This window comes from Xenopus laevis, chromosome 3S (genome assembly GCF_017654675.1).
Source record: "Xenopus laevis strain J_2021 chromosome 3S, Xenopus_laevis_v10.1, whole genome shotgun sequence".
Lineage (NCBI taxonomy): Eukaryota > Metazoa > Chordata > Amphibia > Anura > Pipidae > Xenopus > Xenopus laevis.
In genome coordinates this window covers 4,548,288-4,683,304 of record NC_054376.1, presented here as the reverse complement: position 1 = coordinate 4,683,304, position 135,017 = coordinate 4,548,288, and the positions used below count along the sequence as shown (strand labels likewise).

The following is a 135,017-nucleotide window of genomic DNA, read 5'->3' as shown; positions in this document are numbered from 1 at the left end:
TCAACTCACTGCATGTTGTGTTGTCTCAGCAAATCTGATTGGACAATAGCAATGCAATTAAATATAGTATAAGGAACTGGGAGTGGTTTGGAGTTACTGGCCCTGCACTTCCCAATCCCTGGATGTTCTAAACAATATATCGGAGCATGTTGGGAATTGCAAATCACACTGCTCATAACTCCCGGCACTGACCATAAATATGACACGGAGGCTGCGGATTTAGAAAGAGATTGAAGGGATTATACTTGATTGGGGATTAGAAATCCTTGACTCAGGATAAAATGCCAACACTGATAGTACCTCTTATCTGCTGCTCCAATCCAGCTTGTTTGGATGCAATGGCCAAGTATGAGAGATTAATAATGAGACTAGTGATAGTAAGGGAGTGTGACTGTGGGATAGCAGGTATAGTAGGGAGAGATGGTGTCTATAGTAACAGTGGGATAATAGTCTCTGGGAAGGGAGTGTGACTGTGGGATAGCAGGTATAGTAGGGAGAGATGGTGCCTATAGTAACAGTGGATAATAGTCTCTGGGAAGGGAGTGTGACTGTGGGATAGCAGGTATAGTAGGGAGAGATGGTGTCTATAGTAACAGTGGATAATAGTCTCTGGGAAGTGAGTGTGACTGTGGGATAGCAGGTATAGTAGGGAGAGATGGTGCCTATAGTAACAGTGGATAATAGTCTCTGGGAAGGGAGTGTGACTGTGGGATAGCAGGTATAGTAGGGAGAGGTAGTGTCTATAGTAACAGTGGATAATAGTCTCTGGGAAGGGAGTGTGACTGTGGGATAGCAGGTATAGTAGGGAGAGATGGTGCCTATAGTAACAGTGGGATAATAGTCTCTGGGAAGGGAGTGTGACTGTGGGATAGCAGGTATAGTAGGGAGAGATGGTGTCTATAGTAACAGTGGATAATAGTCTCTGGGAAGGGAGTGTGACTGTGGGATAGCAGGTATAGTAGGGAGAGATGGTGCCCTATAGTAACAGTGGAGATAATAGTATCTGGGAAGGGAGTGTGACTGTGGGATAGCAGGTATAGTAGGGAGAGATGGTGCCTATAGTAACAGTGGATAATAGTCTCTGGGAAGGGAGTGTGACTGTGGATAGCAGGTATAGTAGGGAGAGGTAGTGTCTATAGTAACAGTGGATATAGTCTCTGGGAAGGGAGTGTGACTGTGGGATAGGCAGGTATAGTAGGGAGAGATGGTGCCTATAGTAACAGTGGGGATAATAGTCCTCTGGGAAGGGAGTGTGACTGTGGGATAGCAGGTATAGTAGGGAGAGATGGTGCCTATAGTAACAGTGGATAATAGTCTCTGGGAAGGGAGTGTGACTGTGGGATAGCAGGTATAGTAGGGAGAGGTAGTGTCTATAGTAACAGTGGATAATAGTCTCTGGGAAGGGAGTGTGACTGTGGGATAGCAGGTATAGTAGGGAGAGATGGTGCCTATAGTAACAGTGGGATAATAGTCTCTGGGAAGGGAGTGTGACTGTGGGATAGCAGGTATAGTAGGGAGAGATGGTGCCTATAGTAACAGTGAGATAATAGTATCTGGGAAGGGAGTGTGAGTGAGGGATAGCAGGTATAGTAGGGAGAGATGGTGTCTATAGTAACAGTGGATAATAGTCTCTGGGAAGGGAGTGTGACTGTGGGATAGCAGGTATAGTAGGGAGAGATGGTGTCTATAGTAACAGTGGGATAATAGTCTCTGGGAAGGGAGTGTGACTGTGGGATAGCACGTATAGTAGGGAGAGATGGTGCCTATAGTAACAGTGGATAATAGTCTCTGGGAAGGGAGTGTGACTGTGGGATAGCAGGTATAGTAGGGAGAGATGGTGCCTATAGTAACAGTGGATAATAGTCTCTGGGAAGGGAGTGTGACTGAGGGATAGCAGGTATAGTAGGGAGAGATGGTGCCTATAGTAACAGTGGATAATAGTCTCTGGGAAGGGAGTGTGACTGTGGGATAGCAGGTATAGTAGGGAGAGATGGTGTCTATAGTAACAGTGGATAATAGTCTCTGGGAAGGGAGTGTGACTGTGGGATAGCAGGTATAGTAGGGAGAGATGGTGCCTATAGTAACAGTGGATAATAGTATCTGGGAAGGGAGTGTGAGTGAGGGATAGCAGGTATAGTAGGGAGGCTGATGTGCAGGTTGCTGAGGCCCCACTTGGTGTAAAACAGATAAATCCCAGTCACGTGTTTCCTGTTAAGACTCAGCTCAGCAGACATAATATAATATTATATAGTGAATAAAGTACCCCCTATTGTAAAATATAAGGATATTATAAGTTACTGAGGAGTTTCATGACCATATAAAAGTACGAGGCCGAAGGCCGAGTGTTTTTATACAGGTCATGGAAGTCCGAGGTAACTTCTAATATCCTTATATTTTACAATAGGGGGTACTTTATTTATTATAATACACAAAGTTCAGTGAGTCATGTGACAGTAATGACATCAGAACTCACTGTTTATAAGGATATTCATGGCTCTTGTGTATTATAATAGAATATTGGGGTGTTACACGTGGGTGAGTTCGGTTTTACATTACTCAGTGGTTGGTCAATGAATAATTCACGAGCTGTTGGGGAGAGAAACCTAATCCGAGTAATAATATAAAATATTAAGTAACAGTGGGAGGGAGATGAGGAGAGAAATAAGGAGGAAAGAGTTTGGGGGGACAAGAGGTAATTTAAGGATCACAGGGGACAGTGGGGGGAACTGAGGGAATTTGGGGGGACAGCGAGGATTAGGGGTGCAGTGGGGGAAGAGAAGGAGTTTGGGGGGACGGGGGGTAACAGGAGAGACTGAGGGATTTGGGAGAAGTTGGGGGGGATAAATAATGAGAAGAAGAGACAGATTTAACCCTTTCAGTGTCAGGCTACAGAGACAATAGAGACGAGTCGGTGATTAAGTTCAGGGGTCACAGTCGGGGGGGGGGCAGAACCCCAAATATCGGAGGCGACTCCCCCCCCCATTTCTCCGCTTTGTCTCAGCCCCTCCCTCTCCGCTGTGTTTCTCGGACTCTCCGCGAGGTGTCGCTGTTTCCCGGGGGGAGTGAGAGACTGAGGGGGGAGAAGAAGGAGAAGAAGCGGCGGCTCCTCAGTGTAAAGCGGGGCCCGGGGGTCTCTCTCTTCTCTTCCCGCTAATCGGGGGCCATGGAGCGGGGGCCGCGCGGGGCCGGACTCGCCTGTTTCCTCCTCATCGCGGGGATCGGACTGGAGATCGGCCGGGGGGCTGCGGGGGAAGGTAAAAGTGCCGGGAGATCTCATTGTACTGGGGGGGGGGGGGAAGGATCCACTGGAATGTAATGGGGGGGGGCTCCTGGAATTAACCCTGATATGTAGCTGGGGGGTCAGTGATACCCGGGGGGGGTCGCCTCCTGTAGGGGCAGGTGCTGGATAAGACCCCCCTCCATTATTCCATAGAGATTCCCATCAGCCAATCACTGGCCCTTTAGCTTCTCCTCTGTGGCCCCAGGGGCTGTATTTATTTATTTATTATCTATTTATATTTATTCATTAATTATGTATTTATTTATTATTAATTATTTATTTATCATGCATTTATTATTTATTATTATTGTTTATTTATTGTGTATTTATTATATCTATAAATCTGCCTCCTCATTAATTCAGGAGGATTCTGGGAGTTGTAGTTCATCACTGACACCCAGCAGCACTATTGACCCCTTATAACCCTGAGCTCACACCATCAGTGTTGTTGCCCCTTTATTGCACCTGAGACCATCAGACATTCCACATGCTGAACTGTAACTCCCAGCCAGATCCGGACTGAGAATTAAAATAGACCCTGGCATTTCAAGTGCACACAGGCCCAATCATCCCCCACCAGCCCACTAAATACTGACTTTCTCCCATTGATCCCCTGAAATGAATAAAGCCGGGTGCCTGGCCAGTACAGTATTCACTGAAGCAAAGCCAAGGAAACCATGTGGCACTCAATACAGTACCCAAGGCCAGTGCATTTAATTTAAAGAAGAGGAGAAGCAGCAGTCTGGGATAGGACGTTTCACCAGGGATTGCCCACCTGTTGATTTGAGGGTCAGTTCCCCTTTAAATTAAATGCAGTCCTAGGCATTTTGCATGGTTGCACTTAGTCTTTACTTCCCCTTTAATTGCACCTTGATCCCAGAATGCACCAGGACATCAGGCTGCAACACATGGCTCCTTTACTTCCCCTTTAATTGCACTTTAATCCCAGAATGCACCAGGACATCAGGCTGCAACACATGGCTCCTTTACTTCCCCTTTAATTGCACCTTGATCCCAGAATGCACCAGGACATCAGGCTGCAACCCATTATTCTCAGGCTGGCTGGACACAGCTCTTCCCTTAGTCACCCTGGACATCAGGCTGCAACACATAGCTCCTTTACTTCCCCTTTAATTGCACTTTAATCCCAGGATGCACCAGGACATCAGGCTGCAACACATGGCTCCTTTACTTCCCCTTTAATTGCACTTTAATCCCAGAATGCACCAGGACATCAGGCTGCAACACATGGCTCCTTTACTTCCCCTTTAATTGCACTTTAATCCCAGAATGCACCAGGACATCAGGCTGCAACACATGGCTCCTTTACTTCCCCTTTAATTGCACCTTGATCCCAGAATGCACCAGTACAGGCTGCAACACATGGCTCCTTTACTTCCCCTTTAATTGCACCTTGATCCCAGAATGCACCAGGAGATCAGGCTGCAACACATGGCTCCTTTACTTCCCCTTTAATTGCACCTTGATCCCAGAATGCACCAGGACATCAGGCTGCAACACATGGCTCCTTTACTTCCCCTTTAATTGCACTTTAATCCCAGAATGCACCAGGACATCAGGCTGCAACACATAGCTCCTTTACTTCCCCTTTAATTGCACCTTGATCCCAGAATGCACCAGGACATCAGGCTGCAACACATAGCTCCTTTACTTCCCCTTTAATTGCACCTTGATCCCAGAATGCACCAGGACATCAGGCTGCAACACATAGCTCCTTTACTTCCCCTTTAATTGCACCTTGATCTCAGAATTCACCAGGACATCAGGCTGCAACCCATTATTCTCAGGCTGGACACAGCTCTTCCCTTAGTCACCCTATTGTGTTAGAAGCAAAGAGGGGCTGATATATTTTCTCACCCTGCCGATTCCCTGTTACTGTGTCTCTTTAAGGTGCAATAAATGGGAGAGTTGAGGGTTTATTTTCCTTTTCAGTGTGAGAGTAAATGGGACGGTGAGTTCTTGGGTCTGAGTGCAGTTTGGGTTCCTGACTTTGTACTAAATATGGAACACGGGGAGTCATTTTACTCATGAAAAACAGTTGCTAAACAGCCTCCCGGGAGTTGCGCTGATTCTGATCCTTTTATTCCTGGCGCTGCCCCAAATCTGTGATGTCAGTAACACTTTCCCCCACACCCCCTGAATAGGGACCAACCTCCCCACCCCATTCTCTCCTGTAGATTTGGGGTGAGTGCTTATTTGTACCCTGGGTACCCCTGGAAATATAGCAGGGTGACTGTTACCCCAATGTTTCTATATATCTGTAACCTTGTTATGAGCTAAGGGGGCCCAGTCTGAAGGTCAGTTAGGGAGAGATTTGGGGTGAGTGTTTATTTGTACCCTGGGTACCCCTGGAACTATAGCAGGGTGACACCCCAATGTTTCTATATATCTGTAACCTTGTTATGAGCTAAGGGGGCCCAGTCTGAAGGTCAGTTAGGGGGAGATTTTGGGTGAGTGTTTATTTGTACCCTGGGTACCCCTGGAACTATAGCAGGGTGACTGTTACCCCAATGTTTCTATATATCTGTAACCTTGTTATGGGCTAAGGGGGACAGTCTGAAGGTCAGTTAGGGGGAGATTTGGGGTGAGTGCTTATTTGTACCCTGGGTACCCCTGGAACTATAGCAGGGTGACACCCCAATGTTTCTATATATCTGTAACCTTGTTCTGCAGCTCAGATGAAGTGAAGTGAAAGCCAATTCCCGGGGGATCATTTCATTAACGAGTATTTACCAACACATAGTGACTAATTATTATTCTCTCGCCAGTCGCCAGGGATCACAAAGTGCCAGGGAGGGTGATGTCATAGAGGGTATCTAGGTAACTGCCAAAATAAACTCCCCGCAGCCTTGATAATAAGGAAAATCTGACTGGTGAAGACCAATTTTTGTGGTTGTGATGTTGTTGCTGCTGAGATTCCAGGGAGGGGAGACCACCCAGCTCCGTACAGATAACGCACTCTGCGTATAAATGTGAATAAATCACGAGTAATGAATAGTGAGTGACGGGCGCAGTATAATCATCAGCATTCTGCTCGTTAGGCTCATTTGCATTTTTAACTCTTCGGGGGAAGCTGCAACACATCTCTGGTGTTTCTCATATCCATTCAGTGTGTGTGTGGCCCCTGCTGATGGAAAGTGACCCCAGGTCTCCATGTTAAAGGGTCTGTTCCCCTTTAAATTAACCGTTAGTATGACATAGAGAGGGATATTGTGAAACAATTTGCAATTGGTTTTCATTTTTTACGATTTGTGATTATAAAAGTTATTGAGCTGTTGCTCTCCAGTTTGCAGTTTCAGCCATCTGGTTGCTAGGCTACAAATCCCCCTAGCAACCATTTGTTGATTGGAATATGAATAGGAGAGGGACTGAATGGAAAGACGAGTAATAAAAACGAGCAAAAACAGTACATGTTTTAGCCTTACAGAGCATTTTTTTTTTACATGGGGTCAGTGACCCCCATTTGAAAGCTGGAAAGAGTTAGAAGAAGGCAACGAAAGGGCAATTGAAACGTAAAATCCCTCTGCCCCACGTTGGTTGAAAGGAATCCCATAAATGATGTCCTACAGCTTAGACCCGGTGCATGCTGGGATTGCTGCTGGATGGGGTTGGCCGTGCCTCTTGTTTTTAGGAGATGGTTCGAATTAGACAGTGGGGTGACCTTACTTCCTGCGCTCATTCATGAAAGATTAAGAAATGCCGGGACTCCAGCCAGAGGCTGCTCCATAAAAACACGTAATACGCTCAGCCGCCCCAGCGCCGACATCAGAAACAACAGAATTAAAAAGCTTGGCCGGCTCCCCTCTTGTGCCTCGCCCCCGCCCAATAGAGAGAGAGGAGTGGAATCTCCAAACCTCATAATTTCACCCTAAATCACGTTTTGTTCGAAAAAAAACAAACAAAAAAAAAAAACGTTTCCCTTGCAGTACCGCATATCACCTGTATTGCTCGGAGGCAGGTCAGTTTCAATTGGTTGCAGTAGAACAGCGCCCTCCTGTTTAAAGTATGTTTTCATTTCCATATTCAGGAAGAATAGAAGGGCAGCCCCTAGTTGCACCCCTCACAGCTTTGCCCTCTTTATTCTACTCTTGCCCCCTCCCAATACCTCCGGGTGGCAGACGGTATTTACTAATAACCTGATTTGAATTGGAAGCAATAGATATTCAGCAGAGGAGGCACCATTACCCATTGCACTCCATTACATCGATCATCCGAAAGGTGGCCCCATTTATATTGCACTATTATCAGCCCAGCTTGTAATTTACCAGCTGGGGTTGGGGGTCCCCCCCCTCATGAGCCTCCAGACTGGCGCCGTCAATGGCTCTTACACATGGGTGTTAACTGACCCAAGGGGACCATATGTCCAGGAACAAGTGTAAATGTAGAGAAGATACAAACACAGTTTCATCTGTGTTTTTTTGTGTGAATATGTGCCCCATTGTGGCATCATCACTGTGAGACTGTTGTCACGGCAACAGACTGGATCTTATATTCTTGCTGACATTAGCATCTATAAATAATCCAGTGAGAAGGAACCTTAAAAATAAATTGCAAGACGTTATCTAACTCAGAAATAGTGCTAAATAAATGAAGAATTGTGGCGTCATGTGTTGTTTATATGGCACTGACCTGGCAGAATGGAGAGAGAGAGAACAAGAGTACAATTATCCCATAAATGGGGAACGTCTGTTAAATTGGATTTTGTTGATAATTAATTTCAATGGGTAGGGTGTGATCTCTATTTAGCAATTTGAATGGAACACCATTGTGACCTCAATGCCTGTTAGGTTACCCTGCCCCATCCCAACAGTGTTTGAAAACACCCTTTACTGCCTTAGGATACATGATATAACTGAGGAAAGGACCAATCGCACAACAGAAAAAAAAAGATAGTTCTAAATTCAACAAGAATTGTGGTGTCACCTTTTACTTACATTGCAACCTGATATACCAGAATGGAGAGGGAGAAGTAGCATAATCCGTAAATAGGGATAGTCAAACTGGCGGGAATTTTTTACTAATGAGGCTTAGTTCACGTTAGGCAGGGTTTTAAAACTATCTAAAAATCTCACTAAAATCATTGTGACATCAACTCCCTTGCAAAACATTCTTTAATGTGTTCGATTCTAAAGTATTAACCTTACATGTAAATTCTATAGTCGATGAAGCAATAGGGTGTTATAAATAGTAATCTCACTTGAAAACTATTGTGATATCAACACCTTTTACATGACCCCTCCCCTACAAAAAATATGTTATTCTGTTATTTAATCACAAGTTTAATAATTATTATTACTAAATAATATGCACCTTACATATGAATCTTATATTAGAAGATGTTCTAACGTAGAAAAAAATCAACAGCAACAACTGTGATGTCATCGTTTTACCTACACTGCACCCGGACCTGGCAGAACATAGTGGTCTCATTTATAAACAAGGGGCAAATTTGCACCTGGGCAGTAGCCCATAGCAACCAATCTGCTTTCATTGTTCAACTTGCAGCTGGCTGGAAAAAGCTAGCCACTGATTGGTTGCTATGGGTTACTGCCCAGGTGCTAATTTGCCCAGTGTTTATAAATGAGCCTCAGTGATCCCAGAAACCGCAAAAGTCAGGTATACTGGGAGGGATTTGATGATAACGATAGTGGAGCAGGGTGAGGGCATCCGGGGAGTGAAACCATTGTGACGTCAACACCCTCCCAATAGAGGTTTAATAATGTCTTAGCTACACCTCGTTTCTACAATCCTTTAATTAAAACCCCCCACTGGAGCCTTTCTATCTCCCACCAAAGAATGGGTGCAACAAAGAAAGTATCTGTGCCTGTGCAGTGACATTTGCGCCTGATAGGACACCACCCGTCTGATCATCTGTCCGGAAGCCCGAGATGGAGTCGGATGAGCCTCAGTTACATTTGTCGCTCTAAAATAACACATTTTCTAACAGCTGCACAAAAAAGAAGCCCATTCACATTTATTTCTGTCCCTGTCTGAGAATGTTTTATGCTCTGTGGAATTCTTTAGGGACATTGGTGACCCCCCCCCCCAAAATAGGAGACTAATTCCAGTGGGGTATATATAAATATTTAGAGAGAAAGATGCACATGTTACTGCCTGCTTGGGTATTGTGGCGGTGCGGGATAAAGACTTGAATGCAGACCTGTCTGTAGCATTCAATAAACAATACTCTACAATAACAACTTTTAGATTGTAAGCTCTGTTGAGCAAGGGACCGTTTGTATCAGTCGATATTTGCATGGCATCTAGACTCTGAGCTGTTCTCAAGACACGGGTCCTTTAAAGGAATCCTCAAAGTCGGCGGCAGCAAATTTTGAATGCTGGGGGTCACAGTCTCACGAAATGCAACTTTTAGATTGTAAGCTCTGTTGAGCAAGGGACCATTTGTATCCATCAATATTTGCATGGCATCTAGACTCTGAGCTGTTCTCAAGACACACGGGTCCTTAAAAGGTATCTTCAAAGTTGAGGCAGCAAATTTAGAATGCTGCGGTCACAGTGCCACAAAATGCAGCTTTTAGATTGTAAGCTCTATTGAGCAAGGGACCCTGTGTATCAGTCAGTATTTGCATGACATCTAGTCTCTGAACTGATACGGGTCATTTAAAGGAATCCACAAAGTCGGCGGCAGCAAATTTTGAATGCTGGGGTCACCGTGCCACGAAATTCAACTTTTAGATTGTAAGCTCTATTGAGCAAGGGACCATTTGTATCCGTCAATATTTGCATGGCATCTAGGTTCTGAGCTGTTCTCAAGACACACGGGTCCTTAAAAGGTATCTTCAAAGTTGAGGCAGCAAATTTTGAATGCTGGGGTCACCGTGCCACAAAATGCTGGGGCAACTGTGCCATGAAACGCTCGGTAGCTGCAGTAATTCTTGATACAGTGACACCGTAGCTGGTTGTACTGATTCCTTTGTGGCAGCGCCAGAAATGTTTCTATTTGCAACACTTAAGGGGTTAAAATAATGTATAATTGTATAGTTACCGAATCTACGGGCCCAGGCCCTGAAGGCTATCTCCACTTAAAGGATAAGTAAACCTTTAAAATAAGTGAATGCAAAATTGAGGAGGGAGCTATTCTAATCCCTTTTGTCATTTACATTCAATATTTATTTTCTATTTATTCCAAGATATTAAGGGATACATGTGCTGTTAATATGAATGAATTTTGTTCCAACAGCGCCACCTGCTGGTCAGTTTCTGACCAGTCTGACCACCAAGTAGTCAAGGAAGTTGTCAGGAGAAAGAAAGAGGCTGCTCTGATGTTCTTCTGCTTAGGAAAACAATTAGAAACCTTTCTCAAATCTTTCCTAAGCAGAAGAACATCAGAGCAGCCTCTTTCTTTCTCCTGACAACTTCCTTGACTACTTGGTGGTCAGACTGGTCAGAAACTGACCAGCAGGTGGCGCTGTTGGAACAAAATTCATTCATATTAACAGCACATGTATCCCTTAATATCTTGGAATCAAAAGAAAATAAATAATGAATGTAAATGACAAAAGTACTCAGAATAACACTCTCATCAATTTTACATTCACTTGTTTTAAAGGTTTATTTATCCTTTAATGTTTGGGGAGGGGCACTGCAATCATAAAATTCACCCACGTCTGAACCTCCTGTTGGGAAAGGATTGTGAAACAACTGGAGGTGTTTGATCGGATTCCGACGCTTACGTTCTGCTCTCGTCGCACTGCGGGGGATCCAAACGTCGATGCTGAATCACAAAGGCAAAGTTGTAGCAAGAAATTAGACCTCAACTGATTGGACAATTATTTCTTATTTCCTTTTATAGGGGAGGAGATTTGCCGCACCAGTTTGTTAGGCACCCACCAGCCATTGCTCTTTATTTCTACCCTGGTTGAGACCGAATCTTAGTTTTAAAAAAAAATACACCATTCTTGGGTGCACTGGGCTCCTCTCAGGTATTCCTTGCTGGGCCTTATATTGAACGTGACACCCCAGGAGTGGGGGCAGCTCTGCTGAGCACTAGTGATGTGCGGTTCAGGGTTTTCCTGACCCGCACCCCACACTAACCCGCCCTGCTCCAGCCCACACCCACACTTCCGGGGTCCTTTTATAGACCCGCACCACCCGCCGATGACGTCACAATGACATCATAAAAGGGCGGGGCGAGCAGACGCGAGACTATCAAACCGGAAGTCGGAAGCCGGCATTTGAAGGTGGCGGGTGGGGAGAAGAGCTCAACCTGCACCCGCGAGGAGCAGCGCAAGGTCGACCCGAACCCGCCCGACCCGCACATCACTACTGAGCACCTCAAGTTGGGCAATTAGGTAGAATTGTGTGTTTGTCGGATTCTGGTCCAAGATACGACCGAGCCCATTGTGAGTGCAAGCTTTGCTCCAGGGGCGTAACTACGGAGGAAGCAGACCCTACGGTCAGGACCGCCATCAGAAATCGCAGGGCCCCGTATGACAAAATTTCCTGGGCCCCCTGGGCTGCGCCCACCGCCCTCCCCACCACACAGTAAAAAAACAAAAAAAATATTGGTGGCTAGGGTTCCCACATGTTAATAAAAAATAAAAAGATATTGGTGGTCAGGGCCCCCCATAAAAAAACATTTGTGGCCAGGGCCCCCCCCCCCATTAAAAATATTGGTGGCTAGGACCCCACAGGAGAAAAAAAAATTGGTGGCCAGCCCCCCCCCCCCCCACATTATAAGAAAATTGGTGGCCAGGGCCCCGTAAAACGTCCATGTCTTCCCGAAGTCAGCAGTTCTCAGAAAGATGGGGGCCCGGCTAATCAAGTAAGTGTGGCGTGGCTGGGGCCCCCCTTACCCTCGGGGCCCCCTACAACTCTCCCCCCTGTCCCCCCCTGATGGCTGCCCTGCCTACGGTTGCAGGGGGCCCATGAGACCCTAATTAATGAGCAATCTCAATTAGGGATGCACAGAATCCATCATTTTGGATTCTGCCCCCGAATCTTTCGCGAAAGATTCGGCCCCCGAATCCTTCGCGAAAGATTTGGCCCAATTCCGATTCCTAATTTGCATATGCAAATTAGTGGTTGGAAGGGGAAACATTTCTTACTTCCTTGTTTTATGATGAAAAGTCACACGATTTCTGTAATTTGCATATGAAAATTAGGATTCGGTTCAGCCGGGCAGAAGGATTCGCTGAAAAAGGCTGAATCCTGGATTCAGTGCATCCCTAATTGGTGAAAAAGGACAACCTCTGGAGATGTTTGTGGCCCTACAATGACTTTGCTGTGGGGCCCAGTAACATCTAGTTGCGCTGCTTCTCAGATGGACTCGCACGTGACGTTTCGCCCGTGGGAATATTCTGACGTGACGGAAAGGATCCGACTTGTGCCTTTTATCCGCTCTGTGGCTCTTCAGATAAACCCGATCTGACTCAGAGGTGCGTTTTCTGCAGAGAAATCTTATGAAAAGGTTTCATGCTACACGTGACAGACTCTTCTCTGTGCTGCCTGCGCTCTCACTACGAGACTCTTAAAGGGGCCGCAGCTGAAGTGGCTCAACTACAAATGCACAAAAAAGGCTTCAAAGGGGCTCACCGAGACCTTAAGGGCAGAGACACACGCTGCTATATCTGGAAATTAGTCTCCCAGTTACAAATCGCTTTTTTTTCGGGCGACTAATCTCCCTGAACTGCGACTAGAATCGAAATCCTTGGCACTCGGATCATTTCGGCTTTCCGAAGTCGCCTGAAGTTTCCTCATGAGGCAGCTTCAGAAAAACGAAACGTTCTGAGTGCCATCCCCCCGGCGGGAAGGCAGTACGGGGAGATTAGTCGCCCGAAGGAGAATTGATTTGTCTCTGGGCGACTAATCTCCTGAAATAGCAGCGTGTCTCTCCCTTAAGTTAGTTATAGAAATGATTCTAAAACAATCTAATTACATATGCAAAACGATTCACCAATGAGAAGTCTGCTGACCAAAACCTTTATTCTATACGCAAGCAATGAAGAAAAAAAAAAAAAGGTGGAATCTCTGTCCCATTTGCTTTGGTCGTTATGTCACTGATTCCGTCGGAGAGAATTAACTCACAGAGCGAGCGGACGTCCTTCATAACGCGGCTCCGGAAATTATTTCCGAGATTCCGTCAGAGGGAATCAAGACTTTGGCCGCTGATGGCTGATCATTCTCCTGCTTTACTGTGCCGAGGGAAAAGCAGGGGGTGACGTAATGTTTATCGTGTACGTTGTATATGGAAATTGAATGTATAATACACCCTCCTCCATAGAAAGGAATGCTGGGTTTTATATACTCTATCAGTATATAGAGTTAGGCATCTTTTGTGAGTCAGCGGCACTGCACATGCTCAGTAGGATCTGCTGAGAAGCCAAGCTTAGGGGTCGGGAAAATCATCAAGCAGAAGGTGAGGTTCATCCGCCAAGGAAACAGGGTTCGTTATTAATCAATTCTGACTACATTGGTTTCTATGCTGCCATGTGATGGTAATCGGAGTTAATTACTAATTACCCTTGTGTTTTGACTGTTATATTGTATAAGCTCAGGTGAGTAACTGCAGCCCAGAGCATGCCCTGGAAATCTTCAGGGGCACAGATCATCCTTTGTGCATGTTAGGGATGCACTGAATCCAGGATTCGATTCGGCCTTTATGAGCTGGATTCAGATTCGGCCGAATCCTTCAGCCGAACCGAATACTAATTTGTATATGCAAATTAGGGACGGAGAGGGAAATCGCGTGACTTTTTCTCACAAAACAAGTAAAAGTAAAAATTAGGGATGCACCGAATCCAGGATTCGGTTCGGGATTTAGCCTTTTTCAGCAGGATTCGGATTCAGCTAAATCCGAACCAAATCCGAAGCCTAATTTGCATATGCAAATTAGGGGTGGGAGGGAAATTGAGTGACCTTTTGTCAGAAAACAATGAAGTAAAAATGTTTTTTTTCCTTCCTACCCTTAATTTGCATATACAAATTAGGGTTCGGATTCGGTTCGGTATTCGTCCGAATCTTTCGCGAAGAATTCGAGGGTCCGGCCGTATCCAAAATAGTGGATTCGGTGCATCTCTAGTAAAAAATGTTTTCCCCTTCCCACCCCTAATTTGCATATGCAAATTAGGATTAGATTCGGGGGTTTGGCTGAATCCAAAATAGTAGATTTGGGTCATCGCTAGTGCGTATGAAATGAGAATAACAGCCACTGCAGAATTGAAGGGGGTACAAAGGAATAAAAGCTGTAAATAGTAACTGGTTGGGGAAATATTCATGAATAATCCCACTGCCGCACCCTGTCGCTCGTTGGCCACATATAGTCGTTGCTGCTGCTGCTGCTGCATTGTTGGTGCTGTGATAATTGTTCTGGGGGAGCCGGTGATTGAGTGAGCGCTTCTGTGCCGAGACTCCCGGACCCTTATAATTGAGCTGAATGTTGCAGAAAGATAGGAATTGGTCTCTGCAGGCAGGCGAATAGGAATAGAATTAAACCTCTCGATCCCCTCACTTCCCCAGTTCATCTTGGTTGGTTCTGCTGACACATTAACCCACTCACAGTTGGGTTTAAAGGAGAACCAAACCCTAAAAATGAATGTGGCCAAAAATGGCATATTTTCTATAGTGAACTTATTGCACGAGGCTAAAGTTTGAGCTTGTCAATAGCAGCAATGATCCAGGACTTCAAACTTGTCACAGGGGGTCACCATCTTGGAAAGTGTCTGTGACACTCACATGCTCAGTGGGCTCTGATTGGCTGTTGAGAAGCTAAGCTTAGGGCTCGTCACTAATTATCCAGCAGAAAATGAGCTTCCCTGGCTGTAATATAAGCTGATGCTACAGGTTTGCTGATTATTCAATTCTGATGCTAATTGCACTGGTTTCTGTTTTGTTCCAACAGCGCCACCTGCTGGTCAGTTTCTGATCAGTCTGACCACCAAGTAGTTAAGGAAGTTGTCAGGAGAAAGAAAGAGGCTGCTCTGATGTTCTTCTGCTTAGGGAAGATTTGAGAAAGGTTTCTAATTGTTTTCCTAAGCAGAAGAACATCAGCCTCTTTCTTTCTCCTGACAACTTCCTTGACTACTTGGTGGTCAGACTGGTCAGAAACTGACCAGCAGGTGGCGCTGTTGGAACAAAATTCATTCATATTAACAGCACATGTATCCCTTAATATCTTGGAATAAAAAGAAAATAAATAATGAATGTAAAAGACAAAAGTGCTGAGAATAACACTCTCATCAATTTTAAAAGTTTAATTATCCTTTAAGGCAAACTTACCATTTAGGCCATAGGCACACAGGACGTTATTTCAGCCATCTGAGAAGCCCTGAACCCATCCCTGCTTGTCTTCCATTCACCTGAATACAGGGTCGGACAGGGATGTGCAAGGCCTACTGGGGCTGCTACCCTACGGGCCTCCTCACCCCCTCTGGGGCCCCCACCACCTGCCCACTCACCCGCTTTCCCCCAATACCTGTGCACAACTTACAATTATTTTTGCCACAATCAGGATAGGGAGGGCAGGTGGGGATCAGGTCTTGGTGGGCAGGTCCCATGAGGTCCAGGCCTACCAGAATGGCAAATTCCAGATGGACCTGATACTGGTACTTCAGCCTGAAGATGCTCAGGCCCTAACTTTTTTTCCTGCTGCAAACAACCCAACCATGCTGTGTGCCATACAGTGGTGCATTACTATCTGCAGACTGGAATCAGCCAATGAGAGCAGTTGTAGTCTGCGTTGGCTGCCGCTGGGGAATACAAATGTGAGGCTAAGGAACTTATAAATAGATATCTACAGACTTTACATGTAAGTAATAAATAATGCACATACTGCATATCTGGAGCAGCCATGAGCGGAGCTGTAAATGCATTGACCCTCTGTTATGGTTGAATGCACAATGGAACAATGGAATTCAGGATTATAATGTAACCCAAGGGGTCTGGTGGTCCCACATCCAGATTAGTCGCTAGTTTCCCTACTGACTCAGCAGCATCACATCTCCCCCCCTGCATATATTAAAATAAAGCCTCCCAGAAGTGAATAAGTCGGGCGCCTTGATTTGCTTTCTCCTCCCCGGGGTAGAGAGATATGTAGCAGCAGCCTGAACCTCACTCCTTTATTCTAGTAGTCGCCGTGGAGAGGCAGAAATCTGCTTTAAGAACAAAATCCTCTCTCTCTCTCACCTGCCACCTGTCGCTATAAAGAATACTCTATGTATTGTCTGTGCCCGACTTGTATGGCTTTCTGGCTGCTAATCTGATTAGTCAGTAGTGACTTGTTATTCTGCCTCCTGCTGCAAAGCCAAGAATATTATATGTGTCTTTGTGTTTGTGCAGCAGATGCCGGCAGTATGGCAGCCTCGGCTTTATGTATAATGGCAGTTAGGCAGAGAAGGGGTTAAGTGAGTGCTCCCTTGGCTGGTCTGCCATTAAATCTCATGGTTATAATGTAACCGGCAGAGGTCAGCGAAGTGCGCAGCAATTAGTCCGCAAACAGAGGAAAATAGCCACGGGTCTGGTTGTGCTATTTCTTTTAATCCACTGCAAAATGCACATGGCAGCATAGGTGGGTGCAGTCATTACCACCCAGGATCAATGGAATACTGGGAGAAATACCAGGGGATCCCCACTATGAGCCACATTGGGGCAGCAGCGGGAACTGGTTGCATCAATTTGTGGTTGGTTGGTGGGGGGGATTTGCAAAGTGCAAACATGTAAGCTTTGTAAAATTGCCCCTTGGGTGTTACACCCAAGTTCATGTATAAAAACTCAGAACATGTAGCCGGATAAATACAGGGCGAGTTCCATGTATAATGACTTAGAACCCACAGCAGAATAAATACAGTGCCAATTCCATGTATAATACCCCAGAACACACAGCAGGATAAATACAGTGCCAATTCCATGTATAATACCCCAGAACACACAGCAGGATAAATACAGGGCCAATTCCATGTATAATACCCCAGAACACACAGCAGATAAATACAGTGCCAATTCCATGTATAATACCCCAGAACACACAGCAGATAAATACAGGACCAATTCCATGTATAATACCCCAGAACACACAGCAGATAAATACAGTGCCAATTCCATGTATAATACCCCAGAACACACAGCAGATAAATACAGTGTCAATTCCATGTATAATACCCCAGAACACACAGTAGGATAAATTCAGTGCCAATTCCATGTATAATACCCCAGAACACACAGCAGGATAAATACAGTGCCAATTCCATGTATAATACCCCAGAACACACAGCAGGATAAATACAGTGCCAATTCCATATATAATACCCAGAACACACAGTAGGATAAATTCAGTGCCAATTCCATGTATAATACCCCAGAACACACAGCAGATAAATACAGTGCCAATTCCATGTATAATACCCCAGAACACACAGCAGATAAATACAGGGCCAATTCCATGTGTAATACCCCAGAACACACAGCAGATAAATACAGGGCCAATTCCATGTATAATACCCCAGAACACACAGCAGATAAATACAGTGCCAATTCCATGTATAATACCCCAGAACACACAGCAGATAAATACAGTGCCAATTCCATGTATAATACCCCAGAACATATAGCAGATAAATACAGGGCCAATTCCATGTATAATACCCCAGAACACACAGCAGGATAAATACAGTGCCAATTCCATGTATAATACCCCAGAACACACAGCAGGATAAATACAGGGCCAATTCCATGTATAATACCCCAGAACATACAGCAGATAAATACAGGGCCAATTCCATGTATAATACCCCAGAACACACAGCAGGATAAATACAGTGACAATTCCATGTATAATACCCCAGAACACACAGCAGGATAAATACAGTGCCAATTCCATGTATAATACCCCAGAACACACAGCAGGATAAATACAGGGCCAATTCCATGTATAATACCCCAGAACACACAGCAGATAAATACAGTGCCAATTCCATGTATAATACCCCAGAACACACAGCAGATAAATACAGGACCAATTCCATGTATAATACCCCAGAACACACAGCAGATAAATACAGTGCCAATTCCATGTATAATACCCCAGAACACACAGCAGATAAATACAGTGTCAATTCCATGTATAATACCCCAGAACACACAGTAGGATAAATTCAGTGCCAATTCCATGTATAATACCCCAGAACACACAGCAGGATAAATACAGTGCCAATTCCATGTATAATACCCCAGAACACACAGCAGGATAAATACAGTGCCAATTCCATATATAATACCCAGAACACACAGTAGGATAAATTCAGTGCCAATTCCATGTATAATACCCCAGAACACACAGCAGATAAATACAGTGCCAATTCCATGTATAATACCCCAGAACACACAGCAGATAAATACAGGGCCAATTCCATGTGTAATACCCCAGAACACACAGCAGATAAATACAGTGCCAATTCCATGTATAATACCCCAGAACACACAGCAGGATAAATACAGGGCCAATTCCATGTATAATACCCCAGAACATATAGCAGATAAATACAGGGCCAATTCCATGTATAATACCCCAGAACACACAGCAGGATAAATACAGTGCCAATTCCATGTATAATACCCCAGAACACACAGCAGGATAAATACAGGGCCAATTCCATGTATAATACCCCAGAACATACAGCAGATAAATACAGGGCCAATTCCATGTATAATACCCCAGAACACACAGCAGGATAAATACAGGGCCAATTCCATGTATAATACCCCAGAACACACAGCAGATAAATACAGGGCCAATTCCATGTATAATACCCCAGAACACACAGCAGGATAAATATAGTGCCAATTCCATGTATAATACCCCAGAACACACAGCAGATAAATACAGTGCCAATTCCATGTATAATACCCCAGAACACACAGCAGATAAATACAGGGCCAATTCCATGTATAATACCCCAGAACACACAGCAGGATAAATACAGGGCCAATTCCATGTATAATACCCCAGAACATACAGCAGATAAATACAGGGCCAATTCCATGTATAATACCCCAGAACACACAGCAGGATAAATACAGGGCCAATTCCATGTATAATACCCCAGAACACACAGCAGATAAATACAGGGCCAATTCCATGTATAATACCCCAGAACACACAGCAGGATAAATATAGTGCCAATTCCATGTATAATACCCCAGAACACACAGCAGATAAATACAGGGCCAATTCCATGTATAATACCCCAGAACACACAGCAGATAAATACAGTGCCAATTCCATGTATAATACCCCAGAACACACACCAGGATAAATACAGTGCCAATTCCATGTATAATACCCAGAACACACAGTAGGATAAATACAGTGCCAATTCCATGTATAATACCCCAGAACACACAGCAGGATAAATATAGTGCCAATTCCATGTATAATACCCCAGAACACACAGCAGATAAATACAGGGCCAATTCCATGTATAATACCCCAGAACACACAGCAGATAAATACAGGGCCAATTCCATGTATAATACCCCAGAACACACAGCAGATAAATACAGGGCCAATTCCATGTATAATACCCCAGAACACACAGCAGATAAATACAGTGCCAATTCCATGTATAATACCCCAGAACACACAGCAGGATAAATATAGTGCCAATTCCATGTATAATACCCAGAACACACAGCAGATAAATACAGTGCCAATTCCATGTATAATACCCCAGAATACACAGCAGATAAATACAGTGCCAATTCCATGTATAATACCCCAGAACACACAGCAGGATAAATATAGTGCCAATTCCATGTATAATACCCCAGAACACACAGCAGATAAATACAGGGCCAATTCCATGTATAATACCCCAGAACACACAGCAGATAAATACAGGGCCAATTCCATGTATAATACCCCAAAACACACAGCAGATAAATACAGGGCCAATTCCATGTATAATACCCCAGAACACACAGCAGATAAATACAGTGCCAATTCCATGTATAATACCCCAGAACACACAGCAGATAAATACAGAGCCAATTCCATGTATAATACCCAGAACACACAGCAGATAAATACAGGGCCAATTCCATGTATAATACCCCAGAACACACAGCAGATAAATACAGAGCCAATTCCATGTATAATATCCCAGAACACACAGCAGATAAATACAGTGCCAATTCCATGTATAATACCCCAGAACACACGGCAGATAAATACAGTACCAATTCCATGTATAATACCCCAGAACACACAGCAGGATAAATACAGTATCAATTTCATATATAATATCTCTGTCCTGTATTTGTAGGATATTGACTGGTGTCGGGATATAGAAGACAATTAAACCTCCCCAACCTTCATTAAAATGTACAGCGTCAACCCCATATTCTGATTGGATAAAAGAAGGCTTTTTGGCAGCATTAGTGACTCTTTTCTGAAACCTAAGAGGTCCCTAAATATTTCCCCTATCTGTGCGATGCTGTGTTTGCCACAAGTGATATATGTTTGAGACTTGGGATCCCTGGAGGAATACAGAGTTACTAGGAGACAGAACGAGCTGAATTTTAATGAAGCTTTTCCCCTTTGTGCACCACTATCACAGACTCATCAATCAAACCCGGGTGGTGTTTATAGCAGAGTCCTCTTCCCAGACAACAAAATCCTCTTCTCCCCTCTGCCCACCCGTCCCCATTCCTTCATCCCATCCGCTGCTCAGGATCAAGTGTTTGTTGCCTATAAACTTGTGCTGCTTGTTCAACATATGTTTTGAGTCCTTGGAATGCGTGTTTTATTGGTTTATTTAAAGCTGTATTAGCACCTCTCCTCCTTGGTCCATATACAGCCCTCCCATGGCACAGAGAATTCCTGGGAAATTCCTAATGCAGTCATTATAAACCTAATCTAGTCATTTATTCAGCAGTGCAGCTCTGAAAATACTCCTGATACTCCATTGTGGCTACAGAGTTGCCTTTTTTCTTGATACCATGCTATCTCCAGTAATTATCATCAACAGACTGGGAAGTCTGGGCCCACCAGAACTCTGATCGAAGGGGCCCCTCGTTATCCAGAATGCTAGGGGTCTCTGTTTCGGGATAATGGGTCTAGATGTGGTATCTTCTCAGTCTTGTGTAATGGTGCACTTGATCATGTGTCCTGATAGGAACAGATTAACTAAAGATCTAATTGGAAATCAATTCTTATCCATTTGATTAGTAGGAATTGTAACCCAATCAATCATGATATCCTATTGATTCCCAGTTGCCCATAACTTTGGTGTAAGAAGTAGTGCTCTTGGACAGTAGAAAGCCCTGTACTTAATACTTTTCTTGACTCACTGTTAAAGGGATACTGTCATGGGAAATTTTTTTTTTTCAAAATGAATCAGTTAATAGTGCTACTCCAGCAGAATTCTGCACTGAAATCCATTTCTCAAAAGAGCAAACAGATTTTTTTATATTCAATTTTGAAATCTGACACGGGGCTAGACATATTGTCAATTTCCCAGCTGCCCCAAGTCATGTGACTTGTGCTCTGATAAACTTCAATCACTCTTTACTGCAAGTACTGCAGTTGGACTGCAAGTTGGACTGATATCACCCCCCTCCCTTTTTCCCCCCCAGCAGCCAAACAAAAGAACAATGGGACGGTAACCAGATAACAGCTCCCTAACACAAGATAACAGCTGCCTGGTAGATCTAAGAACAACACTCAATAGTAAAACTCATGTCCCACAGAGACACATTCAGTTACATTGAGAAGGAAAAACAGCAGCCTGCCAGAAAGCATTTCTCTCCTGAAGTGCAGGCACAAGTCACATGACCTGGGGCAGCTGGGAAATTGAAAATATGTCTAGCCCCATGTCAGATTTCAAAACTGAATATAAAAAAATCTGTTTGCTCTTTTGAGAAATGGATTTCAGTGCAGAATTCTGCTGGAGCAGCACTATTAACTGATGCGTTTTGAAAATGATGACAGAATCCCTTTGAGTACAGGGCTTCCTTTTATATGTTGCTCCACTTGGATCAGACCCAGTTGAAGGCCCTTTCCCAAGTTGCAAACATTTACACCCAGCACAAAATCTTGGCAGAGTTGGTCTGTTCAAGGGATTTTGTGGTCTACAGTTAATGAGCAGAGCAGGTAAATGTTGTTCATTCTTAAATTATAGCGTTCTTACATTTTTCCATTTCTTTGATGTAGACACCAAGTCTTGGGGCCCTTTGCCATTGAATGGAAGTAACATGTTAGAAGAAGTCCAAAACTCATCAAAGACTATAGCACCCGATGAAGAGTTCCCATTTCCCCTATCACCTGAACCTGTCTTCTTTAGATCTACCATCACCCAGTCACAAGATCTTTTACAAACTGGGAGTTATGCAAACTCGATTGTACCAAATTCCAACACTGATGTTTTGGTGGACCAAGTTATACAAGACTCAACCTTTCATTTTCAGTGGACCACATCTATGGCCTCCTCTCATGAATCATCTAATTCAGTGGTCTCAGATGCATCACCTGGACTGAGTTCTACAGTCCTTTATTCTTCAATCACCAGGGAAACGGGACAGTCCCTTGTATTTCTAGAGTCTAGTATGAACAATCCTGCCTTTATTTCTCCAGAACACATTGTGGCTACCTCTGCTGTGATTGCCCGTGAAGCATCTTCATATGGAGAACATTTATCAGTATCATCAAGTTTAGAAGAGTGCAGCTCAATTTTTTGGACAGATACTTTGTCCCAGTCTGACATTATTGAAGATACACTTGGGGGTTCTAATGCACAGCCTACTACTTCTCTCGATGCCCCAGTTATTCAACAGACTAGCAAACCAATTGAAACCATTTCAAGGGATGCCAACTTCCTTACAAGTGGAAATGCTTTACAAAGTATATTTTCAATATGGCAGTCAAGTACAAAAGTTATTACCCCCAGCCTTTATATGTCTTTGTCAACCATTCCTCTTGACTCTGATGGTATTGATCTTTCTAGCAGTCCTCTGGTGACAAGCGGAGACAAAAGCCTCACAGCAATTTCTAGTCCTACTTCCAATCTAGCACATGAGATATTGGACCTTAGTTTGAATGTTGCTTCATCCAAGCTTCAGTCAGGGGAACAATTAGAAAGCATATCAATTAAACCATCAGCATTTGGTGGAGATAAATTTTTGACCAGCATGGTGCCAGATTTGGAGGTTGTAGAAGAGTCCACTCATGAAATCTTTGTCAGCGTCTTCCCATCAGTGCCGGTTACTTCATTGTCTTCTTGGCAGCTGGAGAGTTCAGTAGCTCCCATGGATTTCTCAAGCCTTTTAGATACCAGCTTTATGGAAACACCATCTTCCACCCTTCTACAGTCCCTTAGTAGAGAACCGGAACCATATGATTTGTCTGTACTTGGCAACACAATGGCCAAATCAACTTTTATGGATTTCTCAAGTCTTTTAGATACCAGCTTTATGGAAACACCATCTTCCACCCTTCGACAGTCCCTTAGTAGAGAACTGGAACCATATGATTTGTCTGTAAGTGGCAACACAATGGCCAAATCAACTTTTATGGATTTCTCAAGTCTTTTAGATACCAGGTTTATGGAAACACCATCTTCCACCCTTCTACAGTCCCTTAGTAGAGAACCGGAACCATATGATTTGTCTGTACTTGGCAACACAATGGCCAAATCAACTTTTATGGACTCAACCTTTTATGCCACTGACTCTTTGGTACTGGAATCACCCCTTGCCTCTACTGCTGATACATATAGGACTCTCACGACCCTTGACCAATCTCTTTTTGAAACTGTGAACGCAATAAAAGACACGGCATCCACCAATACTGAATCTGTTATGTATTTTAGTGAAACACTGTTTCCTTTGGAGGAATCTGAGACCTTTTCCTATGTGTTCTCTTCTCACCGGCCAGTGGTTTCTCTTCTTGAACCAAGCAGCACGTTGCCTTCATTTTCTGAAGAAATGCCTACATCGCTCTTTCCTATGGAATTTAGTGAACCGTCATCAATCTTTTCTCAGGGCTCATCTGCTGTGATTTCAACGCCGGAATTATTTTTCAGTAGCTCTGCGCTGGAGTCCAGTTCATTATCAACAGTGGACACTATGGATTTTGCACCTTGGCAAACCTCAACTCCTTACTTAATTGCCTCACCTACTCCATTTTCCATCAGTGGTGGGGGAGAGAACAGTTCAAGTGTCTTCTCAGAGTCTTCAGAGCTTTGGGAGGCAACATCCTCCTTACAGTTGGAGTCTGAGTTTCTGTATACCTCAAGTTTTAATGGTGCTATCTCCACATTGCTGCCTTTGTCCCCAGTTTCTGATGCAGATACCGTGGTGCAGTCGCTCTACACTTCCACCTTTGATTATTATACCAGCAGTGACCTGGATACAGAAAGTCTTCAGACATCTTTAGTAACAACATTTTATTTAAGTTCATGGATGTCCATGTCTGTATTTGATGGAAATACAGTTGTTACTCCAGAAAGCCCTTTGCAGACACATGAACTGAGTGTAACCCCAACAATAAACTTATCACCCACCTTAAGTGAACTTTCCAGCCTGTTAGAGAGCTTTGGTGATATGTCCATCTTGAGCTCAACAACCACCTTACCCTTGTTGTCCACAGAGAGTATACAGAGTACCCCAAGTCTTCTAGATACCATTAGTGATATGCCCACCCTAAGCATTGAAACCACCTTCATCTTACCACCTTCTTTGACTGTACCATCCAACCTGAGTATGCCATACACAGTTAGTGAGATTCCATCCACTTCATACTTACTACCCACATTGAGTGAGGCTCCTACTTTAACCATGTCATACACCAGTGATATACCAGCCACCTTACTGTTACCAACCACCTGGAGCGAACAACTCAGTCTGAGTATACTGGAAACATCCAGTTATATGTCCATCCTGCCAACAACTTCATTGTTAACACCAAGTGTACAGCCACCTTTCACTCTCAGTGATATATCAACCACCTTGCTATTGTCACCAACTCTGAATATAGAAACCAGCCTCAACGTGCCAGACACCTCCATTTTTATTGAAACCATTCCATCAAGCTTTGTCGCACCACCAACCACAAGTGCTCCCTCCATCTTAAGTATGTCATTTACGGCCACTGACATATCAACCATATCCATACCAGCTACTCCACAGGTGTCACCCACCATGTTTGTACCTCCCATTGTGACTGTGTCATCCATTTCAAGTATATTGACCACCCTAAGTATTTCTTCCGCTATCAGTTTGTATCCCAGCACTAGTTTGCCCATTAACCCTGGTGCTCCTCATACTTCAAGTATCATTCTTTCTCCGACCCGTAGCTCAGCTGCTACTGTGGCACCTACAGCTTCTACACCAAATCCACCTGCCAATACAGAGGTTCCTAGTACTGTAGAAACAGTCGCTACAGAAGCAACAACATATACAAGCCCATCTCCCGGGCCTACAAAAAGTCCTTCAACTTCTGTTCATCCCTTTACATCTCCGGGGCCTACAAAAAGTCCTTCAACTTCTGTTCATCCCTTTACATCTCCGGGGCCTACAAAAACTCCAACCTCTGTTCATCCCTTTACATCTCCGGCTGTATTCACAACATCCGCTCATCTGACCACGACCAGGCCACCACTCGTGTGCGATGTCTCTAATCCTGAACCGTATTTGGTTAAAGCAGGTAAAGTACCTTGCTAGTCTTGTGTTGATAATCGCAGGATTCTCATAAGATGACGAGTTACCACTGGCCTGGGGGTTGCTGGCTGAGGGTAGCTGTTGCCAGTATGACTACTGAGTGGCCATATTTGTATTTTTTTCTAGTTCTAGCCAGAGGTGCCAGCATAGACAGTGTAACAGAATCCATTAAGGAGCTACTATCTAAACACTTTAATCATTCAGTGGAGTTGGAGGTGAGTATAAACAGGAGAATCAAGATGTCACTCAATTCAGTTAAACTGAGGTGCTTCTAGTTACCCAGTACTGTAAGGGGGTGCAGAGCAACACACAGTTTTGTTTTATTAAATGTTTATTAGGTTAAACCTGTTTTGGCTTTGGATCAACAGGTTTACACTCTGGATCCAGGGTTCTCCTTCATGGCCACCTCGGGGCCATATGTCTACACGTCAATAGCCGTTGAAAACATCCTGAGCTACAGCAGCCTCTTCATGGGACTCTCCCTGTCCATCCTTTCCCTAGAGACGGCAAATATGGGGCTTGACCAAAGATTCCAGATCCAGACTGGTGAGATCCTTCCGTCCATCTATGGGATTATGGGACCTGGAGGAACATGGGTTTATAGACCAATATATACCCGGCATGACTTAATTGTCTCTTTCTCCCCACCAGTTCTCCAGTTTGTACCACAGTCAGTTGACATCCGACTTTGCACCTTTAGTGAACAGATACAGAAGGGACTAAGTCTAGCGATGTATGAAGTGAGAAAGTGGCGCCAGGAGTCTGATAACTTCACTGTGCAGGTAACGTGCTGAGTAGTTGTAGGGCCGAGACATGACAAATCTATACATGATTCCATTATTTATACAAAGTAGGAGCCTTAAATCTGTTAGCTTCGGATGTTGTTGAAATGCAGTCCCTTCCCAGAGACTATTATCCACTGTTACTATAGACACCATCTCTCCCTACTATACCTGCTATCCCACAGTCACACTCCCTTCCCAGAGACTATTATCCCACTGTTACTATAGACACCATCCCTCCCTACTATACCTGCTATCCCACAGTCACACTCCCTTCCCAGAGACTATTATCCCACTGTTACTATAGGCACCATCTCTCCCTACTATACCTGCTATCCCACAGTCACACTCCCTTCCCAGAGACTATTATCCACTGTTACTATAGACACCATCTCTCCCTACTATACCTGCTATCCCACAGTCACACTCCATTCCCAGAGACTATTATCCACTGTTACTATAGGCACCATCTCTCCCTACTATACCTGCTATCCCACAGTCACACTCCCTTCCCAGAGACTATTATCCACTGTTACTATAGGCACCATCTCTCCCTACTATACCTGCTATCCCACAGTCACACTCCCTTCCCAGAGACTATTATCCACTGTTACTATAGACACCATCTCTCCCTACTATACCTGCTATCCCACAGTCACACTCCCTTCCCAGAGACTATTATCCACTGTTACTATAGGCACCATCTCTCCCTACTATACCTGCTATCCCACAGTCACACTCCCTTCCCAGAGACTATTATCCACTGTTACTATAGACACATCTCTCCCTACTATACCTGCTATCCCACAGTCACACTCCCTTCCCAGAGACTATTATCCACTGTTACTATAGACACCATCTCTCCCTACTATACCTGCTATCCCACAGTCACACTCCCTTCCCAGAGACTATTATCCACTGTTACTATAGGTACCATCTCTCCCTACTATACCTGCTATCACACAGTCACATTCCCTTCCCAGAGACTATTATCCACTGTTACTATAGACACCATCTCTCCCTACTATACCTGCTATCCCACAGTCACACTCACTTCCCAGAGACTATTATCCACTGTTACTATAGGCACCATCTCTCCCTACTATACCTGCTATCCCACAGTCACACTCCCTTCCCAGAGACTATTATCTCACTGTTACTATAGGCACCATCTCTCCCTACTATACCTGCTATCCCACAGTCACACTCCCTTCCCAGAGACTATTATCCACTGTTACTATAGACACCATCTCCCCCTACTATACCTGCTATCCCACAGTCACACTCCCTTCCCAGAGACTATTATCCACTGTTACTATAGGTACCATCTCTCCCTACTATACCTGCTATCACACAGTCACATTCCCTTCCCAGAGACTATTATCCACTGTTACTATAGACACCATCTCTCCCTACTATACCTGCTATCCCACAGTCACACTCACTTCCCAGAGACTATTATCCACTGTTACTATAGGCACCATCTCTCCCTACTATACCTGCTATCCCACAGTCACAGTCCCTTCCCAGAGACTATTATCCACTGTTACTATAGACACCATCTCTCCCTACTATACCTGCTATCCCACAGTCACACTCCCTTCCCAGAGACTATTATCCACTGTTACTATAGGCACCATCTCTCCCTACTATACCTGCTATCCCACAGTCACAGTCCCTTCCCAGAGACTATTATCCACTGTTACTATAGACACCATCTCTCCCTACTATACCTGCTATCCCACAGTCACACTCCCTTCCCAGAGACTATTATCCACTGTTACTATAGACACATCTCTCCCTACTATACCTGCTATCCCACAGTCACACTCCCTTCCCAGAGACTATTATCCACTGTTACTATAGGCACCATCTCTCCCTACTATACCTGCTATCCCACAGTCACACTCCCTTCCCAGAGACTATTATCCACTGTTACTATAGGCACCATCTCTCCCTACTATACCTGCTATCCCACAGTCACAGTCCCTTCCCAGAGACTATTATCCACTGTTACTATAGGCACCATCTCTCCCTACTATACCTGCTATCCCACAGTCACACTCCCTTCCCAGAGACTATTATCCACTGTTACTATAGACACCATCTCTCCCTACTATACCTGCTATCCCACAGTCACACTCCCTTCCCAGAGACTATTATCCACTGTTACTATAGGCACCATCTCTCCCTACTATACCTGCTATCCCACAGTCACACTCCCTTCCCAGAGACTATTATCCACTGTTACTATAGGCACCATCTCTCCCTACTATACCTGCTATCCCACAGTCACACTCCCTTCCCAGAGACTATTATCCACTGTTACTATAGGCACCATCTCTCCCTACTATACCTGCTATCCCACAGTCACAGTCCCTTCCCAGAGACTATTATCCACTGTTACTATAGACACATGGGCGTGCAGTGAAATGATTATTTTCCGTAGATACTGAACATTACTTCTGCCTCTCGGGGAGCAGTTTGGAAAGCGCCTGTGACTGTCTCTTATGGCGTCAGGGATCGAAGCGGTTTCCTAAATGGCTCTGATGTCAGCGACCAACTGCGGAACCTCAGCCTGGTGGAATTCAGTTTCTTCTTGGGGTTCCCTGTTAAACAGATCGCTGAACGTAAGTCAGTTGTAGGTTTTGGAAATGGGTTTGTGGACAAAGGGCAGATTGGGGCAGGCGACTGTAGAGAGGGGTTTGACCCCCTGCAGCCCCAGGCAGGAAAGGGAAGCTTCATATTGGGGGGGGGGGGGTCTTGTACTAAGAAACAGGTATAACTTTCAGTACCTTGTGAAGTCAATGTCAGACATAACAGTGATACAGACACAACACGGTTGATATAATTTGTATTCTCTGTGTTTCTTTGCTGGCCGTGATCAGCATCTCTGTACCCTCAGCTCGATGTGTCCCCTCTGCTCAAGGACTCCTGGCTGCGTACAGGTCAGTGCCCCCTTTAACATCCAGTCATTAGGCTTTGAAAAGGTGTTAGTGCTCAGTGCTGCTGCTCTAACACCTCATAGAAAACAATGTCTCAAAGCACATTCATTATGGTTTATTTCTGCCTTTCTCTGTATCCTGTGATTCTCATGGCAGTTCTGCTGGGGGTGGTGGAACAGCAGCTTCGAGGTGAAACATTTCAGGCTGATATTGAGCGGAAACTGGCGCAGCTCATCAGCGAGGCGAGCTCCCAAATGCGCCGGTGGAAGAGAGCCAGCTTCGCAGGCAGCAGAACAGTGCAGGTCAGACGCTCAAGTCCATCATCTATTGAACCGATGAGACCGTCCCAACACTTCACTTATTAATCCAGACATTGCTGCGTTCCAACAGCGCCACCTGCTGATCAGTTTCTGACCAGTCTGACCACCAAGTAGTCAAGGAAGTTGTCAGGAGAAAGAAAGAGGCTGCTCTGATGTTCTTCTGCTTAGGAAAACAATTAGAAACCTTTCTCACATCTTTCCTAAGCAGAAGAACATCAGCCTCTTTCTTTCTCCTGACAACTTCCTTGACTACTTGGTGGTCAGACTGGTGGGAAACTGACCAGCAGGTGGCGCTGTTGGAACAAAATTCATTCATATTAACAGCACACGTATCCCTTAATATCTTGGAATTAAATGAAAATAAATAATGAATGTAAATAACAGAAGTGCTTAGAATAGCCCCTCATTGATTTTGTATTCACTTTTTTTAAAGGGTTACTTATCCTTTAATGAATGATACCCCCCTCATTAATAGGGACGTAGTGAACTTCCTTCTGGATCTTTCTCAGGTTGTGAACGTCTCCAGGCTGGATGGTTCTGAGGACCCGGTGCAGTTAGTATATTTCGTAGAGGATCAGTTTGGGAAGCGCTTACCTGCTGCTGACGTGTCCAGCCTGATTAATGAGGTCAACGTCCAGCGGGCGGCCATTATTCTGGGGTACCGGGTGCAAGGCATTGTGGCTCAGCGTGAGTAACCACATCCTATTATTATTATTCGGTTATTATTATATAGACTCCTTAGCTCTTTAAGTTAAATCGAGTGGAATCATTATTCTTTTCTGGGACACCGCAGCCCTTAATCAAGCCCAAGAAGCCGACCGCCAGGCCCAGAACCTGTGGATCATCGTGGGAGTGGCGGTGCCGGTGTTGGTGGTGACGGTGATCATCGTTATCCTGTATTGGAAGTTGTGTAGGACGGACAAGTTGGATTTCCAGCCGGACACAATGAGTAACCTGCAGCAGCGGCAGAAGGTGAACGGGGGCTGGTTATACGCCTGTTTTCTGTTTATTTAATATCATAGTCCTTCTCGGTAGATCTGTATTTATACATGTCGCTTAAAGTGCCAGTGACTTGGAATATGTTTGGGCCAGTAAAGCCCAAACAAGTTAACAGTGGAAAGGCAGAGTTTTTCAGTCATTCTCTCTTCCTCCGAAGGGTTAAAAAGAGTAATATTGCTTTCATTGTGGGCTAGTGACACCTGGTGGCTGGCCAGTGTATTACATACGCAAAGCCTCCGGGCAAGTTAATAAAACATGACCTGAAAGATCAGTTTAGCTTTACACAAAGTGTCTCCAATAAAAGGCCTGAACTCTAATGCCCAACCCTAAATGTCCGTCTCTGCCTCTCTCAGCTACAGGCCCCCAGCGTTAAGGGCTTTGACTTTGCTAAGCAGCACCTGGGGCAGCACAGTAAAGAGGACGTCCTTGTGGTCCATGAGCCTCCGCCTCCCATTCTGCACGGACCCCTCAAGGATTCCACCCCCTCGGAAAATGGGGATTTCCCAACCCCTAAGTCAAAGGGCTCGTCCAAACCCCCCAAAGTGGGGCGTCATCGGGGAAGGTAAGAGGGGAATATTATAAGTGGAAGATGTTCTGTCTGTTTTTGTTGCTTTACTGTGTCAGTACTGTATTTATATATATATATATATATATATGCTCGTCTGTCTATACCATCATCATGCTATCAATGCCGCCTGTCTGTCTTACCATATACTGTACCTCCCAACCTCCCCTAATCCACACAACTATCTGCCTTTGTGTTTTCTTAACCATCAGTCTGATATATGCAACATTCCTGACCACCTCTCCTTCCCTCCATCCAACCTTTCCTCCCTCTTAACCTCACACCTACTCTCCACCCACCCCTTGATTTCAACCCTCTATCATTCTCCGACCCTTTCTCCATGTGTCCTTTCCTGCATCTCTGCCTTCATCACTTCTTCCCTCCCTCCCTCCCTCCCTCCCTCCATTCCTTCCTCTGTCTTGGCCTCCGTCTCTCCCTCACTCAACCTGCCATTCTTCTACTCTCCACCCTTTTCTCTCTCCTGCCCTTTACCCATTCGTCCCTCCTTTCTGCCCTTTTTCTATCCACCCCTCCATCTGTCCATCCTTCCCTCCCTTCTTCCCTTTTGGCCTCTTTCTCTTCCATTCTCCTTCATCCACTTTCATTTTCTCCAACTCTCTACCCATCCCCATCTTTTATGTTCCATCTCTTCCTCCCACTCTCCATCTATCCCTGTCTGCTACCCCCCATTGTTCCTTCTACCCTCTTTCCATTTACCCCTTCTTGTTGCCTCCATCACTTGGTCCAACCCTCCCGGCATCAATCCATTCCCTCCTCTCTCCATCTCTGTCTGCTACTCTTTAGCTCTCGCTCCATCCACTGCTCCCTCTTTCCATGTGCCCCTTCTCTTGGCTTCCTTCTCTTCCTCACTCCATCTCCCCCTTCCTTCCGACCTCCCTTTACTCCTAACCAGCAAGTAGCTGATACTCACCAGTAGAGGTGAGATGCCTGGTACCAGCGCTGAGGGACAAGCATAGGATCACTCCATGTGATGGGCCTTCAGAACTCTTGTACTGCACCTGATGAAGGATATTTATATCCAAACATGTTGTGTGAGAAATAGACACACTGCAGAAACACTGCAATGAGCAAATATGAAGGTTTTCTTATTCACAACCAACATCTCTATTATACATCCATGTATGTTCGTATAAGCCCTGTATGTTTTATCTCGCAGCAGGGTCACCCCGTCGGATGCAGGATCTGTTGCCAGCGATGGTTCTAGCGGTAAGGAGTCTGCTGAGGAAACATCACCCAGACCTTCTGCGCCTCCACGAGAAGCCAAAGTCCGCTCATCGGCCATTGGAGGTGAGTTGAGATCCAAAGCAAAATTCAGCGATTTGGAGGCAATAGGTTTCCTATACAAAGGCAACAAGTAACTTGTGGTGTTTCTGTAGAGCTGCCCATGTTCAGCAGTGGCACCGAGCAACACTCCTCGGCCTCCATCTTTGAACACGTGGACAGGATCTCTCGCTCCTCGGAGGCCGGCCGCCGCCTCCCCAGCAAGATCCAACTCATCGCAATGCAGCCCATAGCCGCACCCCCCATGCACGGACTGTCTGTGGCCGAACGGGAAGCCGAGGTCAACAAGATCAACAGGGAGGTGAGTATTTATTTAGGGGAACCCTGACTGGGGTGAAGGTTCAGGACTTGACCCGTGACCCACTTAATGGTGTGACCTCTCTCTCTGGTGGGGCAGATTCAGACCACTCTCAGGCACAAGTCAGAGATAGAGCATCACCGCAACAAGATCCGGCTCCGCGCCAAACGCAAAGGACATTATGAGTTCCCCTTGGCGGACATGGTGGGCATTACGGACACCAAGGAGCGGCAGCGCATGTACCGCAAAGCTCAGATGCAGTTCGATAAAATCCTGGATCCGGTCAGCGGGATGCCAACTGTCTTCATAGAGCAGCGGAAGAGGTTTGGTGTTTGGACTATTGACAAAATTCTAAATGCATATCAACTGTAGTCCTCTTAAAGCTCATTGCTGATTGGTTGATATAAGTAAAGTTAGCGCAAGGTACCCTTTACCAACCAATCAGCATTAAGCTTTGATTATAAAGCAGAAGTTTGATTGGATGGTAAGAACAAAACCATCATTGACCTGGTAGGGCTTTGCCTGCGACCCCTGTGGAAACGTTTTGTGCCTTTATCCAATCAGGCTCCTGCTTTCCCTGCCTCTGTGATGATGGGCCCTGCAATTATATTATTATCCCGAATGTTGCATTTTCCTCGTCTTTACCAAATAGCTCCCGGTCACGGCGCTCCCCCAAACAGAGGCGCAGACAGCAAGGATCTGGGAGCCCCCCGGATGCTGATCGAGATCGCTTAATTACTACTGATAGTGATGGGACCTACAAGCGACCCCCGGGGGTCAGCAACTCAGCTTATGTGGTAAGTACTGTAATGTAGAGGTGATATATGAAGGGGAAATAATCCTTTGCAAGGAACACTGAACTTTGATCTCTATGTCATTTGTCTGTAGTCTGACCCAGACCTTCCTTCCGATGACCCCACTCCAGTCGCCGACCTGGGGAAATACTCGAGCTCCCCCCATCGTGTTCCACCTCCCGCACAGTATGTTCCACCCCAGCCTTCCATTGAAGAAGTCCGACAAACAATGCAGTCCCTGCTGGATGATGCATTTGCACTGGTGGCCCCCAGCAGCCAAGGGGTTACGGTCCCAGTGGCCGGACAAGCTGCGACATCTGAGCAACAACCTGCAGACAGCACTTCAGCCCACGGCGGCCGAGGGACTAAACCCTGGGTCTATCCCCCTCAACAACCATCTCAGGTAGGTGTAAGTATGTGCACACAGCTAGATATGTATTATCCTTATCATTTACAGTAGGGGGTATATTATCCTTTATAATACATGAGTGATACTCAGAGTTCCCTGTATAACTCAGCCTGCAGCCTTGTGCCTTTATATGGTCACAGAACAACCCCTCAGTGACTTCTAATATCCTTATCATTTACAGTAGGGGGTACATTATCCCTTATAATACATGAGTGATACTCAGAGTTCCCTGTATAACTCAGCCTGCAGCCTTGTGTCTTTATATGGTCACAGAACAACCCCTCAGTGACTTCTAATATCCTTATCATTTACAGTAGGGGGTACATTATCCCTTATAATACATGAGTGATACTCAGAGTTCCTGTATAACTCAGCCTGCAAGCCTTGTGCCTTTATATGGTCACAGAACAACCCCTCAGTGACTTCTAATATCCTTATCATTTACAGTAGGGGGTACATTATCCCTTATAATACATGAGTGATACTCAGAGTTCCCTGTATAACTCAGCCTGCAGCCTTGTGCCTTTATATGGTCACAGAACAACCCTCAGTGACTTCTAATATCCTTATCATTTACAGTAGGGGGTACATTATCCCTTATAATACATGAGTGATACTCAGAGTTCCCTGTATAACTCAGCCTGCAGTCTTGTGCCTTTATATGGTCGCAGAACAACCCCTCAGTGACTTCTAATATCCTTATCATTTACAGTAGGGGGTAAATTATCCCTTATAATACATGAGTGATACTCAGAGTTCCCTGTATAACTCAGCCTGCAGCCTTGTGCCTTATATGGTCACAGAACAACCCCTCAGTGACTTCTAATATCCTTATCATTTACAGTAGGGGGTACATTATCCCTTATAATACATGAGTGATACTCAGAGTTCCCTGTATAACTCAGCCTGCAGCCTTGTGCCTTTATATGGTCACAGAACAACCCCTCAGTGACTTCTAATATCCTTATCATTTACAGTAGGGGGTACATTATCCCTTATAATACATGAGTGATACTCAGAGTTCCCTGTATAACTCAGCCTGCAGTCTTGTGCCTTTATATGGTCGCAGAACAACCCCTCAGTGACTTCTAATATCCTTATCATTTACAGTAGGGGGTAAATTATCCCTTATAATACATGAGTGATACTCAGAGTTCCCTGTATAACTCAGCCTGCAGCCTTGTGCCTTTATATGGTCACAGAACAACCCCTCAGTGACTTCTAATATCCTTATCATTTACAGTAGGGGGTACATTATCCCTTATAATACATGAGTGATACTCAGAGTTCCCTGTATAACTCAGCCTGCAGCCTTGTGTCTTTATATGGTCACAGAACAACCTCTCAGTGACTTCTAATATCCTTATCATTTACAGTAGGGGGTACATTATCCCTTATAATACCATTCCCTGACCTATATATACAGTAAGTGCTGAATTTCAGCTATTTAGGCCAGTAATTTCCAGGCTATTGTAACCAGCTTTCTCTGAGTATTGCAGTATGAGATAAATGCTGTTTTGAGAGTCGGAACAGACATTGCAGAGGCAGATACAATTCTGAGAATACAGAGAAACAATCCGCTTGCCCCGGGGGCCTTTTGTACATGAGCAAGTGAAAGAAAAGCAGATTGTTTGGCAACCACTGAAGATTGAGGAGTCAAAGTACCCCCAGAGGCACCTCCATATCTCATTCCTGTCGTCTCGTTCATTTACTCTCGCTCGCTCTCGCCCCTAGATATATATCATCATGGGTCACGCTCCGAGCTTTTGTCTTTTACATTTTGTTTTGTTACTAAAATAACATTTGTCTTTTCTTTCAGAGGTTCCCAGAATACGGGATCCCCCCGGCAACTGCCCCCAGCCATCTAACCAGGTAACTGCACTTTGGGAAATACCCCATGACCTATATAACCTATAGTAACCAATCAGTTCTTTGCTTTCAAATAGGTGACTATTAAATACTACCTGGTGATTGGTTGCTGTGTGTAATAAAGGCAAACTTTGCCTTTATTATTATAGATCTCCCCTCCCCCCCAGGTGGCTCCATGTTGATGTCCATGTTTCTCTTAGAGGCCAGTTTAGTGGATGAACAAACTCATAATCAAGTTGAAGTGGGGTCGGGGGGTTTGTTTTACTTGGGGGAAAGGAAGGAGGAAGGCAGAGGAAACTGGGATATATTTGGGGGGGGGGTATCCTTTGGAATTTGCCCTGATGGGGAAACTGTAGGCTATGTCTTTCCTTTATTATAGTGAGGGAGATAGAGATTCAGGGAAAAGTGGAAATTTCCATGCAAGTCACAGAAGAGCACGGGCAGCTTAGCCAGTCACAGACCATTAATTTGGGAGTTGTGTTTGGGTGACTGATTCTAAACACAGATTATCCTGTTACGTTTAAAATTTCCATTTTCCCCCCCAGTCTAGAGTTTCCTTGATCTTTTCATATACAGAAGTACTGCATACCAGAAATTTGTCATAGCATAGATATTCCCTGTACTAAGCACAATTCAGCAGGAACAGTCCTCTAAGTTTGCTCATAGTCTGTACAGAGAGATCCCATAAAACTATGGCAGCATAGGTATTCCCTGTACTAAGCACAATTCAGCAGGAACAGTCCCCTAAGTTTGCTCATAGTCTGTACAGAGAGATCCCATAAAACTATGGCAGCATAGGTATTCCCTGTACTAAGCACAATTCAGCAGGAACAGTCCCTAAGTTTGCTCATAGTATGTACAGGGAGATCCCATAAAACTATGGCAGCATAGGTATTCCCCTGTACTAAGCACAATTCAGCAGGAACAGTCCCTAAGTTTGCTCATAGTCTGTACAGAGAGATCCCATAAAACTATGGTACATAGGTATTCCCTGTACTAAGCACAATTCAGCAGGAACAGTCCCTAAGTTTGCTCATAGTCTGTACAGAGAGATCCCATAAAACTATGGCAGCATAGGTATTCCCTGTACTAAGCACAATTCAGCAGGAACAGTCCCTAAGTTTACTCATAGTCTGTACAGAGAGATCCCATAAAACTATGGCAGCATAGGTATTCCCTGTACTAAGCACAATTCAGCAGGAACAGTCCCCTAAGTTTGCTCATAGTCTGTACAGAGAGATCCCATAAAACTATGACAGCATAGGTATTCCCTGTACTAAGCACAATTCAGCAGGAACAGCCCCTAAGTTTGCTCATAGTCTGTACAGAGAGATCCCATAAAACTATGGCACATAGGTATTCCCTGTACTAAGCACAATTCAGCAGGAACAGACCCTAAGTTTACTCATTACTTCTCTGCTTTTAGAAGCCCTGGTTTTAGTTCAGGCTTCCTGCCCCCAGCAGAGGTGGTACCAACTGAATCTCAGCAGACTGAAGCCTCTTATCCTGCCAGAGGGCTGTTCCCAGAGGACGTCTCTTCTTTAGCAAGACCCCGGCCACTAGGGAGCACTGCAGGTACGCTGGGACTTGGGCAGTTGTTGTAGTTATTGATGGAGTTCAGAAACTTGTTTGATGGTCTTAATCCCTTTCGTTCTAATTTAAGGTCCTGCCCAGATTCACCATCTGACACAAGTTGGCATCGCTAGCAGAATGGGTGTGCCATCCACCGACCTACCATCTCACAGGGGTGGACAACAACCAGCATTAACTCCCAGCTGGTCATCCTATTATCTGCAAGAGGAGACTCAACGGAACGTACATGTACGTGAGCTGTGTGGTGGTCCCCAAGGGGCCCTTATTCTTCTTGTTTCTTCAGCTTTAGTCCTCCTTTAATTGTAGACCCAAATGTCCCTAATTGTTCCATAATTATTTATCAGAGTCACTCACATGGACTGCAGGAATATGGAGTGTTCCCAGGCAACAGAGGTCCTGCCCGTCAGTCTGCGGCCACCGCTCATCTCCAACCCTCCATCTGTTACCCATCTGGCTCAGCAGAAGACCTTCACCCCGGCCACTCCTCAGCCTCCCTCATTAAGGCCATCCGGGAGGAACTCCTGCGCCTGTCCCAGAAACAAGCGGTGGTGACCAGTTACCACAGCTGATAAGGGCTGGGCAGGACGGAGAAGTAGCTGCTTCCTATGGAAGCCAGAGGCAAGTTGGAGAGTTGTTGGAGGAACCAAGGAACATTTTAGAGGACAGTGAGATGGGTCAGCCAACATGTTCAAAGGCATTGTTAAGAGAACTGGAGATCTGGAGTCCAAGTTAACACTGTCACATGCACCTACCTGCCCTGACCAGGGTTGGTTATGGAATCTATCCTTGGAGGATGAGGCACCGGAGAACACTGGTGTGTATATCACTGCTAATGGTGGACTCTAGCCTTGTGAACTCTAGGGTAGACTCTGTCCAAGCTGCACTTGCTACACAGTCAGTTGTCCTCAATTGAGATACCTTTGCCATAACAACACCAGCATCCCTGAGTCTGGTTGGGCATCTTGGCACCCAGGAGTGAACAATCACCAAGTGCCATAGCAAGTCACACTACCAGCAATAACAATGCATAGGTGTTCAGTAGGGTGCAGTTTCATGACTTCTAGGATAAGGAGCCGAGCCCAGGGAAATTTGGGGGATATGTTTTTTTAAGGTGGCATTTTAATATCCCCAGAGCTGAGTTACATTAGATAGTCTGCTTCTGCTCTGGAGGGGGAGGGGTAACAAAACCAATTGATTAAGTTGGTTTTAGGGTCTACAGTTCAACAAACTCAGATTTTTGTTTACATTCAGCCTACACCCTAACCCCCAGCTGGCCAACCTAAACCCAAGGTACCATACTTTATTTTTTAAAGTAAACCTGATTCATCAACTCAACACATAAGTCATCGACTCAACGTAAACGTTCTGACAACATCACAATAGGCAGTGTTGCCATGGTGTCAGAGGGTTGGTTCTAATGCATCACCAAAAGTGATGTGCCCTGCTTTTCTTTTGACCCATACCTGGGGCTAAGTTTCTAGACCTGTAGGTCATGTGCATCACTATATTGTTTGTCTTGGATGTGGAACTTGATTATACTTTTTAGGGACATCTTATCTGGGGCAAGGTCTGACAATTGAGAGGGCCAATTGAAGATGTGAACTTTGTTGGCCACCAAAGGTAACTGATTAATTAGTAATGTTCATAATTCAATTTTTTTAGGTTTTGTCTTACTACTGTTAAAGATGGTGGGAGTTTGCATTCAGGAACAGATAAAGCAGCCCTTAGAATGCTGGGTGTTGTAGGTCAGCAACAGTGAAGCTTGTGATGTCATCTTGTTGATGCCACCCTATACATTGGACCATATCTAATAGTGTGTCCATAGAAACAATTTGGCCAAGGCACTTAAAATACTGAACTATGGCTGTATTTTGAAACTATATACCAGCAGTACAACAAGGTGTACCAATGCTGACTTTTTATTGGTCATAGCAACAATGTGTGTTAAGAGTGGCATCACCAAGATGCATAAATGATGGTACTTTATGTGATGCATTCATTTGCCTAAAAGGAACATATTTAGGTGCCATATGGTACTGCAGAAGATGATGTAGCACCAAGGTACATTAAGGTTCAATATGTAGTGGCATCACCAAACTGCTTGAAGCTTCAATGTAATGTAGACCACTGTCTAGAGTGACCAAGTTGAATGAATGGTGGCACATTCTCTAGTACCTCAGGAGGTATAGCACCAAGATGCTTTCAGTAGCGTCGACAAGGTTCTTGAATGTTGGGTTGTTTTTGTTCTTCATTAGACCTAGTACCAAGATACTCTTGTGGTCATCAGTAGTATCATCAGAGAACACAAATGGGTCTTCTATGGTGCTTCAGTTGTGGTCTCACCAAGGATTGTGAGTGGTGGTACTGCAGGAAACATAGGACTAAGATACCTTTGTAGTCCTATTTCAAGAGTGGGTTCACCAAGATGTTTGACTGGTTTTAATATTATCTGTTACTGTAGGAGACATAGAAGCAGGGTACCACCAAGGTTCTCCTCAAGGTGCATAATTGAATTTTCCTCAACTGCCACAGTGTCCTGGTGCCCTGTGTCTAGTGTATTTCGGCAGGGAACTTGGGTTCAGTAATTGTACTGAAACACTCACTAGCCTTATTATACAGCAATAACTGTAGGAACCACCATGGGCCTTACCCAGATGCCCAAAGTAACCCAAAAAAGTGAAGCCATCGGGTATAATATTTGCTTGCGGATGTCACTTGTATCACATGACATTTGGGTCATGCCCCTCTTGTTCACTGTCTCCAATAATGTTAGATCATTGGCAAATTAATACAAAGGTTAAGGTCACTTAGGTATGTTATAGATGGGCCTATTCTATGCCACTTTATAGTTGGTCTTTTTTATTTATTTTGTATGGTTTTAAGTTATTAGTGCTCCTATTTTGCCAGTTTTAAGCCTCTTGCAGAAAACAGTATCTTTTTGGGGGCCACTATCCCAACAAACAAACAGATCGACCACGAGGGTCCATTCTTATTTTTAATATCTGATCGTCTTACACTTTTGATCTTCCATTCTGACTTCCAAATAGATACTGTATCTACTTGCTAGGGGTAATTAAGTAGTTGTAGTGGAAGTGTGCTCCAAAGCTAGTGGGTCCTGAGTCATCTGTAAGTAGGTCTAGCTGGTGGTTGGACTTGACTAGACTTCCATATGACTTCTTTGAGGTGTTCTTCCTTTAATGCTTGTGTTACCCTAATCTTGTTGGAAGGCTTCTTATCTGTCATTTGGCTCTGTCTAAACATCTGCTGAGTATTTACCCCTTGGGGTTAAGCCTCAAAACAAAGTCATGCAAACCAAGAAGGTGCCTCCAGGACTTCTCAGCTCTCACAGCTTCCTTAACTTCCTTATTAATCCTTACTACTTGTCATTAGCAAATTTAAATGTCCTAGCAGTTGAATCAATGTCTTTACCTAAAAGTGGTGGGACCTACTGGTCTCTTCCTGGTCCCAGGGTGCCCCTAAATCCTTGAGTAGGGTCAGGAACATATCAGTAGTATTTTGGAGAGACAAGAGAGGGGATGAGAGACAGAAGAAGAATGAAGGTAAAAGCAGGTTACATAGACAAAATAAGTGGAGATGAGACATAGGGGATGCTGAGGGAGAGTAAGGTCTAGTTGGAGAGAACAAGTAGAGAAGAATGAAGGTGAATAAAGGACAGGAAAGAAGAGAAATGGAATGTTGAATGAATATATGAGATATGGCAAATTCCATTGGCAGGCCCTTATCCACATAGAACTTTCTGTGGAACTTCCAACCCACAAACTAGAAGCTCTTCGGATGCAATATGAGGAGCCTAAATGCAGATTCCAAATCAGAATTAGAGTAAACTGAATGGAGCAAACGACGAGACATCTCAACGCAGGAGATCTTCAGTAAGCAATAGAAATGAGAAAAATTAATAGAGAAGTTCAGTTCAGACTAAACTTTCGGGTTGGCCATTTTCCTACTCTAGATATTGCCCGAAAGCCCTGCCTGAAGGTCACTTAGGGTGGTGATGCTTGAGGCGAATATGTAGTTGCTGCCCTAGATATTCTTGGATGGAAGGTTCCCCTGGGTGTTGTGCCAAAGTATGGACCAGGGTTCAGGCTCATGCAGCTCCTTTCATACCCTGAAGACAACTCAACGAGAGAAATTAGTTCAAGCCCCACTTGAAGGTCCAGTCTTTGGTCAGTCCCCAGATTTTAGATTTTAGTTTTAGTCAAAGACTGGACCTTCAAATGGGGCTGGAACCTATTTCTCTAGTTGACTTGTCTTCAGGGTATGAAAGGAGCTGCATGAGCCTGAACCCTGGTCCATTCTTTGGCACCACACCCAGGGGAACCTTCCATCCCACCTGGTGCCATCTCCTTGCTTAGCTTAGCCCATTTAGGTACCAATCTAGCCATCCATCTCATGTGCTCTGCTCTATTGGGTTTGCACCTTGGTTAGTGCTGTGATGGAAGAAATTCACTCAACAGATGCCTTTTTCTTGCACCACTCATTGGCTGGTTCCTCTCTTCAACAAGTATGGCCGCCCCCTTCCAACCAACCCAGACTATCTACAAAGGGTTGTAGATACTGATCGACTCATTTATACACAAGGTCAAGCTGTCTATACACATACAAATACGTTTTGTACAATAATTGCAACACGTTTGGTGGCCCAATATCCAGGTACAATGTGCCAACTGGACCTTTGTGTGATTAAAGCAACTGTCAGTTTTTCTGTTTTTAATGTTTGATATTTACTGTAAGAGTGCTGGTCTCTCTCTGTCAGTGAAGAGTTAACTGTGGACCCCTCCCCCAATTAATTCTCTGGTATTTGGGGGTTAAATTCCAGATCACAATGATTTATGGGTGGGAAGAAGAGATCCCATCAGCCTCACCATTCCTAGTGTCTGTGCAGCGGCGCTGGTCCTACCGGCCTGTATTTCCATGTAACAGACCTGTTTGTATAGAAACAACTTTGTTATTGGGAGAGGTTGGGGTGTCAAACTGGCAGGTCCAGTTCTGGGGGGAGGGAGGGGGTGTCCAGGGATTTGCTGTGATATGAGTTTTGCAGAGTGTGATTTTATTTTTTATGTCTAGATGTTTTTTAATGTGCACGTCCAGTGGGGGGTATGGGGCCAGTAGAGGGGTCTCGGCTGGTTATCAGTGATAGTAGCACTTGGGGTCTGGCGCATGTGATAAATGATTAAAAGTAATAAAGAAAAGTCTCAAATCAAAGTCAAACAAAAACGTAATTGATTGTGTGTATTTCTTTATTGGATCCATTTAAGCTGAACCTTGAGACCGACACCAATTGAAGCCCATTTTGCAAGAAAACAATAATTAATGTTAAAAATAATTTATTTTCAAAATTACATGATTACAGATCAGATAATAGTTTGTGGGAGTCCAGTGCAGTGGGTGACTCGAAGCACAAATCATGTGGCCAAAGGGGGCCCAGTCTGAAGGTCAGTTAGGGGGAGATTTGGGGTGAGTGTTTATTTGTACCCTGGGTACCCCTGGAACTATAGCAGGGTGACTGTTACCCCAATGTTTCTATATATCTGTAACCTTGTTATGAGCTAAGGGGGCCCAGTCTGAAGGTCAGTTAAGGGGAGATTTGGGGTGAATGTTTATTTGTACCCTGGGTACCCCTGGAACTATAGCAGGGTGACAACCCAATGTTTCTATATATCTGTAACCTTGTTATGAGCTAAGGGGGCCCAGTCTGAAGGACAGTTAGGGGGAGATTTGGGGTGAGTGATTATTTGTACCCTGGGTACCCCTGGAACTATAGCAGGGTGACACCCCAATGTTTCTATATATCTGTAACCTTGTTATGAGCTAAGGGGGCCCAGTCTGAAGGCCAGTTAGGGGGAGATTTGGGGTGAGTGCTTATTTGTACCCTGGGTACCCCTGGAACTATAGCAGGGTGACTGTTACCCCAATGTTTCTATATATCTGTAACTTGTTATGAGCTAAGGGGGCCCAGTCTGAAGGTCAGTTAGGGTAAGATTTGGGGTGAGTGTTTATTTGTACCCTGGGTACCCCTGGAACTATAGCAGGGTGACTGTTACCCCAATGTTTCTATAACTGCAAAGACCACCTGCCCCAAACATTTCTCATCCCTGAAAGTTCCTGTGAAATTTGGATTTTTCATTGGTCATTCAATGTTCCTACAATATAAAAGCTTCTGGCTGGTGGAAGTTGGAGAACATCATCAGTTGGAGGAAAGTCCTTGTGTTGAAGGATCGGGTCGCTTCTGCTTTACGCCAGTTGGTACTTTGGCTCATTTGGGTGAAGATTCATAACTTTTCCGACGCAGTACAAAATGACCGTGAGAAACCACAAACTCCACCCCACGGCGGCAGCAATCCAACCGTAACTGTCGACTCCAGGGACGCAGCACACACTGGCCACACTGCAGATATCTTGGTCTGGGTGGGGGGGTAAGAAAGGACAACGTAAAAGGAGGAGGCTCCATTTGTCACGTGAAACTGCCATTATAGGCACAGACCCTCACACTCATGAGAGCACCCATTCTGCTATAGCACCTTCCCCATTCCCTGGCAGTGGCCAATGGGAAATGAGCCCTATAATGCATAACTTGCTACGTAAAGCATAAGTAAACCTTTACAATTATTGACAAGAGTGCAATTCTAAGCACTTTTGTCATTTACATTCATTATTTATTTTCTTTGTATTCCAAGATATTAAGGGATACATGTGCTGTTAATATGAATGAATTTTGTTCCAACAGCGCCACCTGCTGGTCAGTTTCTGACCAGTCTGACCACCAAGTAGTCAAGGAAGTTGTCAGGAGAAAGAAAGAGACTGATGTTCTTCTGCTTAGGAAAACAATTAGAAACCTTTCTCAAATCTTTCCTAAGCAGAAGAACATCAGCCTCTTTCTTTCTCCTGACAACTTCCTTGACTACTTGGTGGTCAGACTGGTCAGAAACTGATCAGCAGGTGGCGCTGTTGGAACAAAATTCATTCATATAAACAGCACATGTATCCCTTAATATCTTATAGCACTCTCATCAATTTTACATTCACGTATTTTAAAGGTTTACTTAGCCTTTAACTAAGGCATTTAACTCCCCCCCAGAATCTCACCGATGGTTCCTTACCAGGGCATTGCAGGAGGCTGTTTATAGACCCCGGCGTTGTTTCGGATACTGCAAAGGAATAAACAGGTGAGTGTGAGTGTGAGTGTGCACTGGTCTATAGAATATTGACACAAGCCTAATGGCCGCTGAATATAAATTGGTCATTGTTGGTACTTACACCAAAATACTTGCGTCCTTGCACCTCCCTATACCCAGCACTTCTACATCTGTTCTGCCCCCTTCTGGCTGGGGGTAAATTCCCGGGTTCCCCCATCAAGTGCGTCAGTATCACCCAGCAGCCATAACTTCACCGATTTATACAGAAAGTCTGGTGTGGTGGCCAGGGGAGATTTTAACTTTTTTAAAAAATTTATTCAGATATATAGTTGCCCGAGGGCCACCCCCAAAAAATGCTGTCCTAGGCAGAGGCCCTTGAGTGTGTATAAATAAATACAACCCTAACTTCTCCCCAAAGGTGGTTTGCCAGCCTACAGTATCGATATGGAGAGTTCTCCAAGAAAAGGGATGAGTCTTAGTTCCCCTTTAAAAGGGAAACTCCACCCCAAAACACATAAAAGAAAACACAAGGCTAAACAGCTTCCCAAAACCCATTCTTTCCTCATCCTCATTGGGTGATGTGTAAATGTCATTGCTGCAGTGTCTTCCCCTTTCTGTACTGCTGGTTCTGACTCTTGAAACCACATTGTTTCACTAGTCAGAGAATCGAAAGGGAGAGGTTTTTGGGTGGAGTTGCCCTTTAGTTCTCTGTACCGCTGGCGCTGACCATGTGTTGGGGGGATAGAGTAGAAGGATTGAATACAGTACGTGGGATGGTCGCATTAAAGGGAAAGGTCACCTTTCAGGCAGTGGCGTAACTAGATGTTGCTGGGCCCCACAGCAAATTAATTTTAGGGCCCCCAACATATCCAGTGTTTGTCCTGTTTTACCAATATATGTTCAAATTGCTCATCAATGAGAGCCTCATGGAGCACCTGTACCTCCTGGGCCCCCTGCAGCCGCAGGGTCTGCTTCCTCTGTAGTTACGCCCCTGCTTTCAGGTAACTTAGTATATGTCCAATTCCTGGCAACTTTGAAACTGGTCTTCATTATTTATAGTTTTTTTAGTTATTTGACTTTTTCTGACTCTTTCCAGCTTTCAAATTGGGGTCACTGACCCCATCTAAAAGACAAATGCTCTGTAAGGCTACAAATGTATTGTTATTGTTACTTTTTATTCCTCATCTTTCTATTCAGGCCTCTCCTATTCATATTCCAGTCTCTTATTCAAATCAATGCATGGTTGCTAGGGGAATTTGGACCCTAGCAACCAGACGGCTGAACCTGCAAACTGCAGAGCTGCTGAATAAAAAGCTAAATAACTGAAAAACCACAAATATTAAAAAATGAAGACCAATTGCAAATTGTCTCAGAATATCCCTCTCCACGTCATACTAAAAGTTAATTTAAAGGTGGCCAACCTTTAAATTGAAATACTGATGTCATATGGTGAAGTCTATGGAGCATCAGAGCAGACTGGGGGGCCATAAAAACTATTTGAAGGGCCACATCTGACCCAAGGGTCTCCTGTTAGACGACCCTGCTCTATAGGAAACAAAGGAAACAGTTATAGTGATGTAAGCCTTAGATTGCAAGCTCTGTGGCCAATAGTGGAAGAGTCTCTGTTTCACCTCTGTTTTAAAGTGAATGGAACGACTGATATTTATTATAGTGATTATAACAGTAGCAGGAGGCGCAGTTAATAGTAATAATAGCCCAGCGGGAGGGGGAATAAGAATAAAGGTGGTACTTACCTGATGCCACGTCACAGGCACCCAGGAGCCCCAGGAACACGAGCGCAGTCAATGGCTTCATCCTTGGTCTCTTCTCTGTATCTCTAATGAACTGTCACCTTCCCACCCGCACTGGGGCACTGGGAGGAGTCACCTGGGGAAGGCTGAGATTAAGCTCCTCCCACTACACTCACCTGGAAAACATTTTTATTTGGGGAAATAACCATTTGACATAGTTGCCAACTAGATATAACAGGGCTGGTTCGGCAGGAGCAGCAGTATTGCCTGGGCTGTATGTTTATATTTTCTGCACTGCTGGTTATGACTCCTGAAACAATATAACAGAAACAAGCCGATGAACCGGGAGATCAATTCACTTCTTCTACATTGTTTCAAGAGTCGGAACAAACGAAAATACATCGATTTTAGGATTATTTTATCAAGACCAGAGATGAGAAAAGACGCCCCCCCCTTCATTAACAAGAACAACTCGTCAGTGTTGTAGCTGACAGGGCATGCTGGGATTTGTAGTCGTTCAGCAGCTGTCGGAGAAGCCCAGGTTGCAGATCTGAGTATAAAACATAAAGGCTGATTGTTATCTGTAAACAAAAGCCGGGAACTAAATGGTCCCCCCCCCCAGGTCAGAGCTGAGTGGGACAAACTGGTTCCCTGTTTGATGTTATAACAATGTGTGGATGAGACTGTACCAAGGTCACCTGCTGTGGGGGGGATGTGTTTGGCCAGATCCCACTATTCCATATGATATTGCTCCAACCACACTGTGACCCCACAAAGTCTGATCAGAGGCCCCTAGGGTTGACACCTGGCCGGTATTTTACAGGCCTGGCCAGTAAAAATGATGGTGGATCCCAACGTTATTAAGGGCAGAGACAGAGGAGAAGATTCGGCGAGATTTAGTCGCCCGTCGGGAAATCTCCTCTTCTTCGGGCGACTAAACTCCCCGAACTGGCTCCCCGCCGGGTACAATCTAAATCGCCGGCAGGGTGGCACTCGAATCTCTTCGTTTTCCGAAGTTGCCTCACGAGGAATCTTCGGTCGACTTCGGAAAATGAAGAGCTCCGAGTGCCATCCCGCCGGTGATTCTGATTCTAGCCAGCGGGACGGCAGTTCAGGGAGATTAGAGACGATTTGTCGCCGGGCAATGGGCGATTAATGCGCAAGCACCTTTGATCACCCCTAGGTACATGTTTTGTTGCATTTAATCATATCCATTGGAAACCGTAACCTTTTTTTGCCACAACGGGGCGGAGAGGGAGGTCAGTAGGGAGCGGGTCTGGGCCCAGTCGGACCCTGGTTGGAATGGCTGGTGGGACACCCATGAAAAATCAAGTGGGCCCCTGCTGACCCAGGTCCACTTCATCTCTTGGCTACGAACTGCGGCCCCTGATTGTGGCTTTCAAAGTTCTCAGTAAAGGGGCAAAATGTGGGCCAAAAAGGCAAAGGCAGAATATGGGATCTCATTGGCCACCGCTGACGCCCGCTAGTGTCGGTTACTATGGGTTACAGCCCAGGTACAAATCTGCCCATTGTTGGTAAATGACCCCCCCATGTTTCTAGTCACTGACCGAAATAATCAAAATATCTGATTTTTATTCCTCCAATGTCATTTTATATTTTGTAACCACATCACCCAGGCGGCTGCTATAGTGTCTGTACCCGATAGGGATGTAGCGAACGGCGGAAAAAATGTTCGCGAACATATTCGCGAACTTGCGACAAAACATGCGAATAGTTTGCGAACGTCGCGAACCCCATAGACTTGAATGGGAAGGCGAATTTTAAAAGCTAGAAAAGACATTTCTGGCCAGAAAAATGATTTTAAAGTTGTTTAAAGGGTGCAACGACCTGGACAGTGGCATGCCAGAGGGGGATCAAGGGCAAAAATGTATCTGAAAAATCCATTGTTGACACAGCGCTGCGTTTTGTGCTGTAAAGGGCAGAAATCACACTACGTCACTCAGGTGGTGTTTCTGGACACGGAATGTGAAAAAGCTCACACAGCTAGGTGGCACTTGGTTAAAGACTGGGCAAATAATGCCTGCAAGGGCAACGTATACACTACAGCCGTTGGATACGGAATATATTATTGCTGCTTGAAAAACGTCACTCGGGTGGTGTTTCTGGAGACGGTATTATTATTGATATTTAGACAGAATGTGAAAAAGCTCACACAGCTAGGTGGCAGTTGTTTGAAGAACAGATGCAGATGAGAGATCAGCAGCAGGACAGACAGCTGCCCACAGCAGCTACATAGCATGCAGTAGAAGGTAGATTACTAGCCAGCAAAGCTACCTAACCTAAAATGTCCCTCAAATCCCTGCAGACTTCTGTCCCTACAATACAGAAGCAGTATAAGTAGATTACTAGCCAGCAAAGTTACTATCAACTGTCCTCAATCACTAACAGCTCTCTCCCTACACTAGCTTTCCAAGCACACACAGGCAAATGAAAAAACGCTGCAGGGCTTTCAGTTTATTATGGAAGGGGAGTGGTCCAGGGGGTGTGGGGTGGTCCAGGAGGGGAGAGCTTCCTGATTGGCTGCCATGTATCTGCTGGTCTGGGGTGAGAGGGCAAAAATAAGCGCCAGCTAAGGCGAACCCAAATTGGCGAACGTCGGCGAGGGCAAAAATAAGCGCCAGCTAAGGCGAACCCAAATTGGCGAACGTCGCGCGACGTTCGCGAACATTCGCCGAACGCGAATAGTCGATGTTCGCGCGAATTAGTTCGCGGGCGAACAGTCCGCGACATCCCTAGTACCCGACTCCTTCTCACCTTGCTGTGGCCCCACAGGCACAATCCCATGTTCTACTCACTCCCGAGTCCCCGGGGCTGGTTTGTTATTACCTGAAACACTTTCTCTGCTGCCACAACACAGGCCAATGTCTCAGCCACTCACCAGTATTATAGAACCGGCCCAGTGCTGATCCGTCCTGCACCCACACAGCCGACACGTAATAGGGGGGTGCCCTTTACTGGAACACTCGCTGCTTCTTTATCTGATCACAAAGTCTTTCCAATGGGTCATTGATCTGCATGAGAGAGAGACACAGAGAGAGACAGAGACACAGAGAGAGACACAGAGAGAGACAGAGACACAGAGAGAGACACAGAGAGAGAGAGACACAGAGACAGAGACACAGAGACACAGAGAGAGACAGAGACACAGGGGCAAATTCACTAAGAATCGAAGTTGCGCACAGGGGTAGCGTAAGGTTGCGAAGTTGCGCTAGTGTTGATTCGCTATATAAAGCGAAGTTGCGCTAGCGAAGGCTAATTTGCATACGGCGCGAAATTCAAATTTCAATGGAGGAACACGTATCTGCACTACAAATGCCTAGAAAACCTTCAAATCTGCAAATAAAAAATTTATTTTGCCCTACACATGTGCCCACTGTCTAGGTAAGTTGCCATGAGTCAGGAAATGTAGGGGGGAGGAAGGGGAGCCCCAAAATTTTTTCGATCTTTTTCAGCCTATCAGCCATCATGTAGAAAACACGCCAGCGTTTTTTGGGACTTAAAAAAAATTTTGACTTTTTTTGAAACAATCCCTATCTACTCTATTGCGCTTTGCCAGGTCTGAGGTGGCGAAGGAAGTCTGGCGTAAAAGGTAGCGTTCACTACACTGCGCAAGTTAGTGAATTTGCGTAGTTACGTCGCTAGCGAAAATTCACCTGGCGTAAGGGTGCGAAGTAACACTAGCGAAACTACGCCAGCGTTCGTTAGTGAGTTTGCGCAGTAGCGAAAATGCCAAACGCTAGCGAATTAACGCTAGCGTTCGGCGCTTCGCGCGTTAGTGAATTTGCCCCACAGAGAGAGAGAGAGAGAGAGAGACAGAGTGTTGGGCTAACAAGAGGTAAGTTCCCTTTTAGAGCAGGGTGACTGTTACCCCAATGTTTCTATATATCTGTAACCTTGTTATGAGCTAAGGGGGCCCAGTCTGAAGGCCAGTTAGGGGGAGATTTGGGGTGAGTGTTTATTTGTACCCTGGGTACCCCTGGAACTATAGCAGGGTGACACCCCAATGTTTCTATATATCTGTAACCTTGTTATGAGCTAAGGGGGCCCAGTCTGAAGGTCAGTTAGGGGGAGATTTGGGGTGAGTGCTTATTTGTACCCTGGGTACCCCTGGAACTATAGCAGGGTGACACCCCAATGTTTCTATATATCTGTAACCTTGTTATGAGCTAAGGGGGCCCAGTCTGAAGGTCAGTTAGGGGGAGATTTGGGGTGAGTGTTTATTTGTACCCTGGGTACCCCTGGAACTATAGCAGGGTGACACCCCAATGTTTCTATATATCTGTAACCTTGTTATGAGCTAAGGGGGCCCAGTCTGAAGGTCAGTTAGGGGGAGATTTGGGGTGAGTGCTTATTTGTACCCTGGGTACCCCTGGAACTATAGCAGGGTGACACCCCAATGTTTCTATATATCTGTAACCTTGTTATGAGCTAAGGGGGCCCAGTCTGAAGGTCAGTTAGGGGGAGATTTGGGGTGAGTGCTTATTTGTACCCTGGGTACCCCTGGAACTATAGCAGGGTGACACCCCAATGTTTCTATATATCTGTAACCTTGTTATGAGCTAAGGGGGCCCAGTCTGAAGGTCAGTTAGGGGGAGATTTGGGGTGAGTGTTTATTTGTACCCTGGGTACCCCTGGAACTATAGCAGGGTGACTGTTACCCCAATGTTTCTATATATCTGTAACCTTGTTATGAGCTAAGGGGGCCCAGTCTGAAGGTCAGTTAGGGGGAGATTTGGGGTGAGTGTTTATTTGTGCCCTGGGTACCCCTGGAACTATAGCAGGGTGACACCCCAATGTTTCTATATATCTGTAACCTTGTTATGAGCTAAGGGGGCCCAGTCTGAAGGTCAGTTAGGGGGAGATTTGGGGTGAGTGATTATTTGTACCCTGGGTACCCCTGGAACTATAGCAGGGTGACACCCCAATGTTTCTTTATATCTGTAACCTTGTTATGAGCTAAGGGGGCCCAGTCTGAAGGTCAGTTAGGGGGAGATTTGGGGTGAGTGATTATTTGTACCCTGGGTACCCCTGGAACTATAGCAGGGTGACACCCCAATGTTTCTTTATATCTGTAACCTTGTTATGAGCTAAGGGGGCCCAGTCTGAAGGTCAGTTAGGGGGAGATTTGGGGTCAGGGATTATTTGTACCCTGTACAATTAGAAACCTTTCTCAAATCTTTCCTAAGCAGAAGAACATCAGATCAGCCTCTTTCTTTCTCCTGACAACTTCCTTGACTACTTGCTGGTCAGACTGGTCAGAAACTGACCAGCAGGTGGCGCTGTTGGAACAAAATTCATTCATATTAACAGCACATGTATCCCTTAATATCTTGGAATAAAAAGAAAATAAATAATGAATGTAAATGACAAAAGCGCTTAGAATCAATTTTACATTCACTTGACCCCTGACTTCTACATTCCCTCTCTTTATCAACTTGAATTAATCCATAGGAATCTTCTCCAACAGCTTCACGGCCGGAGTCATCAACAGAAAGAATGGCGACATTTGAGAGGTTATTATGGAGGGTTTCCCGGGGGAACATTTATTGGAAGTACACGGAACTGGACATGGCGCTGGAAGATCCGATCACAGTAAAGGAACCGATGGGTGGAACCCCCACTAGTTCTGTACAGTAGGTGACCCAAATTTAAAGCATTTTAGCAATGAGCCCAGGAGTCATTCCATGTTTCTCCCCCTGCACAGAAAGAAGAGGTAAAAAAAAAAAGAACATGTTTATTATATTTTACAACGGAGACCAACTGAAACTGAAGATTAAGAAAATCTCTGATGGGTCACTAATCGCTATTTGCAAGAACATCTATCAGCCAGTTTAGAGGGAAGGCGACCGCCCCCCCAAAACTGGGTATTGGTTTCTCTCCACTGCAATACCCTTATGTGTACACCAGGGAGCGCTCATGTCACACAACAAATTTAAATGAGTCTCCGTTGCTGAATTAGCAGCTGGAAATCAATCCATTGCTAATACTGATTTTATTTGAGAATTTATGTTGAGAATTTTGGTGCAAACAAGTCGCTACTGTAAGATTTCCTATGGTTCATCGGTGTTAGAGAAACTCAGCAAATGATTCTCATTAGTGATGGGCAAATTTCTCCCGTTTTCGCTGAAAAATTTGCAAATTATCCCGAAAAACTTCACGCAAATGGTAAAAAATTCGAGAAAAATCGTGAAATCGGAAAGTTCACAAAAAAATTGTGAAATTCGAACGTTTTCACAAAAAAAATCGTGAAATTCGACGTTTTCACAAAAAAATCTATCAATTCGAACATTTTCACTTAAAAAATCTATCAATTCGAAAGTTTTTAGTTAAAAATCGAGCAATTTGAATGTCTTCACTAAAATCGAGCAATTCGAAAATTTTCACGAAAAAATCAAGCAATTCGAACGTTTTCACGAAAAAATCAAGCAATTCGAACGTTTTCACGCAAAAAATCATGAAAACGGATATTGACTCTGAATTTTCACCGGGAGATTCGCAAATGTATTCGCCGTCGGCGAAACGTGGAAATTTGCCATGAATTCGTGCCAGGCGAATATTCATATTTTTTTAAATCATATTTAGTCATTTTTCATAGCAGATAGATTTGGCAAACTATGTCTAGTTCCTTTGAGCCCTCAAGCTCCATTCTGTGGGGTGTTAGAGGTCTGTGGCATCTCTGAGCTCTAACACCCCTCTGAATCGCTAATCTCTGATGGAAATCATGATACAATTGTTGCCATGCAACAATAAGAAATAAGAAATATTACCTACAAATATGTTTAGGGTATAGACATAGGCATCCAAAGGGGGCTCCCCCTCAAAGGCCACCAAGGCCTGGGCCTAGGACGGCAGGATTTTAGGGGGCGACATGCTGCTCAATCATTTTTCCATTTCCCGTGCGCCAATCCCCATTGCTCTGGTCCTGATGATGAGAATTTGCACAATAAAGGAGAGGGGACAGGGGCGAAGAATGGCAATAAGCCTAGGGGTTCCCATAATGTAAATTCGGCCCTGCTCCCCCTGATTATTTGCTCCACCAAATTTTTATTGTGGGTGGTCTGGTGGGTCATGTGCTTGGTCATAACTGACCTTGGTGGATCTGTGTAGTTGCACATCCTTTATTCCACTATTGGCATGGTCCATATATACCCTCCTGCCCTTACAGATTCAAGGCCACAGTGTCGCCGTGCTCCGAGTCTGTCACTGAGCGCAAGGAAATGGCGGCTGATGTCAACACGAGGATTGAAGACTTAAAAACGGTGAGCGATGCACTTATTTTGTGGATGAGTTGCCATGAACAGTAGTAGTACTTACAGGTCAGTGGGTTCCTGTGTCCTTCATGAGCCCAAGAAATAAGGCTTAGAGTAAAACAGCGTCCCTGAAGAATTGGTCCTCCATCCTCTGTGGAGTCAGTGTTGGAGGCAGGGTCAGACTGGGTTGTTTGGGGCCCACCAGGACTGAGACTGAAGGGCCCCCTTCCAGGCACCAGGCATCCAACCCAGCCCCCATGGCTCTTACCTCCTCCTTAATTCGTTGCTACCAGTTCCAGGCGGGGGAGAGGCAGGCTGGGTTGCAGGAGCCCATGAAGCTGGAGCCCACCGGGTTTTTTCCTGGTGTTCCGGAAGCCCAGTCCAACTAGGTTGGAGGAGAAGGAGAGGGACCCTCTTTCACCCTGCAATCCTTTCATAGCAATGTTACACCACCCAAACATCTGTGACCCCAAATAAACAGAATTAAGGTAGAGGAAAAACATAAATGCAAAACCATGAATACAGGCCAATGGCACACCTACCTAGAACTAGGCACACTGAGAGCACTTACATGTTGGGGTCCCTGTAACATCTCTGTTGCCCTTAATCACTCACCCACTTTGTTTCACCTAAGTAATCACACGAACGGAGTCTCACCGGCAGCGGGTATTTGCTGGAGGCTGCCCCAAGTCTGTGCAAATGGGGTATCAAGGTGAAGAAAATGAGGGTGGAGTATCATGTCCTGAAGTTGTGCAACATCGACGTTACCCAGCAGCGCGTCATTGAAGAGATCTGGTGCCCTGTATCTGACAAAGAGCGGGTTAAGAGAGCCCTTCATGGTACGTTAAATATGGCAGGGGTGGCCACCACCACCTTGAGAATTGAGAAAATATCTACTGTGGGAACCCTGGAGCCACCACCATGTCCATTGGGAGGGTAAAGCCAGAGTTCTTCAGTATCAATAGGAGCAGCAGAAGAGCCAGGATGGACAAAGTGGCCCACGGCACAACTGTACAGAAGAATGTTTGGACGCGCATCCATTTTAGGCACCTTAGGTGCAATCAGTATATCTTTTTGTACAGATGTCTCCAGACTTCTGTAATTAAAGTTCCTTAGTAATTATGCATTAATTGTCCACCATGTTTCAATGTAATAAGAGCAGTGCTGGTACCTAGTTGACCAATGAAGGATGATCACAGTAGATAAAGAATCTAGGCATGACCACAATGTCCCCAATATGTAGTTGAGCAATGTAGAGGTCATGAGAAAAGACATGGCATCTAGTTGAGCAATGGAGAGGTTATAAGAGCAGTGCTGGAGTCTAGTTGAGCAATGAAGGGATGATCACAGTAGACAAGGCATCTAATTGACCAGCGACTGTGGTTGAACAATGTAGGCTAAATAGGGTCCAGGTAGCTACAGCTTCATGCACTACATTCAATGTCTTTTCTATTTTTAACATCAGAGCAGCCTCTTTCTTTCTCCTGACAACTTCCTTGACTACTTGGTGGTCAGACTGATCAGAAACTGACCAGCAGGTGGCGCTGTTGGAACAAAATTCATTCATATTAACAGCACATGTATCCCTTAATATCTTGGAATAAAAAGAAAATAAATAATGAATGTAAATGACAAAAGTGTCAAGAATAGCACTCTCATCAATTTTACATTCACTTATTTTAAGGAAGAGAATAGTTTTCCGAGTGTTTCCCAATGAGTTATTCTTTTGTCGTTCCTGTTGGCTTCCTGTAGGGAAGTTGTGACTTCCTGTCATAGAGATTCCAACATCTGGGCCTGTAACCAACAGCTGGCACCAAAAATTCAGTAAGGGCTTTGGGTTGGCAATAAAAAAAATAAAAATAATAATAATAATAAAGGGAAATATAAAGAAATGTAGATATTTTGGCTTCTTGCAAAGGGTTTATAACACAATAGGAAAGTTGTGGGCCAAAGGAAACTTGAGACAATGGAGGCCAATGCAAAACTGAAACTGCATAATGAGCCGGCAGCACTGGAATATATTAGACCCCATGGGGCCCTCACTCAGGTATGACAAAGGGCCCTTTTGGGGTGGAAAGCACTGAAGCAATAATACTAAATAATAACCTCCTGGTACTGGAGCTTGTGGTGCTGTTGGATCTCTCCCAAACCCACTGGGAAGGAATGAAACTCTGAGCCGGGACATTGTGTTATTTCTTGGATGAGGAATTAAAGGGCCGGGCCTGCGTTTATCCACATTCTTCTATCTTTGTTATTCCACGTCTGAGCGGAATATCTGTTACCTGCAGAAATCAGTTTGAAAAGGATAAATGGACAATTAAAGCTTGCCAATCATTTTAAAGGGACAGAAACCATTCATAAACCCCTCCCAGATCTCCAAAGTAGGCGGGCCAATCGTAATTACAGATGCGAGGAGATGCACCAATGAGAACTCGCTGGTCTCTTACATAGGGAGATTACTGGGCAGAGTTGGCCGTAGGCTAAGGGGCTGATTCACTATGGGTCGAATATCGAGGGTTAATTAACCCTCGATATTCGACTAGGAATTGAAATCCTTCGACTTCGAATATCGAAGTCGAAGGATTTAGCGCAGAAAATTTGATCGTGCGATCGGAGGATAATTCCTTCGATGGAACGATTAAATCCTTCGAATCGAACGATTCAAAGGATTTTAATCCAACGATTGAAGGAATTATCCTCCGATCAAAAAAGTTAGGCAAGCCTATGGGGACCTTCCCCATAGGCTAACATTCACTTCGGTAGGTTTTAGGTGGCGAACTAGGGGTTCGAAGTTCTTTTTAAAGAGACAGTACTTCGACTATCGAATGGTCGAATAGTCGAACGATTTTTACGAAGTAAGTAGCCCATTCGATGGTCGAAGTAGCCCAAAAAAACCTTCGAAATTCGAAGTTTTTTTACTTCGAATCCTTCACTCGAAGTTAGTGAATCAGCCCCTAAATGTACGACCAGAGCAAAAGAACAAGTACCCGGGGGTGCTGAGACATAATGTGCCATCCTTGTACCCCAATATCACATGCCTGACATCTGGCCAATGAGATTGCACAACTCCATCACATTAGGTGACTATTTAGCAGGACATTGTTGACTTATTGATGGATGTGGATGGAAACCAGTCTGATATCGATCACAGGGGTCTGTCCCATTATCATCCATCCCCCCAATAAGAGGGGAATGTACCCCCAACTGACAGAACCACTAGCCCCTTTACTCTGAGACTTCAGCAGAGAGAGACTGTCTGTTCCAGGTGTCTCCCAAGGGTTAAGGTATTACAGGTGAGGGAGTTTCGGGAGGGGGAGCCTGAGACTTTATTGAGAATATATTTTTTTTTGCTAAATGAGATAGAATTTCCCTAATCTCAACCCTTTCGACTTGCCCTGCGCCTCACACCGAGGATTTCTAGTCAGTCCTGTGGCGCCAGAGGAAGAGGGTGAGTAGATGGGCCCGACACTGCGGCCGTTTTATTTGTCTCATTCAAAGCCAAATCGACTACTGGGCAGTTTCTCTAATGAGCCAAGGCAGGTTATTCTCTAATATTCATTCATTTCATAAGGCCTTTATCTTCTTTTTGGCTTCTGGATGAGGATAATTCCAACCATCCACCCAAAGGTCACTCAGTGACTTCTAATATCCTTATCATTTACAGTAGGGGGTACATTATCCCTTATAATACATGAGTGATACTCAGAGTTCCCTGTATAACTCAGCCTGCAGCCTTGTGCCTTTATATGGTCACAGAACAACCCCTCAGTGACTTCTAATATCCGTATCATTTACAGTAGGGGGTACATTATCCCTTATAATACATGAGTGATACTCAGAGTTCCCTGTATAACTCAGCCTGCAGCCTTGTGTCTTTATATGGTCACAGAACAACCCCTCAGTGACTTCTAATATCCTTATCATTTACAGCAGGGGGTACATTATCCCTTATAATACATGAGTGATACTCAGAGTTCCCTGTATAACTCAGCCTGCAGCCTTGTGCCTTTATATGGTCACAGAACAACCCCTCAGTGACTTCTAATATCCTTATCATTTACAGTAGGGGGTACATTATCCCTTATAATACATGAGTGATACTCAGAGTTCCCTGTATAACTCAGCCTGCAGCCTTGTGCCTTTATATGGTCACAGAACAACCCCTCAGTGACTTCTAATATCCTTATCATTTACAGTAGGGGGTACATTATCCCTTGCATGAAAGGTTTCTCATCTCAGTAGGGTTTAAAGGGATACTGTCATGGGAAAAAACATTTTTTCCAAAATGAATCAGTTAATGGTGCTGCTCCAGCAGAATTCTGCACTGAAATCCATTTCTCAAAAGAACAAACAGATTTTTTTATATTCAATTTTTAATCTGACATGGGGCTAGACATATTGTCAATTTCCCAGCAGCCCCAAGTCATGTGACTTGTGCTCTGATAAACTTCAATCACTCTTTACTGCTGTACTGCAAGTCAGAGTGATATCACCCCCTCCCTTTTCCACACCAGAAGCCAAACAACAGAACAATGGGAAGGTAACCAGATAGCAGCTCCCTAACACGAGATAACAGCTGCCTGTTACATCTAAGAACAGCACTCAATAGTAAAAACCCATGTCCCACTGAGACACATTCAGTTACATTGAGAAGGAAAAAGAGCAGCCTGCCAGAAAGCATTTCTCTCCTAAAGTGCAGGCACAAGTCACATGACCAGGGGCAGCTGGGAAATTGACAAAATGTGTAGCCTCATGTCAGATTTCAAAATTGAATATAAAAAAATCAGTTTGTTTTTTTGAGAAATGGATTTCAGTGCAGAATTCTGCTGGAGCAGCACTATTAACTGATTCATTTTGAAAAAAATTTTTTTCCCTTGACAGTATCCCTTTAAGCTTCTTATAGAGATATTTTACTAAATAAGCAGTGTCACAACATCACAGAGCTTGAGTTTCAGGTCACATAATGAGATCTTTGTTGCTGAATACACAGTGTAATATTCCCATGAGGCCTAATAAGCAGGTGCCTCTTTACTCTCCAGACTACACGTCTCCCATGCTAATAAATATGATATAATTTATAATATATAAAAGCAGGCTTATTATATTAGACATAAAATCGAATTTAATATATTATGTTGCTAATAGTTCCTTTCCATAAAAGGTAATAATAAAAAAACAAGCTATGAGCCTTTAAATCTTCTATAACTTAACATTAAAGGGGAAGTAAAGCCTAAAAATTAATCTGGCTACAAATGTTTTTTTTATATACTGTACTTACTGTACAGTATATGGAAAACATATAATTATGTATATTACAAATGTTTCTCCCCAAGTGTCATTTGATAGAATGAGAGTTCTGCAGAAAAGGATGGACCCAGAGCTGACACTCTACCGCAACACCACTAATACCATAAGGCTGGAGGAACTGAGGCCCCAGAGTAATGACGTGCCAAAGGGTAAGTACACATGAAGTAACTACAGTCTGTATTTGTATCAGCGCCATTCAGTTAACCTCCTACAGACAATGAAAATCAGGAATGGAGTTTGTTTGAACCCTTTAAGCACAGTAGATTGTAGAATTCATGATTGGTAGGATCCCCAGTGTTCAGCAATGTTGATGGTGCTGCAGTTGCATGGCTGGCATTTAAAGGGTTAAACATGAAGTTGCGTTGTGTATAAAACTGTTGTATGAATGTTTCCAAACATGTTCTGATGTTCTGCCCAGGTGAGAAGACCTACTCGGTGGAAGAAGCGGTGGAAACCATTGGATTTGGCCGGTTTCATTTTATGCTTTTTCTGATCATGGGAAGCACAGGGGTATGTGATTGGTACATATATTTGTCTATTTATATATGTCTATCTTTCTACCTACCTACCTACCTATCCACTATGTATTTACCTTCCTATCCATCCATTCATCCACCCATCCATCATTTATCTACCCACCCATCCATTCATCTATGCATCATCTATCTATCCATCCGTCCATCACTTATCTACCTACCCCTCCATCATCTATCTACCCATCCATCCATCACTTATCTACCTACCCCTCCATCATCTATCTACCCATCCATCCATCACTTATCTACCTACCCCTCCATCATCTATCTACCCATCCATCCATCACTTATCTACCTACCCAGCCATCAATCCACCGTCTATCTATCCATACCTAACCCTCCATCATCTATCCATCCACCCATCATATAACTACCCATCTATCCATCATCTTGCTATCTACCCATCCATCATCTACTAAACCCATCCATGCATCCATCCATCATTTAACTACCCATCCATCCATCATCTATCTACCTACCCATCCATCATCTAACTACCTACCTACCCATCCATCATCTAGCTATCTACCCATCTGTCCATCCATCATTTACTAAACCCATCCATGCATCCATCATCTATCTACCCATCCATCATCTACCTACCCATCCATCCATCATCTATCTACCTACCCATCCATCATCTAACTACCTACTTATCCATCCATCCATCCATCCATCTATCTACCTACCCATCCATCATCTAACTACCTACTTATCCATCCATCCATCCATCATCTATCTACCTACCCATCCATCATCTAACTACCTACTTATCCATCCATCCATCCATCATCTATCTACCTACCCATCCATCATCTAACTACCTACTTATCCATCCATCCATCCATCATCTATCTACCTACCCATCCATCATCTAACTACCTACTTACCCATCCATCCATCATCTAGATATCTACCCATCTGTCCATCCATCATCTACTAAACCCATACATAAATCCATCATCTATCTACCACCTAGTATTTTTCTATTAACTCAGTCATCCATTCATCATATATCTACCTACCTACCCATCCAGCCATCAACTAGCTATCTATTCAACATCTATCTACCCATCTATCTATCTATCTCTCTTTTTCTCTATGCCTCTGTTTTTTTTGGCTGAAATGGCAATTCACTAGTTTCTATTGCCGGCAGATTGCAGAAGCCATGGAAATAATGCTGCTGGCCATTGTCTCTTCATCGATTCGCTGTGAGTGGCACCTGGAGGGCTGGCAGGTGGCACTAGTGACAATGGTGAGCAATCAGGACACTTGAGGGGTTCAAGTTATGTCGACCATTAGAGTTCATATTAGCAGCACCACCTGCTGTTTATTTCAGCGCATAGCCACAGTCAGCAGAAAATTAAGTTTGCATGAAGGGGGGAAAGGCTGTTGGTGCTCTGCTTAGAACTGACCATAACTTTATTTTATGAGCAGAACAACATTGTGGTTGCAGAACTGTCTGTGCCAAAATTGTTCCTGTGAAATATATAATGATCATTTTCATGCTGGGTGGTTGCCATACAGTCTCACTACATACAATGTTTTGACCCCCTTATTTATTTATGATGGGTTTTATTATGACATTTTCTCTTTTTAGATGGTGTTTTTTGGATACATGATTTTCAGTATCTTACTTGGCCTTCTAGCGGACAGATATGGTCGCTTGAAGGTGAGAACAGCACTGTTTATACATATAGATTATATATTAACATAGGAGGTGGGGTTGGGAGTTGATCCAAAGGAGGTTGAAAAAAATATTCCTTCTTGACTCTCAATCCCTGAATTTTTACCAGTACAACTGCTTCAGATAGAGAGAGTTCCACAACTTCACAGACCATCATCTAAAATGTGATCCCTTAGCTTGATAAGAGATATCAGACTTACAGGCCTGGACTTACAAGGCTGAGCTTGGAATCCCTTTTTAATTATAGGAATTGCATCAGCTTTCTTCCAAGAGGTATAAAAGCTAAACTAATCTTATATAAATACAAATATACAGAGAAGGAATGTTCTATGCAGTGAATAAGTACAACACACACCCATCTCTATGACAAACCATATAACAAGAAGGATTTATTTCTTTGCAGATTCTGACAATCTCTTTCATGTGGGGGGCATTCTTTTCCCTGCTCACCTCCTTTGCTCCATCGTACATCTGGTTCGTGTTCCTGCGGTGCATGGTGGGATGTGGAGTCTCAGGTCACGCACAGGGGTGAGAAGGGAACACAGCCTTGTTAGTTATTTCACTGGGAGAGGAGGAGTTATGAGAATGCGAGGGTATTAAAGGGGTGGGTCACCTTTAACTTAACTTTTAGTATGTTATAGAATGCCCAAATATAAGCAACTTTTCAAATTGTGTTCATTATTTATTTTTAATAGTTTTTTTTTTTAAATTATTTGGCTTTTTCTTTTGACCAGCTTTCAAATGGGGGTCACTGACCCCATCTAAAATCAAAGGCTGCAAATGCTACACTGATTCCGGAGTCAACACCAACAGTGCAGAGAATCTAAACAGCCAGATTCAATAGCGATTTACCTTGAGTTGAGGATGGATCATTATGTTGATGTAATGTGTAATGTATTCTTTGATTTGTTTCAGACTAATTATTAAGACAGAATTTCTGCCCAAGAAATTCCGGGGTTACATGTTGCCTTTGTCACAGGTAAGTGTTGGGGTCCACTGTACTACTTGCCTACTTGGTGGTTAGAAACTGACCAGCAGGTGGCGCTGTTGGAACAAAATTCATTCATATTAACAGCACATAATATGAATGAATTTTGTTCCAACAGCGCCACCTGCTGGTCAGTTTCTGATCAGTCTGACCAACAAGTAGTCAAGGAAGTTGTCAGGAGAAAGAAAGAGGCTGCTCTGATGTTCTTCTGCTTAGGAATAAAATTAAAAACCTTTCTCAAATCTTTCCTAAGCAGAAGAACATCAGAGCAGCCTCTTTCTTTCTCCTGACAACTTCCTTGACTACTTGGTGGTCAGACTGGTCAGAAACTGACCTGTTGGAACAAAATTCATTCATATTAACAGCACATGTATCCCTTAATATCTTGGAATAAAAAGAAAATAAATAATGAATGTAAATTACAAAAGTGCTTTGAATAACACTCTCATCAATTTTACATAAATTTCTTTTAAAGTTTTACTTATCCTTTAAATCTGGCATGTTCTATATCCCCAGGTCTTCTGGTTGGCTGGGTCTCTGTTGATCATCGGATTGGGCTCAGTGTTAATTCCCACCCTAGGGTGGCGCTGGCTCGTTCGTGTTGCCTCCATCCCTGGAATTATTCTCATCCTTGTGTTTAAAGTGAGATATTTTCTGTATTCTTTATAACATTAAGATGATTTTTGTTGCCTCGCTTTTTCTCACCCTATTACATATATAATTACATATCTATATATCTATATATATATCTATATATATATACACTCTAGAGCTCAGAGTTATAGTTTTTTAATTATTTGGCGTCTTCTGACCCTTTCCAGCTTTTTAAATGGGGGTCACTGACCCCATCTAAAAGCAAATGCTCAGTAAGGCTACAAATGTATTGTTTTTGCTTCTGTTTCTCACTCGGTTCTCTATTCAATCCTCTCCTATTCATATTCCAGCCTCTTTTTCAAATCAATGCATGGTTGCTAGGGGAATTTGGACCCTAGCAACCAGATGGCTAAAATTACAAACTGGAGAGCTGCTGAATAAAAAGCTAAATAACTCAAAACCACAAATAAAAAATACAGACTAATTGCAAATTGTCTCAGAAGATCACTCTCTACATCATACTAAAGTCAATTCAAAGGTGAACAACCCCTGTAAATTTGGCCAACCCCCCCCCCCAGAAATCTCTCTAATTATGCCCCTGATCTGGACAGTCGGCCCCTCCACAAACTCCTAAGGAAATTCAAGAGACTCCTGAAAAAGGACAATAGTCGTATTGTATTTGCTGCAATGACGTTCTCCATCCAGTAGAGGGTGCTCCTATCTCATGGTCCATTTGTTTACTCTGGGGGTAAGGCAGGTCCAATAAGGATCAATTAGATCTTAGTTACTGTTCTATTATTACACAGAAAAAGGAAATCATATTTAAACATTTGGATTATTTGGATAAAATGGAGTCTATGGGAGGTGACTTTTCCGTAAGTTGGAGCTTTATGGATAACGGGTTTCTGGATAACGGATCAAATACTTGTATTGTTCCCTTGATCCGAAGTGCATCTCTGTCAGAGAAACAAAAACCTGTTTGTGTTGCAGTTTATTCCAGAGTCGGCTCGTTATCATGTGTCAGTGGGAAAGAACCAGGCGGCTATGGAAACCCTCCAGTGGATAGCCAACATCAACCGCTCCACAATGCCCGAGGGCACCATAAAGGAGCCAAAAGCAGTAAGGAAGACAGAGGGTGTACAAGACGGGGCCAGGATAATAATAATATTAATAATACAATGTTACATTAAATACACAGTTGTCTGAATTTAATCTAATTTTAACCTGATCTTCAAATACATATATTAATGTAATTGTCCTTAAAGAGAAAGTATTAAATCTTCAGCAGCATTTGGTATTTTTCTTTCCCTAGGAGAAAACTGGAAGTGTCTGTGATCTCTTCCACAGGAAATATTTGCGAACATCTCTTCAAATATGGGTGATCTGGTAAAGAACAGCATATAGGCTGGGCCCCCTAAACTCATAACAAGGTTACAGATATATAGAAACATTGGGGTGTCACCCTGCTATAGTTCCAGGGGTACCCAGGGTACAAATAAACACTCACCCCAAATCTCCCCCTAACTGACCTTCAGACTGGGCCCCCTTAGCTTATAACAAGGTTACAGATATATAGAAACATTGGGGTGTCACCCTGCTATAGTTCCAGGGGTACCCAGGGCACAAATAAACACTCACCCCAAATCTCCCCCTAACTGACCTTCAGACTGGCCCCCTTAGCTCATAACAAGGTTACAGATATATAGAAACATTGGGGTGTCACCCTGCTATAGTTCCAGGGGTACCCAGGGTACAAATAAGCACTCACCCCAAATCTCCCCCTAACTGGCCTTCAGACTGGGCCCCCTTAGCTCATAACAAGGTTACAGATATATAGAAACATTGGGGTGTCACCCTGCTATAGTTCCAGGGGTACCCAGGGCACAAATAAGCACTCACCCCAAATCTCCCCCTAACTGACCTTCAGACTGGGCCCCCTTAGCTCATAACAAGGTTACAGATATATAGAAACATTGGGGTGTCCCCTGCTATAGTTCCAGGGGTACCTGGGGCACAAATAATCACTCACCCCAAATCTCCCCCTAACTGAGCTTCAGACTGGGCCCCCTTAGCTCATAACAAGATTACAGATATTTAGAAACATTGGGGTGTCACCCTGCTATAGTTCCAGGGGTACCCAGGGTACAAATAAGCACTCACCCCAAATCTCCCCCTAACTGACCTTCAGACTGGGCCCCCTTAGCTCATAACAAGGTTTCAGATATATAGAAACATTGGGGTGTCACCCTGCTATAGTTCCAGGGGTACCCAGGGTACAAATAAGCACTCACCCCAAATCTCCCCCTAACTGACCTTCAGACTGGGCCCCCTTAGCTCATAACAAGGTTACAGATATATAGAAACATTGGGGTGTCACCCTGCTATAGTTACAGGGGTCCCTGAATTTCATTGTGGTTGAAGCAGAAGAACATGTTGATTCTATAGGAAAGGTGTGTAGTAGAGAAAGGTCTCAAATAAAAACTGTTCATCCCCCTGTAGGCTTGGCATCTCGTTTGCATACTATGGAGCCATCCTTGCCAGTTCGGAGCTTCTGGAGAAGAATCTTCTGTGTGGTTCTGGTCAGCCCGGTGCTGTAGATGAAAGGGATTTGCCTGAGGAAAGCAAGAGCCCATGTAACTGTCACATGCTGAGCCCTTCAGACTACAATACAATGCTGATCAGCACCGTGGGGGAGATTGCGCGTAAGTCCTGGAGCAAATTCTGGAAAATGACCCAGTAACAGCTGGATATGAACATGTCCTGCTCTTGTTCCCCTTAAATATCACTCTCTTGTTTGGATCTGAAAGTTACACACCAATTTAATAAGCCATAATGTAGATAGGGCCCCTCCCCTTTAGTGACATCATTTTATCATGGCGGAGAACAGATTCTCTGTAGGCAGGAAAGGGATGAGCTATTGTTGGAATGATTGAGTATTTACATTAATAACAACACAAATATATGTTTTTATCATTTTGTCAGTAAATCCTTTTAATATCCTGGGAATCAACTTACTTGGCCGTCGCTGGACCCTCGGAATCACCATGTCAACCACTGGAATATTTTTCCTGCTCCTCAACATCTGCATGTCAAGGTACCGCTGCTTTCAGCCTTGGAAATCGATAACATTTTTTGGGCAAATTCAGTAGTTCCCAAATACTTATAATTAAAATTAATTAAATTAGTTTTTTCTCTTTCACTTTTAACCTAGTTCTGGTCTGATCGCGGTTCTCTTCTGCCTACGGGCCTTGGTGTCGGCCAACTTCAACACCATCTACATTTACACCGCCGAGGTAAAGGCTGCAATGGGTCTTCCCAATCGGGAGCATTTTACTTAATCATTCTGAATGCAATTGGTTTTAAATACATTTTACTGGAATTGAAGAATATTCATCAGATATATTAAATAAAAAAAAGTTCACAAAAGAAATGAGTGAATGCAAAATTGATGAGGGTGTTATTCTAAGCACTTTTGTCATTTACATTCATTATTTATTTTCTTAATATTCCAAGATATTAAGGGATACATGTGCTGTTAATATGAATGAATTTTGTTCCAACAGCGCCACCTGCTGGTCAGTTTCTGACCAGTCTGACCACCAAGTAGTCAAGGAAGTTGTCAGGAGAAAGAAAGAGGCTGCTCTGATGTTCTTCTGTTTAGGAAAGATTTGAGAAAGGTTTCTAATTGTTTTCCTAAGCAGAAGAACATCAGAGCAGCCTCTTTCTTTCTCCTGACAACTTCCTTGACTACTTGGTGGTCAGACTGGTCAGAAACTGACCAGCAGGTGGCGCTGTTGGAACAAAATTCATTCATATTAACAGCACATGTATCCTTTAATATCTTGGAATATTAAGAAAATAAATAATGAATGTAAATGACAAAAGTGCTTAGAATAGCACTCTCATCAATTTTACATTCACTTATTTTTAAGGTTTACTTATCCTTTAAAAAAAATTAGCCTGAATTTAGCAAACAGATAATTTTATTTTGTGCCAGAATTCCTTAATGGGACACAAAGCAGGTTCAAGTTGGCTGGGCGCCCTAGGATAGAGTCCTGGCTGCAGGTCAGGTACCCTCGGGTTACCCACAAAAACCTGCGGTACCCTGAAGTTTTGGGAGCAGGTATAGACGCGGGTCGGTGGTTCTCTGGGTCGCGGATCTTCTCATTAGTGAGTTTTACTCCTTTTTTTCTCATCACACCTACTTGTAATGATGCAACTTCTGGTTTACAATGACAGCACTTTCCTGTGTCCTGTTTTTTGATGGTCAGCGGGTCGCGGATCGGGCTGCAGATAAGGTACTTTAGGGTCGGTAGCGGTTAAGTATGCGGGTCCGGGTTTAACAAATTGGTTCCGCACAGTACTCTACCCTAGGCAACCTGCCCGACCACCTCTCCCACGTTCATACGCTCCTTCACACATTGACGTCAGGAGGGGGAGTCAGAGAATGCACATAATGTGCAAAACTTGGTCTGGACTAGGGGTAAATGGATGGAAGAGGTACATGTCTGGTGCCCTTCAACCTTCCAACATAGGCACGTGCCTCTTCTGCCTACCCCTAGTTCCGACCCTGATGGTAAAATTCTTTAAAATGATATAGTCATTTTTTCCATTTCCTTTTCAGGTCTACCCAACAGTGATGAGGGCCATAGGTATGGGAACAAGTGGATCCATCTGCCGAATAGGAGCTATGGCCGCCCCCTTTATCTCCCAAGTAAGGATTTCCATTCATGCCCCAATACACAACCATATACGTAGATCTTGTAAACCATAGAAAAGCAAAACTCCCACAACTTATCCAACTAATAACATGGTAAGTTAGTTTGAAAAAAGACACACGTCCATCAAGTTCAACCTTTTAAGTCTATATATAACCTGCTTAACTGCCAGTTGATCCAGAGAAAGACGAAAAAACCCTGTTTGAAGCCTCTCCAATTTGCCTCAGAGGGGGAAAAAATTCCTTCCTGACTCCAAAATGTCAATGGGACCAGCCCAATCAACTTGTACTATGAGCTATCTCCCATATCCCTGTATTCCCTCACTACTAAACACCATCCAACCCCTTCTTATACCTATCTAATGTATCAGCCTGTACCACTGATTCACTTCCCAGCTCTCCCTGTAACACCCCTTTCCCTCCTCTAATCTCATTGGCTCCCTCCTGTCTGCTGGGAGGAGCTACTGGTGAATAAAGCATCCTACCCTTCCTTGTACCTATCTAATGTATCAGCCTGTACCACTGATTCACTTCCCAGCTCTCCCTGTAACACCCCTTTCCCTCCTCTAATCTCATTGGCTCCCTCCTGTCTGCTGGGAGGAGCTACTGGTGAATAAAGCATCCGACCCTTCCTTGTACCTATCTAATGTATCAGCCTGTACCACTGATTCAGGGAGACAATTCCACATCTTCACAGCTCTCACTGTAACAAACCCCTTCCCAATATTTAGACGGAACCTCTTTTCTTCTAATCGGAATGGGTGACCTTGTGTCAGCTGGAAAGACCTACTGGTAAATAAATCATTAGAGAGATTATTATATGATCCCCTTATATATTTATACATAGTTATCATATCACCCCATGGGTGTCCGCAGAAAATTTTCCAGGGTGGGGCAAGGAGGCATCTGTGAGCGGGCCTGTGAGATAGGTGGGTGTGTCACTGCCATCAGGGGGTGGAGCTATGCCACAGCGATCAGCCGATCGCCGGGTCAATCAAGGGAGATAAATACCCCCAGAACTCACAAACAGATGGCACAGGGGCAAGTACATGCATAAATACCCCCAGAACTCACAAACAGATGGCACAGGGGCACATACATGTATAAATACCCCCAGAACTCACAAACAGATGGCACAGGGGCACGTACATGTATAAATACCCCCAGAACTCACAAACAGATGGTACAGTGGCAAGTACATGTATAAATACCCCCAGAACTCACAAACAGATGGCACAGGGGCAAGTACATGTATAAATACCCCCAGAACTCACAAACAGATGGCACAGGGGCAAGTACATACATAAATACCAGCAGAACACACAAACAGATGGCACAGGGGCAAGTAATTGTATAAATACCCCCAGAACTCACAAGTACAAGGCTGCAGACTGCAATAGATAGGGCTTTCCTTCCTTCGTTTTCTCCCGCGCTACAATCTGTGCTACTGGCCAATCAGATGCTCCCTGGCTGCTCTCTCTCTCTGTCACAGCTGAAGTAATATGATCCGGCAGCACCGTGACAAGGGAGGGGGGAGCGAGCACCTAGGGAAGGAGCTAAAAGAAAACTCTGCTGCACAGAAGAAAAATCTTCGAGGGATCGCGACAGAAACCACAGTAAGCTGGGGCCAATGCACGAACAGGTGGAAACTTATGTGCACAGTCCCAGGGGGGGGCACTGCCCCCTCTTGCCCCCCTCTGCGGACGCCCATGTATCACCCCTTAAGCACCTCTTCTCCAGCGTGAACATCCCCAATTTGGGCAGTCTTTCCTCATAGCTAAGATTTTCCCTTTACCAGCTTAGTTGCCCTTCTCTGTCCCCTCTCTAATACAATAATGTCCTGTTTGAGTGATGGAGACCAAAACTGTACGGCATATTCTAGATGGGGCCTTACCAGTGCTCTATACAGTGGAAGAATAACCCCCTAGTGATGGATCAAACCCATTGTTTGCAGAATATTCGCTTTGGATATGGTTTGGCATATTGAATCTTTGGTGGAGCATTTGGCAGGTGACCCAACGGAAACATCTTAAACTGCCATCGTATCAACCACCATTAATGTTTTTGCTGCAAAATGAATTAGAATTTTGAGTTTCCTAATTTCTAGATTGAGTGAAAAAAAGCCTCAAAAACACAAAAGCAGGCGAGTGTATGTACAAGTCATTTAAAAATTTGAGCAATGTTCAATTTGTTTTCAAGATTAATTAAAAAATGGTCTTCAGTGAAAAGGAAGGGCAGTATGTGATTTCATAGAATTCGAGTTATGTTTTTCGACATTTTTGCACAAACGACTTCTCAGTTTGAGCTTTTTCGAATGCAGAAAAACTCAACTTTTCAATAAATTTGACTCCCTGCAAATAAACGTCCTATCTTTCATCCCACAGGTCTTGCTGAGCGTGTCCCTAACTGGAGCATTCTGCTTATTTGCCTCGGTTTGCTTCGTCTGTGCCCTTTCAGCTTTCACGTTGCCAATAGAGACCAGGGGGAAAGCTCTACAGGCAAGTACATGAAAAAATTAGGATTTGATCATTTTTTCAAATAAAACTTCCAGCTATTGAACCGTTAATAAAAAGTTCTGGCCGGTATTTTGCATTAAACAAAAATACTAGTTAAAGGGATACTGTCATGGGTAGCTAAGTAATAAGATATAATTAATCCTTATTGGAAGCAAAACCAGCCTGTCGGGTTTATTTAATGTTTACATGATTTTATAGGATACTTAAAGGGATACTGTCATGGGGAAAAAACATTTTTTCAAAATGAATCAGTTAATAGTGCTGCTCCAGCAGAATTCTGCACTGAAATCCATTTCTCAAAAGAGCAAACAGATTTTTTTATATTCCATTTTGAAATCTGACATGGGGCTAGACATTTTGTCAATTTCCCAGCTGCCCCAAGTCATGTGACTTGTGCTCTGATAAACTTCAATCACTCTTTACTGCTGTACTGCAAGTTGGAGTGATATCACCCCCCTCCCTTTCCCCCCCAGCAGCCAAACAAAAGAACAATGGGAAGGTAACCAGATAACAGCTCCCTAACACAAGATAACAGCTGCCTGGTAGATCTAAGAACAACACTCAATAGTAAAATCCATGTCCCACTGAGACACATTCAGTTACATTGAGAAGGAAAAACAGCAGCCTGCCAGAAAGCATTTCTCTCCTAAAGTGCAGGCACAAGTCACATGACCAGGGGCAGCTGGGAAATTGACAAAATGTCTAGCCCCATGTCAGATTTAAAAATTGAATATAAAAAAAATCTGTTTGCTCTTTTGAGAAATGGATTTCAGTGCAGAATTCTGCTGGAGTAACACTATTAACTGATGAGTTTGGAAAAAAACATGTTTTCTGATGACAGGATCCCTTTAATCTATGATGGATGTGGTGGTGGATCATGATGATCAAGATGGAGCTTTTGTAGACCTGTTGGTGGAAAATAATAACTCCAAATAAAATATTTTTCTTTTTTAACAATAGAACCTGCTGTTATTAACCTCATCAGGTTTTCAAGCGAGATCATTTCACGTTACTAAAATAAAATAAGTCCCACAAAGAAAAGGGAGGGAGACAGTCTACGAGGAAATGGTAAAAAAGCAAAAAAAAACAAACAATCTATAAATACTACCAACATTACAAATGGCTCATAGCATATTTCTAAAGATTGCTTGAAAGTGCCTTATTTATGATACAAAAATGGTCCAACGCCATAAAAATATGTTTAATATAACAGTTGGCTTGATAACCTTCAAGTACTAAGCTTCATGTTAACTATTTGGCTTCTTAGATTCCAAAAATGGGGTAGCAATGATTGGGCCTTTTATTATCATCCCTTTAAACTCAAAAAAATCAAGATATTTTGAGCCCTCAAACAGACTGAAAACGAAGCACTTCATGAAGCGCTAACCCATTATTGTCTGTGTTTTAAAAATTACTCACAATTAAGCCACGACTGTGATTTTTAGTTACTTGACTTTAAAGCTCCGGACAAGTAAATGTGACAATTTTATGTTCATAGATAGGATTTTGGATTCATTTCAAATTTGCATATGAAAATAGGTGTATTTGGAAGGCTGTTCAAAAATTTTGTGGTTCCCCCCTCAAAAAAGATTGGTACTTACAGTTTACGTTCTACTGCAAAGTCGACTCAGGGTTGCCATCTTTGGATTGGTTGAGGGCGGGCACGGCCATGGTACAATGGGGGCAGGTTGTGGCATCATGGGAAGGGCTACAACGTGGCAGTGGGCTATTGGTCGATAGCCCCGTCAATTATAGTGAATCCTGCCTGGTTTTCCTCATTTGGAAAACCACGCAGGTAGTTTTGACCCGGCCGGCCCTTCAAAAAACCGGATTGTCTGGGTCAAAACCAGACAGGTGGAAACCCTATCACAAATACAAACATAACATCACACAACTATGTTTGCCTGGACCAATTTTCAAGTCAAAATAACATCAGCCGGTTGCGTAGAGCAGGGATCCCCAACCGCTTTGACCTATGAGCCACATTCAATTGGGGAGCAGCACAAGCATGCTAAAAGTTCCTGGAGTTGCCAAATATGGGCTGTAATTGGCCCCTATGTGGACTGGCAGCCTACAGGAGAGTTAATTAGGCAGTACATCTGGTTTTTATACAACTAAAACTTGCCTCCAAGCCTGGAATTCAAAAATAAGAACCAGCTTTGAAACCACAGGGAGCAACATCCAAAGGGTCGGTGAGTAACATGTTCCTCATGAGCTACTGGTTGGGGATCATCGGTGTAGAGAAATCTAGACTTAAATTTAGAATAAGGGGCTGATTCACTAAATTCGAGTGAAGGATTCAAAGTAAAAAAACTTCGAATTTCGAAGTATTTTTTGGGCTACTTCGACCATCGAATGGGCTACTTCGACTACGACTTCGAATCGAAGGATTCGAACTAAAAATCGTTCGACTATTCGATAGTCGAAGTACTGTCTCTTTAAAAAAAACTTCGACCCCCTACTTCGGCAGCTAAAAGCTACCGAAGTCAATGTTAGCCTATGGGGAAGGTCCCCATAGACTTTCCTAAGTTTTTTTGATCGAAGGATATTCCTTCGATCGTTGGATTAAAATTAAAAGGATTTAATCGTTCGATCGAAGGAATAATCCTTCGATCGTACGATCGCAGTATTTGCGCTAAATCCTTCGACTTCGATATTCGAAAGATTTCAATTCCTAGTCGAATATCGAGGGTTAATTAACCCTCGATATTCGACCCTTAATGAATCAGCCCCTAAGTGTTCAAATTTTAAAGTGACCACAGCATTCAACATTATTTTTGTTGTTCCCCGTTCTAGCAAGTCAAGTGAAGGCACCAAAGCAGAGAAGACTTTTATTTGAGGATCTTCGTATCATCTTGTTACTTGCACGAGTTATTTTACCCGACATGTTTAAGGAAGAAAATGTTAAGAACCTGAACGTTCTTCAAAAGAAAAGCTGAACCATTTCCACAAAGTGTAACCGGACAACAGGATGTATTGAGTTCCAGAGCAGATCACATTAAAGTCAAAATAAAAAGTGATCATGGAAAATGAACTTCTACCAACAGCAAGATGATGATACTCTGTTCCTGAACATAAGGCCACATTCATTTTCTTTAATTAAACTTTGCCGAAGACTTAAACGTTTGTAGTTTGAGGTTCTGCGAATTCTTTACCCCTGAAATCACAAGGGTCGATGGCTGTTGACCAACAAAAATCCCTCAGAACATTAAAAGGTTATTAAATGTTCAACAATGGAAGTGCTCCTCATCTCTATAGGGCAGATTAATCTTCAGTCTCATTCACGTTGTTACTGTGATCTGAGTTACAGTAGAACCCCTATTTTTCTTTTTAGACCAGAAAAATGATGTAAAAATCAGAAAAAATGATGTATAATCAGCAAAAACTTAAAAATCAGTAATGCTAAATTGAGGTAAAAAAATGAAATGGACTCAAACTTGAGGTGAAATCGAATTTTTCAAGTGACAGTGAAATGTTATTGATACCTTCACATTTTTAGGCTGAAAGAGTTGAGTTTTTTCATGAATTCTCAAATTTAAAAATAAAAAAAGGTGGAATTGCTCAAAATTCATTTGGAACATGTGATCTAGGTTTTTCCTGGTTATCAGGAAGTGGTTCTGGCTTTGGCATCATACACAAGATAAAATAAGAACCTCCAGCTAGGGTTGCCACCTTTCTTCAAGTTGAACGCTGGACTTGGGGTGGGACAGTGATGACGCGGGGGAGGGACCGTGATAGGCCGATCGCAGCATCAATCACAGGGAATAATGTCCAGTTATCCTAATTTGGAAATTCTGGTCAAGGTTTTCATGTTCCTTTAAGGGTGGCCCAGTGGCGGAACTACCGGGGGAGCAGTAGGTGCAGTTGGGCCAGGGCCCGCACCCCCTAGTAGAGATTTGTCGCTGGGCGACTAATCTCCCCGTCTGCCACCACCCTTAATCTACTAGAAAATCATATAAACATTAAATAAACCCAATAGGCTGGTTTTGCCTCCAATAAGGATTAATTATATCTTACTTGAGATCAAGTACAAGCGACTGTTTTATTATTACACAGAAAAAGGAAATCGTTTTTTAATTCTTTGGATAAAATGGAGTCTATGGGAGAGGCCTTTCTGTAATTCGGAGCTTTCTGGATAATGGGGTTTCCAGATAAAGGTTTCCCATACCTGTATTAAGAAAAATATAAAAAAAAATGAATTGGGGGGTGGAAGGAAACCACTGGTGAGATTACTCGCTAGAGGTCACTACGACAAAGAACACGGATGACACCGTATTTCAGAGTGGCCATCACTTTAATGACCATTACCCCATTTTGTTCTCTAAGGGCATTGCTCAGTTTTGAATGTTTCTGCCACTTTACCGTCAAATTCAGCTTTTGCTCCGTTTGGACCAGAGCCCATGGTGCAAGCACTGTGTACCCAATCACAAAGCTTCCTTTCCGGGGGTTATTTTTTGTACTCTGTCCAATGAGAGGTCAGTAGAATAGGTTTAGTTGGGCTGGAAGGGATTCCGACAGGGGATACAGATCATAAGGTTGGACTTTCAGAAATGCATCAAAATCATCCAAAATCAACTCTCATTTCAGACATTTCTTTTTTTTTCATAGATGTTTGCTGGAAATGGTTTTGTTTGGACAATATGCTCCTCGGTGAGCAGGAGAGCTAAATGGGGAGTCTGTCCTCCTCTGGGCATGAGATGTTCTCATGGGAGCAGACCTTCCCATTAGCCAGATGCCTCCTCGTGGGAACCAATGGGCTGGAAGCATGCTCAGATACCACAGTGTTAGGACAGAGCATTTGCTGAGCTCAGTGCATAGTGGGGGTGTATGAACACCAACCAATTTAGCAGTCAGAAAGATAGATTACAACTTGGCCCTTCTGAGACACCGAGCATTGGCAGTGTCTACCTATCTTAAAGGAAAGTCTAAAATAGAATAAGGTTAGAAATGCTGTATTTTATATATTAAACATAAACATGAACTTTCTGCACCACAAGTCAAATCAAACAAATGATTTTTGATTTCAGTTGGCCACAGGGGGTCACCACCTTGTAACTTTGTTATACATCTTTGCAAGACCAAGACTGTGCACATGCTCAGTGTGGTCTGGGCTGCATCTTAGGGATCGTCATAAATTATCAAGCACAAGTCAACTAATATCTGCCAGAAGCCGATACAGCAAGACTGATTAATAATCAGAATATACAGACTGCACTGGGTCCTGTGTTGTCATGTAATCTAATGTGGATTTTATAGTTTTTGTATTGTTTAATATAAACTTTCTCCAACTCTGCAGAACCAGTGGCTGCAGCAAAATAATCCTCCAAATAGAATCCCAGTTTTCTGTTTAAATCGGGCTCCATGATCTTTGTCCCTGCAGCTGGAGTTGGAAACAGTAAAGGGGATGTAAAGTCAAAAATACAATCCAATACAAATCTCTACACAGTCTCCGACTGCTCTACAGGGAAACAAACAAAGCTGCTTGAGTTCTGCATGGCTGGGAAGTAAGGCGGGGGCTCCCCCTGCTGTTTATAAGTATGATTGTTTCCCTGCAGAGCAGTTAGGGACCGTCTGACAATTCTTATCCACAGCAATAAATGAAGGGAGAATTTCACTGCATACAGTCAGGTTTCTTATAAAAACGGTACACATTTTTTAATTAAAGTATTATTGGAGATATTTTTTTCATTAAAGAAAGTAAAAATGGGATTTTATTTTTTTGCCGTTCCTTGTCCTTCAAGTTGGCCATACACAGCTGCCAATTCTGGTCCTTTACACTAATTCTGCATCTTATCTGCCTGTGTAGGGGGCCTTCTGATGGGCCTCTCTGACCGATATCTGGCCAAACTCTTAAAATGATGATGAGGTCCTCAACCCATCGGTGCCCATTGCCATTGTTGAAATCAGATTGTTTGGCCCTAAGGCCGAAAGATCAGATCAGCCCGAGCTTTTGGTGGCCATTTTGGGAGAAAGATCCGGCTCATTTGGCGACCTCTTTGATTGGCCACCTTTACTGTTACTCAAGTGCAGAAAATGGCGTTTCATGGTAGAGGAGTGGATAACACTGCAAACACACACACACATCTGAACATCCAATATGGCGGCCTCAACAAACCACAAGAACACAGACAAAGGTGAAATATCCTGCAGAGAAAAAACAGGGGCAATTTGCTGGGCAAACAGAACAGAAATTCCCAAAACAATTGGACTAGAAATGCTGCACATTATGTTTCAGGATTCTGTACCGTGCCAAGGCCACCACAGCCCTTTTGTAGGGAAGATCCGCGGCTCCCAGAGACGGCCCCAGAATATCACATCTTTTCTACATGCATAAAAAAGACCCCTGAGCTTAGCTTCTCAGCAGTATTTATATGGATAAAGCAATGGGAGCACCTTCCATCAATATGAGAGAACATGCCATGGTGTGCAAGGCCGAATAAATTAATATTTAAAGTAAAAAAGAAAGACATAATGGCCTACATCTTTTTAGCAGCAGCCCAGAGACAACTGAGCATGTGCGGTGCCACCGACACACAAAAGATGCCTAACAAGATCCAAGATGGGGAGCTGCTGGGGACATTTGTATAGAAAAACAATTAGAAACCTTTCTCAAATCTTTCCTAAGCAGAAGAACATCAGAGCAGCCTCTTTCTTTCTCCTGACAACTTCCTTGACTACTTGGTGGTCAGACTGGTCAGAAACTGACCAGCAGGTGGCGCTGTTGGAACAAAATTCATTCATATTAACAGCACATGTATCCCTTAATATCTTGGAATAAAAAGAAAATAAATAATGAATGTAAATGACAAAGGTGCTTAGAATAGCACTCATCAATTTTACATTCACTTATTTCATAGGTTTACTTCTGTTACCTAGCCAGATTTCCCACCCCTCCTTGCAGGTGCAACTAGGAACACATTTAGAATAAAAATTTCACCTTTAAATCCCGGTGGTATTAAAAAGCCCAGGTGACGTTTACCTGCAGGTCGAAACCATTCTGTACCTAAAACATAAGCGGCAGCGACGTGAAATGATGAAGGTGCTCGGCCTTGAACACTTGATTTTTAAAGGTGTTTTTTTTTTTTTATCAGTCAAATTCTACAGCGACTATCCGAAAAGCTTCTTCTGTTTTGTTCATTCACAACATCGCAGGAGGCAGAAAAATAGCTTCTTTGTGAGGGGGGGGGGGAAAGGACAAACAGGTAGAAAACAAAAATAAACTGTATATTTGTACTTCATCATTGCCTGAACACAGTTCTTGGTACAAATGGTTGACGCCAAATACAATTTTTTTTTTTTTTTAAGAATAAACGGAGCCAAAAAGTCAATTCTGATAAATTAAAACGGCTAATTTTTTTCTCTCTCAATCTTGTGCAAAGCAGATCCCTCGGCTAATAACGAACCTTCAAACGAAAAGAAAAACAAAGACGTAATCACTTCTGAAGCTCTTTCTCGCTGTTTTTTTTTTTTTGGAAGAAATTTGCTGCGACCGCTGGGAGCTTACGCTGCGTCCTAAACTTTCACGAGACGTTTGCGGAGAACTAAGGGCAGGACTTCAGGAGAAACCCCTTTTCTGTGTTGAGACTGACGGTAACACTATTAATGGAAGGTTCCACGACAAATACTGATAGTGTCATTGACTTAAATTCATACGGCGTCCAACATTCCTGAACAGAACACAGACGTGTCATGGCCGACAGACACCCTCATATATTTATTTTTAGCTAATCCAACTGTACATTCCGGCTAAGGGCAAGGATATCCCAGTACAGGTATGGGATCTGTTATCCAGAAAGCTCCAAAATACGGAAAGGCTGTATCGTATAGACTCCATATTGGCCAAATAATCCAAATTTTAAAAAATGATTTTTGATGTAATAATAAAACAGTCGATTGTACTTGATCCCAACTAAAATATAATTAATCCTTATTGGAAGCAAAACTAGCCTATTGGGTTTATTTAATGTTTATATGATTTTCTAGTAGACTTAGGGGCCAATTCACTAACTTCGAGTGAAGGATTCGAAGTAAAAAAACTTCGAATTTCGAAGTGTTTTTTGGGCTACTTCGACCGTCGAATGGGCTACTTCGACTACGACTTCGAATCGAAGGATTCGAACTAAAAATCGTTCGACTATTCAATAGTCGAAGTACTGTCTCTTTAAGAAAAAACTTCGACCCCCTAGTTCGCCATCTAAAACCTACCGAACCCAATGTTAGCCTATGGGGAAGGTCCCCATAGACTTTCCTAAGTTTTTTTGGTCGAATCCTTCAATCATTGGATTAAAATCCTTCGATTCGAAGGATTTAATCGTTCGATCGAACTATTTGCGATAAAATCCTTCGACTTCGATATTCAAAGGATTTTAATTCCCAGTCGAATATCGAGGGTTAATTAACCCTCGATATTCGACCCTTGGTGAATTGGCCCCTTAAGGTATGAAGATCCAAATTACAGAAAGGCCATATCCCATAGGTCCATATGAGCCAAATAATCCAAAATTTAAAAAATTATCTTTTTCTGTGTAATAATAATACAGTAGCTAAGTAATAAGATATAATTGGGTTTTGGGTTGGGTTTATTTAATGTTCACATGATTTTATAGGAGACTTAAGGTATGAAGATCCAAATTACAGAAAGATCGGTTATCAGGAAAACCCCAGGTCCTGAGCATTCTGGATAAGAGGTCCCAAACCTGTAATAAAAATATTACAAGAGAGATGGAAATGTAGGAAGAATTTGAATAAAGAGGGTGTTTGATAGGAAGCAGGTCTGTGCGGGAAGCTTGTCAATGTGCAGTAAAGTGATCTGGATGCTTCTTATGGAAGTCAAGGCTGTGCCAGTTCCTACATGAGGTTTGAGAAGATTTCCATCCGCATCAGGAGCTCTTTAGAATGCAGCGTTGTTGCACCATATTTACTCTGTATCGCTAACGAGTGTTACTAGACAGACTCGCGGCCGTTCCAAAAAAAAAAAAAAAAAAAAAAAAATACATTGCGTCACTTTGCCAACGACTAGACTTCAGTCTTTCGTTTAATTATCTACAACAGGCTACGTGCGGCGGCAGTAGTTCTATTTGAAAAAGAGGCGCTCGTCTCCTTTGAAACGTTTCTTCCGAGGCGCCACGAATTCATCGTCCGAGTCGCCGCTGGCTGCCGTCTCATCCCTGCAGTTCGTTTTAGCGAATTTCTGATCCCGGTATATGTTAAGGAGCAGTTCCTCGAAATAAGCCTCCAGTCTGATGCCGGCACTGGCCACTTCCGAATCAGGCTGAGAAGAGAAGAGATGATTGGTTTATAAGCAGCATCTATGCAAATTTCACCCCCCCACTGCAGGATACAGTACAAGTATGGGACCGGTTATCTAGAATACGCTGGACCTGGGGATTTCTGGGTAACGGATCTTTCCATAACCTGGATCTTCATACCTTAAGTCTACTAGAAAATCATGAAATAAACCCAATAAGCTGGTTTTGCCTCCTATAAGGATTAATTATATCTTAGTTGGGGTCAATTACAAGCTACTGGTTTATTATTACACAGAAAAAGGAAATCAGTTTTTCAGAATTGTGATTATAATGGAGTCTATGGGAGACGGCCTTTCTGTAATTCTGAGCTTTCTGGATCATGGGTTTCCTGATAACGGATCCCATACTTGCATTAGTTCTTTCTTTTGCAGTTGCATGGAATGCTCAAGCTCTTTATTTACCCATCGGTGCAGATTCTGTCCAGAGGAGTTCACGGCTGCCATCTTTCGGCTCTTCGGTATTCTTCGGAATGAGAGGGGCGTATCAGCAATTTCCGTAACGTTCAGCACATGCAATGTTGTCGCAGATGTATGCGCCGATACGGCACTTACTTCATGAAGATTACCGAAGAGAAGAAGATGGCTGCCGTGAACTCCGCTGGACAGAATCTGCACGGAGGGGTAAGTAAAGAGTTAGGGGCATTTGGCCAGGGGGCAACTAGGCTGGGGGGGAGGAGGGTTTATGTAGGGTAGGTTTTTTTTAAAATTTTCCATTGAATTCTCCTTTATGGGTGGTGGCATGGGGGAGATTTAGTCCCCTGTGATAAATCTTTGCTACTGCGGGCGACTAATCTCCCCGAAATGCCTTGCCACTGGCAAGAACGCGAATCACCGGCGGGATGGAATACATGTTGCTAGGGTTTTCCCAAGACACCTCACAAGGAAGTCGCCCAAAGCTTCCTTGTAATGCATCTTCGGAAAAACCGAAGCAACATGTATTCCATACTGCCGGCAATTCGCATTTATTTTTGGTGTGAAGGCATTTCGGGGAGATTAGTTGCTTACAGTATTAAATCTCCACCATAAGGGTGTCCCATAAGCCCTGGACATTCATGAAAGCAGATGTAGGCAAAAAAAAATTGGTAGGAACTGGATATTGGAAATGTTTGTTCTCACCTCATTAAATTCTAAGCAATTTTTAAAAATTAGGCGGACGTCGCCAACAAACTCCTCTGGGCGTGTGTAGTGGGTCGCGCCGTTAAACTGGAGTTTCCTTTTTATGGCAGACAAATCCATAGGCTTCTTAATGATTCTGTAGTAGTCAGGCACCTGAAGAAAACAAAGCAAAAAAACCACCAAGTTAAAGCAAACCCTTTAGACTTCAACATCTGTGCCTCTGCCAACAATAAATATATATATATTTTTTAAACAAACATACTGTAACGATAGTGAAGGAAACATAGAAGTTGGTCTTTGACCCGCAGGAGCCAGCGTCTCACCATTTGCACATCATGATATTATAGTTGTGCTCTAGAATAACTGGACACTCTGTAAGGGTTCAGAAACCAGAAAGATTCCAAATGACACTGGCTAAAGTGGAGAAACCCGGGGCTTTAATCTACTTACAGTCAGAGGAACAGGATCCTGGAAGGCCAAGCTCATCTCGTAGCAGAAGAGATACAAAAGAATCCGCTCACACTTCTGCAGAGGTAAGAGCAGGAGGTGACGGTCAGTAATCAGGTAATAAAATATCATAAACCAACGGGCGACCCAAGAGATTCAATGGTTTGGTATAAGTAAACCTATAAAAAAAGTCAATGTAAAATTGATGAGAGTGCTATTCTAAGCCCTTTTGCCATTTACATTCATTATTTATTTTCTTTTTATTCCAAGATATTAAGGGATACATGTGCTGTTAATATAAATGAATTTTGTTCCAACAGCGCCACCTGCTGGTCAGTTTCCCACCAGTCTGACCACCAAGTAGTCAAGGAAGTTGTCAGGAGAAAGAAAGAGGCTGCTCTGATGTTCTTCTGCTTAGGAAAACAATTAGAAACCTTTCTCAAATCTTTCCTAAGCAGAAGAACATCAGATCAGCCTCTTTCTTTCTCCTGACAACTTCCTTGACTACTTGCTGGTCAGACTGGTGGGAAACTGACCAGCAGGTGGCGCTGTTGGAACAAAATTCATTCATATTAACAGCACATGTATCCCTTAATATCTTGGAATAAAAAGAAAATAAATAATGAATGTAAATGACAAAAGTGCTTAGAATAGCACTCTCATAAATTTTACATTCACTTATTTTAAAGGTTTACTTATCCTTTAATATCTTGGAATAAAAAGAAAATAAATAATGAATGAAAATGACAATACTAACTCTCTGATCTATTGGTGCCATGCTCTGAGCTCCTCCTAGCTTCCTTTTCTCTGCCAGGGATGGATCATCACAGTCATACTCCACTTCTGGTCTGGATAGGTCCCGGCAAAAGGTGCAGATCCACTCACCACTAGGGAATTAAGGCAAAAATATTAGGGTACTCTGAATTTTAATGGGACTAATCAACTTTTAGTATGTTATAGAATGGCCAGTTCTAAGCAACTTTTCAATTGGTCTTCCTGGCTGCCCCCATGGCTACACAGCAGCTTTTTTATATAAACTATAGTAGTACTTATCTGTTATCTACTGTGTATCCTATGCTTGAATGGCTGCCCCCATGGCTACACAGCAGCTTGTTTATATAAACTATAGTAGTACTTATCTGTTATCTACTGTGTATCCTGTGCTTGAATGGCTGCCCCATGGCTATACAGCAGCTTGTTTATATAAACTATAGTAGTACTTCTACTGTGTATCCTGTGCTTGAATGGCTGCCCCCATGGCTACACAGCAGCTTGTTTATATAAACTATAGTAGTACTTATCTGTTATCTACTGTGTATCCTGTGCTTGAATGGCTGCCCTCATGGCTACACAGCTGCTTGTTTATATAAACTATAGTAGTACTTATCTGTTATCTACTGTGTATCCTGTGCTTGAATGGCTGCCCCATGGCCACACACAGCAGCTTGTTTATTTAAACTATAGCAGAGTTTGTGTAGCAGACACACCAATTGTATGAGTGCAGCACAATCAGTATTTTATATTTTCATTTCTTTAGCTTGTGGTGTTACTATTCCTTTAAGCCTGGCTTATTTGCTCTGTTTTTTTTCAATTCCTGCCCTACCACTTGTGTTGCTGCTGTACAATCCTAAGCCAATATGGAAGGCTACAGGGACAGCTTCCACTCCATCCATTACCTGGGGAAGTTCATCAGTGTAGGCACATGACACGAGAGGTGGAAAACTTTGGGGCATTTCTCACAACAAAGAAGCTCCCCTCCATTCTGACACACGGCACACCAGTCTTCATTGGGATCATCTTCCTTTCCCCCCTCGGACGCCCGGCTCGGAGGCATCCATTCATTGCTTCCGTCTTGTAGGAGGTGGCGGTCCCCCGTGCTGTCGGGAGCATCTCGTCGGGAGCCGGCGTCGGATTTGGACGCGCGATTACCGTTGCTGTCGAGTAACATGGATGTGAGGATGCTTCCTGAATACTCCACCTGGAACAACCAAAACGTGGGCAGAGGGGAGAGAATATATAAAAGCAATATTGGCGGAAGACACAGAGAATGTCTTAGTATCATCCAGGCCAAGCCGAGGCCACCAAGAGAAACACGACAACTGTGATCAATGGCACCTTTTATGAAACATTTGGGATATTTTTCACCCTTACATTGCGACGCTGAGACGCCCGATGTCGGTTCTCCTGCTTGACCACAACCACAGGGTAATCAAAGTTCTCTGGCGTGTTGTCTGGCTTAATTCTGATAGGCTCGAGCCTAACCACAGGCATTTTGTGTGTTGAGTCCGCACCCCCTGTTGGTTTGCTGGAGGAGCCAGAGCTGAAGGGGGAGGAGAAGAAAAATTCACTTCTTTCCATAAAACATACTTTATATAAAAATAAATGTGTACGACATTTCTAACTACTTCTTTAGAGTTAGGCTTTAGTTCTCCTTTAAAGGGGAGTGGTAAGGATTCCAAGGGCCGATTTCATTGATGTATAAAGTCTTCCAATCAATGACATTTCCCAAAGACTTTACTAGAAACTAAGCGGCAGAAGGCTGAAGATTCATAACGACCAATTATGGACCGAGTTGGAGAAATTCATGAATGAAGAGAGTTTTAGAATGACTTACATTAGATATAAAGGAAGAGAGAGAAAACTATATCTCAAGAGGACAAATATCTGTTTAAAAGCATAGTAACATAGTAAGTTAGGTTGAAAAAAGACACACGTCCATCAAGTTCAACCTTAAGTCTATATATAACCTGCCTAACTGCCAGTTAATCCAAAGGAAGGCGAAAACCCCATCTGAAGCCTCTCCAATTTGTCTCAGAGGGGAAAATCCTTCCTGACTCCAAGATACAAAGAGATTATTTCCTGCATCAACTTGTACTATGAGCTATCTCCCATATCCCTGTATTCCCTTACTTGCTAAACACCATCCAACCCCTTCTTATACCTATCTAATGTATCAGCCTGTACCCCTGATTCACTTCCCAGCTCTCCCTATAACACCCCTTTCCCTCCTCTAATCTCATTGGCTCCCTCCTGTCTGCTGGGAGGAGCTACTGGTGAATAAAGCATCCGACCCTTCCTTGTACCTATCTAATGTATCAGCCTGTACCCCTGATTCACTTCCCAGCTCTCCCTATAACACCCCTTTCCCTCCTCTAATCTCATTGGCTCCCTCCTGTCTGCTGGGAGGAGCTACTGGTGAATAAAGCATCCGACCCTTCCTTATACCTATCTAATGTATCAGCCTGTACCACTGATTCACTTCCCAGCTCTCCCTGTAACACCCCTTTCCCTCCTCTAATCTCATTGGCTCCCTCCTGTCTGCTGGGAGGAGCTACTGGTGAATAAAGCATCCGACCCTTCCTTGTACCTATCTAATGTATCAGCCTGTACCACTGATTCACTTCCCAGCTCTCCCTGTAACACCCCTTTCCCTCCTCTAATCTCATTGGCTCCCTCCTGTCTGCTGGGAGGAGCTACTGGTGAATAAAGCATCCGACCCTTCCTTATACCTATCTAATGTATCAGCCTGTACCACTGATTCACTTCCCAGCTCTCCCTGTAACACCCCTTTCCCTCCTCTAATCTCATTGGCTCCCTCCTGTCTGCTGGGAGGAGCTACTGGTGAATAAAGCATCCGACCCTTCCTTGTACCTATCTAATGTATCAGCCTGTACCTCTGATTCACTTCCCAGCTCTCCCTGTAACACCTCTTTCCCTCCTCTAATCTCATTGGCTCCCTCCTGTCTGCTGGGAGGAGCTACTGGTGAATAAAGCATCCAACCCTTCCTTATACCTATCTAATGTATCAGCCTGTATAATTGTGTTCCTTTAAAGAAAAGTCACCTGTACTGCTAGGAAACGTTACCTTTCTCTGCTTCCGATACTAGAGGCGCTTGATGTGCGTATTGGTGGGTGAAAACCGCCCATGGATCCTAAGATAGAAAACATTTGCATAAACAACACGGTGGTGGAATTGGGAAAAATGTAATGCAGAGAATAAGAGGTTATAAGAGTCATGTTACAAATTAAAACAGCAAATTCATTATATGCTCTACCCATGTGATTCTGCCATTTTGCCGCATGCATATAGATGAGATCTGGGCTTTTACTGGCAAAAAGTAAACCTATCAAATAAGTGAATGACAAGTAAACCTATCAAATAAGTGAATGTAAAATTGATGAGAGTGCTATTCTATGTGCTTTTGCTATTTACTTTCATTATTTATTTTCTTTTTATTCCGAGATATTAAGGGATACATGTGCTGTTAATATGAATGAATTTTGTTCCAACAGCGCCACCTGCTGGTCAGTTTCTGACCAGTCTGACCACCAAGTAGTCAAGGAAGTTGTCAGGAGAAAGAAAGAGGCTGCTCTGATTTTCTTCTGCTTAGGAAAACAATTAGAAACCTTTCTCAAATCTATCCTAAACATCAGAGCAGCCTCTTTCTTTCTCCTGACAACTTCCTTGACTACTTGGTGGTCAGACTGGTCAGAAACTGACCAGCAGGTGGCGCTGTTGGAACACAATTCATTCATATTAACAGCACATGTATCCCTTAATATCTTGGAATAAAAAGAAAATAAATAATGATTGTAAATGACAAAAGGGCTTAGAATATCACTCTCATCAATCTTACATGTACTTATTTTGAAGGTTTACTTATCCTTTAAGAACCAGCAAATATGCAGCCAAATTGGGCAGTAATCTGCTTTGATTGGCCAAGCCATCCTATGACAAGTGAACAAGCTGGTTGTTAAACTCAACCTTCAACTATTGAGAGGTTAACGGACAATATTGTCTTGAAGCTATAGGGGAACAAAAGCCGCTAGAATATTTCAGCCGCTGTTTACAACAGGCTTACACTAGGAGGCCAGGAGCCAATCAAAGGCAGCCATGTGGCATACAAGTACCTAAGGGCGAGGGTACGGAGGAATTAGGCGACTGAACAGTTCGATGAGACAACATCCTGTGGTGGTGGTGGTTATCCAGGTTTATATCCTTCCTAATCAAATTGTCCAGTAAAACATTAGCGGTGCTATCAATCTGGAAGAGAACGGAGGACAAGGCATTATTACTTCAATAACCCTGAAAATACAGAGCAAATTATACAGAGAAATTAAGGAACCTTTCTCAGCAGCATAACAATTATTTTAAAGGGCTTGTTTCACCTTTAAATTAACTTTTACTATGATATAGAGAGGGATATTCTGAGACAGTTGGAAATGTTTTACTTTTTAAACTATTTACATTTTTTAAGCTGTTTTTTTCCCCACAGGTATAGGATCCATTATCCAGAAATCCTTTATCCAGAAAGTTCAGAATTATGGAAAGACTGTGTCCCGTAGACTCCATTTAATCCAAATTTTTTTTTTTAAATGATTTCCTTTTTCTGTGTAATAATAAAACTGTCGCTTGTACTTGATCCCAACTAAGATATAATTAATCCTTATTGGAAGCAAAACCCGCCTACTGGGTTTATTTAATGTTTATATGAGTTTCTAGTAGAATTAAGGTATGAAGATCCAAATTACAGAATGATCTGTTATCTGGAAAACCCCAGGTCCTGAGCATTCTGGATAACAGGTCCTATACCTGTATGGGGTCAGTGAATGGAAGCTGGAAAGCGTCAGAAAAAAAACTAGGTTAAAAACGATTAAAAAAAATTACAGACAATTAAAAAGTTGCTTAGAATTAGCCGTTCTATAACAAACTAAAATTATGTATAACCCCAACTCCTGTGCTGTTAATATGAATTTTGTTCCAACATCGCCACCTGCTGGTCAGTTTCTGACCAGTCTGACCACCAAGTAGTCAAGGAAGTTGTCAGGAGAAAGAAAGAGGCTGCTCTGATGTTCTTCTACTTAGGAAAGATTTGAGAAAGGTTTTTAATTGTTTTCCTAAACAGAAGAACATCAGCCTATTTCTTTCTCCTGACAACTTCCTTGACTACTTGGTGGTCAGACTGGTCAGAAACTGACCAGCAGGTGGCGCTGTTGGAACAAAATTCATTCATATTAACAGCACATGTATCTCTTAATATCTTGGAATAAAAAGAAAATAAATAATGAATGTAAATGACCAAAGTGCTTAGAATAGCACCCTCATCAATTCAACATTCACTTGTTTTAAAGGTTTTCTTATCCTTTAATTAAATATTAGTATAAACAAGTATAATTTGTGCTAATGCTGCAAAGGGCTGAGCAGATTTATGTCCTGCCCAGAACTCAGTGACAGCTGTACTTACGTCAGGAATAGGCGGGAGGTTGAAAGAGTTGGCAGCGGAGGTTACCAAGTCGATGACTGGAGAAGACATGCCTTTCCCATCACTCCCTGCGACGCTGGTGATGGTAGGACTGGATGGAGTGGAGGTGTTGCTACTGGCCGCTGGATGGGCCATCGTTTGGTTGCCAGATACCTGCCACTGTTGGAGATAATGGTAAAACCAATAAATGGAGCAATCAAAAATGTTTGAGGGATTGTTATATAAACTGGACACAATACTGCTTACCTGTTTCATGCCGTGATGGGCCATAAAAGTGACTCTGATTGGAGGATGCCCAACAGGTCCAGGTCTCCTCGCCATGTTCTGATTGTGCTGCATGTTCTGAAGATCCACTGCATTCGGAACATTGTGAGGGTATCGCATGGGCTGATTGGGCATCACCAAACCATTTGGCCTCGGGTTCATGTTCTGAACATTCACAAAACGTTGCATCTAGCGAGGGAAAACCTCATTCGTTTAATATGATCTTCCACAACTTCCATTATGAGACTCAACACAACAACATCACATGCAACTGTCATTAAGACATATGCCAATGTAACACCAGGAAGTAATACCTGGTTAGCTGGCGGTTGGTGCGGCATGGGGACTCTGGGATTATTATGGACCATTGGCTGCAGAGGTACAGGGGGATTCTGCAGCCCCATTGGACCCGGCCGTCGCTGGGCTTGTTGGCGCTGGGCCATAATCTGCTGGTGCATGTGCTGGATTCGGAGCTGAGCCAAGCTGATTTGGGTGGGGAATTTGGACAGCTGGTTGCCTGGTTGGGTTCCCTGAGTATTCTGAACTTCCATAGGAGTCGTTTGCTGAGAGGGGTCGCCCTCTTCAATCCCCAGAGAACCTGATCGAGACAAGAGCTTGGCAGAGTTAAGGACATATACAGAGTCAGAGAGGCATGCTCACAGCTACTTTATCTTGGCCTTGTTATGAGCTAAGGGGGCTCAGGCTGAAGGGCAGTTAGGGGGAGATTTGGGGTGAGTGCTTATTTGTGCCCTGGGTACCCCTGGAACTATAGCAGGGTGACTGTTACCCCAATGTTTCTATATATCTGTAACCTTGTTATGAGCTAAGGTGGCTAAGTCTGAAGGTCAGTTAGGGGGAGATTTGGGGTGAGTGCTTATTTGTACCCTGGGTACCCCTGGAACTATAGCAGGGTGACACCCCAATGTTTCTATATATCTGTAACCTTGTTATGAGCTAAGGGGGCCCAGTCTGAAGGTCACTTATGGGGAGATTTGGGGTGAGTGCTTATTAGTACCCTGGGTGCCCCTGGAACTATAGTAGGGTGACACCCCAATTTTTCTATATATCTGTAAACTTGTTATGAGCAAAGGGGGCCCAGGTCAGTCAGAGTAAGTTTTGGGGGGGGTGCTTATTTAAAGTGCTAGATACCATCATCTGCTTTATTTTAAAGCAGTCAGGAACGAGATATTTCAATATATATATATAAATGTTTTAAGGAAAATATAAAAAGATGTGCAGAGGAATGTCCCAACAAGAAGTAGGGGACATTAGCAAGGCAGGGCAGTATTAAACTCCACAATGGGAGTGAAACGAATAAGAGAACCTCAGCAGAATGGAAACCTCAGAAAGAACATGGAAACGAGCACCTCATAAAAGCCATGTTTTAACAGGTATATGAGCAAAAAGACATAATGGATGAAGATGACCGTTACCTAGGTTAAATATATTCTGAGCCCACGAATTGGCATCACAGTGAAACTGAACAGTGTTGGTTACGGGGGTGACATCACACCTGGCTCGCAGCAAGTGCCTTAAGCGATGAGTGATCTGGAACGGAGAGAAGTGAATAAATGATTAAACACGGTCAGTAATTCAGCCTCATAAAATATTTAGGCATTCTAGCAACAAAGCATGGCATGTTCCCGTGCTGAATTCTGAAAATTTCCAGCAATTAAAATCATTTTCACAGGTCTGAACCCATGGTGACATTTTAGCTAGGTGGAAAAAATGACTTTCCCACCCAATTAAAATCACTAGTGGGTAATAAGTGGGTGCCTTCACTGGCACCAATCATACAAAATAATATTCAATATTTTTTATCCACAACTGATATTCGTAAGTGTAACCTTGGAATCAATATGTTGTTCGTAATAGCTCAGGCACTGCAGAACAACAGCGGAGAACAAATAATTCATACACATTTGAAAGTTGACTATCAGAAGGGATTCTAACCAATCCCTACAGTCGATGGGAAGCCTTTACTTCCCCTTTAAAGACAATACCTGTGCCAGACATCAGCGACTTGTGAAGAGCAACAAACAAACCTCGACTTGGAGACGTAGAATGCAATTAACTTACACAGAAAGTTTATTTACCCGACACTTCATTTAAATGAGAGGTGTGAGCAGCACTACTTTGCACCTCTACTATTTAAAACGGCATTTGCATTAATGAGGCCTTATCTTCACATCAAAGCTGCCGGCTCAGAATATTCGACAAAGGTCTGTTATCCGGGCAGCGAGTGAAGCAAATACAAGACGCAGGAGGCTTTTAGAATAAACAAGCCTCATCTTTTATTTATTAAAGTCCAAATGACAAAAATTGGAGTTTACTATAAATTCCGAATTTTAAGTGGAAAAAAACTAAAAATTTTTAAGATTTATTAAACCCAGAGGATGGAAAAAGTCCAAATCCGAAAATTCTTCATCTCAGAGCTGCCGAGGTTGTATATAGGTCAATGGGAGAGGTCAATATCTTATTTGGAAGTTTCTGTGGTCTGCGCTGGAATTAGCCCAAAAATACGACTATTTTAGGCTTTTCAGACAAAAATCCGAAAAATTCGGACTTCTCCAAAAAAAATCGTATGATTCTGATTTTTGCCAGATTCTTTCGCGTTTGTCCACGATCCAATGAAATCGTGATTTTTTAATGATAAATGAGGTCCAATCGTGGTTTCGGCAGAAACATGGATATCGGTCTTCTGCCGTTGATTGGACTGGCCAGAAAATTTTGATTGGGTGCCTTTGAAGGTAGAATTCTATTGTTTCTCTGTGTTTATCAGACGATTCAGCTCTACATGCGTTTATTGAAATGAACTTTTCCAGGAAAGATGGTAATTGTTACGTCTATGGCCACCTTTTAGGGGTTGTTAACTGTTAGTATGATGTAGGGATGAACCGAATCCAGGATTCGCTCAGGATTCGACCTTTTTCAGCAGGATTTGGATTCGGCCGAATCCTTCTGCCCGGCCGAACCCGAATTTGCATATGCAAATTAGAGGCAGGGAGGGAAATTGTGTGACTTTTTGTCACAAAACGAGGATGTAAAAATGTTTTCCCCTTCCCACCCCTAATTTGCCTATGCAAATTAGGATGTGGTTCATTCTTCGGCCGAATCTTTTTTAGCTTGTTTAGCTTTTTATTCAGCAGCTCTCCAGTTTGCAGTTTCAGGATTCCTGTTGCTATTACCCTAGCAACCATGCATTAATTTGAATAAGATTAGAATAGGAGAGGCCCTGAGTAGAAGGATGAGTAATAAAAAGTAGCAATAACAAAAAGTCTGCAGTCTTACAGAGCATTTGTTTTTGGAAGGGGTCAGTGACCCCCATTTAAAAGCTGGAAAGAGTCAGAAGAAGAAGGCAAATAATTCAAAAACTATATAAAAATAAATAATGAAGACCAACTGACAAGTTGCTTAGAATTGACCATTCTATAACATACAAAAAGTTAACTCAAAGGTGAACCACCCCTTTAAGGCTGTAACTTACCAAGCGCTTGCTGTACAGTAAAGCAGTGCTGTTGTTGCTGTTAACGGCCCATTTGGAGAAATAAACCCCGTGCTCCAGCTGCTTGGACAGACCGTCTACTTCATGCTGCTGTTTCAGGAGCTTCATGCGCCGATCCTTCGCCAAAGCCTGTGGGAGAAAGTGGAAACGGACAGTGAGGATTGTGAGCTTGGAAGTAGCACCTTATGGGCAGTTTTGTTCAGATTAATAGCAGTCCAACATCACTGACCTGATCACTGGTTTTGGTGGAAATTATATTTCTACATGGCACATCATTTACTAGTAGTGTAACGGGCTTGTTCCAAATAATAGCAGCGTGGGGTTCAATTAGTGAGCTCAATCATTCTGGGAATTAGGAGTCAATTCCTGCCCTTATTTAAGCAGTTGTGCTGCTGGTTATAGTGTATTTCTCTCAAATGGCTCCTTCCAGAAGAACAGCGGACTTTCATTAAAAAGTTGATTGGAGAGGGGAAAACATATAAATAAGAGCAGAAAATGACTCCGTCTGCTCAGCTAAAATGATCTCAAATGCTTTAAAATGGCACCAAAACCTGAAAGACGTGGAAGAAAAGGGAAAACGACTTATCGGAATGGATAGAAGAATAGCCAAAATGGCAAAGACTCGGCCAATGATCAGCTCCAGGAATATGAAATAAGGAGTAAAGTTACCTGTGATATTGTTACAATGTGAAGCCAAACTATCGGCAAAATCTTCTATATAGTAGGGTCTCTTAGTAGTACAATGGTTACTCACCACATCAAGGAAGTGGCCAAGGTGCACCGCCCTGGGCCCTCAGCACAAGGGGCGGATAAACCGAAATCTCGAATAGAAGCAGGCACTCAAGGGCAAAAACTTCCAACAGGCAGCCTATGATTAAGTGTTTGGAACACGAAACGCGTCAGGCTGTTTTGACACAATAAACGTTTTCACTTTTGGAACATCTGCCTGGTGGAAGTTTTTGCCCTTGAGTGCCTGCTTCTATTCGAGATATCGGCAAAAAGTCCCCCGGCAAAGTCCCATTGTTGATAAAAAGACGTGTGCTGAAGAGCTTACAATTTGCCAAAGAACACATTGACTGGTCTAAAGAGAAATGGCGCAACAATTTGTGGACGGACGAAAGCAAGATTGTTCTTTTTTAGGGCCCCAGACGTCCCCCAAACACTGAATTGAAGCCCCAGTACAGAGTGAAGCCGGGGGCACAAGCATCATGATATGGGGGTGTTTCTCATACTCTGGTGTTGGGTTTATTTATCCCTTTATACCAGGGATCATGGATCAGTTTCAATACAAATACTTGAAGAGCTCATGTTGCCTTATGCCCAAGAGGAAATGTCCTTGAAATGGGGGTTTCAACAAGACAACGACCCCAAACTCACCAGTAAACCAGCAAAGATTGACGTTATGGAGTGGCCCAGTCCCCCCAATCCAATAGAAAACTTGTGGGGTGACATGGGGTGTGAGGCAAAAGCAAGAAATGCATTTGGAATTGTGGAAGAGGTTGTTGGAAGTTGGTGGAGTCCATACAACACAGATGTGCAGCACAAACACTGTTATACAACTCAATATTAGTTCAGTCATTCAAAGGAAAACAACAGCTCGGAACATCTTTCACTTGATCCAGTCAATGAGTTGGGAAAGAGGAATGCAGGGACTGCTATTTTTTTGAACAGCCTAATATTCTCTTTTCTTAACACAAATGTGATCAGTTTCTTCATGTTTTGATTTGGAATAGAATGAGCAGTGTTCCCAATGCATTTGTGCGTATGGAAATAAAACCTATAATAAGGATTTAGAGCTGGATTCACTTTTTTTTAACACACTGCTATTATTCTGAACACAACTGAACCCTGATTGATAATATCTAAATAACTAACAAAATGTTTGATACATTTCTGCCCATATTCATTTTTAGTTCACCTTAAAGGGATACTGTCATGGAAAAAAAAACATTTTTCAAAATGAATCAGTTAATAGTGCTGCTCCAGCAGAATTCTGCACTGAAATCCAATTCTCAAAAGAGCAAACAGATTTTTTTATATTCAATTTTGAAATCTGACATGGGGCTAGACATATTGTCAATTTCACAGCTGCCCCCAGTCATGTGACTTGTGCTCTGATAAACTTCAATCACTCTTTACTGCTGTACTGCAAGTTGGAGTAATATCACCCCCCTCCCTTTTCCCCCCAGTAGCCAAACAACAGAACAATGGGAAGGTAACCAGATAGCAGCTCCCTAACACAAGATAACAACTGCCTGGTAGATCTAAGAACAACACTCAATAGTAAAATCCATGTCTCACTGAGACACATTCAGTTACATTGAGAAGGAAAAACAGCAGCCTGCCAGAAAGCATTTCTCTCCTAAAGTGCAGGCACAAGTCACATGACTGGGGGCAGCTGGGAAATTGACAAAATGTCTAGCCCCATGTCAGATTTTAAAATTGAACATAAAAAAATCTGTTTGCTCTTTTGAGAAATGGATTTCAGTGCAGAATTCTGCTGGAGCATCACTATTAACGGATTCATTTTGAAAAAAATTTTTTTTCCCATGACAGTATCCCTTTAAAGTGCAAGGCTAAGAGACACAAGTGGATGGAGGCCCTCTGTCCTGCAATGTTTGGAATTCCAAGTATTTTATACTGGTTTGTAACAAATGCAGATCCAATGGGGCAGGTTTTATAGAAGTTTCTGCAAGGGTAACAATGCCGGGGTTCAATCATTTATTTGTACAAAGTAGTTCCGAACTGCCGGGAGTTATTATTATTATTATTATCTATAAATATTTCATTGTGTCCAGTAATGCGGCACCGGGAGGCGTTTCATTAACCGTCATACTGCAAGTGATCCAGTAAATCCATAACAAGAGGCATTTAATCTCGCCCATGATAGAACATCCATCTATCCAGTAATACATTATTTTTTAGTTGTATAAAATAAAGTAAAATAAATTAAAAGGGAAAAATGTCAAGATGATCAGAACAGGTTGATGTTGTTCTGCTTAGGAAAGATTTGAGAAAGGTTTCTAATTGTTTTCCTAAGCAGAAGAACATCAGAGCAGCCTCTTTCTTTCTCCTGACAACTTCCTTGACTACTTGGTGGTCAGACTGGTCAGAAACTGACCAGCAGGTGGCGCTGTTGGAACAAAATTCATTCATATTAACAGCACATGTATCCCTTAATATCTTGGAATAAAAAGAAAATAAATAATGAATGTAAATTGCCTAAAATGCTCAGAATAGCACTCTCATCAATTTAACACTGACTTGTTTTAAAAGTTTACTTATCGTTTAACCCTTCCATGGCCTGTGCTGCCTAGGAATACACCAAGATCATGAGAGATTACACAGAAGGCACACCCAACCCAGAGAAATGACGATAAGGGCCAATATTTGAGTTACCTCAAGTTGATGCAGTAAGGCTTTGCCTTTTTTGTTGATCTCAACCATTAGCGTGAAGACGGCGACTTTAATATCCTGTTCCACCTGCTTCTGGTTCTGATTAACTTCAAGGATTCTAAAGGGGGCAAAAAAAGATGCTTTTTACATTGGCATTACAGTTCATTATTGCGGGTGAAGAAGCAAAGTGCTGCGTCAGTGGTTCAAGAGTTTGAAGATAAGCAATCGAGACAGTCCCTGTTAAGTGAACGGATCCATCAGCTCAGGAACCAAAAAGACTGCAATGCAGCAGAGGGTTATGTCATTGGTAGGAGACACAATCTGCATACAAATACAAAGTGAGCTGGTACCAACAGAAGAGGCTTTATGCAATGGGGGTTTTTCAGATAATGGATCTTTTTTTTTGGATCTCCATACCTCAAGTCTACTTGAAAATAATTTAGATATAAATCCCAATAGGATTGTTTTGCCTCCAATAAGGATTAAAGGGGTTGTTCACATTCGAGTCAACCGTTAGTATGATGTAGAGAGTGATATTCTGAGACAATTTGCAATTGGTTTTCATTTTTTATTATTTGCAGCTCTCCAGTTTGTAATTTCAGCCGTCTGGTTGCTGTGGTCCAAATTCCCCTAGCAACCATACATTGATCTGAGTAAGAGACTGGAATACTAATAAGGAGAGGGCGTGGATAAAAGTAGCAATAACAATACATTTGTAGCCTTTGAAAGCATTTGAAATCTGGAAAGAGTCAGAAAAAAAGTAAAATAATTAAAAAAAAATATATATATATATAAAAAAAAAAAAAAAAGAAGTTGCCATTCTTTAACATACTAAAGGTGAAACCACCCCTTTAATGATATCTTAGATGGGATCAAGTACAAGGTAAAAGGAAATCATTATAATCAAATAATAATAATCAAAGATGGAGTCTATGGGAGAGGGCCTTTTCTTAATTCTGAGTTTTTTTTGATAACGGGGTTTTCCGGATAACAGATCTCAAGCCTGTACAAGAAGATGGGGTTCTTTTTACAGCAATTTAAAGCCGGTCCGTTTCTGTGCGTCTGTGTGACCCATTCAGCGCTTACCGGTTTTGGATTTGGTCTCCGGTAAATTTAATGTATTTGTTCTTCTCCGTTAATTTTGCAATCAACGTGTCCATGATGACTTTCTGGCTCTGAAATGCTTCTTCTATAAACTGATACCTGGAAAACAAACCAACAAATAAAAAGTTAAATGAAATTGCACAAATGGCAGAGCAACTATCCAAAGGGAATTGGCTAAAAGCGACAAAGAATAAAGGAAACAAAGGGCGATGGCTTACACGGAATAATGGATACGTATAGCAGGAGGGCTCAAAACATTCTGCAATGGGATAAGGGGACACAGAATTTAAAAGCCTGAAGAATAGGCCTTGTGCTGAACATCATTTAAAAAAATGGCAAAAATAAATAAATATCTATGGTTTTTGTTAGTTCTTGCATTAAAAACTAAGCAAATAAATCTGAAACCGAAACTAAAATCACAATACACAATCATAAAACGAAGCCCTCTGTATAAACAGACCCCCTCCCGCGCCTTTGCTCTTTTAAGCAGCAGCTTCGTTTGGATGGTGCTTAATTGAACCAGGAAGCAGACTTTCAATTTCCGATTCTACTTTATGTTCAAGAAATATAAAAAAACACACAGATAAGTAAAGTAACTAGGGATCCCCCGAATCCACTATTTGGATGCACGAACCCCCAGTCAGCTGAGAAGCCCTCTGTATAAACAGACCCCCCTGCCGTGCCTTTGCTCTTTTTAGCAGCTGCTCCGTTTGGATGGTGCTTAAATGAACCAGGAAGTAGACAGTGACTTCATATTCAATTTCCGATTCTACTTTATGTTCAAGAAATAGATAAAAACAAAACACACAAATAATTGAAGTAACTAGGGATGCACCGAATCCACTATTTGGATGCACAAATCCCCAGGCGGCTGAGAAGCCCTCTGTATAAACAGACCCCCTCCCGTGTCTTTGCTCTTTTTAGCAGCTACTTCGTTTGGATGGTGCTTAAATGAACCAGGAAGTAGACTTTCAATTTCCGATTCTACTTTATGTTCAAGAAGTATAAAAAAACAAAAACACACAGATAAGTAAAGTAAATTAGGGATCCCCCCGGATCCACTATTTGGATGCACGAATCCCCAGTTGGCTGAGAAGCCCTCTGTATAAACAGACCCCCCTGCCGTGCCTTTGCTCTTTTTAGCAGCTGCTTCGTTTGGATGGTGCTTAAATGAACCAGGAAGTGACTTTAAATTCAATTTCCAATTCTACTTTATGTTTAAGGAATATTAATAAACAAAAACACACAGATAATTTAAGTAACTAGGGATGCGCCAAATCCACTATTTGGGATTCGGCCGAATCCTCGAATCCTTTGTGAAAGATTCGTCCGAATACGGAACAAAAATCTTAATTTGCATATGCAAATTAGGGTCGGGATAGGAAAGAGTGAAAAACATTTTTTTTACCTCCTTGTTTTGTGATGAAGTCACTTGTTTTCCCATCCGCCTCTAATTTGCATATGCAAATTTGGATAAGGCACGGCCAGGCACAAGGATTCTGGCGAATCCTGCTGAAAAAGGCCCGTCTCCCGCCATACACGCACCGAATATCGTATGGAAACGTTTTGTACGATATTATCGGCGAGTCTACGGCCACCTATAATCCGTATGTATCAACAGGTTACCTGTGTTCTTTGTGTTCCTGGAGCTGACAGTCTCTGCACGTGAGTTTGTCGCAGGTCTCGCAGTAAAGCTTCAGTTGCTCCTTCTTGTGGAAAGGGCAGAAGACCGGCCGCTGGCTATTGGCTCCAACTGCTTCAGAGGAGAAACCATCTCAGTCATAAATAGGAAACTACAAATATACATTGCTTAGCAACTTTGCAATTGGTCTTCATTAAAAAAAAAATCTAAATTACAGGTATGGGATCAGTTATCTGGAAACCTATTATCTAGAAAGCTCTGAATTACGGAAAGGCTGTCTCCCATAGACTCCAATTCATCCAAATTTTAAAAATATATTTTTTTCTGTGTAATAATAAAACAGTAGCTTGTACTTGATCCCAACTAAGATATAATTAATCGTTATTGGAAGCAAAACCAGCCTATTGGGTTTATTTAATTTACATGATTTCCTAGTAGACTTAATGCATGAAGATCCAAATTACGAAAAGATCTGTTATCCAGAAAGCCCCAGGTCCTGAGCATTCTGGATAACAGGTCCCATACCTGTATTTGCTTTCCTATTCCGTCTCTTTCCAGCTTTTAAATAGGGTTCACCGACCCCATGCAGCCGGAATAACTACTGCTGTATAGGGATGCACCGAATCCACTATTTTGGATTGGGCTGAACCCCCGAATCCTTCACGAAAGATTCGGCTGAATACCGAGCCAAATCCTAATTTGCATATGCAAATTAGCGGTGGGAAGGGGAAAACTTTACTTTTTACTTCCTTGTTTTGTGACAAAGTCAAGTGATTTCCCTCCCGCCCCTAATTTGCATATGCAAATTAGGATTTGGTTCGGCTGGGAAGAAGGATTCGGGCAAATCTGAATCCTGCTGAAAAAGGCCGAATGCCGAACCGAATCCTGGATTCGGTGCATCCCTAATACTGTATGAGGCTACAATGTCACTGTCAGTTATTACAGGTATGGGACCTGTTATCCAGAATGCTCGGGACCTGGGTGTTTCTGTATAACAGAACTTTCCATAATTTGGATCTTCATACTTTAAGTCTACTAAAAAATCATATAAACATTAAATAAACCCAATAGGCGGGTTTTGCTTCCAATAAGGATTGATTATATCTTAGTTGGGATCAAGTACAAACGACTCTTTTATTATTACAGAGAAAAAGCTGAATTAAAAAAAAAAAACACCAAAAAAAAAAAGACCAACTGCAAATTGTCTAAAAAATAGCACTCCCTAGGTCATACTAAAAGTTAATAGGTGAGCTACCCCTTTAATTGTAAGGCAGTTTTATACTAGTTTTAACACTTTAAGCAGCTAAAAAAAAAAGCTAATAAGAAAAACCCAACTCAATTCTATGCAACTTTTCAGTTGGCCTTTTTATAGTTTTTTATTTGCCTTCTTCTTCTAACCCTTTCCAGCTTTCAAACGGGGGTCACTGACCCCATCTAAAAAGCAATGCCCGTTAAGCTACAAATGTATTGTTATTGCTACTTTATTTTTTACTCCTCTATCTATTCAGGCCTCTCCTATTCATATTCCAGTCTCTCATTCAAATCAATGCATGGTTGCTGGGTTAATTGGGACCCTAGCAACCAGGCGGCTGAAACTGCAAACTGCTTAATAAAAAGTAAAATAACGCAAAAACCACAGTTAATAAAAAATGAAAACCAATTGCAAATTGTCTCAGAATATCCTTCTAGACATCATACTAAAAGTTGACTCAAAGGTGAACAACCCCTAGCTCATTGGTGGGTCTTCCATGAAGCTCGTTGGTTTGTCTTCTGTGAAGTTTTTGGGAAAACAGATGAGGTTAAAGGATGCGGATAAATTGCTGAGGCTTAAAGGGGCAGCAAATCCAAATACAACAGTGTCCTTGCTACTGCTCAACTGCAAATAACGCACTTTTTTTTGTGTTACTGCTCCTTTAAGCAAAGCTTTTCACTTACCAGGCGGGACTTCTTCCTTCTGTCGCACAGTGTGGTCCTTGGTGAACTTCACTCTCTGATGGGCCTGCACACAATTCTTGCACAACCACTCCACACACTCCACACAAAAGCCCAGAGCCTCCGCGTTGTCCTCACAGCTTGTGCACACTTGCTAAACGCACAGGGAAATAGAAGATTTATATCAATAAATGATCAATTGAAGGGGTAGTTGGTTACTAGGGTACTTTGGATACACAGTAGATAACAGATAAGCTCTGTAGTATAAAATGGGATTCTCCAGAAATTATCTGTTATCTACTGTGTATCCTGTGCTTGAATGGCTGCCCCCATGGCTACACAGAAGCTTGTTTATATAAACTATAGTAGTACTGATCTGTTATCTACTGTGTATCCTGTGCTTGAATGGCTGCCCCCATGGCTGCACAGCCGCTTGTTTATATAAACTATAGTAGTACTTATCTGTTATCTACTGTTTATCCTGTGCTTCAATGGCTGCCCCCATAGCTACACAGCAGCTTGTTTATATAAACTATAGTAGTACTTATCTGTTATCTACTGTGTATCCTGTGCTTGAATGGCTGCCCCCATGGCTACACAACAGCTTGTTTATATAAACTATAGTAGTACTTATCTGTTATCTACTGTGTATCCTGTGCTTGAATGGCTGCCCCCATGGCTACACAGCAGCTTGTTTATATAAACTATAGTGGTACTTATCTGTTATCTACTGTGTATCCTGTGCTTGAATGGCTGCCCCCATGGCTACACAGCAGCTTGTTTATATAAACTATAGTAGTACTTATCTGTTATCTACTGTGTATCCTGTGCTTGAATGGCTGCCCCCATAGCTACACAGCGGCTTGTTTATATAAACTATAGTAGTACTTATCTGTTATCTACTGTGTATCCTGTGCTTGAATGGCTGCCCCCATGGCTACACAGCAGCTTGTTTATATAAACTATAGTAGAGGTTGTGTAGCAAACACAATATAAGTTAATTTTTAATATTTATTTTTTTATTGGTGTTACTGTTCCTTTAGGAAAGGCCCAAGCTTGCTCTACCCCATTAGTACAAGAGATTTAAAAGCTATTCCCCTCAAATAACCAACAGCGGACAGGACTCACCTGACTTGGTTTCTCAACGGTACTACTGGGAACCTCGGTGGTGTCCCGGACAAAAAAGTTCTCAATAATGTCCCTTTCGGCGCACTCCTGACTGCACACGGGACAGCGAATAACCCCAACTGTAAAAAAATAAAAAGGAGGCAAATGTAATACATGTATAGTTCACAGGTCTTAGCATGTGGTGCTTGCACTATCGGTTCTGACTACTGAAACAATATAGAAAAGGCATTGATCGGAATGAAGTCTTTGCTGGAGGAGAGCTCGTGGGTAGGGTTACCGTACAGCTCGGGAGATTTTTGAACCCGTAGAAACCGGGCAGGACGTTCTGAACTGAACAGGCGGCAATCTTACCTCACATGCCCTTGGCTTATCTTGTTTCCCTGTAGCAGCACAGTCAGCCAGAGCTCTGACCTTCTCAATAGTTACAGTGGGATACATTGCTCTGTAGCTGTGTGCGTGTCATTGCCAAATATATAAACTAATGTAATATGACATTATTTGTGAAAGTGATTAACTTAAAGGATATTAACTTAAAACAAGCTGCTGTGTAGCCATGGGGGCAGCCATTCAAGCACAGGATACACAGTAGATAACAGATAAGTACTACTATAGTTTATATAAACAAGCTGCTGTGTAGCCATGGGGGCAGCCATTCAAGCACAGGATACACAGTAGATAACAGATAAGTACTACTATAGTTTATATAAACAAGCTGCTGTGTAGCCATGGGGGCAGCCATTCAAGCACAGGATACACAGTAGATAACAGATAAGTACTACTATAGTTTATATAAACAAGCTGCTGTGTAGCCATGGGGGCAGCCATTCAAGCACAGGATACACAGTAGATAACAGATAAGTACTACTATAGTTTATATAAACAAGCTGCTGTGTAGCCATGGGGGCAGCCATTCAAGCACAGGATACACAGTAGATAACAGATAAGTACTACTATAGTTTATATAAACAAGCTGCTGTGTAGCCATGGGGGCAGCCATTCAAGCACAGGATACACAGTAGATAACAGATAAGTACTACTATAGTTTATATAAACAAGCTGCTGTGTAGCCATGGGGGCAGCCATTTAAGCACAGGATACACAGTAGATAACAGATAAGTACTACTGTAGTTTATATAAACAAGCTGATGTGTAGCCATGGGGGCAGCCATTCATGCACAGGATACACAGTAGATAATGGATAAGTACTACTATAGTTTATATAAACAAGCTGCTGTGTAGCCATGGGGGCAGCCATTCAAGCACAGGATACACAGTAGATAGATAAGTACTACTATAGTTTCTATAAACAAGCTGCTGTGTAGCCATGGGGGCAGCCATTCAAGCACAGGATACACAGTAGATAACAGATAAGTACTACTATAGTTTATATAAACAAATTGCTGTGTAGCCATGGGGGCAGCCATTCAAGCATAGGATACACAGTAGATAACAGATAAGTACTACTATAGTTTATATAAACAAGCTGCTGTGTAGCCATGGGGGCAGCCATTCAAGCACAGGATACACAGTATATAACAGATAAGTACTATTATAGTTTATATAAACAAATTGCTGTGTAGCCATGGGGGCAGCCATTCAAGCATAGGATACACAGTAGATAACACATAAGTACTACTATAGTTTATATAAACAAGCTGCTGTGTAGCCATGGGGGCAGCCATTCATGCACAGGATACACAGTATATAAGTCTGGAGCTGTAACAAGTGGTTTATTACAAGCAGCACAAAGTTATATAAATGTGTTCCTATATAGGGTTTTTTAAAACTTAAAATAATGCATTAATATCACATGGCACATTTAGTAAATAGTACCAATGAGCTGCTCCTCATGGGTGGGTATTGCCTGCATAAGTGGTTTCTATGTGCTGCTCCTCATGGGTGTGGCCTGTGTAAGTGGTTTCTCTCTGCTGCTCCCCATGGGCAAGTGTGGCCTGTTTAAGTGGTTTCTATGTGCTGTTCCTCATGGGTGGGTGTAGCCTGTGTAAGTGGATGGGCGGGTACATGGGCTGTGTAAGTGGTTTCTAAGTGCAGCTCCTCATGGGTGTGGCCTGTGTAAGTAGTTTCAATATCGTACTTCACATAGGATGGTGTTAAGGACCTTAAAATGTATTATGGAAGGCCATACAAAGAACATCTTCAAATAAAATCATGTCATGTGAGACATAGGGATAGAAGACAAAAATTATTATTTTAGTCTTTTAATATACCGATGAAAACAAAAGAAATACATGTTTTTTGTTTTTCTTAAATTCACATTTCAGAACCAAATATGGAGATTTAGAGAAGAAAAAGAAATAGATTAAATTTGCCCTTTATAATTTTATTAAACAATTTGCAAGGTATGCCTAAAAATATAAAATGTTAAATAAAGCCTCCGCTTCCCAGTAACGAGGCTATAGGAGGTTTTTTTTCCCCTGCTGGATAGAAATTCAAGGGGAAACTTAATTTTCGCTTCTCTCTGCTCTCACAATGATTAAACACGACCAACGTGGCTTGTGAGATCAATCTCCAACAAAATCTCCTTTTTATTAGCACACTGGGCCGTCGCCTCTGGGAACTGCCTCAAACTGGTTTCCACTGGATTGAGCTAAAAAAATCCAGCCAGAACGTCTTTCAGCTTAGGTTAAACCATTCTGAAAGGGGAAGAGCAACCAAAAGCTTAAAAACATCCCCCCCCACTCAGTTTAGGTGGAATGTGCAACAATTATCTCTCAATCTTTTCAGGATTTAAAAAAAAAAAAAATTAAAATGATGAAAATTTTAAATTTAGCAATAAAGTTTAGCGAAATGAAAGAGTAAATTACTAAAGGCCACAAAAAAAAACTGCATTGTATTAATCTTGTTTGAAGGCTCTACAGAGCAAGGGAGAATTTCGGGGGGAAATAAAAACCCCAAGGAATTAGCCGAGATGTAAAGTTTTTGGCAGCCAGTCCATGTCCATTTCATAGGTTTTTTTCATTCAGTGTAGGCAATAAAAACTTAATTTAGAACTGTTTTAGCCGTCAACCGCGAAATCAAAACAGGCAGTTGAAAGCAAGGTTTCCATTCCAATGGAGATGGTTTCATGGCGGATGGTGGTTGAGGGATCCAACCACAAAGTTTCACTGAAATAGACATGCTCTAAAAATGATGAATATTAAGATGGTTAAAATTAAAATTTGAGAGTTAAAGGATAAGTAAACCTTTAAAACAAGTGAATGTAAAATTGATGAGAGTGTTATTCTAAGCACTTTTGTCATTTACATTCATTATTTATTTATCTTTTTATTCCAAGAGATTAAGGGATACATGTGCTGTTAATATGAATGAATTTTGTTCCAACAGCGCCACCTGCTGGTCAGTTTCTGACCAGTCTGACCACCAAGTAGTCAAGGAAGTTGTCAGGAGAAAGAAAGAGGCTGCTCTGATGTTCTTCTGCTTAGGAAAACAATTAGAAACCTTTCTCAAATCTTTCCTAAGCAGAAGAACATCAGAGCAGCCTCTTTCTTTCTCCTGACAACTTCCTTGACTACTTGGTGGTCAGACTGGTCAGAAACTGACCAGCAGGTGGGGCTGTTGGAACAAAATTCATTGATATTAACAGCACATGTATCCCTTAATATCTTGGCATAAAAAGAAAATAAATAATGAATGTAAAATTCAAAAGGGCTTAGAATAGCACTCTCATCAAGTCTACATTCACTTATTTTAAAGGTTTACTTATCGTTTAGGATAAGTAAACCTTTAAAAGAAGTGAAAGTAAAATTGATGCAAGTGCTATTCTAAGCCCTTTTGAATTTTACATTCATTATTTATTTTCTTTTTATTCCAAGATATTAAGGGATACATGTGCTGTTAATATCAATGAATTTGTTCCAACAGCGCCACCTGCTGGTCAGTTTCTGATCAGTCTGACCACCAAGTAGTCAAGGAAGTTGTCAGGAGAAAGAAAGAGGCTGCTCTGATGTTCTTCTGCTTAGGAAAACAATTAGAAACCTTTCTCACATCTTTCCTAAGCAGAAGAACATCAGCCTCTTTCTTTCTCCTGACAACTTCCTTGACTACTTGGTGGTCAGACTGATCAGAAACTGACCAGCAGGTGGCGCTGTTGGAACAAAATAAATTCATATTAACAGCACATGTATCCCTTAATATCTTGGAACAAAAATAAAATAAATAATGAATGTAAATGACAAAAGTGCTTAGAATAACACTCATCAATTCAACACTCACTTATTTTAAAGGTTTACTTATCCTTTAAAAGATATGGAAGCAGCAAATCATTCCAATGCTTTGTGCTTACAGAAAGTTACACCCTTATAATGTTTAGGAATCAACATGGCAGCCATACATATAAGCTACAATAAAATATGGTCAACAGAACCAAATCAACTCCCAGCCCACGACTAAGTACCTCAAGGGCATGAAATGCATAAGGCCCCAAGGATACGTTCATTATTAAATATAAACCAATAAAGATTTTTTTTAGTGCATATTTGGGGCCCCATGAACGCCTGAAGCCTCTTTCAAGATATTGTCAACTGCCATTTCAATTTCTAAAAGTGGCCAAGGGGTTATGTTTTAAAATTCACTGCACCCAGTTCTCCAACAACGCAGTTGATGCCCATTTAAAAAGCTTCAACATTTTTTTGGGGCAAAATCGGACAGGAGAATTGAGGTAGTCGTCAATAAGAGTCACTTTCTAAAATTCCATCCAGATTTAATGTGGAAGTTCTTCACTCTTAAATAAATAATGGATATCCGCAGGTTTGGACATTCATAGTCATTTCAACATGGCTGAAGTAGATGGAGCAGTTGTTAATACCATAGAGCAGTACTGGAATGGAGCGGTTATGGTGCTGGAAAAATATGTTGGAAATCTGCTCACGGACCTTTTATTCCCTACCATTTTTCATACACCCTTTTCATCTGGCAGTGTGTTGGGAGTTTCCTTAATTGAGACACATCTGGGGATTTTTGTGGATAACAAGTTGTCTAATTCCAGGCAGTGTCATTCTGTGACCACTAAAGCAAATAAAGTTCTGTCTTGCATAAAAAAAGGCATTAACTCAAGGGATGAAAACATAATTTTGCTTGTTTTTAGGTCCCAGGTAAGGCCTCACCTGGAGTATGGGGGCAGTTTTGGGCTCCAGTCCTTAAAGGATAAGTAAACCTTTAAAACAATTCAATGTAAAATCGATGAAAGTGTTATTCTAAGCACTTTTGTCATTTACATTCATTATTTTCTTTTTATTCCAAGATATTAAGGGATACATGTACTGTTAATAATTATGAATAAATTTTGTTCCAACAGCGCCACCTGCTGGTCAGTTTCTGACCAGTCTGACCACCAAGTAGTCAAGGAAGTTGTCAGGAGAAAGAAAGAGGCTGCTCTGATGTTCTTCTGCTTAGGAATAAAATTAGAAACCTTCCTCAAATCTTTCCTAAGCAGAAGAACATCAGAGCAGCCTCTTTCTTAGAATAACACTCTCATCAATTTTACATTCACTTATTTTAAAGGTTTACTTATCCTTTGAGGGAATATATTTATAGAGTGCTTGAAGTTTCGTGGGTAAATGGTGATGCTTATTTTAATAAACCACCTTCCTGGAGGTGGGTCGATAAGGAGAAAGTGCTCTCAAGCTTCACCAATTCATACATTTTATTGAGTTTTATTCAGCTCGGCTTGTTACAGATGTAAGGCTGAAGTTTATTCACTACGTTGTTTTTTTTATACACTTTTTGAGAAATTTCCTGTTATCTGTATTTTTTTTTTTTAGAAATGGTCAGTGGAAGCTATTGCTGTAGGACAGGTGATTCACTTGAGAGAGTCTTGACCATCTGCGTTTTATTTTACCACCGTGTTGCCAGGAAGAAATTGGAAATAGTCCATCAAAAATTTTTCATGATTGTAAAGTTATCGACCATCTGGGCCAAATGTTTTTCTGCTTAGGAAAGATTTGAGAAAGGTTTCTAATTGTTTTCCTAAGCAGAAGAACATCAGAGCAGCCTCTTTCTTTCTCCTGACAACTTCCTTGACTACTTGGTGGTCAGACTGATCAGAAACTAACCAGCAGGTGGCGCTGTTGGAACAAAATTCATTCATATTAACAGCACATGTATTCCTTAATATCTTGGAATAAAAAGAAAATAAATAATGAATGTAAATGACAAAGCTGCTTAGAATAGCAATTTACATTCACTATTTATTTTCTTTTTATTCCAAGATATTAAGGGATACAAGTGCTGTTAATGTGAATGAATTTTGTTCCAACAGCGCCACCTGCTGGTCAGTTTCTGACCAGTCTGACCACCAAGTAGTCAAGGAAGTTGTCAGGAGAAGAAAGAGGCTGCTCTGATGTTCTTCTGCTTAGGAAAGATTTGAGAAAGGTTTCTAATTATTTTCCTAAGCAGAAGAACATCAGAACAGCCTCTTTCTTTCTCCTGACAACTTCCTTGACTACTTGGTGGTCAGACTGGTCAGAAACTGACCAGCAGGTGGCGCTGTTGGAACAAAATTCATTCATATTAACAGCACTTGTATCCCTTAATATCTTGGAATAAAAAGAAAATAAATAGTGAATGTAAATGACAAAGCTGCTTAGAATAGCACTTTCATCAAAAAAAAAATGGAAATAGCTAAAATTACCTCCAAAACAAGAAATATGAGGCATCTAAAGACCTGAAACCAACTCACTTGACATCCACATGGCAGTTGGTATTGAAATTTTTGAAATGTTTTTTTTTAGAAAAGCTCCAGGACATTCTAAAGTGCAGTAAACTTTTGTGAAAGCATCTGGAGCCTTTCCAATGTTTGCATTAGAGGCCCACCATGGGGGGGTCAAGAGGCCTGCAACTGAACAACCAAAGATAAAAGAGTAAAGTCAGATAAGAGCATATGACTATATGAATGTGCACAAGGCTGATGTGAAGTGTCCACCATTGATAAACTGGTGAGGGAGTCTGGACGTGATGATAAAGGTGCCGATTCTTAGATTTTAATAACTGTGGGGTTGTCCGCCCAATACATACTAACAAAAACAAAAGAAAAATTTACTTTGACACATAGGGGCACATTCACTAAGCTCGGGTGAATGAATAGAGGGAAAAAAACCTCGAAATTCGAGGAGTTTTTTGTGCTCCTTTTAGAAGTGATTCCAATAGATCGAGCGAAAAAACGCTGCGACTATTCGCCCATTCGATAGTCGAAGTACTGTCTCTTTTAAAAATCATTTTTCTAAGTTTTTGATCGAATAAAAAGGCATTCGATCGAATATTCGATCGCTTGATAATTCCCCCATTCGACTATTCGCCAGCGCATAAATTTGCACAAATTCCCTAGCTGATTCTATTCCCCAGTCGAATTTCGAGGGATTTAACAGGGTTCATTTTCATTTGGGCTTCAATAGTCTGACTGTGAGATGGTCTGACATTACCCTCAAAACCCTCTGGCATGATTAATGGTGCTTGGACGCTGCAAAGCATTAAAGAACCATAACATGTCCACACTGTGCTTTACAGTTGGCAACAGGTTCTACTGGTGGATTTCCACCAAACATGTCTTCTGTCTTAAAGGGATACTGTCATGGGAAAAAACATTTTTTTCAAAATGAATCAGTTAATAGTGCTGCTCCAGCAGAATTCTGCACTGAAATCCATTTCTCAAAAGAGCAAACAGATCTTTTTATATTCAATTTTGAAATCTGACATGGGGCTAGACATATTGTCAATTTCCCAGCTGCCCCAAGTCATGTGACTTGTGCTCTGATAAACTTCAATCACTCTTTACTGCTGTACTGCAAGTTGGAGTGATATCACCCCCTCCCTTTTCCCCCCAGCAGCCAAACAAAAGAACAATGGGAAGGTAACCAGATAGCAGCTCCCTAACACAAGATAACAGCTGCCTGGTAGATCTAAGAACAACACTCAATAGTAAAAACCCGTGTCTCGCTGAGACACATTCTGTTACATTGAAAAGGAAAAACAGCAGCCTGCCAAAAAGCATTTCTCTCCTAAAGTGCAGGCACAAGTCACATGACCAGGGGCAGCTGGGAAATTGACAAAATGTCTAGCCCCATGTCAGATTTCAAAATTGAATATAAAAAAATCTGTTTGCTCTTTTGAGAAATGGATTTCAGTGCAGAATTCTGGTGGAGAAGCGCTATTAATGGATTCATTTTGAAAAAAAAATTTTTTCCCCCCATGACAGTATCCCTTTAAGCTGGCCATAGACGCAAAGATTTGATCATACGAATCTCCATATTGTGTGATTTTCGGGCCGTGTATGGAGTGTCCAGACATTTTTTCTGCCATGGCAATTGGTCGTTCAGACGATCGGACAGATTAGAACATTTCTGTTGGCTACCAATAATATCTGGGCATGTATTGCCAATCAGTGGGAGACGGTCACCAGCTTTTGTCGGACATAACTTTCATACGATTTCTGTCAGGGGCAGAACATCGTCTGATCTGTTCTTTTACTACTTTATTTGATCTGAATGGTTAGCGACAGGTCGGGAGATGGCAACGAACGATCGTTCGACCAATGTGAAGGTAAATCTACACGTTTATGGCAGATTTGGCCCCATCTGTCCACAGCACATTGTTCAAAATGTTCTTAGTCTTGGTCCGATGTTCTTTCTAGACCAGTGATCCCCAACCAGTGGCTCGTGAACAACATGCTGCTCTCAGTGGCCTTAAAGCAGGTGCTTATTTTAGAATTCCAGGCTTGGGGCAACTTTTAGTTGCACAAAAACCAGGTGTATTGCCAAATAGAGCCTTTTGTAGGATGCCAGTCTACATAGGGGGCTACCAAATAGCCATTCAAAGAACTTATTTGGCACCCCCAGGAACATTATTAATTCTTCTGTTGCTCACAGGTAAAAAAGGATGGAGACCCCAGTTCCTCAATAAATGTTTCCTCCCAAGGAAGATCTTAATTTGTGCAGCCTCTTACTAACGGCACACTCATTTGCTTTGACAGTGAAAGCAACATGCCAATCTCATGAAGATATTCTGGAGTCCTTTGAGACTACTTGCAGCGTCTCATGTTTTGCTCTCAGGCTTAACTTGTTGCAATGGCCTGACAAAGTTGGGAGTTAGTTAAAATCTTCTCCCCTTATAGTTGATCTTCCAGACAGCGATTGATGTCCAATTGTTTCTCTCTTTATCCAAATATCAATCACCTACCGAAAAGAGCCCAAAAACTAAACTTGTACCACTCAGGTCTTTCTCAAGGATTTTTTTTTTTTTCAACATGGTGTCCACCCCTGCCATAAACATGTGATTTATCTCTAATGTAGAAGATACAACAAATCAAAGATTCAGTTGGGATTCATTCAAACTCTAAAGCTGGCCATAGACGCAAAGATGAGGTCGTAGGAAACAAAGGTTCGTATAATTCTCGTCTCGTGTGGATCATCCCAACATTTTTTTGTACAATGGCGATCGGACGCTTCATCGATCGGACGGGTTAGAAGATTTCTGACGACTAATGATGATATCTCTGCAAGTATTGCCTATCTGACTATATTATCACTGCTTCAAACCACTTACATTTTTTTGGTGCTACTGTTCCTTTAAGGCAACTGGAGAAAAACTAAATGACTATATACCCAGCAGGATTGTTTTTGCCACCTACATGTCTTTATGGCAGCGTAATGATCAAGTACAAGGTAATTCCTTGTTACTGGAAAGAAATTTTTTTTTTTTTTTTAATTAATTGCTTAAAGGGCATGTAAAGGCAAAAAAATAAAATCCAATTTTTACTTTCTTTAATGAAACAGAAACCTATCTCCAATAGACTTTAATTAAAAAATGTGTACTGTTTTTATAAGAAACCTGACTGCATGCAGTGAAATCCTCCCTTCATTTACTGCTGTGGATAGGAATTGTCAGACGGTCCCTAACTGCTCTACAGGGAAACAATCATACTTATGAACAGCAGGGCGAGCCCCCGCCTTACTTCCCAGCCATGCAGAACTCAAGCAGCTTTGTTTATGACGATCCCTAAGCAGCCCAGACCACACTGAGCATGTGCACAGTCTTAGTCTTGCAAAAATGTTTAACAAAGTTACAAGATGGTGACCCCCTGTAGCCAACTTTGAAAGCATAAATTATTTGTTTGATTAGGCTTGTGGTGCAGAAAGTTCATGTTTATATTTAGTATACAAAATACAGCATTTCTAGACTTATTCTATTTTAGACTGTAAATGCCCTTTAACAAATATGCTATGGCAAATGGCATTTTTGTATTTTGGAGCTCCTGGATCATTAAGCGTTCAAATAAAAGGTCCCATATCTGTTAATGTATCTGCACATCCTCGATTCGTACGATGAGATCTTTGCGTCTATGGCCATCTTAAGATCTAATTAATCCGTCTTCTTGGGCCAGTTTAAGATATAATTAATCCTTATTGGAGGCAAAAACCAGTTTATTGGGTTTATTTAAGAGTTAAATTATTTTTTTGTAGACTTAATGTTTGGGTATCCAAAATTACAGAAAGATCCCTTATCCCAGGTCCCGAGCATTCTGGATATCAGATCCCGCCTGTACCTGAAGGCAGCAGATTTGGTGCAAGGGGTCCAAATAAAACTGTATAAGCTTCTGAGCTTCATAGGCCTAGCACTAGAATACACAATATCTCCTGGAGATAAAATGTCTCTGGAGTGAAAAGCAAATTACATTGCCTTGATTACTGCGCTTACCTGGTAGATTAGATTGGATCTGTACTACATTAAGGGGCAGCACAAGGTGGCGTGAGATAAATCAGGAGAGATGAGCCATACTGCAGAACCATGCAACACAACTGCATCTCCCGCTTGCAGCTCTTTATCTCTTCTATCCCATCATTATTATCATTAAAGGGATACTGTCATGGAAAAACATTTTTTTTTTTCCAAAACACATCAGTTAATAGTGCTGCTCCAGCAGACTTCTGCACTGAAATCCGTTTTTCAAAAGAGCAAACAGATTTTTTTTTATGTTTAATTTTGAAATCTGACATGGGGCTAGACATATTGTCAGTCTCCCAGGTGCCCTCAGTCATGTGACTTGTGCTCTGGAAAAAAAACTTCAGTCACTCTTTACTGAAAGTTGGAGTGATATTACCCCTCCCCCTCATCCCCCAGCAGCCCATCAGCAGGTAACCAGAGAACTCCCTGGTAGATATAAGAAAAGCACTCTATAGTAAAATCCAGGTCTCACTGTGACTCCTTCAGTTACATTGAGTAGGAGAAAGAATAATCTGTCACAAAGCAGTTCCATCCTAAAATGCTTGCTCTTTCTGAAAGCAAATGGCCAGGCGAAATAAACAGAGATGGCACCAACACACAATATCACAACTAAAAAATACACTTGGGTTAGGAAGTGTTCTCTAGTTTGGAATTTCAGCGGCTATCTGGTTGCTAGGGTCCAATTCAGCCTAACAACCAAGCAGAGGATTTAAGGAGACTGGAAGATGAAAAGGAGAGGCACCAAAATTGAAAGATAAGGCATAAAAAGCAACCACAACAATAAAGCTGTATTAGTTGCTGCTGGGGTCAGTGACCCCCATTGGTATGGTAAGTGCAGTACAGGTATGGGATCTATTATCCCGTTATAAGGAAAGCTTTGAATTACCTTGTACATGATCCAGACGAAGATATAATTAATCCTTATTGGATCAGGGTATTTAGAACCAGCCTATTGGGTTTATTTTATGTTTAAATGATTCTCTAGTAGACGTAAGGGATGAAGATTCCAATTCCGTTATCCGGAAAGCCCCAGGTCCTGAGCATTGTGGTCCCGGGTCCCATACCTGTATATTAAATACAACATTTCTAACCAGTTTAGCTTTATCTATAGAAATGAGTCAAATCAACTGGACTTGCTGCGTTTTTTTCATCAAACTGGCTTTCTCAATTCTAAACAACTTGTAAATATCCAATATAAGTAATTAAAAAAAAAATAAAAAATCTTCATAGTCAACTTGTAAATAGGATCTTTCGTCAGCTTTGAGATGTTATTAAACCTTACAGGGAGAGGTGCCAAAACAGCATTGTATGTGGGAGACAAAATATGTCGCACCCCCCGCCTCTATTTAAACTGCTGTAAATGATAAGGATATTAGAAGTCACTGAGGGGTTGTTCTGTGACCATATAAAGGCACAAGGCTGCAGGCTGAGTTATACAGGGAACTCTGAGTATCACTCATGTATTATAAGGGATAATGTACCCCCTACTGTAAATGATAAGGATATTAGAAGTCACTGAGGGGTTGTTCTGTGACCATATAAAGACACAAGGCTGCAGACTGAGTTATACAGGGAACTCTGAGTATCACTCATGTATTATAAGGGATAATATGCCCCCTACTGTAAATGATAAGGATATTAGAAGTCACTGAGGGGTTGTTCTGTGACCATATAAAGACACAAGGCTGCAGACTGAGTTATACAGGGAACTCTGAGTATCACTCATGTATTATAAGGGATAATGTACCCCCTACTGTAAATGATAAGGATATTAGAAGTCACTGAGGGGTTGTTCTGTGACCATATAAAGGCACGAGGCTGCAGGCTGAGTTATACAGGGAACTCTGAGTATCACTCGTGCATTATAAGGGATAATGTACCCCCTACTGTAAATGATAAGGATATTAGAAGTCACTGAGGGGTTGTTCTGTGACCATATAAAGACACAAGGCTGCAGGCCGAGTTATAAGGGAACTCTGAGTATCACTCATGTATTATAAGGGATAATGTACCCCCTACTGTAAATGATAAGGATATTAGAAGTCACTGAGGGGTTGTTCTGTGACCATATAAAGGCACAAGGCTGCAGGCTGAGTTATACAGGGAACTCTGAGTATCACTCATGTATTATAAGGGATAATGTACCCCCTACTGTAAACGATAAGGATATTAGAAGTCACTGAGGGGTTGTTCTGTGACTATATAAAGGCACAAGGCTGCAGGCTGAGTTATACAGGGAACTCTGAGTATCACTCATGTTTTATAAGGGATAATGTACCCCCTACTGTAAATGATAAGGATATTATAAGTCACTGAGGGGTTGTTCTGTGACCATATAAAGGCACAAGGCTGCAGGCTGAGTTATACAGGGAACTCTGAGTATCACTCATGTATTATAAGGGATAATGTACCCCCTACTGTAAATGATAAGGATATTAGAAGTCACTGCGGGGTTTTGTGATCATATATGGACCTGCGCCTGCCCCACTGTGACATCACAAAAGTGGGCGTTTACAAATGTAGGCGCCAGAAGCTGGCAGTGCTAAGTCACTGGCAGGGAGAGGACGAGAAGAGCTTAACCGGACCCACTGGTGATCCAAAGATTTTGTGCAGAAGCCAGCCAGACACGCGGGTCCCACGAGTTTCGAACCAGCCCACTCATCACTATGAGACACCCCTTTGATTGGCTAATGATGGAATGGCCCCTAGTGTGTGTGACTGTAATGGGGCCCATGTATAATTTCCGGACAGTGCTTCAGTCCGACCCAAATGTTTGGCCCAAAAAGGGCCAGTAGTGGGATTGTCTAGTGAATGGTCATTGCTCTGGGCTTCCAAAGAGAACTCAGACTTTTGCAACATTGTGTAAATAAACGAACAATCAGGAGGAGTTGGGCAAATGCTGATTTCAGAAGTAACTGTTGCTACTGAAATCAACACAATGTTACTCTTCTTGTGCTATGGGGTTGGGTCTTTTGGGTGAACTAGTTGCTACTAGTTTTTCCGACACCCCAGCTACATATATGGGAGGACCAAGTATACCACATATATGGAATGGCCCCTAGTGTGTGTGACTGTAATGGGGCCCATGTATAATTTCCGGACAGTGCTTCAGTCCGACCCAAATGTTTGGCCCAAAAAGGGCCAGTAGTGGGATTGTCTAGTGAATGGTCATTGCTCTGGGCTTCCAAAGAGAACTCAGACTTTTGCAACATTGTGTAAATAAACGAACAATCAGGAGGAGTTGGGCAAATGCTGATTTCAGAAGTAACTGTTGCTACTGAAATCAACACAATGTTACTCTTCTTGTGCTATGGGGTTGGGTCTTTTGGGTGAACTAGTTGCTACTAGTTTTTCCGACACCCCAGCTACATATATGGGAGGACCAAGTTCTTTCTCTTGTCCTGTTTTCCACCTTCACCTGTAGTCTTGGTGTTATTGCTTCTCTTTCCACCAGTTTTCACAAAGGCCAAATCTGGATACCCACATGTTTTCAGGGCCCCTCTGAGATGTTCCATCTCTTTCACCGTAGCCTCTGTGCTGGTGGTGGATCTGGTCTTCTCTGTGATGTAGAGTTTTGATGACCCCCAGTTTGTGATCTAGTGCAGGGGTCCTCAAACGCAGACACACATGCACTGTGCCGCAGAGCCCAGCCCAGAAAAACGAGGTGCACCCAAACTGGAAGCAGCGTGTCCAAACTTGCTGCCGACCCCTGCCCCTTGCAAACAAAGAACATTTTATTGCACCGGTCCAAAAAAGGTTGGGGACTTCTGATCTAGTGGATGGTGAGAGTCAAACAGCAGGTACTGGTCTGTGTGGGTAGGTTTCCTGTATTTCCAGCTATCCACCCTCTCCGACTCTTACCAAACAGTCCAAAAATACCAGTGGTTTATCTTTCACATCCAGAGGATTTATTCCCGAAGAAAGATCCTATTTACAAGTTGTTCTGAATTGAGAAAGCCGATGACTGGTGCAACGTCTTCAAGGAGAAAACACAGCAAGTCCGGTTGATTTAAAGGGATACTGTCATGGGAAAAAAATTTCAAAATGAATCAGTTAATAGTGCTGCTCCAGCAGAATTCTGCACTGAAATCCATTTCTCAAAAGAGCAAACAGATTTTTTTATATTCAATTTTGAAATCTGACATGGGGCTAGACATATTGTCAATTTCCCAGCTGCCCCAAGTCATGTGACTTGTGCTCTAAAAACTTCAATCACTCTTTACTGCTGTACTGCAAGTTGGAGTGATATCACCCCCTCCCTTTTCCCCCCAGCAGCCAAACAAAAGAACAATGGGAAGGTAACCAGATAGCAGCTCCCTAACACAAGATAACAGCTGCCTGGTAGATCTAAGAACAACACTCAATAGTAAAAACCCATGTCCTACTGAGATACATTCAGTTACATTGAGAAGGAAAAACAGCAGCCTGCCAGAAAGCATTTCTCTCCTAAAGTGCAGGCACAAGTCACATGACTGGGGGCAGCTGGGGAATTGACAAAATGTCTAGCCCCATGTCAGATTTCAAAATTGAATATAAAAAAATCTGTTTGCTCTTTTGAGAAATGGATTTCAGTGCAGAATTCTGCTGGAGCAGCACTATTAACTGGTTCTTTTTGAAAAAAATGTTTTTCCCATGACAGTATCCCTTTAACTTATTTCTACAGATATACCATGACCTGGATGAATGAGAATATTTGCAAACAGTTCAGCTTTAGACTTTATCTCCGTATAAAGGATAACAATTTAGAGAAATTTCACAGAGCCGGCCCTATATGCAGGAGACAAGATCAACAAACATGTGCCGTGCGATACTAATTACACCCCGTCACGCGGCCATGAATCTAAACACTCCATGAACAGATGCACAACAAAATGCACTAGACGCTGCGCTTAAACACATCACCAGCCGACGGGGTTTGTGCGAGATCAGAATCTGGCTGTTCGGGGAGGGTTTGTTTAATGGGATTATCCCCCCCCCCTCCCCGTGTGATATTAGGCACACAAACAAACGCACGTGCAGACGACACACACACGCAGAGCATACACACACACACACACACACACGTGGATGGGAAGGCACTTGTTGCAAAGCAACTCTGCACAACTCAACACGTAAAATTCCCCCGAACCTCCAAAACGGCACCTGAAAGCGAGAGGCAACCCTTGAGAAAAATAAACATTTGTCTAATAAAAAGAAAAACACAATTCTAAGGAAGTTTTCAATGTAGATTAAAAATATTATTTTTAAAGTTATTTGCAACAGTTGCTTTTGAAATCAGCATTTGATCAGCTCCTGATTGTTACTTTATTTACACAATGTTGCAAAAGGTCCCTGTCATTCACCAGACAATCTCGCTACTGGCACTTTTTGGCCCAAAAAATCAGGGTCGGACTGGAGCACTGTACAGTAATTATCATCAGTCACTGACACAGTGGAGCTTACAATCTAAGGGCCCTGTCACAGTCACACACACTAGGGGCCATTGTATCAGGAGCCAATCAAAGGGATGGATCATAGTGATGAGTTGGCCGGCCCAAAACTCGCAGGTCGGGCTGTACAAAATCTGTGTGTCACAAATGCTCTCCCCGTCCATGACTTATCACTGCCGGCTTCAATCACCTAAATTTATAGACGCTGCCCTGATTTTGTGATGTCACAGTGGGACAGGCGCGGGTCTATAAATAGAGGGAATGGCGGGCCGGGGCAGGTTGTGCCTTTATATGGTCACAGAACAACCCCTCAGTGACTTCTAATATCCTTATCATTTACAGTAGGGGGTACATTATCCCTTATAATACATGAGTGATACTCAGAGTTCCCTGTATAACTCAGCCTGCAGCCTTGTGTCTTTATATGGTCACAGAACAACCCCTCAGTGACTTCTAATATCCTTATCATTTACAGTAGGGGGTACATTATCCCTTATAATACATGAGTGATACTCAGAGTTCCCTGTATAACTCAGCCTGCAGCCTTGTGCCTTTATATGGTCACAGAACAACCCCTCAGTGACTTCTAATATCCTTATCATTTACAGTAGGGGGTACATTATCCCTTATAATACATGAGTGATACTCAGAGTTCCCTGTATAACTCAGCCTGCAGCCTTGTGCCTTTATATGGTCACAGAACAACCCCTCAGTGACTTCTAATATCCTTATCATTTACAGTAGGGGGTACATTATCCCTTATAATACATGAGTGATACTCAGAGTTCCCTGTATAACTCAGCCTGCAGCCTTGTGCCTTTATATGGTCACAGAACAACCCCTCAGTGACTTCTAATATCCTTATCATTTACAGTAGGGGGTACATTATCCCTTATAATACACGAGTGATACTCAGAGTTCTCTGTTGAATTAAGAGAATAAACAGGACCAATACAACAGTAAATTACAAGATACAGTTACCTTCAAGACAAAGAGCGGAGTGTTACGAGACAAGAGGAAGGAGGTACCTGCCCAGCAGAGCTTACAATCTAAGTGGGTGGATAACATACACAAACAGAAGGATACATGGAGAATTAAACAGACAAGGCAAGTGAAAAGGGGCATGAGGAGTCACATGGAGAAATGACATACGTAGGTATATATATATATATGTATTTAGGGTTACACAGCTCCCCGTGCTACATGCACTCAGCACAAAAGCTCTCACACACACACGGGGTTCTGACATACACTCAGAGTTTATCAGGACTGTGGGTGTATAGAGGGGGTATAAGCTACACGTGCATAGAGGAGGGTATAAGATATACGTGTCAGCGACTAAATAGGGGGTTACTAGAAGGTACCGGGTGCAGGAGGATATTAGAGGATTCCCAGGCAGGAGGAACATACAGACGTGTAGGGGATTTAGTGTAAAGGTTTCCAGGAAAGGGGGAACATGTGGAACCAACGGAGTTTACACGGACACATGAAGAAGATCCACAGGGATCAGGTGCCGAATGCAAGTGGCATAAAGTTTCATGTGCGGATTTGCCCCAGTCACATTCAGGGGATCAGTTGCCAACGCATTGACTCTCCAGGCAGAGGATATACAGGGTGCAATGTGCAGATATACCTCAGGCAGAGGGTATATAGGGGTGCAGATGTGTCAGGCAGAGGGTATATAGGGGGTGCAGATGTGAGCATATAGGGGTGCAGGTGTGAGTATTTAGGGGGTGCAGATGTGAGTATATAGGGGGTGCAGTATTGGGGGCAGACGGTATATAGGGGTGCAGATGTAAGTATATAGGGGTGCAAGTGTGAGTATATTGGGGTGCAGTATTGGGGGCAGAGGTATATAGGGGTGCAGGTGGGGGTATATAGGGGGTGCAGTATTGGGGGTGCAGATGTGGGTATTTACAGGGGCAGTATTGGGGGGCAGAGGATATATAGGGGTGCAGATGTGGGTATTTACAGGGGCAGTATTGGGGGGCAGAGGATATATAGGGGGTGCAGATGTGGGTATTTACAGGGGCAGTATTGGGGGGCAGAGGCTATATAGGGGGTGCAGATGTGGGTATTTACAGGGGCAGTATTGGGGGGCAGAGGCTATATAGGGGGTGCAGATGTGGGTATTTACAGGGGCAGTATTGGGGGGCAGGTGGTGCACAGACTGTGCCTAGAGGAGAGTTTACAGCGGGGTCAGAAAGTGAGGAGAGATCAGGGGCCACTAATTGCGGGGAAATAAGAGCAGGACTCACCTTGCAGGGGGGCGGCCGAGGGGTCGGGGGGCCGCGGGTCGGAGACACTCAGGAATCTCTCGGGCGGGGGAAGGCAGCGCTGACACAGGGAGTGGAGACAGGGGAGAAGTCGGGGGCTGCGGCTCTGGATGTGAGTCCGGCACAAACCACACGTCTCCAGTGAATTGAGCGCGGCCCTCTCTCCGCTCCTCTCCTCCGGGCCCTGCCGGCTCTCCGCCTCATTCTCGGCACTAGGAGAGGAGAGCGGGGCAGGCGGTTGTGTGAGGGCCGGAGCCTCTTTGTCCACAGGCCCCTCCATCAGTGAAAAGTCCCGATACTCCTCCCCGCCGCTCCGGTCGCCTCAGCTCTCCACTCTCAGCCAATGGTACTGAGCATGCGCGCTCCCACCGCCAAAAACAGACACGCCCACTCTCAGCGCTCTTCAATAGATACGCCCACTCCCAAAAATCCTCCCTCTGTCAGCAACAGCGGCTCCCCTGCCGAGCATGCGCACTGGCGGCTTCAACCAGACGCGCCCCCTACTGTCACTTCCTCCCTCTCTGACCCAGAGCTGTGGACCTTATGTTGCCACGCCTACACCCTTTTCTGCCAATGGAAAGCGAGGGTGGCCGGGAAGCAGATTGGGCGGAGTTAGGGCCACGCTCCAGACCGAGAGAAAACGGAGAATAGTTTGTTGATGTACATTTTATATTCTCCAATTTCTCCTCGAGTGGGAACGATTTAAATGCGCCAAGTATAGTCAGGAGTATCAACCAATCGGCAGCAAGCGTTCTGAAAGTTTGCTGCCTGCTCATTGGCTGATGTGAGGGATTTGGCTTCTTTCCTGACATATTACTCTCTAGCCTGTAAATTACACTCAGCTTCTGCCTGCCCTGACCTCTAGTCTGTATATTAGACTCAGCTTCTGCCTGCCCTGACCTCTAGCCTGTATATTAGACTCAGCTTCTGCCTGCCCTGACCTCTAGCCTGTATATTAGACTCAGCATCTGCCTGCTCTGACCTCTATCCTGTATATTAGACTCAGCTTCTGACTGCCCTGACCTCTAGTCTGTATATTAGACTCAGCTTCTGCCTGCCCTGACCTCTAGCCTGTATATTAGACTCAGCTTCTGACTGCCCTGACCTCTATCCTGTATATTAGACTCAGCATCTGCCTGCCCTGACCTCTAGCCTGTATATTAGACTCAGCATCTGCCTGCCCTGACCTCTATCCTGTATATTAGACCCAGCTTCTGCCTGCCCTGACCTCTAGTCTGTATATTAGACTCAGCTTCTGCCTGCTCTGACCTCTAGCCTGTATATTAGACTCAGCATCTGCCTGCCCTGACCTCTATCCTGTATATTAGACTCAGCATCTGCCTGCCCTGACCTCTATCTTGTATATTAGACTCAGCATCTGCCTGCCCTGACCTCTAGTCTGTATATTAGACTCAGCTTCTGACTGCCCTGACCTCTAGCCTGTATATTAGACTCAGCATCTGCCTGCCCTGACCTCTAGCCTGTATATTAGACTCAGCATCTGCCTGCCCTGACCTCTATCCTGTATATTAGACTCAGCTTCTGCCTGCCCTGACCTCTAGTCTGTATATTAGACTCAGCTTCTGCCTGCTCTGACCTCTAGCCTGTATATTAGACTCAGCATCTGCCTGCCCTGACCTCTATCCTGTATATTAGACTCAGCTTCTGCCTGCTCTGACCTCTAGCCTGTATATTAGACTCAGCATCTGCCTGCCCTGACCTCTATCCTGTATATTAGACTCAGCTTCTGCCTGCCCTGACCTCTATCCTGTATATTAGACTCAGCTTCTGCCTGCCCTGACCTCTAGCCTGTATATTAGACTCAGCTTCTGCCTGCCCTGACCTCTAGCCTGTATATTAGACTCAGCTTCTGCCTGCCCTGACCTCTATCCTGTATATAAGACTCAGCTTCTGCCTGCCCTGACCTCTAGCCTGTATATTAGACTCAGCTTCTGCCTGCCCTGACCTCTAGCCTGTATATTAGACTCAGCATCTGCCTGCTCTGACCTCTATCCTGTATATTAGACTCAGCTTCTGCCTGCCCTGACCTCTAGTCTGTATATTAGACTCAGCTTCTGCCTGCCCTGACCTCTATCCTGTATATAAGACTCAGCTTCTGCCTGCTCTGACCTCTATCCTGTATATAAGACTCAGCTTCTGCCTGCCCTGACCTCTAGCCTGTATATTAGACTCAGCTTCTGCCTGCCCTGACCTCTAGCCTGTATATTAGACTCAGCATCTGCCTGCTCTGACCTCTATCCTGTATATTAGACTCAGCTTCTGCCTGCCCTGACCTCTAGTCTGTATATTAGACTCAGCTTCTGACTGCCCTGACCTCTATCCTGTATATTAGACTCAGCATCTGCCTGCCCTGACCTCTAGTCTGTATATTAGACTCAGCTTCTGCCTGCCCTGACCTCTAGCCTGTATATTAGACTCAGCTTCTGACTGCCCTGACCTCTAGCCTGTATATTAGACTCAGCATCTGCCTGCCCTGACCTCTATCCTGTATATTAGACTCAGCATCTGCCTGCCCTGACCTCTAGTCTGTATATTAGACTCAGCTTCTGCCTGCCCTGACCTCTAGCCTGTATATTAGACTCAGCTTCTGACTGCCCTGACCTCTAGCCTGTATATTAGACTCAGCATCTGCCTGCCCTGACCTCTAGCCTGTATATTAGACTCAGCATCTGCCTGCCCTGACCTCTATCCTGTATATTAGACTCAGCTTCTGCCTGCCCTGACCTCTAGTCTGTATATTAGACTCAGCTTCTGCCTGCTCTGACCTCTAGCCTGTATATTAGACTCAGCATCTGCCTGCCCTGACCTCTATCCTGTATATTAGACTCAGCTTCTGCCTGCTCTGACCTCTAGCCTGTATATTAGACTCAGCATCTGCCTGCCCTGACCTCTATCCTGTATATTAGACTCAGCTTCTGCCTGCCCTGACCTCTATCCTGTATATTAGACTCAGCTTCTGCCTGCCCTGACCTCTAGCCTGTATATTAGACTCAGCTTCTGCCTGCCCTGACCTCTAGCCTGTATATTAGACTCAGCTTCTGCCTGCCCTGACCTCTATCCTGTATATAAGACTCAGCTTCTGCCTGCCCTGACCTCTAGCCTGTATATTAGACTCAGCTTCTGCCTGCCCTGACCTCTAGCCTGTATATTAGACTCAGCATCTGCCTGCTCTGACCTCTATCCTGTATATTAGACTCAGCTTCTGCCTGCCCTGACCTCTAGTCTGTATATTAGACTCAGCTTCTGACTGCCCTGACCTCTATCCTGTATATTAGACTCAGCATCTGCCTGCCCTGACCTCTAGTCTGTATATTAGACTCAGCTTCTGCCTGCCCTGACCTCTAGCCTGTATATTAGACTCAGCTTCTGACTGCCCTGACCTCTAGCCTGTATATTAGACTCAGCATCTGCCTGCCCTGACCTCTATCCTGTATATTAGACTCAGCATCTGCCTGCCCTGACCTCTAGCCTGTATATTAGACTCAGCATCTGCCTGCCCTGACCTCTATCCTGTATATTAGACTCAGCTTCTGCCTGCCCTGACCTCTAGTCTGTATATTAGACTCAGCTTCTGCCTGCTCTGACCTCTAGCCTGTATATTAGACTCAGCATCTGCCTGCCCTGACCTCTATCCTGTATATTAGACTCAGCTTCTGCCTGCTCTGACCTCTAGCCTGTATATTAGACTCAGCATCTGCCTGCCCTGACCTCTATCCTGTATATTAGACTCAGCTTCTGCCTGCCCTGACCTCTATCCTGTATATTAGACTCAGCTTCTGCCTGCCCTGACCTCTATCCTGTATATTAGACTCAGCTTCTGCCTGCTCTGACCTCTATCCTGTATATTAGACTCAGCTTCTGCCTGCTCTGAACTCTATCCTGTATATTAGACTCAGCTTCTGCCTGCCCTGACCTCTAGTCTGTATATTAGACTCAGCTTCTGCCTGCTCTGACCTCTAGCCTGTATATTAGACTCAGCATCTGCCTGCCCTGACCTCTATCCTGTATATTAGACTCAGCTTCTGCCTGCCCTGACCTCTATCTTGTATATTAGACTCAGCTTCTGCCTGCTCTGACCTCTATCCTGTATATTAGACTCAGCTTCTGCCTGCCCTGACCTCTAGTCTGTATATTAGACTCAGCTTCCGACTGCCCTGACCTCTATCCTGTATATTAGACTCAGCATCTGCCTGCCCTGACCTCTATCCTGTATATTAGACTCAGCTTCTGCCTGCCCTGACCTCTAGTCTGTATATTAGACTCAGCTTCTGCCTGCTCTGACCTCTAGTCTGTATATTAGACTCAGCTTCTGCCTGCCCTGACCTCTATCCTGTATATTAGACTCAGCTTCTGCCTGCTCTGACCTCTAGCCTGTATATTAGACTCAGCATCTGCCTGCCCTGACCTCTATCCTGTATATTAGACTCAGCTTCTGCCTGCCCTGACCTCTATCCTGTATATTAGACTCAGCTTCTGCCTGCCCTGACCTCTAGCCTGTATATTAGACTCAGCTTCTTCCTGCCCTGACCTCTAGCCTGTATATTAGACTCAGCTTCTGCCTGCCCTGACCTCTATCCTGTATATAAGACTCAGCTTCTGCCTGCCCTGACCTCTAGCCTGTATATTAGACTCAGCTTCTGCCTGCCCTGACCTCTAGCCTGTATATTAGACTCAGCATCTGCCTGCTCTGACCTCTATCCTGTATATTAGACTCAGCTTCTGCCTGCCCTGACCTCTAGTCTGTATATTAGACTCAGCTTCTGACTGCCCTGACCTCTATCCTGTATATTAGACTCAGCATCTGCCTGCCCTGACCTCTAGTCTGTATATTAGACTCAGCTTCTGCCTGCCCTGACCTCTAGCCTGTATATTAGACTCAGCTTCTGACTGCCCTGACCTCTAGCCTGTATATTAGACTCAGCATCTGCCTGCCCTGACCTCTATCCTGTATATTAGACTCAGCATCTGCCTGCCCTGACCTCTAGCCTGTATATTAGACTCAGCATCTGCCTGCCCTGACCTCTATCCTGTATATTAGACTCAGCTTCTGCCTGCCCTGACCTCTAGTCTGTATAATAGACTGAGCTTCTGCCTGCTCTGACCTCTAGCCTGTATATTAGACTCAGCATCTGCCTGCCCTGACCTCTATCCTGTATATTAGACTCAGCTTCTGCCTGCTCTGACCTCTAGCCTGTATATTAGACTCAGCATCTGCCTGCCCTGACCTCTATCCTGTATATTAGACTCAGCTTCTGCCTGCCCTGACCTCTATCCTGTATATTAGACTCAGCTTCTGCCTGCCCTGACCTCTATCCTGTATATTAGACTCAGCTTCTGCCTGCTCTGACCTCTATCCTGTATATTAGACTCAGCTTCTGCCTGCCCTGACCTCTATCCTGTATATTAGACTCAGCTTCTGCCTGCCCTGACCTCTAGTCTGTATATTAGACTCAGCTTCTGCCTGCTCTGACCTCTAGCCTGTATATTAGACTCAGCATCTGCCTGCCCTGACCTCTAGTCTGTATATTAGACTCAGCTTCTGCCTGCCCTGACCTCTAGTCTGTATATTAGACTCAGCTTCTGCCTGCCCTGACCTCTAGTCTGTATATTAGACTCAGCTTCTGCCTGCCCTGACCTCTAGTCTGTATATTAGACTCAGCTTCCGACTGCCCTGACCTCTATCCTGTATATTAGACTCAGCATCTGCCTGCCCTGACCTCTATCCTGTATATTAGACTCAGCTTCTGCCTGCCCTGACCTCTAGTCTGTATATTAGACTCAGCTTCTGCCTGCTCTGACCTCTAGTCTGTATATTAGACTCAGCTTCTGCCTGCCCTGACCTCTAGTCTGTATATTAGACTCAGCTTCTGCCTGCCCTGACCTCTAGTCTGTATATTAGACTCAGCTTCTGCCTGCCCTGACCTCTAGTCTGTATATTAGACTCAGCATCTGCCTGCCCTGACCTCTATCCTGTATATTAGACTCAGCATCTGCCTGCTCTGACCCCTCCAAACAATGCAACAAACAATGGAACTCTTTATTCAGCCTTTGGTACGACCCTAAGATGCCAATCACTAATTATCACAGTGTGTGCTGAGGGTTACACTCCAGGAGCAACTTGAGGGCAGCAGGTCATTTACATTGATACAATACTCACAGATTCATGTTCTGATTAGTTAGTCTCACACAGGGTAGTATTACCTGCCTCTGGTGCACAATCCCCATTGAAGGTCAATCTCACAGTTGGTCCCACACTCCAAGGATCTCTCTATCCCTGAGTCTGACCACTTGAGTCCCTAACCTGGTGGCCTTGTCACTGCAGGGCACTAACCCTTCACTAAACTCCTTGTTGGAGCCTTAGCTGCTCATTAACTTTCCTATAGTGACACTACATTGCACTTATTAGGTCAGAGGAGCCCAATCTAGTGACTAAGATGCCCAGGGGACCAAAGGACCTAAAGGTTGGTAAATCCTTTACCCCCTACATTATCAAAGGAGAAGTCACCATTGTTTATTGCCTTTGCCTGTATCGCAGACACTGAGACACCAGAAATATTGGGGAAACCTACGAAATGCCCAAATTATTCCCCGGCAGATACAGTTTCACAGTGAGAAGCAACGACTTCACCTTTCACGATTCTCTCGGTTCCATTGGGGAGGATCTGGCTCAGAGTTGAAGCCAAGTTCTCCTGTAGGCGTCGGAGCTGGTTATGTTGGGGGGCAGTGCAGCCGCCTGTGTTTTGTTTTCTCCGACCGCCATTGTTCCGTTTGTGAGCAAAGCTGTTGCGCCCCTGGTGCATATTGTAGTGACCGTGTGTGATGTGCTCTGGCTCATGCTCCAGTACATCGCCATTTTGCTCTGGCTGTAACATTGTTACTCATTATTTTCCTATATTATATTTTATGCTCATTCATAGGTGAAGGGAAGTCAAGTAAGTTTCCCCTAGAAAAAGTCTTTTAATCCTTTAGGCATCAATGGAATATAACAAATATAATACAGCTCTTAATGTGGCACATACAGAAGATATTCTAAGTTGCCCGGGCTACAAACTTACGTGACCCAGATGCTTGAGGGGGTCTGGCAAAGTTGTTGTTTTTCAGCTTGACATGGAGCACACAGAAAGCACCCCAAATAAATTTAAGGGGAACAGGAGTACTTTTTTTTTTTTTTTACCTTTCTATGGCTAATAATAATACCTGTATGTTTTTTTTCTGAATGAGGTTTTTGTGGGGTGGAGCTCTTGATATTGACACTCACGCTCTTCAACTATAGTATTTTATATTTTTCTCTGTCGTGTGTTTTCTGGGTGATCTGCGCCACATTTAACCTGATGTGTTCTAGGCAGGGGTCCGCAACCTTTTTTAGCCCGGGGACCAAAGAGTCAAATTATTTTTCAAGGACTGGGGGGGGCGGGTCGGGAAGGGGGTAAGGAGGGGTCGAGGAGGGGGTCGGTGAGGGGGTTGGAGGGGCCGGCGTTCAATTCGGTGTGCCGGCGTTCAATTTGGCGTGCCGTGTTAATCGTTCGGCGGCCAACTTCAGGACTGTCCAGGCCACGGCCCTGCAGTTGGGGACCCCTGTTCTAGGGGTTTAATATATGGAACTGGCACTAAAATTGTTCTGTCTTGTACTTAGACTTAGCCTTATTTTGCATTTACATTTTACAAAGGATAAGTAAACCTTTAAACGAAGTGAATGTAAAATTGATGAGAGTGCTATTCTAAGCACTTTTGTCATTTACATTCATTATTTATCTTATTTTTATTCCAAGATATTAAGGGATACATGTGCTGTTAATATGAATGAATTTTGTTCCAACAGCGCCACCTGCTGGTCAGTTTCTGATCAGTCTGACCACCAAGTAGTCAAGGAAGTTGTCAGGAGAAAGAAAGAGGCTGCTCTGATGTTCTTCTGCTTAGGAAAGATTTGAGAAAGGTTTCTAATTGTTTTCCTAAGCAGAAGAATATCAGAGCAGCCTCTTTCTTTCTCCTGACAACTTCCTTGACTACTTGTTGGTCAGACTGGTGGGAAACTGACCAGCAGGTGGCGCTGTTGGAACAAAATTCATTCATATTAACAGCACATGTATCCCTTAATATCTTGGAATAAAAAGAAGATAAATAATGAATGTAAAAGACAAAAGGGTTTAGAAAAGCACTCTCATCAATTTTACATAAACTTCTTTTAAAGGTTTACTTATTTTTTAAATTGGCAGTGCATTAATCCTACCATGGGCTCCATGGACTGGGTCGGACTAGGCTGGGAAAAAAACCCAGTGGGCTCCTTCGACCCAGACCAACTCCCTGCCTCAAACTAAATCCGCTGCCCCATACCTCAATTCCCGGGGCCAGAAGGAGGTTGCGACTGGGGCAGGGGGCTTTGTGACTGCGGCAGGGGGCACTGGTGGGGGTGTGGGGGTCGCTGAGGCAGCAGTCCCAGTCTAACTGCGTATAATCCATGACATGCAATGTGATCTGGCATCTTGGCACTGTATTTATCCTGGGGTATTATAAATGAAACTGATAATGTGTTTCTGTTTCTTGGGGCATTATTTTATAATGTTACCACTGTTTTCTCCCTCTTCTTAATTTGGCAAATGCTTCCAAATGGCTAGAGCCACATCTACCTCTGATTAGAGGACCTTGATGTGAGTTACACCAGGCACCCATGGGTGCGCCTGTTGCTGCCCTTCCATAACCCAGGAACGACAGGTGGGCATCTCCCTAGTTAATAGGGTTAAATTACCAATGCAGTTGCAAATTGCTAAAAAAAACACATTTCCATATAATATTAGGCAGTTGCCCCGTTTGTGACACTTTCTCCCCATTAAAATAATTCAGTTTTATGAATGCACGGGGAACGTGAAACTAGCAGGCTTGCATTCTGTTCAAGAGACACTTGATGGCGATAGAGACATTAGAATGATCTTTCTCCACTTCCTAATCACATCATATAATTTGATTCTTTCTATAGCGCCGACATATTCCGCGGTGTTGTCACACACCGTACTGGACAATGAGTGATGTTATAACTGTCATAGAAGCTGATGTTACAGGGCTCTGTGCTGCCATGCAATTGCAATTTAATCTAGGGATGCACCGAATCCACAATTTTGGAGTCGGCTGAACGCCGGAATCCTTCGCATAAGATTCGGCCGAATACCGAACTGAATCCGAATCCTAATATGCATATGCAATTAGGGGTGGGAAGGGGAAAACATTTTTTTACTTCCTTGTTTTGTGACAAAAAGTCACGTGATTTCTCTCCCCGCCCCTAATTTACATATGCAAATTCAGATTCAGTTTGGCCCGGGCAGAAGGATTCAGCCGAATCCTGCTGAAAAAGGCTGAATCCTGAACCAAATCCTGTATTTGGTGCATTCTTAATTTAATCACAAATCTACCTTGTTTTATGAATGTTATGGTAATACCCCACTTGGAGTTGCAATTATTATTGGACAGGCCCCCCTATTAGCACAGTGCATGGCTACAGGTATATAGAAATATAGGCGTTGCAGTCATTCAGCCACAATTTCAACAATATTGAGGACTGCAAATATATTTTGATTTGGGGGGGATGCCAGTGGGTGCAAGGGGAGGGTTTTGCGGGTGCAAAAAGTTTATCAATGGATATTGTAACTACACTAACCATTTATTATGTAATAAAAGGTAACCATTAATCATTGATCCTTCTTGCCTCCTGTGATAAGTGGGGTGCAACAATGCCTAATAAAACTGGGGAGCCCTGAAGCTGCCGCCACCCTAGACTTGGGCTGCGACTGGGTTATTGCCCTTGAGTTTGGCTTCAGTAACCTATTACCCAAGCTGCACTATATTGGTACCAGACTAAAATAGGTTCTCCCCCTCCCATGTATTATCTTCATTCTATATAAAGAAGGCACCCAGTCTCTGCAGCCCCCACAGCTTGATGCTTTTGCCCCCATACTTTCCTCTATAGGTATGGGGCAGACACAGGACTGGAAATAGGGGTAGAGAGAAGGGATTAGGGAGCAACAGTCAGGCCCGGATTTGTGGGAAGGCCACCTAGGCCCGGGCCTAGGGGGGCAGGATTTTAGGGGGGCGGCATGCTGCCCAACCACACCCACATTGGTTCAAAAACACTGGGGATGCGCAGGAGATACAATCTCCATGAAAATTTGCATGAATAAAGGGTAGGGGACAGGGGGGACAAACGGCAGAGGGCCTAGGGGCGCCCGCTATGTAAATCCGGCCCTGGCAACAGTGGAGGGGCACTAGGACCCTAAGTGGTTCATTTAAGTCCACGGGGGGGGGGGGGGTTAAGTAGAAGAGTTGCTGAGTTGAGGGGAGGGTTTCGGGGGTCCCTTGGGTGCCCTTCTGGGTAGACCCGGCTCTCGACAGCCACATCAAGTTATTTTTCTGAAAACAGAGAGACGCTCATTGGCACAGACATTGCACAACTTTTAAAGGAGAACTAAAGCTAAAAATGCTGCACATTACGTTTAGGCTTCTGTCCCAGCCCTTTAGCAGGAACAATCTGTGCAACTAAAGATGCCCCAGTAGCATCTCCATTCAGATTCACATTACACAGCAGCTTCTAAATCCCTGCAGCGTGCGTCAGAATTGATTCACAATCAGCCCTTAGCAGTAGCTTCTATGATAAACCAACCTCATTTTCTGCTTGTTGATTTCCCCCGACCCCTAAGCTTAGCTTCTCCGCAGCAGCCCACTGAGCATGTGCAGTGCCGCTGACTCACAAGAGATGCCTAACAAGATCCAAGACGGGGAGCTGCTGGGGAGAACCGGATCATTACTGTTATAGGGCTGCTGGGCTGGTCCAGTTAGTTCTGTATAAATGTTCTGGCCATGTTTATAGGCTTGGCTTTTAAGTGAATATACATTATATTTTAAACAATATATCAGAAGGGAGGAGAACATTGTTTCCCTTTAGTTCCAATACATGTGGGAGGCAGTTGGAGAGAATAAGAACTTGGACTTTGCACAGCGCTGAGCAGGTTGACAGTCTCTCAGTCAGGCAGAGGTCAGGGTCTTGAGGCAGCAGCTCCAGCAAATAAACCAACTTGCTTTTAGTCTTGTGTTTTGTTGCTAATGATCTGCTGAAAAACAGAGGCTACTGTTATTACAATGCGGTTCCACTGATTATCTATGAGCAGGATCACTGCCATGGCACCAACATACATGTAGTTTAGACCAGTGATCCCCAACCAGTAGTTTATGAGTAACATGTTGCTCCCCAAACCCTTGGATGTTGCTCCCAGTGGCCTCAAAGCAGGTGCCTTTTTTTTAATTTCTGGTTTGGAGACAAGTTTTGGTTACATAAATCCCATGTGTACTTTCAAACAGAGACTCCTATAGGCTGTCAGTCCACATAGGGGCTACCAAATAGCCAATCGCAGCCCTTATTTGGCACCCCAGTAACATTTTTCATGCTTATGTTGCTCCCCAACTCTTTTTGCATTTGAATGTGGCTCACAGGTATAAAAGTTTGGGAACCCCTGATTTAGGCTTGTGATTGGCTAAATCTGCCATGTACAGGGATTGGCACTGGGTGCGAGGGTTTGTTTGACAGTTTGGCTCAAACTAACAGTAATATCTTTTTTGGGGGCATAATCAGAGAAGAGAATGACCTTCGTCAGACTTTCAGAACCATTTATCTTTCAGATCATCATATATCTGAGTACAGCTGTGTGTATGCTTAGTGGGGCTGAGTGCATGTTTAATGGGGCTGAGTGCATGCTTAGTGGGGCTGAGTGCATGTTTAATGGGGCTGAGTGCATGCTTAGTGGGGCTGAGTGCACACTTAATGGGACTGAGTGCATGCTTAGTGGGGCTGAGTGCATGCTTAGTGGGGCTGAGTGTACCCTTAGTGGGGCTGAGTGCACACTTAATGGGGCTGAGTGCATGCTTAATGGGACTGAGTGCATGCTTAGTGGGGCTGAGTGCATGCATAGTGGGGCTGAGTGCATGTTTAATGGGGCTGAGTGCATGCTTAGTGGGGCTGAGTGCATGTTTAATAGGGCTGAGTGCATGCTTAGTGGGGCTGAGTGCACACTTAATGGGACTGAGTGCATGCTTAGTGGGGCTGAGTGCATGCTTAGTGGGGCTGAGTGCACCCTTAGTGGGGGCTGAGTGCACCCTTAATGGGGCTGAGTGCACCCTTAATGAGGCTGAGTGCACGCTTAATGGGGCTGAGTGCATGCTTGGTGGGACTAAGTGCATGCTTAGTTGGGCTGAGTGCATGCATAGTCAGGCTGAGTGCATGCTTAGTGGGGCTTAGATGTACCCTTAGTGGGACTGAGTGCATGCTTAGTGGGGCAGTGAGGGGTGGGTGAGAGCTTTGGGAGGGGAGCAGTCGGTGCAATTATTGGGCTCAGGGCTGCTGTGAGGAGGGTTATTTATATGGGCACTAATGGCATGAGATCTATTATCCAGAAAGCTCCACAATACAACACTGTGAGCTCCCATGCTTCCTGATGGCTGTGCAATAACAATAATAACAAAGAGCCCAGAGGCCTGGTGACTGCGCTGATCTGATAACAACGGGGTAAAAGGCAAAAGGGCAACGGCACCAGGGAGATTCCCAGTGTTTTGCTGATCTTGCACTTTGCACTTTACAGGGCGGATAATGTTCTGTATTGCCCCCGGCTCAATGGGGACTAATGCTGAAATTCTGAGCCTCTGCCTTCCTGCTGGCCTGGAAAATGCCCCATGAGCCTTTGGGGGAAACAGTATTCCGCATAATGGAAGGACCCCTTATTTGGAAATGCCAAGGTCTCCGGGATTCCAGAGAATAAACGCTATAATGATTGATGTTACATTGTTAGATTAGATCCCAGTGCAGCTGTGGGGGGGCTTATTGTTATTTAGTTGGGAAGGAGGGGTGATCGACACTTATTGCTGAGTATTGTGGGTGATCAGGGGGCAGCATGTACCCAATTTAGCACATGATTCTGCTTATCAGCTCTCTCTATTGCTGGAGGCAAACACACCGGGTAACACTTGTGCCTCAGATTGGCGTAAACACAAGATGCTGGCACTGTGCTGCCCACGCAGAGTACATTTAAGACAATAAAGGGGAAAAGGAAGGGAAATTGTCCCAGATTAATTAATTTGACCCCAGTTGCTGCAATGCCAAACCTGTGACAGCCCCAATCATGCCACATCACATGGGCGGGCAATAGGGCAGAATGGCTCACAGCCGGAATATCAAAGGATATAAAATCCCTAATCCATTGTGTCTTTAAGGGACAAGTTAACTTTAAGTGTACCAGGTCACTACCGCGTCTCCTGACATCATTGCCCCGCCCCTAAAAATCACAACCCCACCCCCCAAGTTGGCAGCTTTAAGTGGCACTCCACAGCCTACACACCTGCCCTTTAGATACTTCCCAGCAGGTCACACATGTTTTCATGGATAAGGGCGGCTATTTAGTAAGCTGACCCCACAGTCCAAACCATGCTGATGATGCCCTCCTAGTGGTTATTGAATTTTAATTCGGATTCATTCGGATTTTTTTTTATTCGTTTGTTAAAATAAGAGGCTATTTGGCAGAGAGGCCAGAACACTGAGCAGCTGCACTTCGGTACATTTGTAACAATTTAAGATATTTTTTTTATGTAGCATATTTATCGAATGTTGAACTGGAAGCTTTCACCAACTGATACACACCCTTAAATGATAAGTAAACCTTTAAAATAAGTGCGATTCTAAGTAGTTTTGTCATTTACATTCATTATTTATTTTCTTTTTATTCCAAGATATTAAGGGATACATGTGCTGTTAATATGAATGAATTGTGTTCCAACAGCGCCACCTGCTGGTCAGTTTCTGACCAGTCTGACCACCAAGTAGTCAAGGAAGTTTTCAGGAGAAAGAAAGAGGCTGCTCTGATGTTCTTCTGCTTAGGAAAGATTTGAGAAAGTTTTCTAATTGTTTTCCTAAGCAGAAGAATATCAGCCTCTTTCTTTCTCCTGACAACTTCCTTGACTACTTGGTGGTCAGACTGGTCAGAAACTGACCAGCAGGTGGCACTGTTGGAACAAAATTCATTCATATTAACAGCACATGTATCCCTTAATATCTTGGAATAGAAAGAAAATAAATAATGAATGTAAATGACAAAAGGGCTTAGAATAGCCCTCTCATCAATTTTACACTCCCTTATTTTAAAGGTTTACTTATCCTTTTAAAAAAAATCATGGCAATTAATAGAAAATCCCCCCTCATGCCATTGCTCTTAATCTGCCTGTACCCATTACTCATATAACCACAGCAACTCCCAAGACTCTTCCCTTCCATTACTGATAAATACAGATAAAGTGACTTATCTCCCCGCAAGGTCAGCAGAGGAGCGTGGGTATTTTTAGACAATGAAAACTTATTTTGCAATTTATATCTGGACTCAGTGAATAAATACAAGTAGGAATATACATTCTCAGCATTTTATATCTGTTGATGATGATGATGATGGTAGTAAAAAATGTAAGCAAAAGCACCAAACCCATTGTATTTGGTTGTGTGCTCAGTCGTTTGCTTAACCTTTGTCTCAATGATCCCATGATCCCCCCCCCTAACTTCAGACATTTGGATTAACCCCAACAGGGGACAGGGCTGAGCCCACAACAGGAGATATTGGTAAAGTCCAAGTATTGCTCTCATCTTTTTTATTTTTTAACAGTCTTGGACTGGGTGGGGGTCTTGGCCCACAGGGCTGACAAATCAGGGCCCCAACCATCCCCAGGGGCCCCCTGTCCCTTACATTTCATTCAAGGCCTGACCCGTTTCGTGTCTACCAGGGACACTGAGACTAAGTGCCCCTGGTAGACATAAAACGCGTCAGGCCTTGGTTCTTAATTATGGAGAATAAAATGTAAGCCTTTTAACCTTTTACAAATCTGCTTTACAATTTTGTGGGTCCAGGCTTGTGCCAGCCTTTTTTGATGTTTCTTGGTCCTTATTCCTAAAATCACGTGAAGATAAAACATGCAAATCAATAATGCATACAGGATTAACCAATCACAAGGCTGTTTATGTTGCTAGACAATTGCTCCTAGTGAACTCCAGCATATTTCCAAGGATTAAAGCATAGTGGAAGCAAGCAAGGCCTTTGCCCAACTGATTAATGCGAAATGATCCACCAATGAGAATCCTGTGTATACCAAGTGACATTCTTTGTTCCTGGAATGTAAATTGGACGCAATAAACACTTTATTTCTAGCACCGTATTCGCCCTTCTGATGTGTGGTTAAAGAGCAATATCGACAAGCTATTGTAGAACATTATAGAACAGTCCAGTAATCTCCCTATGTTAGATGTCTGATATAGAGCTTGCAGGCAGCCTTCTCATTGGACCATTTTCTTGCATCTATAATTAACGTCCTACTATGGAGATCTGGGAGAGTTTTCGGGAAGGTTTGTGTCTCCTATAAGCCACAGGACACTCTTCTAACGCTAAAAGCCATTCAGTTACTGATTAAAAGAGCCCTGCACATTGGAAGGTATCACTCAATAAACCTACGTATATGACCTGTTATGGCCCTGGTACAATAACTGACATTTGTCCTTGAGTGCATACACTTTCCAGCAAGGTTAACTAAAGACTGAGACTGCCTTTGATAAGAGACCGCACTGAACTTTAGCCTCCCTTTTTTTTTTTTGGCCTGCGAGACCCGCGCAAGATCAAATGTTCTTTCTCCCAGGCCACATACAGAGACTTTTTTTTTTGTAAATGAAGCATTTCGACTTTTTTTTATGTGGCAGGGATCCCAAAAGCTAAAACGAGCTCTTTAATCAGCGCTGGGCGTAATAGAGTTGAATTGGGTTGAAATGCAACCACGGACAGTCACACTCTGGGTTATCAGTGAATGTTATTGAGCTGGCCTGGCTTGCACTCTAAAGAGACGGAGATAATGCAAATCACATGGTAGTTACTGTCTTTTCATCCAAACAAATGACTCAAGAATTGGCCAGATTTGCTATAAATGGCACATTTTATGTTGGAGCTGAAACTTTTGAAGCCTGGGCATGTGTACCGGATGCGGTGCCCGAGCCCAGAGCTATATTAAAAGTAAGTTTTGCAGTCATGGGTAT

The 135,017-nt window shown here is 43.3% G+C and overlaps 5 protein-coding genes across 7 annotated transcripts in view; 3 read left to right on the top strand and 2 right to left on the bottom strand.

The window, feature by feature from the left end:
• The first annotated feature begins 3,029 nt into the window (after positions 1-3,029).
• kiaa1549.S (KIAA1549 S homeolog) lies at positions 3,030-42,572 on the top strand. Of its 3 annotated transcripts, none has more exons than XM_041587898.1 (20): positions 3,030-3,254; positions 22,467-25,955; positions 26,096-26,184; positions 26,338-26,515; positions 26,621-26,751; positions 29,201-29,381; positions 29,640-29,699; positions 29,853-29,998; positions 30,526-30,703; positions 30,810-30,988; positions 31,369-31,577; positions 32,761-32,888; positions 32,978-33,183; positions 33,280-33,503; positions 33,833-33,977; positions 34,069-34,377; positions 36,203-36,255; positions 37,679-37,827; positions 37,916-38,073; positions 38,190-42,572. In XM_041587898.1, exons 1-20 carry the CDS (start codon positions 3,164-3,166, stop codon positions 38,412-38,414), a joined length of 6,528 nt encoding a protein of 2,175 aa, XP_041443832.1. In that variant the 5' UTR covers positions 3,030-3,163; the 3' UTR covers positions 38,415-42,572. The 3 variants fall into 3 exon arrangements, with proteins under 3 accessions (XP_041443832.1, XP_041443831.1, XP_041443833.1); XM_041587897.1 differs by having other exon boundaries at positions 3,031-3,254; positions 32,758-32,888; XM_041587899.1 differs by lacking the exon at positions 29,640-29,699 and having other exon boundaries at positions 3,031-3,254; positions 32,758-32,888.
• Positions 42,573-43,669: 1,097 nt separating this feature from the next.
• Positions 43,670-46,868, bottom strand: LOC108712559 (transmembrane protein 213). Its single transcript, XM_018254798.2, has 3 exons — positions 46,754-46,868; positions 44,964-45,011; positions 43,670-44,267 (listed from the first exon to the last, which is right to left on the bottom strand). Exons 1-3 carry the CDS (start codon positions 46,812-46,814, stop codon positions 44,098-44,100), a joined length of 279 nt encoding a protein of 92 aa, XP_018110287.1. The 5' UTR covers positions 46,815-46,868; the 3' UTR covers positions 43,670-44,097.
• Positions 46,869-61,464: 14,596 nt separating this feature from the next.
• svopl.S (SVOP like S homeolog) lies at positions 61,465-73,305 on the top strand. Its single transcript, XM_041589019.1, has 12 exons — positions 61,465-61,536; positions 61,955-62,079; positions 62,467-62,530; positions 63,056-63,181; positions 64,124-64,252; positions 64,446-64,519; positions 65,633-65,835; positions 66,116-66,227; positions 66,345-66,426; positions 67,758-67,847; positions 70,235-70,352; positions 73,163-73,305. Exons 1-12 carry the CDS (start codon positions 61,465-61,467, stop codon positions 73,303-73,305), a joined length of 1,338 nt encoding a protein of 445 aa, XP_041444953.1.
• trim24.S (tripartite motif containing 24 S homeolog) lies at positions 63,712-119,343 on the bottom strand (the record flags this gene model as incomplete). Its single annotated transcript, NM_001094825.1, is given in 11 exon segments — positions 63,712-63,739; positions 72,132-72,151; positions 88,240-88,361; positions 89,197-89,311; positions 91,251-91,397; positions 94,668-94,782; positions 95,751-95,867; positions 97,395-97,524; positions 99,346-99,496; positions 100,471-100,589; positions 118,892-119,343. Coding segments are annotated over 9 exon segments (1,314 nt in total), but the record flags the coding sequence as incomplete, so codon positions are not given.
• A 10,680-nt stretch (positions 119,344-130,023) lies between these two features.
• akr1d1.S (aldo-keto reductase family 1, member D1 S homeolog) overlaps positions 130,024-135,017 on the top strand; it is a 22,243-nt gene continuing 17,249 nt past the window's right edge. Inside the window, 1 exon segment of the mRNA NM_001090149.1 lies at positions 130,024-130,199. Coding sequence (NP_001083618.1) covers positions 130,173-130,199 — 27 coding nt within the window. The 5' untranslated portion in view covers positions 130,024-130,172.

Excerpts from the sequence above, each read along its gene's own strand:
- kiaa1549.S (XM_041587897.1), top strand. The coding sequence starts at position 3,164 with ATGGAGCGGGGGCCGCGCGGGGCCGGACTCGCCTGTTTCCTCCTCATC. Across the intron at positions 29,999-30,525 it reads CAGGCAGCAGAACAGTGCAG|GTTGTGAACGTCTCCAGGCT; the intron begins GTCAGACGCTCA and ends GATCTTTCTCAG. Across the intron at positions 34,378-36,202 it reads CCCCTCAACAACCATCTCAG|AGGTTCCCAGAATACGGGAT; the intron begins GTAGGTGTAAGT and ends CTTTTCTTTCAG.
- LOC108712559 (XM_018254798.2), bottom strand. The coding sequence starts at position 46,814 with ATGAAGCCATTGACTGCGCTCGTGTTCCTGGGGCTCCTGGGTGCCTGT. Across the intron at positions 45,012-46,753 it reads TGCCTGTGACGTGGCATCAG|TATCCGAAACAACGCCGGGG; the intron begins GTAAGTACCACC and ends ATTCCTTTGCAG. Across the intron at positions 44,268-44,963 it reads CAGCCTCCTGCAATGCCCTG|ACCAAGATATCTGCAGTGTG; the intron begins GTAAGGAACCAT and ends CCCCCCACCCAG.
- svopl.S (XM_041589019.1), top strand. The coding sequence starts at position 61,465 with ATGGTGTTTTTTGGATACATGATTTTCAGTATCTTACTTGGCCTTCTA. Across the intron at positions 64,253-64,445 it reads CCATAAAGGAGCCAAAAGCA|GAGAAAACTGGAAGTGTCTG; the intron begins GTAAGGAAGACA and ends TTCTTTCCCTAG. Across the intron at positions 66,427-67,757 it reads TCTACATTTACACCGCCGAG|GTCTACCCAACAGTGATGAG; the intron begins GTAAAGGCTGCA and ends TTTCCTTTTCAG.